Source organism: Bos taurus, chromosome 9 (genome assembly GCF_002263795.3).
Source record: "Bos taurus isolate L1 Dominette 01449 registration number 42190680 breed Hereford chromosome 9, ARS-UCD2.0, whole genome shotgun sequence".
NCBI classification, from domain to species: Eukaryota; Metazoa; Chordata; class Mammalia; order Artiodactyla; family Bovidae; genus Bos; species Bos taurus.
Window position 1 is genome coordinate 68,453,523 of NC_037336.1, and position 144,179 is coordinate 68,597,701.

General features: G+C 40.6%; 1 protein-coding gene and 1 long non-coding RNA gene across 4 annotated transcripts; one reads left to right on the forward strand and one right to left on the reverse strand.

Annotated features, from left to right (window-relative positions):
* The first annotated feature begins 585 nt into the window (after positions 1–585).
* Positions 586–87,104, forward strand: TMEM200A (transmembrane protein 200A). Of its 3 annotated transcripts, XM_059889889.1 has the most exons (3): positions 1,034–1,543; positions 9,988–10,030; positions 84,129–87,104. In XM_059889889.1, exons 2-3 carry the CDS (start codon positions 9,990–9,992, stop codon positions 85,618–85,620), a joined length of 1,533 nt encoding a protein of 510 aa, XP_059745872.1. In that variant the 5' UTR covers positions 1,034–1,543; positions 9,988–9,989; the 3' UTR covers positions 85,621–87,104. The 3 variants fall into 3 exon arrangements, with proteins under 3 accessions (XP_024852756.1, XP_024852755.1, XP_059745872.1); XM_024996988.2 differs by lacking the exons at positions 1,034–1,543; positions 9,988–10,030 and adding an exon at positions 586–671; XM_024996987.2 differs by lacking the exons at positions 1,034–1,543; positions 9,988–10,030 and adding an exon at positions 720–801.
* LOC104969590 (uncharacterized) lies at positions 71,675–121,137 on the reverse strand. The gene is made up of 3 exons (XR_001501018.3): positions 120,975–121,137; positions 96,890–96,993; positions 71,675–71,947 (listed from the first exon to the last, which is right to left on the reverse strand). It is a non-coding gene; the product is annotated as an uncharacterized lncRNA (long non-coding RNA).
* Positions 121,138–144,179: the final 23,042 nt, after the last annotated feature.

The following is a 144,179-nucleotide window of genomic DNA, read 5'->3' on the forward strand; positions in this document are numbered from 1 at the left end:
ACGGAGACCGAGGTTTGATCCCTGGATCAGAAGATCATCTGAAGGAGGAAATGGCAACCCAAGTCAGTATTCTTGCCTGGAAAATTCCACCGAGCCTGGTGGGCTACAGTCCATGGGGGTCACAAAGAGTTGTACGACTGAGCGCGCGCGTGCATACACACACACACACACACACACACACACACACACGCACACGTCAGATAACCTTCTTCTCTGTGAATCGGGGACAGTCCCCACTTACTGGATGTTTGAGGGTAAGGAAGATTAACCCATACTCCTCCTTGGCTGTGACGTTTACAGTTGAACCTAAGTACTGCTCACCGAAGCTCTCAAAGATCCGGTTCGCCCTCGTCCGCCCTGCCCATGACCCTCATATCGGGCCACTCTCGCGGGGCTCTTTTCGGTGCTAGATCGGGTGGGCGCTCCAGGGCCGTGTTGATAGTAGACGCCGGGTCTGGTTCCGCTCGCGCAGCGCTCGCGCAGCCCGCCAGGGGGACCCCGACCAGCTCAGGCAGCGTCTGATAAGAGCGAGTCCGAGGGGCGTGGAGCGAGAGTCCTGCAGCGTCGGCTCCAGGAATACCCAGAATCAGCCGGGGCTTCCCCACTGGTGCAGGGGCTGGTGGGACCCCGGCTCCGAATCCTGGGGTTCCAGTGAGAGGCGCGCCCGGCTGGTGGGTGTCTTCTTTTCCACTCTCTGGGCTTCCAGCAGGGAGAAGAGCCCCAGAAAGCGGGTATTTTGTTCCCAACGATAGGTTTTGTCTGCGGTGATCCCTGCACTTCAAGTACAACTTTGAGGCCAGGGTACGCCTCCTGGGGTCTGGGAGTCCGGGGGAGGGGGATTGGATTTTGTCTGCATCCTCAAGGAGGAGGCTGGCGGCTAGAGTGGGGGCGGCAGGGCCTGGGGAGTTCCTACCGGTCGTGGGCAGCGAGAGACTCGCGCGCACCCGGGTCGCGATCGCGTGGCCACGCTCCTGGAAGCCCGCCCGGCACCCTACGCGCCGCCCCCAGACTCCTCTTTCTGCGACTGGAGCGTGAGGTCGGTGGGGATCCGTTCAGTGGGGATCTGAGCACTGCTGAAAACTTTTCTCCTCTCAGCCCCCGTGAGTCTTTTGTCTTGTGCGGCTGAGAGTCCCTGTCCGCTGCCCGGCGCACGGCGCCGGGTGACCACCGAGGGCAGGAGCGCTCGGACTCCGTGAGCCCTATGGCTGCGGCCGGCGGCCCGGCGACCCGCGGCTGGCACAGCCAGCGGCGCGCCCCCAGCCCCGAGGCCGCCGCCCCCACCCACTTCGGCCCTCCCGCAGCCCTCGCCGTCCGCCCCCTCGCCTGACTCATCCGCCCGCGGTGGCCGCGCCGCGTCCGCTGCCCGAGCCCCGCCGGGATGGGGAGGGAGACCGCGGCTGCCCAAGGCTGCGGAGGTTTCTGCTGACGCCCCCAACCCCGCTGCCTCCTGCGCTCTGCTCGGGAGGCGCCCGACGTCCCACCCGCTCCGGGAGTGAGAGCCGTGAGAGGCGACTGGACCCCCGAGGCCCCGCGCTCGGGACAGGTGAGGAGGGAAGAAAAGAACGCAGCCAGGGATGGGAAGGTGGGTGGGCAATCGGTGCAGTTGAAACCGGGCGCTGCTTCACCACCCTCTCCCTCCCCGCGCCACCTCGGCCCCCAGAGTTAGGATAAACACTGACTCCTGAAGTTTGGGGAATAAACCAAACCCGCCATCAGTTCTGGACTCCCCAGTACCCGGAGCGCAAGAGGAGCGGTGTAGGGCAGCCTCCCAGGACCCCGGAGCCTTGGAGCGGCTGGCTGGGTTTCTCCAAGCTACACCCTCCTTTGTCTCCGTTCCAGAGTCAGCATTCTCTGTAAAGATGTCCACAGTATTAATTTATAGTAGTTCTTGGCAAAAGCAAAGTGTGGTCAGGGTTTCCTAAAGCAAAATCTGTATGTGGTAGGATCTTCATAGACAAAATGGAGAGGCGAAGCAATTATTTGCCCAATTCAGCGCTATTCTTCTCCGTATATAATCTGTCCTTAAGAGAAAGGGCTGAGCGTTTGCAAGATTTGCTCCATTAATCATTCTTTTGCTCTAATTAATTGCCCAAGCCAGCATTTCACATTTTGTAGGTACAGGCTCTCTGTGGGTATTTACTGCCACTAGTTTTCGACTGAGAAGTATGTGTCTGTGTGTGTGAATGGTGTATATAATCAGAATAACTCATTTTTCAGTACCAGGCATAGGCAATGCCAGAAAGTCAGATGCTTCCCATATATGTAATTTACTCACTAAAGTCAGATCAAGTACACCTTAGCCTGGTATTGGACTATGCATGTTGGACCTAAGTGTTTATTACCTTTTTTTTTTTCCTAAAGACCTTCAAAAGTACTTGTGGACAACAGAAAGCATTTCAGGAATTGACAATTGATCTTATTTGTCAGTAAGAATATTGAACTCTTTAGGTTTTGCTGTCAAACCAAGTTCTAAGGTACACTTTTTGTAGTTCTTTATGAAGAACTACAAAATTATGAACAAATATTAACAGCTCTGTGAAAGCTATTAACTTTGCTGGCTTGTCATGTCTTGCATTACAGAAACACGTAAAATGACCTTCAGTTTGTTATTTGGCCACCAATACCGGAACATATCACCATTTCGTGAAAAGTAGGCTGAACTTCAAAACTTCTCAAACCTTACTTTGTTTTTCCACTACTTTTTCCCTATACAGAAGCAGCCACTAAAGCATGAAACACTTTAATTTCATGCTTCTCAGACAGCTTAAGTGAAGGAGTTGTTCTTAACAGAAAATAATGTTTCTCTTAAGTAAATTAATGTTTGAGATTTTTTTTTTTAACTCTTAAAATATGTCTTCTGAAGTGTTAGGAATGATTTTTCTCTAATGAAGTCTTAGTATAGAGCTCATTATTGTGAGATGATTTAACTATAATTTGTAACCTTGGTTATAATTAGCTTTGTATCCTAGGCTGGGGAAGCTTTCAGTGAAAGAGAGTTGTATGGGGAGCATCTGTATGGTTTGCAGGCAGCTGACAGAGAGATTTAACCTGTTGCTTCTGAGTCAGGTTCAGGGAAATATATGTAATATCCAAAGGCTTTCTGGAAGGGATTCTTCAGGAAAGGTCACTGTAAAGTGTCATGGCTGCTCTTTTTATTCCAATTTAGAGGAATTACTAGTGATGCTTTCGAACATTCCAAGAGGTTGCTATACTTGAACTTTTGTAGCTTCAGCATTTTGACAACAGCTCACTGGACAAAGATAACTACTAGCATATAGGGGGAGAGGATTCAAACCGTTTATTTAAATTTTCTTATTCCCATGATAAATCTCAGCATAAAGGAACAGAAATTTAAGAAAATAGATAAGAACAAAGATAAGAACAGATGTCACTTTTTATGTTTCTTCAACAAAATTGGTAGACGATAAAATTAAGTCTTCATGGTAATACCTATTACTTATCATATAGAATGTAGAGTCTAAAAGAGGAGGCAATTCTAAAATAAATTTCATTTCATGTTACTTTCGCTAAATGAGAGACAGCATGAGGAGTTCAGTCAAACAAAGCACGTTTGGGAAAAGAACTTGTGTAGAGATGGAAAAAATGTGTCTGCATTAAGATGGACCCTTCATTTTATTAAGGGATATATGATTTGCAGTTTTGTCAAGGGTATTTGTTTCAGGATTTAAGATATGCTTTGTATGCTAAGATCTGGTATGTGTCCAGCCATTCAGAAAACATCCGTGAACCCTTGTCATGGTGCTAGGTTTGCTGATTGGTGGCAAACTAGCCTCTCCTCCTGGGAGTTTGCAGGCTGACAGGGAGAGGACTGGGAAATGTGTCAGATCACTGAGCATCTGCAATGGTCCTTGAGCATCAGGGGTCTGGTCCACACTGGATTTCCAAGGGCATTGGATGGGGAGCTGGAAAACCCAAGTTGTTATCCTGGCTGAGATATTGGTTATGTGGCCTTGGATACCTTTCTAGGCTTTTCAGTCTCTCTGCTCTCATTTGGCAGACCAAGGACTTTGGACTGTGGTCTTTTCATCCTCTTTGTAGAATGCTGCATGATGAAGAGAAATCAGGATGTGGTGGGGCTGGTGTGGTGAGCAGAGTTTGGGTTGGGAGAAGACAGACTGGAGACTGCATTGGATGTTGGGAAAGAGTAATGACCATGATAGTAGGAGGTCAAGGAGACTGAACATCTGGCCCATCACTGATTCTACAAGTTCAAAATAGATAACAAAATAATGAATTAGCAACATTCACTTAGTCCTTGATGGTTTTCAGTGAATTTTCACAAATAATGGCAGTTGATTTTCTTTACATTTCCAAGAGGTTATTCAAGTAGAAAGGTGATGAAACCAGGACTAATTTCGCAGAGCATGTTTGTGCCAGTATGCTCCATTGCTTTTTTGCAGGATCTGTAGAGACAAGAGAAGCTAGAACACACTTTGGAAACCTTGTGTAAATAGGAGACAGAAATATGGGTGGCATCAGATTTTAGTGGCGTTTCAAATGTATGAGGAAAAGTTTAGGTTATATTCTGGAAGATGTGTGCGTGCTAAGTTGCTTCAGTTGTGTCTGACTCTTTGTGATCCCATGAACTGTAGCCCGCCAGGCTCCTCTGGCCATGGAATTTACCAGGCAAGAATACTGGAGTGGGTTGCTCCAGGGGATTTGCCCTGCCCAGGGATTGAATCCACATCTCCCACATTGCAAGCAAATTCTTTACTGATGAGCCACTGGGGAAGCCTATACTGGAAGCTAAGAATCTCCAATTGTGATATTAAGACCTGAAACATCTGAAATTCTGATTGTTAATCTTTAGTTTGATTACTCCTGTTCAGGGCTTCCTCCTCATCTCATTCCCCTTCCCATCCCCAGCAGGAATTCTGGTGATTTGAGTATTACAGTCATGGATAAGACTCTTCCAGAAACTTTGAGTGCAATTGGAAAAAGAAAATTCTCATATAAAGATGGGCATTCTTGGGCCATTGTACTATTAATCAATGGAATATGTTCCAGTAGCAAGTTATTCTTTGGAAATTTTGTCACCAGAGGTGAAATTACACAAAATTCATGGGAGCGTGAGCAAAGTGGGAAGATGTGGACATGTAAGTTCTTTTCTACAGTGTCCTTGTCACTCTGCTCCAGACATAAAGTACACTAATGGAGGTCAAGTCCCCTCCCCTTTACCCTGTGTTCCTGCAGAAGAGAGTTATCAGGATTCATCTGGTTATGCACGCGAGGAACCTACATTTAACTGTGTTAAGCAAAAAAAAAAAAAAAGTATATTTATTGGCTCATGTGACTGGAAAGTCCAAAGGTGAACTTTGCTTTAGTCATGGCTGGAACACAGAGCCTCATGGCTGGAACACACACCCTCTCTCCCCATTTCTCAGTTTCTCTTCTTTCCGAATCAGCTTCATTCTGAGGCCCCTTTCCATGTGTTTCACATGCTGAGAAAGGTGAGCATTGGTGGTACCAAACCTGCATTCATGGGCTTTTGATCCATAAGAAGAGAAGACTTGTCTCTTCCAGGTCCCATTTATGGAAGTCTTCTAAAAGGTCTCTGATTGGTTGTGCTTGGCGGTCATTGACTCAGTCTCCGTGTCCAACCAAGAGTTCTGCTGAAATAGATTTGGACTGGAAGGCGTGCCCGACCCTGTTTGTATGTGGTGCTGGTGGTGGAGTGGGGCAAAGGACTGGGAGGGGCACCATGACTGACGGTTCTGTCAAGAGCTTATAGATCCTCCAAACTTATGAGGCTGCCAATCAAAAACAGCATGTCTATTACTGGGGAGGATTGCTCCCTCCTTTTGGGGAATAGCCTCCTGGACAATGATGTGAAGTTTGTGTGTAGAGGCAACTCAGATGCCCAAGGCCATGCAAAATCCAGAAATGGGACCTTCCTCCCAGCCAAGGCAAAGTCATGAGATGAAATAATTCCTTCCATGTCTAGAGTTTGGTAATAGGGTCCAGAGGATTACGGAGTGAGGAACCCACCATTTATCCATGTCCATGTGCTTTTAGGAAACACCCTTGTGCCCTATTTTCAGCCTAGGGATTTTATTTTCAAAAGCCTTGGTCATCCTGGGATCATGAGATTGGAGACCCCCTATTTTGGGCATTACAAGATCTAGTGACACAGTGACAGTTTGAACGAGGAAGTAAAGTGATGAACATACAACTATTGTTTTAAACAGATTTGTTGAGATTGTGGGAACTGGGCAGAGAGGAAGCAGTGGGCAGAGATTAGGGTTATCGCTTAGGAGGCCGAAGATGATTGGTCCCAATAAAATATTGGCTTGTGTGAGCAACTTTATGAAGGTCTGATGAGGACTAGGGAGCCTTTGTGTTGACAGAAGTATTGGAAGGATAAAACAAATCGGGAAGGACAAGACCAGAAGGTAGGCTGGGTCAGTAGGTGAAGTGACTATGTGTTGTACATTTGTTCATAGCAAACGGGCTGTATCGAGAGACGTCCTGTAGCCACCACACATCCTGGGGGCAAAGCCTTTATATGTGTAGCACTGACATTTATCAAAGACCTAACTTCTGTGCCAGGTCCCATGTTACATGCTTTACATCCATTACTCATAAAAGCCCTCTAAGATGCGAAAACAGAAAGTAAGGGAAGTAAATGACTTGCTCAGGGTTATACGGTCATTAAGTGGATTCAAACCCTGGCAATCTGAAACAAAAGCCTGTGCTTAAACTATGCAACACTGTCTCTCAAAGTCAAGATAAAAATCCAGTACATCAGGCCAAATTGAAGGATGAGTGCCAAACTGGACCATCCGATGGGCATCCAGACTGCCAGGAATACAGGCCAGACAGAGGGGATGGAATGGAGGCTATTGGAGTGAAGAGGTAGAGCATCGGGGTTCAGTAGCAAACTTAGTGCCTGAGTAAGAAAGGCACAGGCATAGATTCTTGGCTTGGGGTTTGGGTGCGGTGAGGAACGTGGGTAGGAACAGCTCAGGAAGTTGAACAGGTGGGCAGATCAATAGAACAACTAGAGCTTGATTGTTGATCTGAGGCCAGGAACTCTGCCATCTGCCTCGCTTTAAATATCCTTCATGATGGAAGTCAATACAAATACAGCATGGGCAGCTCCTTAGAGGGAGACGGAGTTCTATTAGTTGTCAGGCACTATTGGGGAAAAAAGAGCTAACATTTGTAGAGCACCTGCCATGTGCCTTCTATACATAATCTCACCAAATCTTCATTAGAGTCCTGGGAGGAGATGTATTGTGGCTTTTTTTTTTTTTGGTTGTTGAGCCAGGAAATGAAGGCTTAGAGAGGTTAAATTACTTGCCTGAGCTCCTGGAGCCAGACTGGAAGTTGAAGGAGCTGTCATGGAAACTGAAATCTATCTGTAGCTCAGTCTCATCCTGAGTCTTCAGGGAGTCATCCTGGTTCCGGCAGGGCAAGGTCAATTTCAACTCTGGGCCATAGACTTGGGGAAGTCAGCAGAGGCATATGATTGGAAAGGGAGACTGTGAGTTGAACGTTTAGACATTTGAATGGGAGCTGAGAGCAGGTCATCTGAACAGAGTTGTCCAGCAGGACTGTATCTGGCTTTGGCAGAAAACTCAATAACCTAGTAGATTTTTCCCCTCAGTGCAGGATCTCTATCATTACGCAGGATAGATACGTCAGCAAGTCAGATGTTTGGAGGGCTTAATTTTAGTTACTGATTTCAGTTGAAGAGAAGGGACCTTTGCCAGCTGCTATGGCCTGAATTTACCTTTATACATGCAGGTACTTTTCCCAGAAATATGATAAATAAGAAATAGATACATAGAGGAAGAGCATTAGCACATGCTCAATGTCGCAAGAATGTAGAATACACTCCAGCTATAAATGTCCGTACTTGAAGATGCTCTAAATGATGAAATATTTAGAGTTATTTACTGATGAAATATGAGTGATATATCATTTCCCAACAAATGCAAGGTCAAATTGGTCACTGTGTAAATTTGACTGGATGTAGGCGTTTGCTGTGTGCAGTGAACTGTGTATACATATGGTAAGAAGAAGGGGAATGAGAAGGTACATGAGAAAAAATATTTGAGACATATTTTTGAGACTCCATAGCTCATTTGGAGAAGTGAGACAGTCATGTTTAAAATGTTAAAGCAGCACAATAGAATAGTATGATTTTAGAGTTGACGGGATCTTTCAGACAGTGATCAAGATCACAGTGCTAGCCAGTACTATGAAGTACAAACTTATTAGGAGCAGTTGAACATAAATGTTATGGAAACTAAAAAGAATGGAACTGTCTGAGCCTGGAAGACAGATCAGGGGAGGCTTCCTAGAGGAGGCAAGTTCTGATGAGCATGTGACAGAAGGGGTTTCCAGGTAGCATGCTGCTGCTGCTGTTTTGTCACTAAGTTGTATCTGACTCTTTTGCAACCCCCACGGACTGTAGCCCACCAGGTTCCTCTGTCTATAGGATTCCCCAAACAAGAATACTGGAGCGGGTTGTCATTTCCTTCTCCAGAGGATCTTTCTGATCCAGGGATTGAACGCACGTCTCCTGTTTGGCAGGTGGATTCTTTAGCACTGAGCCACCTGAGAAGCCCAAGGTAGCATGACCAGGAACTTATAAATATCCTGTAGCCAGAGACCACCGGGAAATGACTTGTAGTTGAACAGGTTATGTTTGCTACTTGTTACAGTGAAGGAAAATGTACAGTCCAGGAAAACATGGAGCATTGCAGTAAATGTTAGAAATGAGTGATTATAGGAGTTGGTCTTGTAAGTGATTTGAAAGAGGGTTTAAAGAAATAGGACTTTGCATTGAAGCAGAAATAATCTTATGAGTTTGTATCTTAATAAGTCTTATCTAGAAGTAGCAAGACTAGAGAGGCTAACACTATTATTGGCAAAGATGCAGCAAACACTCATTAGCCAGATTAGGAGACTACTGGTCATTTAGGGGATTGGATATTTGTGCTTTTTTGTTCAGATAAGATTACACAGTGGTCTTCTTTTTGTCCTGATCCATCACGGTCACAGAGTGGCCTTATCTGGTGTTGATACTCTGTGAAATCATTTCCATCCAACAAGAGAGCCCCAGGGCCAGCTCCCAGATGCCTGTTCTACTTTTGTGCTCTTTCATAAACTGGAAATTACGTTCCACGGGGTATCTGATTTTATGCACTGACCAAGATACCCATTTACAATAGGAGCCTGTTAGTGAATACTTCTTTGAGGGTTATTGAGGTGATTTTCTTCCTATTCTGTAAAATTGTACTTAATGTTAACAGCGTTTATTAAGTTCTCACTGTTTACTAGGTACCCTGTAAGATTCCAGGGATGTCAAGATAACAAGGATCTCAAGAATCTTATAATCTATTGAGAAAACCACATGTGAATCAGTGATTATGATGCATTGAAATAAAACTGGTAGAGATATGAGAATGGGTAAAGAATAACAGGGGCTTTGGGGATGAAAGTGATGCTGAGAAAAAGCAGGCTCTTCTGCAAACAGTGAGCTAATCACAGAGGTGCTGAATAGGTTGGCAACTGCTGAGGTATGTTTGCAGTTTGGAGAATCAGCATCTTTGGGCTGAAATGCAGTATGAATTCAGATTCTCCATCCTCTCTCTAAGCTGATCTTAGCATAGAAGAGGCATACATTTTTGGCTCACTTGGCAAACCAAGTATCAGATCAGCTCAGTGAAAGAATGAGAACATACATGTGCAAGCGTTTGTAATACAGTAGGGTTACTTATTAAAAGGAAAACTCCCACAATTATGGAGAGGATCTACATGGTTAACACCAGGCTATGGTCATTTAGGTTTAAAGGCTCCTGGGAACTGTTAAATCATACTAAAAATGATCAACCTGGTAATTATGAGACAAGGCTGGGTGCTTTATGAACTATGCCTATTATTACCCTTAGAGAGAGTTATTGGTATGTAACTCAGTGGATTTGTGGCACTAATCTATGGCCCTCACATCTACAGGGATGGATATGAAGGTGGAGCCTGGGATTCCCATGAATTTAAGGTCAGACATGTTAACAAATTAGAGGTAACCCTAACCAATCTAACATTAGTATGATCCCATTAGGTAAAAGATCTGTATTCTACTGGTGTGACCACTTAACAGCTTGCGTGTGTGTGTGTGTGCCTTCAATGGGGTTGGAGGATGTAATTGACCATATCTAAGCCTTAACATGGAGAAGGCAATGGCACCCCACTCCAGTGCTCTTGCCTGGAAAATCCCATGGATGGAGGAGCCTGGTAGGGTGCAGTCCATGGAGTCGCGAAGAGTCAGACACAACTGAGTGACTTCACTTTCACTTTTCACTTTCATGCACTGGAGAAAGAAATGGCAACCCACTCCAGTGTTCTTGCCTGGAGAATCCCAGGGACAGGGGAGCCTGGTGGGCTGCTGTCTATTCACACAGAGTTGGACACGACTGAAGCGACTTAGCAGCAGCAGCAGGGTTACTTAGCATTTCTGAAGGATGTTATTATTTCTAATCATAAAAGTATACATGCTTCCAATGAAAACTTTGGAAAATACTTTATGTATTTTTAAAAATCAGGGAGAAAGTTTGCCTATAATCCCATGACCCAGAAGTACCCATAACATTTTGGCATTTTTCTTCTTTATTTTTAATGAAGTTTTTCCATAGTTAAATGCGCTCTGTTTGCTTAACCTTATGCCCTAAATATTTTCCAGCTTCTTGGAAAGCTTTATTAATGTTGTATAATATTTGATTGCATGATTTACCAAAATTTATTAGCTATTCCCTTAAAATTGGACCTTTAGGCTGTTTCCAAATATCTGGTATTATAACTGGCATTTTGATGAAATCTTTGTTCATATTTCAGATTACTTCTTTAAGGAAGATCCATGGAAGGGTCATTCCAGGGTCAAAGAGTAAGAATACTTTAAGACCTTTGGTACTTACTGCCAAACCGATTTTCAGAGTAGGTAAACTTGTGATTGCCAGTGCACAGAAATCCCCTCTCACCTGCTTGCATGAGGGGTTACTTATTTTTTTCTTAAGTGAATAGCAGTTTTGCCAATTGCTGATTTTGTTCCTTTGTTACCAAGACCTCTCTTTTAGAATGGTGATTGGTCAGATGTTGTGATGAGTCACTCCATTAAAAAACATTATTCACAGAGTGGCCCTGAATATCCAGATAGGGGCCCATGACAGAGAGAACATTAGTTTGTGAATGATTTCTTAAAGCCAGTGACAGGCAGGCACATCTTGTAAGGGCACTCTTCAGACCTTTGTGTGGAGCACCTCCTAGTGAAGGTGAGGCTGGATAAAGGCCCCACTTTTCAGGCCAAAATCCTCTGCCAACTCTGTCCTGTAGTTTGGCGGTTGGGTGCTTGGACTCCTGGACTCCTGGAACATTTGGGATCATTGTGCTTGTGGTCCCTACACTGTTGGAAGGGGCTGTCATCCAGGGAGCATGGGTCTGTGTCTATTTTGTTCACGCTGTTCTCTGAGCAGGCGACCCAGGTGGGTACAATGTGAGGTCGGCTGTGCCCTAATGTAGCATGTGGACACCTGAGAGATACCCCCTCCCCAAAGCCCTCTGCCCTCTTAGTCACTGATCCACCCCCCCCAAACAAGTCAAGCAAAGATCCTGAATTTTGAACTTTCTGGGTTTACTCCCTTTCCCAAAGACTAGCCAACCATATCAAAGTGTCTTGTTTTCAGAGTGATAAACCTTGCTTTATTCCACAAGAAGGAGGAACTTGGAGCTTACCCAAACCTCCATGGGGAGTTTTGTTGTCCAAAACATTGCTTCAGACTACAAGGGAACTATTGAACTTACCACCGCAGTCAGTTTGAGGTGGTTTTTGAGTTCCAATTTCAGTTTTTCCACAACTGCTATTTTGCTGCAGAAATAATTTACAACTACAATAAAAATACTTCTGGTTTTCTTCTAAGAGTTGGAGGGGAAAATTATTATAGTGTTATGATTCCATTTTCTTTTGTGGATCTCAGTAATTTTGAGCAAAATTGTTTTCATTCATTTGTTCACCAAATCATTATTTAGCGAGATTCATTTAGTAGTTGCTGTTGAATCATATTTATGACCCATTTTGGTCAAATGTGAGGTCATCTTATACATGGTAATGTAGAAAAACGGGGAGGAAATCATGACCTAAACATTTATTGGTTGCTTTCTGATGAGACATATAAAAGTCCTCATAGCTTGCATAAAGTAGTACCCAAAGTACCCACGCTCTGTAGGAAGTTCATTAATTAATAATTGATTCAATAAATGTTACATGCTGGTAACGGGATATGGTAGGCATCAAAACAGAGGTTGTGGTGGAGTGTACATCTAAGTGGGAAAGACAGGTCTGCTTCAGAGAGTAGAAAGTGCTTGTGAGGAAAGTAAGGAAATCTAATGAATAGAGTGCCTGGGTTTTTGTAGATCGAAGGGTAGGAAGGACTTCTCTGTGTTTGAGACATTTGAACTAAGACCAGTCTTGCATACTGAGGAAGGGGTGTGTGCACGCATGCTAAGTCACTTCAGTTATGTCCGGTTGTGTCCAACCTTTTGCAACCTGATGGACTGTAGCCCACCAGGTTCCTCTGTCCGTGAGATTCTCCAGGCAAGAATACTGGAGTGGCCTGCCATGCCCTTCTCCAGGAGATCTTCCCAACTCACAGATTGAACCCACGTCTCCTGCAGCTCCTGCATTTCAGGTGGATTCTTTACCACTGAGCCACCGAGGAAGCACATTGGGAAGGGGAAGTAGGCTTTATTCTCAGGGCACTGGGAAACCATTAGGAAGTTTTTATTTGGGAGCATGATATTTGAGGTCATTTATTAAAAATAGGGTTGAGGGGGTTTCCCGGCTAAGTGGTTAAGACTTTGCCTTTCAATGGAGGGGACGCTTACTTGATCCCTTTTTGGGGGACTAAGGTACCACACACCACAGGATGCAGCCAAAAATTAAAAACCTAACCACAGGGGTTGAGATTAAGAATGTTAAGCAGTTCCTCGCTGTGATGATCGTATTGGAAGTGAGAACAAAAGTGGCATTCGCACTTAGAAACTTCTTGGGTTGTTCTGTTCAAGGTGTGCCCTGTATCACTAAGTGGCTGAAAACATTCCATGAACAGTACGCATATGTGTGTGCACGCTAATTCACTTCACTAGTGTCTGACTGTGACCCTATGGACTATAGCCCGCTAGGCTCCTCGGTCCATGGGATTCTCCAGGCAAGAATACTGGAGTAGATTGCCGTGCCCTCCTCCAGGGGATCTTCTAGACCCAGGGATTGAACCCATGTCTCTTATGTCCCTTCATTGGCAGGTTGGTTCTCTATCACTAGCATCACCTCCATAAACAGTATATCCACCTTTAACAGTATATCACCCTCCATAAACAGCATTCAGTTCAGTCGCTCAGTCGTGTCCGACTCTTTGCAACCCCATGAACTGCAGCACGCCAGGCCTCCCTGTCTATCACCAACTCCCGGAGTCTACCCAAACCCATGTCCATCGAGTCAGTGATGCCATTCAACCATCTCATCCTCTGTCATCCCCTTCTCCACCTGCCCTCAATCTTTCCCAGCATCAGGGTCTTTTCAAATGAGTCCCTTCAAAAAGTTTTTAATATAAATACAAATATTTATTTATCCAAAGAATATAAGCAGCTTAATGAGTCTGCCACGAAGTTCTTATGTAAAGCTTTTTTAAAAAAAAACAACTGTTCCTAGCATAGTGGGTCTTCCATGGTAGCTCAGCTGGTAAAGAAGCCACCTGCAATGCAGGAGACCTTGGTTCTAATCCTGGGTCTGGAAGATCCCTTGGAGAAGGGATAGTTTACCCACTCCAGTATTCTAGGGCTTCCCTTGTGGCTCAGATGGTAAAGAATCCGCCTGCAATGAGGGAGACCTGGGTTCAGTCCCTGGGTTAGGAAGATCCCCTGGAGGATGGCATGGCAACCCACTCCAGTATTCTTGCCTGGAGAATCCACATGGACAAGGGAACCCGGCAAGCTACAGGCCATGGGTCACAGAGTCGGACACGACTGAACAACGAAGCACAGTACAGCATAGTGACTTGTGTATGGTATGCATTCAGTAAATGTTTGCTGAATCAGTTATAATGAATCTTCTATACTGTCAGTAAAATATCATCCTAGGATATAGAATCACATTGAAATAACAGTATTTTTATGAAAAGACCAAATAATATCTTTGGAAAAAAATTAGATAACATGTTAACTGTACTATGAATATTAATGATTTTCAATTAGAGTCAAATTAACAGTTAAAATATTGAATATAAATATCTAATACACAGCTATAATTATCTTCTTTAAATACCTCTCACCACACAGTATAGGTGGAAATCTCTGCAAAGTCCACACATTAGATAAAGGTTTTGCTAGTATCAGTTGTTTTTTTCACACTCTATTTAGCACATGTGAAAATAAGCACATTCCTTATTTATTTTATGAATCTCCCAATTGTTGAACCAACCTCTGTTCAGAACTCTTCTGCCAGCCCCCACAGAATGGAATATAGATGGTTATAGCATATAATTAGTGATGTTTGTTAATGAATGTTTAACTCAGTGTCTTCCAGGAGACTGAGTTCAAAATATCCTCTCTGAGTCATCAGACATTTATGGAGAGTGTGCCAAGTGCCGTCCATTGTGGTCAGTTTTGGGAGTTAACAGGCATAGGAACTCACAGTCCAGTGGGCAATCTGGTCAGTACTTAGAGCAAAGAGGAGAGTTTTGAAAGATGATCTTTGGGTAGCGTCCTTGAGTCTAAGCTTGGGGAAAGGAGATAGTAGTGAGTGAAGCTATGCATTACTTCACAGAAGTAGAATTTGGTTAAGTGTTTTTTTCAAAGACAGATTACGAAAAGAAGACAAAGATGAAAAAGGCAGCATGTGCCTTCCATCTTTAGGTAACAGGGCCACTTGCGTCCTGATTCTCATTTCTGTTGAGATTCCCGTGGGGATTTCCCGGCTGTCAGTGACTCAGTGTTCATTTGGCACTGGCTGCAACATCCTCCTCGCTTCAACACCAAGCCCCATGAAGCCCGCCCCCTTGGCTCACAAGCCTTGGGATCTACCCCATGGCCTCCACTCCTGCTGACCCTCACATACTCCTGCAGCTTCATTTTATTTTTTTGACCGCACTGTGCAGCACATGGCATCTTAGTTCCCTGACCAGGGATTGAACCATATCCCTGCATTGGAAGTACAGAGTCTTAAACACTGGACCACTAGGGCAAGTCCCCACATATTCCTGCAGCTTTAGATTGGCAGATTCTTGACTCTGCTGCCTTCTTGGTTGCTAGCAGAGCATCACTTATTCATTGCTTTATTCGTTCATTCACTCATTCATTCTTTCAATAACTATTTTTTTCAGTATCTACTCATTTAAACACTGGCTATATAATGGAAAACAAAGCCAAGTTCCTCTCCTTATGATCCCTATGTTCCAGTTGGAGGAGACAGCCAATGTGTGTATAGTTGTAATGACAAATATTAAGAAGAATGAAGCCCAGCTCAGGAACAGAGAGCACTGGGATGGGGGTAGAGGGGCGGGTAGTATAGCCTAGACACAGAAAGCCTCAGGGATCAGGTCTGAAATTTGAGCAAAGATGTGATTCAAAGGGAGGGAAGGAGTCATTAGAATGTCTGGGTGGGAGGAGAGCTCCAGGCTGAGAGCAGGAAGTGCAAAGGCCAGAGGAGGCAGCAGGAGAGGTGGGAGTAGGTTTGGAATGTTTGAATAGCAAAGAGGCTGGTGTGATTAAAACAATGCACGGGCTTATAGAGGGCCTTGGGACCTTGAGGGAACTTTGGACTTTACTCTGAGAAGCGAGGAAGCACCTGCCAGGATCCTACTCTACCCGAAGCTTTGTTAGGCCCAATCTAATAGAATTAACTAGTTTCGGGAAGGAATATGCAGTGAGTCGAGGTCTGTTCATCCCCCGTAGATGGGCCTGATGGGCCTGAACTCCAACTCAAGATTCTTGAAAGTGATGTGATCAAATGAGAGTGCCATTGACAAAGACTTTGAATCAAGGATAACCCAGAGAATTTCAAAGGGGATGTTTTACTTTGGGTGTGAGCAGAATTTGGTTGTGGATAGAAAACAGTATGCATTCACAGATTCAGTGCCCTGAGGAGACTTTTTCATATAGTAAGAAATCTGAAGACTGGAGAACTCGTCTACTTTTGCTAAAGTTCACTTGCTAAGTATTTGATGCAGATACAAGATTAAAATCCAGGCCTTTTTCCTCTTGATGTTGACTCTTGAGAAAAGGGGTGATGCACATGGGTTAAGCAAGAGAAACAATGTGAAATTTGGCCTGAGATTAGCTACCTAATAAGAACCGGAACTGTCAGGGTTAGTGACTTGGAGCATGCCCATCAGCATCAGCATAAGCATGCCCATAAACATCAGCATTTGTTTGGTCAACAGATGCCCATGGAACAACTGCTGTGTTCTCGGTATGACTGTGTGTGATGCTGGGGGAACAGGGAGCTGTGTTCACAGGGGCAACAGGAAGCTTGTACTATAGTAATAGAGGCAAATAATAATAATAATAAGTCATAAGTAGTAAGTGTGGTTTGTAACATGAAGACACAGGCTGCTAGGAGAGAGGGTCATGAGTCAGAGGGGAAATGAAGGTTCCCCTGAGAAATGTCTTAAGATAGGACCAGAGACCAGAGGAGCTTGTCTGGACAAGATCCTTGCCAGAGAGAAAAACCCAGGCAGGAAGGTTTAAAAAGGAAGGAGTTGGGTTGTTTTTGAGAAACAGGGAGCAAGTTGTGTTATTGGATCAAAGTGAGCCTAGGAGAGAGAGTGGAAGGAAAAGTTGTAAGCTGGGCCAGCGGCATCATGTAGTGTCCTGAGGGAAGTGGAAATCCGAAGAGCCAGCTTTGAGAAAAAGAGGGTTGACAAATGAATCGCATTTGGATATCATTCTAGGAGTTTTCTGGTGAAGGGGCTGGAGGAAGCAAGAATGCATAAAGGAGATAACAGGGCGTTGGATTGGGTGGTGGCAGAGATGAAAGAAGTGGAGAGAGAAAAGGGAGGTTTTGAAGGCAGAACCAGTGGAGCTTGGTAACTGATAGCACATGGGAAATTGTGGTCCAGGATGCTCCAGGACTTTAGCGGGGATGGTGGTAACATTCACATAGGTGAGGAAGACTTTTCCCAAGTTCCGTTCATGAGTTCAGTTTTGGACACATAACATTTGAGTTATAGGTGAGATATCTCAGAGGAAAGGGCAAGTAGGCGTTTGGACAGATGGGTGTGGAGCTTAGATGATAAATTTAGAACGGGCACCTAAATTTGAGAGTCTTTAGCCTGTAGTTGGTAATAAAGTCATGCAGAGAATAGAGACTGAACAAAGAAGGTGGCTGAGGAGCATGCTTTGGGATTTCCACCTTAAAGGGTAGTCGAAGAAACATACAGAGAAGTATTAATAGCAGCCCTGGAAGAAGGAGAAAAGCCAGGGGTGTGATGTCATTGATGAAAGTCACATGATATTAGTGAAAAAGTTTGTTTGCACATGCTCCTTACTGAGCCCTTTCTGAAGATTTGGGTTCAGTCTCTTTCTCCAGTTTAACCTACCGGTGCAACCATAGAGTAGCCTGTAAGTTTTGGGTGAGATGAGATTAGAAGTTACTGAAAATCTTTTTTTTTTATTCCATGGGCATAGTTGTTGATATTAAATTAGAATAGAATAAATGCTCAAATCATACCTTCACAATAAAATGATGATAGAATAGCGTATCTGAAGGTCAGTTTCATCATTATCATGTTCATTATTTTTCTATTTCTGCTATCAATTCCATGGCTGCCTTCCAATATAGTAGGTGGAGAAGGACATGTAACCCCATTCCAGTATTCTTGCCTGGAGAATCCTATGGACGGAGGAGCCTGGTGGGCTGCTGTCCATGGGGTCACACAGAGTCGGACACGACTGAAGTGACTTAGCATTGAACTTTGTAAAGTATTTGCATATATACTTTTAACAAATTGAAATATAATTGACGTGTAATACATTGGTTTTGGGTAGACAACACAGTGATTTAATATATGTGTGTATTGTGAGATACTTACCCCAATAAGTCTTACTAAATTAGCATCTATCACAACACATAGTTACAACTTTTTTTTCTTGTGATGAGAATTTTTAAGAACTACTTTCATCAGCTTCAAATATGCAATACAATGTTATTAACTGTAAGTCACCATGCTGTACATTACATTCCCTAGGACATTTATTTTATAACTTTATTTTGAACCATTACTACATCATATTTAATATATTATCTACGTGATAGGCATTTTTTTAAAACCACAAATAGAAGTTTAAGCTATTTTCTTTTCCAGGACCATATGAGGAAAATATATCATGTAAAAGCAAGTTGCTTGGATAACTAGCAAAAGACTCAGAGGATTACCCTGGCTCTTGTTATTAAAATGCATTTTAGCTCATTAAAACTGAAGAGAAAAGACACCTGTTAATTGAGATTGCCTTTGGCCTCTCCCCTTGGGAGCTTAGCCCGTCCTGTATGTGACAGTGGACCCTGAGGGAGCATCATATCTTTGTTCCTGTATTTTCCTACAGGAAAAGACACAGTAGAAAGTCACTAGTAGTACATGAAACGAATGTACAAAAATTGAAAACCATCCTGTGTGTGCATTTTCAGATTAGAAGGGATTAACTACATTTACATTTTCTCTAATCTTCTAATGTAGTCTTTTCATTTTTAAAATATGTTTCATCATATTAAAAGACTGTTTAAGATTCAGGAATAACCTTATTTATAAGAGGAGTTTATAAAAGCGCTTAGTAGTGCTTATTATGTCCATTGTTATTTTAGTCGCTAAGTCGCCTACGACTCTTTTGCGACCCCATGGACTGTAGCCCACCAGGCTCTTCTGTCCATGGGATTTCCCAGTGGGTTGCCAGTTCCTTCTCCAGGGGATCCTTTTGACCAAGAGGGATTAAACTCATGTCTCCTGCATTGGCAAGCGGATTCTTTACTACTGAGCCACCAGGGAAGCCTGTATTATGTCCATAGTACTTTCTTAACCTATGATTGAAAAATATATAATAAAAAACTCTCCTGGACTTTGAGTGTTTGGGGAGTTTCCTCAGGATGCCCTGGATCAGTGAGAATCCTCCAGACCTCCTCGGGCACCTTTCTTTTCTTACCTGAATGCTTAGAAGGTGAGCCTACCAATGGTTTTAGGTGTCTTGGCATAAGTGTCTGTAGTTATATGAGACCTTCACAGCAGTGTGTCCTAAGAAGCAGTACTATGTACTTGCTGGCTATATTTGATGATCCATCTTATTGCTTGCTCTTAACCAAAAAAAAAAAAAAAAAAAAAGAATTTCCCCCCAAATCTGTGCCTTTGGGTGAACCATTGCTGATAATCTTTGAAGAGGGAAGTAGGGCTGCTTTCAGCTTCAGAGAGGACTTCTGTAAGAATTTGTGGAGGTTGACTCCCCTTGGATAACTATGTCTGGTGCAGAAGTTGAGTGAAAGATAACTCTCAGCCCATGGGATACTGTGCTGGGGACTCCAGTAGCTTTCCTACAAGTGCAGTGCTTTTGGAATGTCAGCCACTTTTTTCTGTATGACTGCAGTAAATTGAGTGACAGTCCCTAAGCTGTCTTGTTCAATGTTAGACACACATTACAGCATATTATTCCTGAAAAGCGGGAGACAAACTTTTTTTTTTCTGTTGAGGTACCCATTTAAAAAGCAGTTTGTGGAAAGAGAGTGCCATTTAAAATTTTAAGTGTAAGTACCAGAAAGGTTTATTTGGTTCTTATCTTTTATTTCTGGGCTTCTTAGGTGGTGCTAGTGGTAAAGAACCTGCCTCCCAATGCAGGAGACATGAGAGACTCGAGTTTGATCCTTGGGTGGGGAAGATCCCCTGGAGGAGGGCATGGCAACCCACTCTAGTATTCTTGCCTGGAGAATCCCATGGACCAAGTGGTGGGCTATGGTCCATAGGTTCGCAAAGAGTCTGACACGACTGAAGCAACTTAGCACACAGGTATGCATCCTTTGCCAACAAAGGTCTGTCTAGTGAAAACTATGGTTTTTCCAGTAGTCATGCATGGATGTGAGAGTTGGACTATAAAGCAAGCTTAGCACTGAAGAATTGGTGCTTTTGAACTGTGGTGTTAGAGAAGACTCTTGAGAGTCTCTTGGACAACAAGGAGATGTAACCAGTCCATCCTAAAGGAAATCAGTCCTGAATATTCTTTGGAAGGACTGATGCTGAAGCTGAAACTCCAATACTCCAGCTACCTGATGCGCAGAACTGACTCATTTGAAAAGACCCTGATTGTGGAAAAGATTAAAGTCAGGAGAAGGGGATGGCAGAGGATGAGATGGTTGGATGGCATCACCAACTCAATGGCCATGAGTTTGAGTAAGCTCCACAAGTTGGTGATGAACAGGGAAGCCTGGTGTGCTGCAGTCCGTGGGGTCGCAAAGAGTCGGACACGACTGAGGGACTGAACTGAACTGAACTGAAGGCATCCTTTATTTTTATAGCTTAGCCAATGAGATTTGAGAATTGCTAATTAAAGGTTAACCTTTGATACTCTGGTTCCCATATCTGAGTGGGATGCCCTGTCTTATCTGCACTCTCTCTTCCATTCATTCCAGAATCCCTACAACTTGGCTATGTAGCTGAGGTGGCTCCCCTTCAAGTTCAGTTCAGTTCAAAGATATTTTTAAATATACAGTCAACCTTTGATTATCTGGGTTGTTGGTTTAAATCAGATTTTGTTTGAAAAAGAGTCCCATTGCCAGGGATAATCTGATAGTCACTGGAGAATTTGAACTTTGCCCCCAAGAGTCATGTGATTTTGTTGAGGTTACTTAAGCTTGCTGAGTCTTAGTTCACTCTGCTTAGCCTGGGACAGGGTAACCTCCTTAGAAAGGTAGTTGGGTCATAAATGGTGAGATAGGTAAAGGGTCTGGCACAGGGGGAAGCACGAAGTGGAAACGGTATGAGGCAGCCAGTGTGGGCGCCCTAGCGTTCCAGAATGAGGCCAGAGGGGGAGCGCTGTCTCCTCAACTCGTGCTCAGCTGTGTCTGACCCTTTGCGATCCTATGGATTGTATCCTGCCAGGCTCCTGTGTCCATGGGATTCTCCAGGCAAGAATACTAGAGTGGTTTACCACTTCCTCCTCCAGGGGATCTTCCTGACCCGGGATCAAACCCATGTCCCTTGCGTCTCCTGCATTGGCGGGCAGGTTCTTTACCGCTGGGCCACCTGGGAAGCCCATAAGAGGGGGAGTATCCAATGGCAGTAGATAATCCAGTCCTTTACTTGTCCTTTTTCTCCACTGGCTCCCACCACCATGCCCCAGTGTGCACATATGCTCTGTGTGAAACAGCTGTTTTCTCTGCCTGCTACTTAAGCTGAAATTCTTTCTTGGGGTGAGGGAAACACTTTTCATTCTAGACACACTTTGACTGCACCTCTTCTGTAGTCTTCCCCTGCCTTTCCAGGGAGAGTAGTTGTACTTTCCAGCACCTTTGAGATGCTTTGCTCATGCCAGCGGTTAAAACTGATACATAAAGAGTGACTTCTCTGCTGTCTCTGTTGCAGACCTAAGAGCATGAGTAGTAAAAGTGGATCTAATGTCTCCCTCAGGACAACAAAAAGAGTTGAATGGAGAGTGAAAGGGGAATTATTTTCTTCCACTGGTGGTATTATCACCAGCAATATTACCGAAAAAAAAAAAAAAAGGAACTACTTCAGCTCTAAGATTACTGGCTTGAGCACTTGCAGTTTGGAGACCAGTGGACAGGGGTCTCAAGAAGGGCTGCAGCCCTGAATTAAGTCGGAGTATGCCATGAAGAGTTACAAACGAACTACTGTGTATAACATAGAACAGCCACCAGGATATACTCTATAGCACAAGGAATTATAGCCATTATCTTATAATAAATTATAATGGAGCATAATCTATAAAAATACTGTTTTGCTGTGCTGTACACCTGAAATTCTGAAACTAAAACAACATTGTATGAACTATTGTGTTTAGTTGCTAAATTGTGTCTGACTCTTTGTGACCCAGTGGACTACAGCATGCCAAGCTTTCCTATCCTTCACTATCTCCTGGAATTTGCTCAAATTCATGTCCATTGAATTGGTGATGCTATCCAACCATCTCGTGCTCTGCCACCCTCTTCTCTTTTTGCCCTCAACCTTTCCCAGCATCAGGGTCTTTTCCAATGAGTTGGCTCTTCGCATTAGGTGGCCAAAGTATTGGAGCTTCATCTTCAGCATCAGTTCTTCCAATGAATATTCAGGGTTAATTTCCTTTAGGAAAGTCAACTATTCTTCAGAAAAAAAAAAAACAGTAGAAGCACCTCCTTCCCATCCCCAGGAAGCTTCTCTCTCTCTCTTCTGGGGGCAGGGGCAAAGTAGATACACTGGGCAGGGAAGTTTCTCTCCTAAGTTTGCTAAGGTCCTGCTATTAAGTTTCTCCTGTGGCCAGGCTCCTGGCACCTGCTCTGGCCCCGCAGGGACTCCAGACTAGAAGTGCACCCTCTTACCTGATGAATGGTGTGAGCTCCTTAAGGCCAGATGTGGTATTCTATCTATTGTGTTTAAGACTCCTCTCTAGTTTTTGGATGGTATAATTCAGTTGAATTAAGACAGAAGCTCTGAGGGGTTCAGAGGTGCCTGTAGCATCAGGTGGGATAATGTCACCTTGATTGATGGGCAGGTCTTATCAAGTCTAAGGTATTAACTAGTTCAGAGGAAGAGCTACCCTAGACTTAGAGGTTGACTTTTTCCTCATAGCTGAGAAGTCAGCAGTGGCATCCTGAGTCGAATGAAACAGTATGAGGCAGCAAGTCTGGGCGTCCTGGCATTCCAACTCACAGCCAGATGGAGAGTATTAAATGATAATAGATAACCAGGCCTTTTCTTGGCCTTTTTCATTTTGATGTTTTCAAATATCCATGGAGCTATCTTAGTAAAATTCAAAGTTGAACACTTGGTATGCCTGGCGGTGACAGATAATCTGCTTCCCAAACATAGTTCATAACTCAGCTGTGTATCTAGATATTACTTCCTGGATCTCTCTGAAAACACTGATCAATAAATTATGAGCTGTCAGGTTCAAAACCCAATAAATGTCTTCAGTTTTAATTTTTAGTGTTTCAGTAAATCACATTTTGTTGGCATAGAGATAAAAATGAATATCCAAAAGTGTGAATACTGTCTTCATTATAAGTACAAAGGATTATTAATGTATTTAAAAATTTTTTGAATAATTCTGACAAATATTAAAATTTTGAGGGCCAATGGACTCAAAGAATTCAATAGGAATAATTTATTAAAAAATGTGAAAAAAGAAGAAATCATTTCTTAATTACTTTCTCAACATTATAAGTTGTTTTTATGAGTACGTATATAAAATAAGTTTATTATTTATGAAAGATTTTATTTTACTATAAATATCTGTCTTGTTACTTAAGTTTTGATAAACATACCTCTCTAAAGACCACATGATGGTCTGTTACCTGCATTTCTAAATTATAGTTTTTAATTAATTAAAAAGGAAATATTGATTCTTCTGATGTTTAAAACTTTGCAATTTCTTTGCAGTCTTGGGAAAGAAAAGCATGATTTTCAGCTGTATCATTGGACACTTTGGTATTTTTCAAATGAAGCTTAACCTTTAAAGTGATGATCAGATCGTGCTTGTTAACTTGTCAGAGGGCAGATAGCCATTCCCTAAGGCGTTCTGATGGAATTTTTTTCTCTTCTTAGAAGGTTCACCATGTCAGACACTTTGGCATTATTTTTTGCTTTTCTTTTAATATTACAACAGTTAACATTTGAAGTAGATTTATTATCTTTTTTGTAAAAGGATGTATCTTTTTACCATCTCATCCAGTGGTAGACAGAAACACAGGAAGACTATCAATCAGGTTTAATACAATCTCTTGAATATAAATATGGAAGAAAAATGTCTTTATCTAGAAATGGGATTTTCTTTGTTAACATTATGCTCCATGCATGCATTCTGAGGGAATTATCAGTTACAGAGACCACATGATAAAACTTTGGATTTCCATTAGCCTTAAGCCACTGCAAGGTTTGATGGGGACCAGGGCTCCCTACTGGGACCATGTGCCTGGAGGGGAGTGAGCGACAGTGTGGGCTGAAGTCAGGGCCCTGGTGGGCTGTTGTCACCCTGAAGGTGGCTTTTTATGATTATTTTTATATCCTGTTTATTCTTCCAAGGATCTAACAGAGTTCCTTTAAATTCCTAACAGTTTATTGTCAGAGATTTGGCAGGCTGTTTCTTTTGTTAACCTTATTATATAAAACAGTTGTATTATTTTGCCAAATCAAAGTTTCTCCAATAAATACTTTTAACACACAGTAAAGATAGACCACTACTCGGAAAAACACTTACTCTATAAACGAGTTTACAGATTGTTTTGTTGGGGAGGCTTTTTTAGCAGGATTGTTCCTCATTCCTCCCCAAAAGAAAATACCCTTAATTAGAAGCTCATTGTTGAAAGGAAAAATTAATTTCTTTGCACTTCTGTAATTTTAAAATTACATTATGTTCTGCTTGAGATTAAAGGAGGTTTATAAGCTTTCAACCACTGATCTTGCCTGTCCTTTTCCTTTTGAAAACCTTAGCATCAACGAACTCATAACACTATGTAATCTCACATTATTATAAATAAACTGCAAGAAGAATTTTCAGATGAGTTTTTAAAGGTGACCTGTTGCCCTTTGGTTGTGCTTTGAAATGCAAAATAAACAGTTGAGAAAATTATCCTTCAGTTGAGGAAGAAATTCCACTTTTTCTGAAATCCTATTGCTATTCTAAGGAAAACTGTTAATATATTTGTGAGCAGAGGGCTTTTAAATTTACATTATCTAGAATTCTATCATTTTTTATTTCACTTGTGTTTGTATCTGGGTTTATACAGTGACTGTATAGTCATTGGTAAAAAATGTCTATAAAGTATGGGAAAGTATTTCAGTATCTAATGTATTAAAAGAGATTTGGGGGTTTCTGCAGGATTTGGTTCCCATCCTTGAAATGATCTCTAATAAAGTAAAACAGTAGTTCCACCCTGTCCTGTTTCTTCACCAAAGCTCAGAGGAAAGGTGTGCGATATCCATGGCACTTGGGTGTTTTGAAATCTTCTGTGCTGAAAGGGTAGTGGCTAAGTTTTGGTGGAGATGAAAGTTGCACGGGACCCAGATTCTGTGTGTCAGAGCAAGCTATGATGGCCCTAATCGTGTACATTTACAGTCTGCTGTTTACAGCCGCTGAGGAAATCTTGTATTGTCAGCCATAAGCACTGGCACGTGGGAATCGATGATCTTTTCAGAACAGTAGAGAGAATCTGGGAAAGTGATTAGAAAAGCCTTCTAGCCTCATCAAGCTTCCCTGGTAGCTCAGCTGGTAAAGAATTCACCTGCAATGTGGGAGATCTGCGTTCAATCCCTGGGATGGGAAGATCCTCTGGAGAAGGAAATGACTACCCACCCCAGTATTCTGGCTTGGAGAATTCCAATTCTACTGCCCCCACTACAGATATAACAGTGCCCAATCTCTGTCCCTTCTGAACATCAACATTTTAGGGCAGAAAGGAAACTACAGGTCTTTAAAAGCTACTCTAGGTCATTGGCATTGAAATACTTTTTCACTGCCCACCCCCGCCATCCAAAAAAGAAAGAAAAAAGAAACTAGTAAAAATGTAATCTCAGCAGATATGACCTTGGAACATATTATAATAAATTTGCTTTGCAAATTTTGTCTTGTTAATTTAAAACCATGCTCAAAAGTCAACATTTCTATTTCTCCATTAGCAGCAGTTGAAAGCCAAGTCCTTTTATAGATTCCCCTGAAGGATTCCCAGGCACTCCCTTCTGGAGGACCTATTTCTAAACCGGAAACCTTTCCTTTCTGATGAAGGCAGTCACACAACACAGCTCATTCATCGATAATCCTTTAATGCTGTTAAAATGAGTGGGTAGAAGAGGGCCCTTTAATTATCGATTATAAGAAGATTTGACCTTTATGATCCTCTTCTATTATCTTGTGATAGTATATCTTTGGTGAAGTTGGTGGTGCAAGACTTTGAAATGCATGAAAAGAAAGAAGGGGCAGTTACCTATCTGTAACTGTCCCCTAGACCTATTGTATTTATAATAAAAATACATTAGAAGCCCATAATTCCTTTGTATCAGAAGGGATGTTTGTTTGCAAAGGGTTTTAAAAGGGTAGGTGACTCAAGTCTCTAAGTTTACCAAAACCTATAATAATTTTTTCTGTGGGATCCCAAAATGTGAAAAGCAAAGTTTCTCGGTCGTGTCTGACTCTTTTCAACCCCTAAGGGCTTCTCCGTCCACGGGATTTTTCCGGGCAGGAGTACCGGAGTGGGTTGCCGTTTCCTTCTCCAGGGGATCTTCCCGACTCAGGAATCGAACCTGGGTCTCCCATATTGTAGGCAGACGCTTTACCCTCTGAGCCACCAGGGAAGCCAACCCTAGATCAACTTGGGTTGTGGGATCCCAACCCTAGATCAACTCCCTCTCCACTTTTATTGTTCTTTCTTTAATGTCTTAAGAGTTTACTTGCTATTGTTTTATTATTAAAGTTACTTGACAAAAAAAATAAAAAATAAAAAAAAATAAAAGGGTAGGTGACCCTACGTGTTTTGAGTGGATTCAACCACGTGACTTTTCAAGTTTGTTTACAAGTGGTTGAGCCGAGCGGACTCAAATCTGTAGAGGGAATTCTAGAGCAAAATCATAACACAGTTTCCATACCCTTAACTATGTTTTCTTGGAACAATTATGTGAGGCTCTTTGGCAGCCAGACTTGGGAATGTGTTATGCTAAGTCTTGTCAGTCGTGTCCAGCTCTTTGTGACCCAATGGACTGTAACCCGCCAGGCTCCTCTGTCTATGGGGATTCTCCAGGCACAAATACTGAAGTGGGTTTCCACTTTCTGCTCCAGGGGATCTTCCCTATTCAGGGATCAAACCCACATCTCCTGCAATGGCAGGCAGGTTCTTTACTGCTAGTGCCATCTGGGAAGCCCTGGGAATATTCAAGTTTACACTTTCTGACAAGAGTAGCTCAGAGCCCTGTCCAATTGCTGGGGGTTTTCTCTTTGGAAGTTTCAAAAATCCTGTTTGCCTTTGTAAAAGTAGGAAAGGGTACAGAGATGTGAGGAGTAGGTATGCCAGTGTCTTAGAGAACTGAAAATTTAGTTTCTGCTTCTTGAATAGTTTTTCTCACAGGTGGATGTTTTCACAGTGAGTAGTATGGGAGTGGAAGGGAGAAAGGCACACTCCCCTCTGCAAAGAGGAGAGTGAAACTTTAAATGTCAGTAACTACCTTCTGCTGTACCCTCGTGGATGGCCCATGGAGATTATTGTGTCCACTTCAGTGGTGTCCAAATGAAGAGGGATATGAGGGAAATCAAAGTTTAGGTGAGCCATAAGGCCTGATTAAGATGTTGCAAAATGCGAAAGGAACTAGAGCTATTCTGGAGAAGAGAAAGTTTTATATTAAATGCTTTCAAATATAAGGATCAGATATCTCCTCCTTAAGAAAAAAAATTAAAAAGGAAATACATTTAAATAATGGTATTAGGAAATTAGCTACCTGGATATTTCCTAAATTAAATAATCCCCAGAATGCATTCTCAAGAGAGGTATTATATATGTACTCAGGGAAATTGGGACCTAATCATGTCTTCAGAGTGTGACGACTCATTGCCTGGATAAGTGCAGCATCTGTTGCTGCGACGTGTGTTTTCACTCCATAATCTAAGTTCATATAGTTTTTCTATTTTTCCTATTAATGAATTTTTTTGTAAGTGGCATGATTAGGTAATCATGCTTTCTTAATCTTGTTACCAGAAACAAAGGCAATTAATTTTTATGTTTAAAAAATCAAATAATGATATTTATTATATTAATAATAATAATCAATAACAATTAATAATTATAATTAATAAAATAAAATTAAAATGAATAAAATTTATTTATTTATTGAAATAAAAATTATCAAAAAATCAAATATGTAAGCATATATTTGATCTTTAAAATAATTCCAGTACCTAAAAAATACTTGAATCACTCGATTATAAACACTAAAATTACTGAGACTAAAAAAAGGAAGCATTTCAGTATCCTTACAGAAAGCATAAATTGCACATTCAGTTTCTGTAAGTTACATCAACCATTAAAGGTATATATGTTTACAAAACCATATGACTCATGTCATTCAGCATATCACTGAATGGCAATAATTTCAACACTGATCATTGTATTTAAGGAGAAGACAAAAATGCTTATAAAAAACCTGTTCATCATTCATCTAATATTTTATATTGAATATAAAAATAAAATAAAATATGAAAATACTACTATAGTCTATCATAGATTATAGATTATAGAAAATCTTCTAATAAATTCATCTAATTTTTACATATCGGAGAACAAAGAAATCGAATTAGGATCTGGTCATACAGCGAGATATTAGTAGAATATTAGTGAAAGCAGGAAGCAGATTGAGAAGTGGGGAAAGGGTCTTCTGGTTCCCAGCCCAGGGCATGTTCTACTGAAGTGTGCTGTTCAGAATGCTAAGTGTAGATTTTGAAAAGGGCAGTGAAGGCCTGTGCTGAGAATAAAGATGAGGGAAGTAGATATGTCAGTGTCTGTACCGTTAAGGGAAGAGGGAGGTGTAAGCTCGCAGAGCAGGATTAAGGAAAGCTAGGAGCAGGGACTGGGCTTCCCAAGTGGTGCTAGTGGTAAAGAACCTGCCTACCGGTGCAGGAGACAAGAAATGCACATTTGATTCCTGAGGAAGGAAGAGCCCCTTGGAAGAGGGTATGGCGACCTACTCCAGAATTCTTGCCTGGAGAACCCCATGGACAGAGGAGTCTGGTGGGCAGTACAGCCCGTAGGATCACAAAGAGTCGGACACGACTGAAGCAACTTAGGATGCACATTTGAGCAGGAACTGCATCTCACCAAGCCAGCTTCACTGTAATGGCCCCTGTGAAAGGTGGCCTTTCCAAATATAAAGGGCTGTATGAGGTAATCACTTTAGAACTTGAACTTCATCTTTCTGTGAAGGAAAATGTCTAACATTTGTTAGTATGTACTCTGTGGACCTTGCTAGGTACTTTGTTCATACCTTCTCCCTTGATTCTCACTGGACCATGTGAAGTAACAATTCTCTACCTAAGAATATTCTATTAAAGTGAAGGAACTTGTTCTTTGTTGTTCATCAAGTAATGCTATGAATGCTTTATTAGTTTCCAAAAAAAGTGTAAAACATTAAATGCCCAACAGCCTTCAAACTATTTTTGACTATAATTTAATTTTCTTTGATTATAAGATTTCAGGCCTGATAGACATGATTATAAATCATATAATTTTATTTTATTTTATCTCAGTTGTTTGGAGAAACGAGATCTTATTATACCTCTCAGTTATCTAGTGTGTTCTTTTTTAAGATTTTATTTTATTTTCATTAACATATAGTTGATTTAAGGGCTTTCCTGGTGCCTCAGCTGGTAAAGAATCTGCCTGCAGTGCGGGAGACCTGGATTTGATCCCTGAGTTGGGAAGATCCTCTGGAGAAGGGAAAGGCTACCCACACCAGTATTCTGGCCTGGAGAAATTCCATGGGGTCAAAAAGAATCAGACACGACTGAGTGGCTTTCACTTTCACTTTCTTTCATAGTTGATTTACAATGTTATTATAGTTTCAGGTGTACAGTAAAGTGATTCAGTAACACACACACACTCACACACATATATATATTTTTTTCAGATTTTTTCATTATAGCTTATTACAAGGTGTTGAGTATAATTCCCTGTGCCATACAGCAGGTCCTTGTGGTTTATCTATTTTATGTGTGAAAGTGAAAGTCACTCAGTCGTGTCTGACTCTTTGAGACCCCAAGGACTATACAGTCCACGGAATTCTCCAGGCCAGAATACTGGAGTGGGTAGCCTTTCTCTTCTCCAGGGGATCTTCCCAACCCAGGGATTGAATTCAGGTCTCCCACATTGCAGGTGGATTCTTTACCAACTGAGCCACCAGAGAAGCCCAAGAATACTAGAGTGGGAAGCCCTTCTCTTCTCCAGCAGATCTTCCTGACCCAGGAATCAAACTGGTGTTTCCTGCATTGCAGGCAGATTCTTTAGCAGCTGAGCTACCAGGAAAGCCCATTTTATGTATAGCAGTATGTATTTGTTAATTCCAAACTCCTAACTTATCCTTCCCCCTACCCCCGCGGTCATCTAGTTTTAACCAAGAAGCACTCTGAAGTTCTTCACTGTAGCTGTAGAGCAAACTTTCTGTGTCCCATTTTGGTGAAATAATAGGTGTCTTTTGTCATGTCAGGTGAGTGTGACCCACATCCTGCAGGGTGCTGTCATGCAGAGAGCAGAAGGTGCAGGAGGATCAGGATGTGTCAGTGTTTGGAGTAGCACCACCACTTTCTGTGTGGTCTGAAGTATGTCATTTAATCTCAGTGAGCCATTTCTGAATTTACAAAGTGCATCAAGTACTACCTGCTTCACAGGAATTACTCTGAGATTTAAATGATGAACGATGTGAAAAAGCTTGCTAAGAGTTAGTATTCTTTATACCCTTAAGGGTGTGAACCCATCTTTCTTATGAATATTTCTCCTCCATATCATGGGGGGATTGCATTGCATATGCGTTAGTCTCTCAGTCGTTTCCAACTCTTTGCAACCCCATGGACTGTAGCTCACCAGCCTCCTCTGTCCATGCATATAGTAAGTGCTTAATAAATGCTGGTAATGGATTGGGACTGTAGAAAAAAAGAAAAAAGAATACTGCTCATCAAGGGACATGGGTGCACTAAGATCAGATATCCACTCATTTCCTGGCAAGTTTCTTCTCTTGGAATCTGCTCCAGTGTTGAGGTTGCTTGATCCTCCAAGGCAGCCTTGAGTTTTTGTCCGTCTGCCCTGGATTTTGTCTGCTCCCCCTCATTACAACAGGGTTTTTCAGCCCTCTCACTATTGATAGCTTGAATCAGATAATCCTTTGTTGTGGCAGATTGTCCTGTGCTTTGTACGATGTTTAGTTACGTCTGTAGTCTCTACTTCTCTTTCTGTGCTGTGCTCAGTCATGTCTGACTCTTGCAACCACTTGGACTGTAGCCCCCAAGGCTCCTCTTGTCCGTGGGATTTTCCAGTCAAAAATACTGGAGTGGATTACCATTTCCTTCCTCCAGGGATCTTCCCGACCCAAGGATTGAACTCCCGTCTTCTACATCTCCTTCTTGGCAGATGGATTCTTTACCACTGAGTCACCTCTTGCCAGGAACTTCAGCCTTAAGAGCAGACCAAGTTGAACAATAAAAAAATATCTCCAGATGTTGCCTTTGTCCTCTGAGGACAAAATTGCCCACAGTTGAAAAATCACTGTATACAAGAGTCATACAACAGTCTCGAATGTGTGAAAGTGAAAGTTGCTCAGTTGTGTCTAACTCTTTGTGACCCCATGAACTATACAGTCCATGGAATTCTCCAGGCCAAAATACTGGAGTGGGTAGCCATTTCCTTCGCCAGGGGATCTTCCCAACCCAGGGATAGAAGCCAGATCTCCCACATTGCAGGTGAATTCTTTATCAGCTGAGCCACCAGGGTGTAATCATTATTAACAGCTTGCCTGTGCCTACTCCCCACCAGACTGCCAACCCCTAGAGGACAGCACTGTGTCTTTCTCTGAACCCATGTCCCGCACCAGGCAGAAGTACACTGAATATGGAAAGAAAAGGAAAGCACTTAAAGAACTACTCAGTAATTATAGTAATTGTATTGGTTCATTATATGGATTTTTTGTTTTCTTCTGGACCAAAAGGGCAAGGACTCACCAAAACCTCAAGCCTTGTTTCTGAAACCATTAGTGCCACCACCTTTTCCTCAAGCTTCCTTTTCCCATGCCCTGATTGCTGACAGAATTATTCAGTGTGTTCACTCTAAGTGGCATTGGCTACTTGAGACTTTAGGCATCAAGGTCCAGGCAGAGATCAAAGGTTCCTCCTCCTCTCTTTCTCTCCACCTCTTTTAAAAACTTCATAACACCTTCCACCCCCAGGTTCCAAAGACCACCTATACCCTGAAGATTCCTAAATTCTTAGCTTAGAACCTCCCAATGAATTCCAGAATCATGTATCCTAGCCCTACTAAGATATCTTCTCTTACATATTTCACAAACTCCTGAAACAAAAACCCCATGTGGGTACAGTTGAACTCATGATCTTACTTCTTTGTCCATTTTCTGGAGCAGGGCTTTGCAGTCAGAGTCTTCCTTTGTTCCTTGATAACTCAGTGACCTTGTGCAGATGATTTCTCCTTTTGTTGCACCATTGTCCTCATCTGATAAATGGATACTTGTCTTCCAGGGTTCTTGAGAAGATTAAATTAGGTAATGCATGTAAGCCACTTAAAAAATATTGCCTGAACTGCTTAATAAATGCGAAGTGTTGTTATTGTCTAAAAACATGCCTTCCATGTTTACTTATGTTTACATTACTCAACTGTAAGTGGTTATTAAATCATATTATGTGCCAAGAGATGAGCTACTCACTATAGAAACCAAAATGAATGAGAAATCAGAATGATTCTCATCTCTTACTCCTCCCTTTACCATTTCCCTGTTGCCACCCGGCAAATCCCTACGAATCCCTTTTGTTAATCCCACCTGTCATTTTATTCAGTATGGTCCATTCTTATCCATTTCAAGTGCAATGGCTTCCATGAAGGTTTTGATCCTTTCTTGCTTAGATTATTACAGCTGTCCTTAAAACCAGCCGTTTTGCTTCCAGTTTCATCTCCAGCTTGTCCGTTCATTGTCTTGCTTCCTAGTGTCTTTCACGGCCTTTATAATGAAGGTCAGCCTCTCTAGCATGATGTAGATGGCCCTCGGTGACCTGCTTATCTTTTAGGCTCACGATGGGTGGTATCCCAACATGCTTTAGCACTCAAACTCCAACATGCCAGATTCACTCATATTTTCATACCTTTCTGGCAGCTGTTCCTGCCTCCTTGTTTTCCCTCTTTTCTTTGTTAAGCTAACATCTATTCATCTTTCATTCAAAGCCCCATAATTCCCTAAATTGTGATTTTTTGACATTGTACTCATTTTGATTTCTCATTCATTTCGGTTTCTATAGCGAGTAGCTCATCTCTTGGCACACAGTAGGATTTAAAAACCATTTATAGTTTAGTAAAGCTATGATTCCATAAGACTGAATCAGCCAGTGCAGCCTTATAGAACTGCAGGAATAAAACTGAATCAGAATAAATTGACAGAACTAAGCAGCAAAATTAAGAGTGAAGAAAACATGTAGGTATCTCTAATGGGTAGAATACAGTGGCCAGTAGATACAGAATCTTAAAGCTGAGATCGAGTTAGAAGCCTTGACGGAAAAAGCTCATCTGTAATAGATAATAGAGGGTGGAATACCTAGGGGCCTGGGGGTTAAGGCATGCTACCTTCTTTTACTGTCCCTGCTTTCAAGGAGTTTGATCTCATGAGGGAGAAACCTCAGAGGAAAAAGTGAATCATTTCTTACAATAGAGTACTATTTAAAAAGGTACACACCTAGTGTTACGGCAACAGAAATGAAGTAATTTTTCAACAAATGGGGTCACGTCATTGCCTGGGGGCCAGAAATGACCAGCTCAAACATCAAAGGCACATGTGCAGTGGGCAGATGTTTTACATCATAGCCAAGCCTCCCGTGCCAGTAACAGCTTCATATAAAGAGCCTGATCAAAGATCGCGTTCAGCGGACCAGGCTGCCTTGGGATCACATGGCCTGAGCCACAAAAGATGCCAGTGTTTCGTCATTTTCTACCTAGGTGTTTTTTTGACTAGTTTGCTGCTAAAAGCATGTCCTTTTTTTTTTTTTTTTTTCCTCTCTCTCTTTTTCAATCCCTTTATTTTAACTCAAACTGTTCTGCTAAGAGATTACTCTCAACTGATGTTACCTCCTAATACTCTCTGCCCACAACGTGGCCCGAGGCTCTCAAATCCTTGGATTAGCCAGGGGGTTGGGTCAGAGCACAGCACATGCTCGGAAATGGACACTCTGCGGGGTACATGTGGTCCCCAAGTCTGGAGGGCGGCATGGTAGAACCTTGAGAACAACCCCTGGACTGCAAGAGCACCTGTCCCAGGCTTCTGAGTCCACTCCATCTTTTGCTCAGAAGCAGCCCTGGTTCTTCGGGAACCTTCATCTTTCTCTACTTGAAATGCTGGCTGAGGACAGAACCAGGCAGTGTTTGCCCAGGAAGTGGGAATTTGGGCAGAGCAAGGGAACAGTGCCTCTTTTGTGCACTTCCATGGGCAGTCCCACTCCTCCGCAACCCTGCTGGCCCCCTCAAATCATCAGATAGCCGGGGATGAGCTAGAGTTCTGTCTCAGGCTCCAGAGGGAAGAAGGAAGGAAGCCCACGCAGTCTTCGGTGCAGCTGAAATATCCCTGATCTGACAGGGGCCCGGTTGCAGGGAGGAACGGGACTCTTCTGATTTGATTTTAATAATTACAACAGCATCAAAAGTATGAATGTTCAGCACATCCTCTGTGTGCATGCGTAAAAGTACATCCTTTTTTCAGGAAGATTATTTTTCAGACCTGACATGTAAAGTGGGGAAGCATAGGATACTTTCTCAATACTAAGAAGATAACCAAAACATCATTTAGTGTCACTAATCGGGAAGATCCTTGGAGACATGGCAACTCACTCCAGTATTCTTGCCTGGGAAATCCCATGGACAGAGGAAACTGGAGAGCTACCGTCCATGGGGTCACAAAAGTGTCGGACACGACTGAGCGACTAAACAGCAACGATAAACCATTTTAATCCATGATTTCCTTGAAGGAACCATGTTGTTCTGGTTGGGTCAAGGAATGCATTTCTTTGTTGTTCAAATATGTGCCTTTATAAATTATATTGGGAAAATCTCTAATCATGTTTTATCTTTTGAATTGTCAGCTCATCTTCTTGGGGAGGATTTCTCTTCGTTTTTTTTGTTTGACAGATTGAGTATCACATGCTGCCCTTCAATTAGGGTAATGTAAGCAGTTTCCACTCCTGTTATGTGTACACCACTTCATCGTTGAGGTGAAATAGCAGTGAATCACATCCCTGGTTGTGTTTCGGGATTCAATAAACTATTTTCAAGCCAGTTGTTAGCGTTTGAAGTCAATGTCCATTTTTCCGAAACCTTTTACCAACCCCAGAAGACTTGGCTCTTGACTGCTTTGTGTGGAAGGAGCCACCACCCTTGCCCTCTACCCAGTCTAGAGTCTGTAAAGCCTGGGACTGTTTCAAGGGAAGTGCTGAACTGATGTGCAAGAAAGACCCTTTATCAAGACTTGATCTGATTTTGCTGTTGCACAACTGTCACACTGAAATCCCTTCCGCTCCTACAGAAGGGAATACTTACTTCTGCCAGCAGCTTCCTGCCAGAAGTTGGAATGCTTCCCTGTAAATAGTCGGAGTAGCGGGGGTGGAAGAGCTTTCTTCTCTCCCCACGCTGCCTCTGCTTCTGGCAAAGGTTTGGATATTGGCAGGGGCGCCCCGCCTCTGCACAGTCTGTTCCTGGAGGTGGGGGATTCCTCTTACTTCCAATTACCAGTTTCTTTACACGAGGGAGGACATTTTTTGGCACAGATTATCCTTTTCGCTTCATGTCTGGCTGACAGCGCCCTTGCTAATTTATTTTCTTGGCATTTTTTATGCATTTGTTAAGATGTCAAATGGTACGCACAGACCTTTGGAGTGAAGGCTGAGTTTACATCCTGGAGCTTGCAGTAGGTATGGGATGTTGGAAGTTCTCTTTGGAATAGAAGTTATAGTACTGGGTAAATAGAGGGTGTTAAAAGTCATTCAGTTGGGTCTCTTTGGGATCCCATGGACTGTAGCCCACCAGGCTCCTCTGTCCTTGGAATTCTCCAGACAAAATTACTCGAGTAAGTGGGTAGCCATTCCCTTCTCCAGGAGATCTTCCCCACCCAAGAATGGAACCCAGGTCTCCCATATTGAAGGCAGATTCTTTACCATCTGAACCACCAGGGAAGTCCAAATATAGGGCATCATGTGTGATTTACTTGTCTTCTTGCAAAAGTCTCATGACCCTTTAGTAAAGAGTGAATCACAGAATCCTAAACTTATAAGTGGGTCAGGATTTGAAAATTCATGTTCCCCATTGCCTCCATTTCCTTGCTAAGGAAGTTAAAGCCCCAAAACACTTAAGTGACTCACCCAAGGCCACCCAGCTGGCCAGTGCTAGAACCTATGCCAGAATACCAGTCTTCTCTCTTTGTCTTGCATTATTTTCCCTATATTTCAATGCTTTGAAAGTACTGGTCACTTGGTACATTGTATTAGGTACAGCAAATTTATCTTCATAGTTCCTTCTGTGTAGGATGGGGAAAAAAAGAGAAAACCTTACCCCTTTCCCCACCAAAACAATTCTGACTAGCTGTATAGCCATTCTCGATGGATTGGCTATAATTCTTGCAACTAGCTTGAGTTGCCTGGAAAAAGGGTCATGTCAGTGGTTTTCTCCTCTCCCAAGTGGTTGGAACCCTTTGTGGAAACGCCAGCCAGCTGAAACATGTCAAAATCAATCTGTAATTTTGGAGGCTGTGGAAAAGCAGCTCCTGTTGCCTGCCCTGGACAGTCTGTTCTATTATACTATCTGAAACATTAATAGTGCGTTTGTGAAGGCATACTCAGGAAGAACAGAGCTCACAAATTGTTTCTTCAGAGGGAGTGATTATAATAAACAACTAATTTGAGTGAAAGTGGCTCAGAAAATATTTCAGGTTCTGGCTGAGACTCCTATATGCTTAATTAAGTAATTTTTACAAATCTCTTATGAAACCTGATGTTAGGAAGTGCTTTTTTTTTTTTTTTTTAATAAAAAGTTAATGAACACGGTATCTGTTCAGAACAATTGCTTTTAAATTCACTGGTGAGATGGGGAAGGTTTTTCTGGTAATGATGTTAGAAGAGACTCATCACACATTTCTTGACTGGATTGTGTTATACCAGAAGGTTACTAGCTGGATCAGAGTCTGATTGAATTTTTTTTTTTTCTTTTAAGCACTGATCTTCTAACTCGAATTTTAGTGCCCTTTACCTTACAGCCCATTATTTTATTTATTTTGTTTCGGCTGTGCTACACATGTGGGATCTTAGTTTCCTGACCAGAGCTCAAATTTGAACCCCCTGCATTGGAAACCTGGAGTATTAACCACTGGACACACAGGGAAGTCCTGTGATTAGATTTAAAGGAAATTTGAATCCCCTGCATTGGAAGCCTGGAGTATTAATCACTGGACACCTAGGAAAGTCCTGTGATTGAATTTAAAGGAAATGCTGCACATAATGGTAGTTAAAATCCAGAGCCCGTAACAAAGTGGTCTTTTTTTTTTGACAGCAGTTATTAAAAGGGCAAGGATATAAAACTTGTGATGGTGTCATTAGTGGCTAAAACTTAACACTTTAACATTTAAATAAGAAAACGGTGATAAAGGACATTTGGTGTTGGAGTTACATTTTGGGGGGGTTGTTGGAGTTACATTTTGGGGGGGCTTAATAAAACAACTAAAGCTTTAAAAAATGTTCTCTACCCTTAGACTTTATATTTATTAGTATTTCTGACATTTATGGTCATGGGACTGACAGTTTCTTACACACAGTGGGTGCTCTGCAGATATTGGCAGGTCATAGTATATAGAAGATTAAAAATTTTAAGGAAAATTTTTGTATCAACTTTTCATTTATGTATTTTAAAATTTATTTTTGAAGTATAGTTGATTTACAATGTTGTGTTAGTTTCAGTTGTACAGCAAAGGGATTCAGTTTTGCATATACGTATATACATTCTTTTTCATATTTTCCATTATGATTTATAATAGGATATCGAATTTAACTTCCTTGTGCTAAATCGTAGGACCTTGTTGTTTATCCATTCTATATGTAATTATTTTCATCTGCTAATCCCATACTCCCACTCCATCATTCTCCTGTCCCCCGTTGGAAACCACAAATCTGTTTTCTAGGTCTATGAGTTTGTTTCTATTTTGTAAGTAAGCTCATTTGTGTCTAAGTTTAGATACTACATATATGTGATTTCATAGGGTATTTGTTTTTTTCTTTCTGACTTAACTTCATTTAGTATGATAAGCCTCTAGGTCCATAAAGGTTGCTACAGATGTCATTATTTTTTTATATTTTATGGCTGAGTAGTTTTCTATTGTATGTATGCACCACATCTTATTTAAACATTCATCTCTTGATGGACATTTAAGTTGTTTCCATGTATTAGCTGCATTATTTATATATTTTTATTGCTTAGAATTGTATTATAATTTTGAGAAAATCCTCAGACATTTTGGATTTTTACCAGTTCTTTTAAATTAATAATATTCTAAATTGATATGATAAAAGTTATTCTAAAAGATATGATAAAAGTTCAAATTCCCCAAGAGGAAATGAGGGGGCTGTTTTGTTGGTGATGGTTTTGTGAATATAATACTCAACTTTTCTCTTTAAAAAATCATATAATTTAGGAAAGTTCAGTTCAGTTCTGTCACTCAGTCATGTCTGACTCTTTGCAACCCCATGGACTTCAGCATGCCAGGCTTCCGTGTCCTTAACCAACTCTTGAAGCCTACTCAAACTCACGTCCATCCTGTCGGTGATGCCATCCAGCCATCTCATCCTCTGTCGTCCCCTTCTCCTCCCGCCTTCAATCGTTCCCACCATCAGGGTCTTTTCCAATGAGTCAGTTCTCATCAGGTGGCCAAACTATTGGAGTTTCAGCTTCAACATCAGTCCTTCCAATGAATATTAGTATTGACAGGATGGATCTCCTTGCTGACCAAGGGACTCTCAAGAGTCTTCTCTAACACCACAGTTCAAAAGCATCAATTCTTCAGTACTCAGCTTTCTTTATAGTCCAACTCTCACATCCATACATGAATACTGGAAAAACCATAGCTTTCACTAGACAGACCTTTGTTGGTAAAGTAATGTCTCTGCATTTTAATATGCTGACTAGGTTGGTGATAGCTTTTCTTCCAAGGAGCAAGTGTCTTTTAATTTCATGGTTGCAGTCACCATCTGCAGTGATTTTGGAGTCCCCCAAAATAAAGTATCTCACTGTTTCCATTGTTTCCCCATCTATTTGCCATGAAGTGATGGGATGGGATGCCATGATCTTAGCTTTTTGAATGTTGAGTTTTAAGCCAACTTTTTCACTCTCCTGTTTCACTTTCATCAAGAGGCTCTTTAGTTCTTTTTCACTTTCTGCCAAAGGGTGGTGTCATCTTCATACCTGATGTTATTGATATTTCTCCCAGCAATCTTTTCCCTTTAAAAAATCATATAATTTAGGAAAGTATAAAGAAATAAATACCCATCAGTGCACCCTTCATCTTCCAAATCTGCCATAGCTTAATTTCATATTATCTCTGTCACTGGCAGCCTTGCCTTGCATCTCTTTTTCTATCACTAGGTGCAGCTGCACCAGGTAAAAACATTTGCAAAAAATACATGGATGGAACATCTGTCGAATTCCTCACACTGATGATCCCCTCCATGCTGAGAGGTATCTGACATGTGACGGTATTCAGTTCAGTTCAGTTCAGTCACTCAGTCGTGTCCAACTCTTTGCGAACCTATGAATTGCAGCATGCCAGGCCTCCCTGTCCATCACCAACTCCCAGAGTTCACTCAGACTCACGTCCATCGAGTCAGGGATGCCATCCAGCCATCTCATCCTCTGTCGTCCCCTTCTCTTCCTGCCCCCAATCCCTCCCAGCATCAGAGTCTTTTCCAATGAGTCAACTCTTCGCATGAGGTGGCCAAAGTACTGGAGTTTCAGCTTTAGCATCATTCCTTCCAAAGAACACCCAGGGCTGATCTCCTTCCTAATGGACTGGTTGGATCTCCTTGCAGTCCAAGGAACTCTCAAGAGTAGTGATCACTAATAACTTATTTGAATTCTGTTGACAGTATATCACAGATTTCCTTTCTCCTTGTTCAGACAGAATGTATGATCAAGGAAGGTATCACTTTCATACCAAGCAAATTCTAGATCAAGTTGAGTAGTGGAATCTTCTTTATTATTGTTATTATTTTGATAAATGGTGTCCAGACATAGTACTCTCTCTCTTTTTTTAATTTGAAGACTTTTTTTCCCTGCTAATTTACACTGGTGATCACTTACATGATTAGTGTTATTTGAAGAAGCAAATGTATATTTAATATTACTGAATTTTGAAAGAAAAATGTATAATCTTTGATAGCTTATATTTGAACTGCAAACACATGGGTCATTTATGGTTTTTCAGTGAATCATTCTTATAAAAGAAACTTTGAAGAATTGCTCCACTCACTTAAATCCACTATGGCAGAATTTGTTTTGATTTCTTCATACCATTTACTTTCCATTAGCTGATTTTGTCTCATGGTAGGAGAGTCATTTTAAGGGGGAGAAAGGATGTGCACTCACATTCATGTGAACAGTCACCCACCTCTGACAACTGGATTGCTCAGGGCTGCTGGAGATAACGCCGCAACTTTCCAAATCACTGCCCTTACTCAGTTGAGGTTTGCAGCCTGGAGCTTGCTTTCAGCCCTGCCTCGAGGTCCTCTTGGGAGTCTCTTGTGCTCTCCATGTGCTGGTTCACACCATCCTCCTCAGGTGTCCTCATCTCCTGTTTCCTGGTCCCGATGACAAACCTGCAATGCTTACCACCTCTCTGTACTACAGCCTTTCCACATATTGAACAATAATATTGAACGGACATGAAATTTTCAATGTTTGACTGGTTTTGACTTGGAAAATCAGCAGTCACATCTGCTTCAAGCCACTGCATGCTTGTTTTCATGTTTTCATCCTTCTACCGTTCCCTGACTTCTGGGAATAGTCGACCCTTCCCTGAAAGGTTCATTCGTCCATCTCAGTTCAGCTCAGTCACTCAGTTGTGTCCGACTCTTTGCAACCCCATGAACCGCAGCACGCCAGGCCTCCCGGTCCATCACCAACTCCCAGAGTCCACTCAGACTCATGTCCATCGAGTCAGTGATGCCATCCAGCTATGTCATCCTCTGTTGTCCCCTTTTCCTGCCCCCAATCCCTCCCAGCATCAGGGTCTTTTCCAATGAGTTAACTCTTCACATGAAGTGGCCAAAGTACTGGAGTTTCAGCTTTAGCACCATTCTTTCCAAAGAACACCCAGGGCTGATCTCCTTCAGAATGGACTGGTTGGATCTCCTTGCAGTCCAAGGGACTCTCAAGAGTCTTCTCCAACACCACAGTTCAAAAGCATCAATTCTTTGGCGCTCAGCTTTCTTCACAGTCCAACTCTCACATCCAAATGTGACCACAGGAAAAACCAGAGCTTTGACTAGACGAACCTTTGTTGGCAAAGTAATGTCTCTGCTTTTCAATATGCTATCTAGGTTGGTCATAACTTTCCTTCCAAGGAGTAAGCGTCTTTTAATTTCATGGCTGCAGTCACCATCTGCAGTGATTTAAAATAAAGTCTGACACTGTTTCCACTGTTTCCCCATCTATTTCCCTTAAACTATTTCTCTTCTGGGATCCACGTCCACCTCCACTGGTTATCCTTTTCTTTTCATAGCTTCCACTTCTAACATTCACCTTGGCTCCTTTCATTAACATATAACATAACCAAGTAATTTCTGTCTTTATATTGGATTTTAAAAACTATAGACAACATTCCACATGTATACACAAGAAATATAAAATGTGTGTGCAGTATAAAGAATTATTGTATAACAAACGCAATTAGTTTAGCTTAACACTAGATCCTTTCTGATACTTCTGAACAGTTATGTGCTCTGGTCACTCTTCTTTATCTCCTCCAAACAATATCCTAAATTTTATATTATTTTACCCTTTTTCTTTATAGTTTAATCACATATGTATGTCTCTTTAAAGATCTTTTGTAATAATCTCACATGCTATTTAATATAAATGCTACTGGAGAAGGAAATGGCAACCCACTCCAGTATTCATGCCTGGGAAATGCCCATGAACAGAGGGGCTAGTGGGCTACAGTGGATGGGGTTGCAAAAGAGTCAGACACGACTTAGAGACTAAACAACAACAAGTATATTCTACAAGAAGTCCTTAAATAAAATATAAAGTCTTTAAAAAATATAAATGCAATGATAATATCTTCTGAAACCGGGCTTTTCACTCACATTTGTGAGATTAATTTACATTAACACGTAGTTTTCTCTCATCTGATTTCCATTTTCCAGGTGTGCTGTTGGAGACTCTACACCTGATCATTGTTGTTGCTCAGTCACCCAGTTGTGTCTGACTCTTCATGACCCCGTGGACTGCAGCACACCAGGCTTCCCTGTCCCTCACCATCCTCTGGAGAGTGCCCAAGTTCATGTCCGTTGAATTGATGATTCCATCCAACCATCTCATCCTCTGTCACCCTCTCTTTCTGCCTTCCATCTTTCCCAGCATCAGGGTCTTTTTCAATGAGTCAGCTGTTCACATCATGTGGCCAAAATATTGGAGCTTCAGCTTTAGCATCAGTCCTTCCAAAGAGTATTCAGGGTGGATTTCCTTTAGGATTTACTGGTTTGATCTCCCTACTTTCAAAGGGACCCTTGAGAGTCTTCTCCAGCAACACAATTCAAAAACATCAATTCTTCAGCTTTCTGCCTTCATTATTTCCAACTCTCACATCCATACATGATTACCAGTAGAGCTATACCTGATGCATGTCCTGAATTCCAAAGTAACTTCTCACTTTTTATTCCCTGACTTTAGCTTATTTTGTTTCACTTTGTCAGTTTTGTTGCCAGAAAGAAAACTCTTCTGTCTTAAACAGAAAGGCAAAACCCTCTGCTTAATTGTGTCTCTATTTCTCACTGCTGTCCTTTCTCTTTTCCTTCAAGACTAAAAGCTTAGAGTAGTTCACATTGATTGTCTCTATGTCTTGACGTCCCAGCCAGGCTTCATTTGACCTCTTGATGGTTGGCTTCTGCACGTTTTTATTTTTCTTTAATCTTCATGACAAAGCTCATGACAGACTCTTTTTTCCCCCCTTTTCTACTTAATGTTAAATGTAAGCCTCCAAGACTGTATAATCAGATTTTCTTGGTTTGAGTGCACTGTACCTGATTTTAATAAGCATTCCTTTTATTTTCATATTGATGGCGTAAAGACTCCCTTACATAATGTAAAAGGTTCCTGGAATTATAATTATGCTCTTAAAGTCTCATATTAAGACAGTGTGGGTGACGTGGTAAGAGAAGGAGGAGAAACAACTTTGCATCAGAAAGTGCTTAAACATATTTTAAATACCTTCTGAATAATAGTGATAGAAGTAAAATTGGAAAAAATTCTAATGGAATATTTTCTTTTATCCAGGGATTCAGTTCACTTGGGAATGTGACAGTTATCAAGACTCTGAAATATCACAGATGTTTGGCAGCAGGATTAATAGTGTCTTCTCATTTAGACCAGGAGATTACTAGTAGGATTATTGTGCTTAAGACATGTATTTGTCTGCATTTGCAAAGTTTAGCAAAGATTATTAAAACAATGATCTAGGTAATTCAAAACCAAGAACTTTGTTGCCTAAATTACTAATATCTCTATTCAAATAATTATCTCAATAATTTAACATTGATTATACCTTTACACCTATGTTCATGAAAATACCCAATTTGGTCAATATCATGGGGCTGCATGGAGAAGGAAATGGCAACCCACTCCAGTATTCTTGCTTGGGAAATCCCATGGACAGAGGAGCCTGGCAGGCTCCAGTCCATGGGGCTATAGAATTCAGACAAGACTTAGTGACTGAACCACCACCCACCATGGGGCTGCAAGCAAGTGATAAATAGCAGAGATAGCCCTCAAGTTGCTGCCAATCGAGAGGAGAAAAAAAAATCAAAGTAGAGAAATAGTTTATATTGCAGATCGGCCTACAAATGGCATTTACAGAACAGAAAAGGTATATAAAAATTCATGTGAAAGGGGAACTTGATTCTCACAAACTGTATGACAATTTTCCTTTGGAGCAGATTTAAGAGACTACATCTCAAACCTGATTTATGAAATTCCTTTTATTTTTATATAGCCACTGTATTGATGGGTTATTTGCATATCATCTGTGTTCTAATACATGATAAATTTATTTCATTCATCAAACCTGTGTTGTTACTAAACTATCTTCCACTACAAAGAACAGGCACACAGAGCCTGATAAGATGTAGTTGAGAAGTTTAGGGTAGTAAGGAGGTAGATATGGACCATGGGACAAGGGAAGGAAGCATTAGAAATTTGAGATTAACAGATGCAAAATATTATATGTAGGATGAATAAGCAACAAGGTCGTACTGTATAGCACAGGGAACTATATTCAATATCCTGTGATAATTCATAACAATGGGCTTCCCTGGAAGCTCAGCTGGTAAAGAATTCACCTCAATGTGGGAGACCTGGATTTGATCCCTGGTTTGGGAAGATCCCCTGGAGGAGGACATGGCAACCAACTCCAGTATTCTTGCCTAGAGAATCCCCATGGGCAGAGGAGCCTGGTGAGCTACAGTTCATGGGGTGGCAAAGCATCACACATGACTGAAGCAATTTAGCACAGCACAGCATAAAGCATAATAAAAGAGAATATGAAAAAGAATTTATACATATATATATGTATAACTGAGTCACTTTTGTGTACAGCAGAAATGAAACACAACATTGTAAATCAACTGTGCTTCAATAGAATTAAAAAAAAAAAAAAGAAACAGTATTCTCAGTACGATATAAAAAGTGCTCCAATGTGTACGGTACTGTAGATGGAGAGAGGCAGGCAGGAGCTCTGACCGATTAGATAAAGCAGGTGCACAGGCTTCCAGACCCAGTGGAACTCTTGAAGGATAAGTAGAAACTTAGCAGACTACTATTTGCTCAGTCGTGTCCGACTCTTTGCGACCCCATGGACTGTAGCCCACCAGGCTCCTCCATCCATGGGATTCTCCAGGCGAGAATATTGGAGTGGGTTGCCATTTCCTTCTCCAGGGGATCTTCCTGACCCAGAGATAGAACCCAGGTCTCCTGCATTGCAGGCAGACACTTTAACCTCTGAGCCACCAGGGAATCCCTCAGAAACTTAGCAGAGAGACACACAAAAAAGAGTGTTCCAGGTTTTCTGCCAAGGTGGATATTTTTCAAGGATTTTTCTCCAACTATGCATGGGACTGGCAAAAGTCTATGATAGACCTCTTCTGAGACCCCGTGATTCATTCTAGCATTGCTCCAGTCTCCACCCTCCATCCTCTGATCCCAGCCTCTTATTTTTTTTTTTTTTTAATCTACTTTTCCTGAATTCTGACTCTAGGCTCTGAATGGTCCAGTATGCATTTGTCAGGTGTTGCGGTTTGGATAAGGCTGGGGAACCAGACACAGCAGGAAAGAAAGGAGCCTGAGAAGAGTCAGAGAAGCAAAATGGGTGTGTGGCACTTGGGGAGCAGGAGTGAATATGCCTGACTAGAGCACAGGTGGGATGCTTATGGAGAAGAGGTGAGAATGGAGTTGACCAGAGAAAGCAGGGTCCAGAACCCAAAGCAACATATGTGCTTTGCTGAGGAGTTGGGACATTATCATGTTCAAAATGGGAAAACCCTGAAAGGCTTTCCAAGTAGCAGAATGACATGAAAGGCTTGTGTAGTAAGTGTATGTGTACTGTTTAGCTAGTTTTATTGTTTCTGCATTGAAGCCATTGATGAGGTTGCTGTTCTGACCTGCTTTCAGGAAGGAACTTCTGTGGGAGTATTAATAGTTGGTCAGCAGCCTTCAGGTGCCATATCTTCTGCTTTGCCACTGCATGCCCACAGAGCTTCAGGGGTAATGACTGAGCATGGCAAGGAACCGGGGCCAGGCTAGTTCTGCCCAGAGCAGACTCATTCTAGTGAGCAGTACACTTGAGGCGAAGCTGGCAGACTTTCTCAGAGCCGAACACATGAGTCTCCTCTTATTCAATCCTCTTTCTTTTCATGGTTGCCAAGGGTTTATGGTGGTCTGTGGGTTCCTCTCTTTCTTCTCGAACCCTCCCTCTTTATCTGTCACAGGTGTTTTCCCCAATAATCTCTTTTAGTTCTAATTCTGTTTTGACATTGGCCTTTCATAGAGTATGAACTGACATATGATGCCTCAAAGCCTATTTTTAAATTTTAGTATGTACCTTTAACTGGTTGTTTACATTTTTACCCTCTGAACTAGCATGCTTTCTTTATATGAAATACACTGTTTTATGAAGTCAGAGGTAATCTTAAATAAATTATCTCAGGACAGTTTGGACCCCCGGGCATGCCAGGCTTCTCTGCACAAGTTTATCATTACAACTACTTGGGATCTGACAGGCTTCTGGGGGACTAGGGCAGAACTGCCAGCCTTACTTAGTTCTACTTAATAATGTATTTCCCACATCCCATCATGGCAGGATTGGCTCAAGTTCAATGAGTTGATGGACAGGAAATGCTTCAGACAGAAGAGATTTTTTTTTTCTTGACTGTCATTCTTATAAAGTATTTTGATATCTCATGACTAGCAGGTGGTTAGATAAAGGAGGAAGATAATTTAGCATCTTAAAAGCCTATGACCTAGCATTTGGGAAGACAGGATTAATTACAGCAAATCACTGTGTGATTTTTGCTGCATTGTTTCTCTCTGGAATATTATGCCTTATGGATGAAGAGCAATTCCTCTCTGTTTCTTTAATAAAAAGGCACTTTCAGTAAAAACAGTGAATCATGTTCTTGAAGTAGATTGTGATCTTCAAACATGAGAAAAGCATGTACGTTAACCTTTTTGTTTTTAGAAGGTCTGTCATATTGCAGTTTATATAATATGACTAACGGCAAAACTGTGCACTATATTTATTTAAAATAAAATGCTAGGCTGAATATCAAGATTTTTGAAACTAAAGTGAATTTGTTTAAGTTGTAGAATTGAGTGTTATTTAATCTCCTGGGCAGACTTTCAAGTGTCTCTGTGATCAGAGCTCTTCTGTGAATTCTCTGTGAATGGGGATTCCTGGTGTGGTTCAGGATTTAGGGAGGGATGGAAGACCAACCTCATGGTTTTGAGTGTACTGCGTTGCTCTCAATTTATACATTTAGATCTCTTCAGTAAGTAACAACTAAAAGGCTGAGAGAAATTCAAATGTATTCAGAATACGTGAAATGATAAAATGTTAAATATCTTTAACATTAACTTTTACATTAAATATATATATATCTATTAAGTCCTAATGATATAACTGTAATTGTGGGCATTTTCTAGTAAGTTTTCATTTAAAAAGAATACATAGTAGTTGCTTAAAAGTGAAATGAACCATGTGACAAAAGATCTCCTATTTATTTGAATTTGTTCAATAGTACTAGGAAGTCTATCTGGTAGAAGGACTTCATTTGATATAATTTTATAGTATTAAGACCCATGCACAATTGAGATATTGTTCCTGTTCATGTGACACATTCCTTGCTTAAACAAAGCTAAATTATAATCAATGAACATGAGAAGAGTGATTATTTCAAAAGCCCAAGTGAAATGCTAATGAACTCATGTCTTAATTCTGATAAGATTGAATTTGGGGGGGCATGACCTTCTTATTCAACTAAAAATAGGTTATCACTGTTGCTCTAGAGAAACCACAGTGGATTGTAGACTTGGCTACTGTTGGGAGGCTGCATTTGTCAAGTGGAAGTTTTGGAAAAGTCAAAATGCACCTCCCATTGACACTAGAAATTTGTTTTAAACCTGCAATGGACCGTGTTGGGATAAGTGGATAAGGCAATAAAGCAAAACAGTGCCATTTTTGGAAGTGTTTATTTATTTATTTTTTAATCTTATGCTTACAGAATTTTTGCAAGTATAGTACAAAGAACATTTATTCCTAAGTCACTTGAAAATATTCAATAACTTGTTGGCATGATATCCTCACCTTCAAGGACTCTAATGTGCATTTCTTACAAACAAAGACATTTTCTACATAACTTACATTATAACCACTGAATTCAAAACTTTCACATTGGTACATTACCACCATCTAATTTTCAGGCTTTACCCAAGTTTTGCCAGTTATCTCAGTAAAGGATCCAGTCCGGAATCGTGTGTTGGATTCAGTAGTCCTGTCTCTTTATCTCCTTCAATCTGGAATGCTTCTTTAGTTTTTCCCAGACTTTCATGATCTTGAAAGGCTAGTTATTGTAGGATGTCTTTTAGTGTGGGTTTGTCTGATGCTTCTTTGTTAGATTCAGGTTTGGTGGGAATATCAAAGAAGCAGGTTTGGGGGTGGAAAATCACTTCTTTACCCTCTTTAGTTCTGACAAAAGACAGATTAGAAGAGGAAAGAAAAATGAATTTAATGCACGTATGCACAGGAGTTCAGAAAGAAATATGACTCAAAGAGGAAGTTAGGATTTGGAGCTTTTATACCATCTTGATAGGGAATGGGGAGAGCCAGAGGGACACTTCCGGGAGAACAAACAACTTCCTAGAAGGGGAGTAGAAAGAAAGAGCACTTAAGGAAAAAATGACTTTTTGAAAGCTAAGTGGACATTAGGAGAATAGATGGGATATATAATAGTTTTGTGACTGTTTGGTTGTAATACTAACTTCTTCTTCTGAAAGAGAAGATTGGAGTTGTTCCCAGGGATGGGATTTATGACAATTGAATTTTTTAGTTCTTTTGAGAGGCTCTGCTTTTAGGCAGATAAGGGATTTTAGAAACTCAGATGGCTTTAGCTTAAAATCATTTTTATGCCACAGTGGCTTATTCTGTATCCCTTCTTGGCACTGTATTCTCACTGTGTCATTTAAGTGTACAATTTCAGTTCATCTCTTGATAATGATGCTCACTTTGATCCCTTGATAAAGAGGTATCTGTCATTGTAAAGTTTCACATTGTTTTTCATTTGTAGTTAATAAGTAGTTTGTGAGGGGTGCTTTGAATTTACGCAAATATCTTTAAATTTACAAATATGTGAGTTTTTGTTATTATGGTCACCTGGTTTAATAGGTTATAATCTGCTGTGCTGTGCTGTGCTTAGTCGTGTCTGACTCTTGGTGACCCCATGTAGCCCGCTAGGCTCCTCTGTCCATGGGGATTCTCCAGGCAAGAATAGTGGAGTGGGTTGCCATGCCCTTCTCCAAGGGATCTTCCCAACCCAGGGATTGAACCCAGGTTTCCCTCATTGTAGAAAGATTCTTTACCATCTGAGCCACCAGGGAAGCCCAAGAATACTGGGGTGGGTAGCCTATCTCTTCTTCAGGGGATCTTCCCAACCCAGGAATCGAGCCAGGGTCTCCTGTATTGCAGGCTGATTCTTTACCTGCTGGGCTACCAGGGAAGCCCTATAATCTCTACTATCATATATTTTGATGCTCAGTTATCCCATATTTGGCTAGTGGTAGATGGCACCCCACTCCAGTACTCTTGCTTGAAAAATCCCATGGACAGAGGAGCCTGGTGGGCTGCAGTCCATGGGTTCACGAAGAGTCGGACACAACTGAGCGACTTCACTTTCACTTTTCAGTCTCATGCATTGGAGAAGGAAATGGCAACCCACTCCAGTGTTCTTGCCTGGAGAATCCCAGGGACAGAAGAGCCTGGTAGGTTGCCATCTCTGGGGTCGCACAGAGTTGGACACGACTAAAGTGACTTAGCAGCAGCAGCGGCTTATTCAAACTGACTTTTCTGTTGACACACCCCCACTATTCTTTGAACATTTCCTTACTTTTTTGGAAAGCACATGTTGTTTTGAGATCATCTTATACTTTCCTTGCCTTAGTTCTGAAATGAGCCATTTTCCCAGAAGCCCTGATTCTTAGAAACTAAGATCAGGATGATGGGTGTGCTCATTGCTATCAGGGTGTTGGCTGCTGCTCACAGACCCTCTTAGTAGGTATATAATCTCTCATCACTGCTGCTCCCACTCTATCTCTTGGGGACACCCTCTTCATTATCAGGGCTCTGATCCTCTTCACTGGGCTCCTGTGCAATAACACTCCTTCCTCATGTTGCCTGGATCTCAACACCCACATCAGACCATCTTGCCCCCTCCCACAGGGAGTCCTACATCATTTTCCTCAGGCTCTGATGCCATGTGCTGGGTCACAGCCCCAGGTAGAAATACTCTGCTTCACTTGGGCTCTGAAACTCTATAACTGGACACCTGCCCCTCCTACCTCCCGTGGGGATGCCTTCTTTCCTCCACTCAAAGTTTGACACCTTGGTTGGAGCTGCCACCCCTCTGAATGTACATCATCCTCATCCTAACCAGGATCCAGTACTCCATTCTTGGCCATCATCGTTCCTCTACTTCTGTGTGGATTTCTGTCTTGCTCAGCTTCACCAAATGACTTCAGAAATAAATTGTTCATGAAGGGGAATGGAGTTCAATTACATTTTAAAGTGTGGATTTAGAAGTTACCTAATAATTTACCAAACTTGGAAGATCTGCAGTCATATTTTTTAACCAAGACTCTGGAACATATAATTGAAAAGAAATTATTGTATGAGTCTCCATGCGTCAGTTTTTTTAATATTTATTTTTAATGTAAAGGTACATATTTTAATAAGGCAAAGCTCTGATGTTTAATCAAGTCTGCAATCAATGAGAAACGGACACATTTACAGCTTATCTTCTCGAAAATGTACACATGCATTAATTACTTAGAAATAAGTTGTCTTCAGAGAATTTTGTGTTCAAAACCCATGATGAAAATTTCAGAATCCCAAGTAGCAGCGAGTTCCTCATTTACATTCCATCAGATTTTATGGCCTTTTAAATTAGACAAAAAGGTCTAAGTTATTTTGTTTTACACATGGAATGTATACTTAGGACATGGAATTTATATTTCCAACCCAGATCCTGACCCTATAACTACCTTCAAACCCCCTCTGTTTTCGACTACCCTTTAGTTCACTTGTGCACTAAGATGCCTGTGACATAAAGTGCAGATGTCAAGTACGCATCCCCTGTGCTTCATGCTCCTACAGCCAGTGCCTACGTGGCATCTGCCTTTTGACGTGTCACGGGCATCTCATGGGCTTCCTGGTGACTCCCAGATAAAGAATCTGCCTGCAGTACAGCAGACTCAGGTTCAAACCCTGTGTCGGGAAGATCGCTTGGAGAAGGGAATGACTAACTCAACATGTCCGTATCTGAACTTTTGACTCTTGATACTGCCCTCTGAGCACAAATCTTCTTTCCAGTGTCAGTGAATGGCAGAACCACCCCCACCCAACCCTGGCCAGAAATCTGGAAATGTTCTTGGTTCTTCTTTTCTTTTATTGAGAATAGATCCGTGTATGCTGTGGTCTGTTCTGTTTTTTTCAGCAGTTCCTGTCTCAAGCCTAGTCCAACCCACCAACATCTCTCACCTGGTATGCTTCTTACTCCATTCTTGCCACCTTGTGATTCATTATCCTCACAGCTGCCAAAGTGATGTCTGTATATTGGATCATCTTTCTAACCCACTTAAACACACTTAACAAATTCCACAATTCTTATATACACCTGCACGACCAGCCCTCTGCTCATCTCTCTAGCTTCATCTTGTGTTCTTCATTCCCAAGCACTTGGCCTTCTTTCTGTTCCTAGAACATATCAAATATTTTGCTACATTAGAACTTTTGAATATCATCTCCCTAAAATATCATTAACTTCCTTGTTCCAAATGGAACCTTTGTATCTTTATACTACAGCCAAATGCTTACTGATGAGTATGATTTGGGGACCAATTTCTGTTCTCTTACATATTACTTATTTTGTACTCAAAGGAGAATTTCAGTGACAGTATGAGATAATTGTTAAACTTAATTTACTATTAAGAAAAAAACATTAAAGTTGCTTCCAACTGCTTCCAAAATAAAAATCTTAATAAAAGTCAATGTAATTATGACATTTAAAATGTAAAAAAGAAAAAAAGGGACTGTGTCTATAAAATATTCAGTATATGAAACACTTTGAAACCTTAGAAGGAAAGAGAATTCAAAGTATTATTGTTACCAAATTATTACTAGTTTAATTTTCATAAGACTCATTTCAGTAAAGATGGTGAATTTTTATTAATGGTGTTCATAAATACCATAAAATAATTCCTTATATGTACATTGCACAGTCCAGTGTGTGCACACATTATTTTTCTTGAATTCTGACTCATGAGCACAGAGAAGTGACTTGTAGCATCACTTGGCCAAGTCCAGTTCTTTAGACTTCATCTTCATTCAAGAAATATTATCTGCTACTTTGTCTACAAAGGTCCATATAGTCAAAGCTATGGTTTTTGCAGTAGTTATGTATGGATATGAGAGCTGGACAATAAAAAAGACTGAGCACCAAAAAATTTATATCTACAAAGTGTGCTGGAGAAGACTTTTGAAAGTCTCTTGGACAACAAGGAGATCCAACCAGTCAATACTAAAGGAAATCAATCCTGAATGTTCATTGGAAGGACTGATGCTGAAGTTGAAGCTCCAATACTTTGGCCACCTGATGCGAAGAACTGACTCACTGGGAAAAGCTGTGATGCTGGGAACGACTGAAGCAGGAGGAGAAGGGGACGAGAGAGGATGAGATGGTTGGATGGCATCACTGACTTAATGGACATGAGTTTGAGCAAACTCCAGAAGATGATGAAGGACAGAGAAGCCTGGTGTGCTGCAGTCCATGGGGTTGCAAAGAGTTGGACATGACTGAGTGACGGAACAACAAATATTGTGCACCCTGTAGAGAGGACAGGATAAAACTGGAAGCCGAAGGGATGAACCATTTAGTATGTGCTTCTCAATTCTGTGTGCTTGACTTACCAACAGCAAGCTTCATTATTAAGAATTGCACCATTACCTGGTGAAGAAGTCAGCTCTTTATAATTTAAAGAAAACTACACGTCAGTAGTTGGCAAAAAAGAGAGCCAAAGTCGCCATAACATAATAGATCCTTAACTTTTGAAAGGACATTGGTACTCCTTGGAACCCCGTTTTTGTAGTTTACTAAATAATTATAATAAATGTGCCCCCCTTTCCTGCTCATGAGATCTATTTTTCTCTACTTAGGTGTCATTAGATGTCTCCTTTCCACTGCCCACAAGACAGTTCTTGAAGGGTGTCTGAGACTGTGCTTTTAAAAAGGGCAACTGCAATCTGATGTGTCAATGAGCTACTGTGCTGTGTGTGTGTAAAGAAATTAAAATTTATCATCTTTATTGAAACAAATCATTTGAAAATTAACTGGAAATATTTGGTTAACAATAATACACTGAATTCCCTTTTCTTCCAAGGCAAAGTATTTCATATACTGAATATTTTATAGACATTGCAGCCTTTTTTCTTTTTGCATTTTAAATGTCATAATTACAATGATTTTTATTAAGACATTTATTTTGGAATCAAGCTTTTTTGGGTTGTTGTTTTCTTAATAGTAAATTAAGCTCCACAATTATTCCATACTAATTACTACTGAGATTCTCTTTCAAGTTATGAAATAAATAATATTGTAAGAGAACAGAAACTAGTTCCAAAATCACATTTATCATGTAGTATTTGACTAGTGTCAAAACGCCAAGATTCTATTTCACTAAGGAAAACAACATTATTATGATTCATAGTCATTAAGCCTCATGCTTATTTTATGGATTGAATTTTCAGCTTTTGATTATCATGTGTATATGTCTGTGAGTATATGCATTGTGAATTAACAATAAGTCTTTAGGAATGTAAGATCCAATAACATGTTCAAAACTTAAATTTACTCTCCAACAGCTTCGTTTCATTTGTTCCTTATTTCTCTAAATTTGCCATCATTCACATCTAATTGCACAAGCCAGCCACTGGGCATTGTCTTGATAATTTTGTCTCCTTTACCTTCCACATCTACTCTAATGCCAAGATCTGTTTATTCTACCTTCTAAACTGCCTTCTTAGTTTTTCCATTCATTGATCCCATAGCTGCCACCTTGGTTCAAGTTATGATCATCTCTTACCTAGATTGCTGTTGGGCTTCTTAACTGTTCTTCCAAGACTGTTTTTGCCTCCTTTCCATATAGCAGCAGGAATCTTATAATAATGCAGATCTGATCCTAGTCTGGGCTTCCCAGGAGGCTCAATGGTAAAGAATCGGCCTACCAGTGCAGAAGATGTAAGAGACTCAGGTTTGATCCCTAGGTTGGGAAGATCCCCTGGAGGAGGAAATGGCAACCCACTCCAGTATTCCCACTCCAGTATCCTTGCCTGAAAAATCCCATAGACAGAGGAACCTGGTGGGCCACAGTTCATGGGGTCGCAAACAGTTGAACACTGAGCATGCATGATCCTAGTCTGTCTCTGCATGAAGCCCATTCACTCTGTCTCCTAAGGGAAAGTTCAAAGCTTTACAATCTGTGAAACTTCATGTGATCTTGACCCTACTGCCTTTTCACTCATCCCTTTGCCAGAGTGCCACTGCTTCTGTTCATTTCTTTGAGAACCGGGTACTTGACCCTTTCAGCATCTTAGAACGTGCTGTTTTCCCCTCTCTTCTGTACACTGTCTCAATGTGAAGTCAGATCCTTATATTTCTCAGACTAAGATAGGCCACCATGACATTCACTTCCATGCCATCCTACATTTCCCCTTCTTAACACATGTAATACATAATTACTTATTCAAAGTCTAGCTTTTCCATTCAACAGGAGGTGAAGATCAAGTCTGAGTTGTTCATCATTTTATTCCTTACCCCAGCTGAGTGCTTGACACATCGTGAATGCACAGCAAGCATTTGTTGAGTGAATGAAAATGAATGAATGGAAGACGTATATGAATATCACTCAGATATTTACTTTTGATGTCTAATTGTGACAAATGAAGTTCAAAAAAATCAAATAATGAACATTTGAGCCCAGGTGAGTGGTGCTTTTTAAAAGTTTATTTGAAAGTATCATCACCAGTCATGTCTACTAGGGTTCTTGGCAATGTATGGATACATATAGAAAGAATCTTTCAGATGAAGAAACTTAAATATATTGGTAAGCCCTGAACAAGTGAAAAGGATTCCCTTTGAGAATACACATGGAATGTAAAATCTAGAAGAGATTTGTTTTCCCGTAGGCGTTTTCTTATAGCTGTTCAGTCCAGTCATCTAAACAACTCTCAAACATATGAAGGATGATTACATAATAATTTTAGACTCACTGGAAATTTGCAGATGTATCAAGAATAAAGCAAAAGAAGAAATAGGCACATACCCAAAAGTCAAAAAGCAAGTCAAATAGATGTCATAAAGCCCAAAGTGTATGTATTCTCAAAGTCTTTATTCCAACTTTGATTGCTCTCAATACACCTATTGCTTGGCTTTTTCATTTCTAAAACCAAAGCCCCAAACAGGAACTGGAGAGAGAAAGAAGTTGTAGGAATCCACTGTTCCCAATGGCAGGGTTAGCAGACAGCAGAGTCATCTCACCCTCCTCCAGACTTCTGCGGAAATTGACTGCATGGCAGCACTGACCATATTCACCTAGTGGCATGATTATGCTTTTAGAAGGTCATTTTCCATTCTTGATCATAAGCTCATCAGGAAAACCTTGACTTTTTACAAGGCTTTCAGAGAATCACACAAAACCATGTCATAGTTGATATTCATAATCAAAACAAAGCAAAACAACTCTGAGTCATCAAGAGAAAATTAAATTATGTTCAATATTGTTTGAGGAGCCTGGAAAGAAATACTATATTTTAGAAATGTTTTCTTCTCTAATAATGGAAATAAAAAGCTTTTCTTCTAAAAGAGCTGAATATAAAGTTATTGCTTCCATTTTTTTTAGAGCCATGCATAAACCATGGAATGTCTCAGAGCTAAAGTTTTATTATTTACTACTTCTAATTCTATTGATGTTTAGTTCAGAAACCCTTTAAACAACCTAGCTGATAGCAACCTATGAAGAAGAGAGGTAAGTGTTCATACAAGTAAAAACCTGAAGCTGTAACTTAAATTATTATCTCAAGATCACAGCTATTAAAGACCAGAAATGTTTGGTCTTTCTGGATACACTTAGCCATAAAAACAATGTAGCATTGTGGTAAAATCACAAGCTTTAGTCAGATACATCCTTGTTGGTATCTTTCCTTTGGTCAATACCAACTGAGGCACAGTGGGCAATGTGCTTAATCTCTTTAGGTGAGAGAAAACTGAGCAACTACTGTTTGTTGTTGTTGTTATGTAGTTGCTAAGTTATGTCCGACTCTTTGCAACCCCATGGACTGCAGCATGCCAGGCTTCTGTGTCGTTCCCTATCTCCTGGAGTTTGCTGAAACTCATGTCCATTGAGTCATGAGTTGTGGTGATGCCATCTAACCATCTCTTCCTCTATCTTCCCCTTCTCCTCCTGTCCTCAGTCTTGCCCAGCATCAAGGTCTTTTCCAATGAGTCAGCTCTTAGCATCAGGTGGCCAAAGTACTGGAGCTTCAGCTTCAGCATCAGTCCTTTCAATGAATTTTAAGGGTTGATTTCCTTTAGGATTGACTGGTTTGATCTCCTTGCAGTCTAAGGGACTCTGAAGCTATGACAAGCCTAGGCAATGTATTAAAAGGCAGAGACATCACTTTGCCAACAAAGATCCATATCGTCAAAGCTATGGTTTTTCCAGTAGTCATGTACGGATGTGAGAGTTGGACTATAAGGAAGGCTAAGTGCTGAAGAACTGATGCTTTTGAATTGTGGTTCTGGAGAACAGCAACTATTAGTCATGTGATATTATCACTTATCAGTTTGGCAAAGTATGAACTGGAGGCAGGAGGGGGGAAATCTTTGAGAAATCAGCTAATGAATTTCCTTTGGGTTTTGAAGCCAGTGTGTGTGTGTGTGTGTGTGTGTATTAGTTACTGTGTTGTGTCTGACTCTTTGTGACCCCATGGTCTGTGGCCCACCAGGCTCTTCTGTCCATGGTATTCTCTGGGCAAGAATACCAGAGTGGTTTGCCATTTCCTTCTCCAGGGGATCTTCCCTTCCCAGGGATTGAACCTGAGTTTCCTGCATTGTAGGCCGATTCTTTACTGTCTGAAACACCAGGGAAGCCCAAGGATCAGGTATTAAATAAAAAGACATTTCCCAATGACACCAACCCTGTGTGTTTTAGTAAGTTATTTTTTAGTTCATCTGCCCCTCAGTTTCTCTGAGTATAACATTGGAATAACAGTAGTACCTATCTGTATCAGCCAGAATAGGTCATGTACAATAACAAACAGTCCCCAAATCTCAATGATTTAAAATAACAAAATGTATTTCTCATTCATTCATGTCAGTTGTGGGTTGGCCAGTAGCTCTTTCACATCATTCTTATATGAGAACCTGGAGTGATTGACGTTTTTTATCTAGAAGGTTGTCAATCATCATGGCCAAGGGGGGAAGAGATCATAGCAAATCACACACTGATTCTTAAAGGTTTTTGCCAGAAAAAGGCATATATCTCTCCACTTACATTGACAAACCATGGCAATTCATCTCTCTTGCCTGACATTATGGAGTTGGGACAATGAAATCCAACAATGGGCTAATAGGTCTGGAAAGAGAAGTGAACTATTGATGAACAGCCCTAATGATCACCACCTGGATTTATTAGGGTTGTCCGGAGGATTCATTTAGTGATGCAAATAATAAGGCTCATTCCTGATACCTTACAAGAACTAAATAAATGTTAGGGACTGTTATGACGTACATTGATTACAAACTTTATTCATAATAATGACTTGAACTTTATTTTAGTGTCCCTTAAATAAAAAAAATTTTGAGCATTCTTTAGCATTGCTTTTCTTTGGGATTGGAATGAAACCTGACCTTTTCCAGTCCTGTGGCCACTGCTGAGTTTTCCAAATTTGCTGGCATATTGAGTGCAGCACTTTCATAGCATCATCTTCCAGGATTTGAAATAGCTCAACTGGATTTTCATCACCTCCACTACCCTTGTTCACAGTGATGCTTCCTAAGGCCCACTTGACTTCACATTCCAGGATGTCTGGCTCTAGGTGAGTAATCACACCATCGTGATTATCTGGGTCATGAAGACCTTTTTTGTACAATTCTGTGTATTCTTGCCACCTCTTCTTAATATCTTCTGCTTCTGTTATGTCCCTACCATTTCTGTCCTTTATTGAGCCCATCTTTGCATGAAAATATTCCCTTGGTATCTCTAATTTTCTTGAAGAGATCTCTAGTCTTTCCCATTCTATTGTTTTCCTCCGTATGTTTGCATTGATCACTGAGGAAGGCTTTCCTATCTCTCCTTGCTATTCTTTGGAAATCTGCATTCAAATGGGTATATCTTTCCTTTTCTCTTTTGCTTTTTGCTTCCTTCTTTTCACAGCTATTTGTAAAGCCTCCTCAGACAGCCATTTTGCTTTTTTGCATTTCTTTTTCTTGGGGATGGTCTTGAGTCCTATCTCTCGTACAGTGTCACGAACCTCTGTCCATAGTTCTTCAGGCACTCTATCAGATCTAGTCCCTTAAATCTATTTCTCACTTCCACTGTATAGTCATAAGGGATTTGAATTAGATCATATTTGAATGGCCTAGTGGTTTTCCCCACTTTCTTCAATTTAAGTCTGAATTTGGCAATAAGGAGTTCATGATCTGAGCCACAGTTAGCTCCCAGGCTTGTCTTTGCTGACTGTATAAAGCTTCTCCATCTTTGGCTGCAAAGTATATAATCAATCTGATTTCAATGTTGACCATCTGGTGATGTCCATGTGTAGAGTCTTCTCTTGTGTTGTTGGAAAAGGGTGATTACTATGACCAGTGTATTCTCTTGGCAGAACTCTATTAGCCTTTGCCCTTCTTCATTCTGTACTCCAAGGCCAAAGTTGCCTGTTACTCCAGGTGCTTCTTGACTTCCTACTTTTGCATTCCAGTCCCCTATAATGAAAAGGACATCTTTTTTGGGTGTTTTAGAAGGTCTTGTAGATCTTCATAGAACTGTTCAACTTTAGCTTCTTCAGCGTTACTGGTCGGGACATAGACTTCGATAAGGCAGAGGAACCAGAGATCAAATTGCCAACATCCACTGGATCATGGAAAAAGCAAGAGACTTCCAGAAAAACATGTATTTCTGCTTTATTGACTATGCCAAAGCCTTTGACTGTGTGGATCACAATAAACTGTGGAAAATTCTTCAAGAGATGGGAATACCAGACCACCTGACCTGCCTCTTGAGAAACCTGTATGCAGGTCAGGAAGCAACAGTTAGAACTAGACATGGAACCACAGACTGATTCCAAGTAGGAAAAGGAGTACGTCAAGGCTGTATATTGTCACCCTGCTTATTTAACTTCTATGCAGAGTACATCATGAGAAATGCTGGGCTGGAAGAAGCACAAGCTGGAATCAAGATTGCCGGGAGAAATATCAATAACCTCAGCTATGCAGATGACACCACCCTTATGGCAGAAAGTGAAGAACTAAAGAGCCTCTTGATGAAAGCGAAGGAGGAGAGTGAAAAGTTGGCTTAAAGCTCAACATTCAGAAAACTAAGATCATGGCATCTGGTCACATCACTTCATGGGAAATAGATGGGGAAACAGTGGAAACAGTGTCAGACTTTATTTTTTGGGGCTCCAAAATCACTACAGATGGTGATTGCAGCCATGAAATTAAAAGATGCTTACTCCTTTGAAAGAAAGTTATGACCAACCTAGACAGCGTATTAAAAAGCAGAGACATTACTTTGTCAACAAAGGTCCGTCTAGTCAAGGCTATGGTTTTTCCAATGGTCATGTATGGATGTGAAAGTTGGACTATAAAGATAGCTGAGTGCTGAAGAATTGATGCTTTTGAATTGTGGTGTTGGAGAAGACTCTTGAAAGTCCCTTGGACTGCAAGGAGATCCAATCAGTCCATCCTAAAGGAAATCAGTCCTGGGTGTTCATTGGAAGGACCGATGCTGAAGCTGAAACATCCAATACTTTGGCCACCTGATGTGAAGAGCTGACTCATTTGAAAAGACCCTTATGCTGGAAAAGGTTGAAGGCAGGAGGAGAAGGGGATGACAGAGGATGAGATGGTTGGATGGCATCATCAACACAATGGACATGGGTTTGGGTGGACTCCAGGAGTTGGTGATGGACAGGGAGGCCTGGCGTGCTGCAGTTCATGGGATCACAAAGAGTCGGACACGACTGAGTGACTGAACTGAACTGAAATGAAAATTTTTAAATAAACCCTGTGTCTGGGAAAAAATAGAGCTGCATAAGGAAGCATTACACATTCCTTCATAACCTGGCATGAAGGAAATGCCTCAGTGTGCTGGACAAACTCAGCATCAGGCCTTGGATGACTTAGATGTTACAGTAGTCAGTTATTCTTTCTGTCCAGTTGGGATATTTATTATTTATAAACTGCTAAATAACAAATTTTAAATTATACATTTCATGTTATGGAGCCAACTTCATTATTTTCGAGTGTCCAACCCTGTTTCTGCACATTCCTTGTAAAGGTAATGTGTATTAAAATTGTGGATATATAAAGTTGAATGTAAAGCTGCAAAGCCTTGCTTATGGTTCAGGGGTTCTTCCAAGTTGAAGATAGGCAGGTCAGATCATAGTCAAATTCGTTTAGGCAAAAATAGGTCTTCTTAGGTTTTAGAGTCCTCCTTCATTTCCCTTTCTTCTTGGGGGGGACCTTTCTCTCTTTGGGTCATTGTGATGGATGGCTGATTGGCTACATTTTAGCACAAATGACTTTGTGCGTTAGTTGGGTCTTAAGTCTTAAATGCGTTGATCTGGCCTGTGAACTTCTCTACAGTGAAGACTCTGTCATCCTTGGGTGTGGGTCGCCAGTGCCCAGAAGCATCTGGAACTTGGTCTTCATTAACTGTGAGTGAAAAACAGAAGGACTGTACAACAAAGGTATTGTTCCCAATTAAAGCTATTTTGGGCATCAAGAGAGAACAAGGGGGCATTTTCTTAGTGCCGGGCCCCTGAAATCCTTTGCTAATTGTATTTATCCTTTCTCATTTCTTTTGTCCTCATGGCTGGTGGTGACCATTAGGGAAACAAAAGTGGGGTCTCTTGATCCTCCAGCACCGCTGGACACTGTTGCCTCAAGCCATATTTCTCTAATTACAACATTCCCTTCCCCGCTTCCTTCCACCCCTGAAAAAGCATCTGTTTTAGAAGAAATAGTCAGCAGTCCTCTGCCACTGTTTGATCTGTGTAAAGACTGGGTCTGTTAAGAAAATCCCTTCATCTCAGTGGCTCTCAAACTTCAGTAGCATCCGCATCACCTAGAGGGCTTGTGAAAACAGATTGCTGGGCCCATCCCCAGGGTTCCTGATGCAGTAGGTAGCACTAAGCCCATTAATCTGTATTTCTAACAAGCTCATGAGTTATACTAATGCTGCCCTATGTTGAGCACACTTCTCCATCTGAACTCTTCCAGGGCTCCTTCCCCAACCCGCCCCCAAATTTCCCAGTGCTAGTTTTTCTCCAGGTACTGGTTTTGCTTTTTCATATTGCTTTTGAACTACTGGAATGTTCCTGATTATTTCTCTTTCTGATATTTTATGTGTCTACCCAAATGTTGTTTTGATTGTTATGGATTATGAATTCTTACTCTTGTGAACTGTCTTATCCCAGAAGACTTTCTAGAGAGAGAAATCTGAGGGAGTTGCCTGCCCAGCTCATATGAAGGCTGTATTTGGTCAGTAAAGGGATGGTTTCCTTATAGCAAACATTTGGGCCCTTTAACTAATTATTTAAGAAATGTATCATTTTTGTTGTTGTTGTTATACTCCTGGTATCTAGCTTATTAGCTCGTCGGCCTTTTGGAAATTATTAAAAAAAGAATCACTTCAGTATATTGGTGAAAGATAAAATTAATGTGTCTGCAATTTTGCACAAGGAGTTTTGTCATTTAGTTGACTGCTTCAAGCTTTAAATTCATGGTTGTAACTCTGAAGTTGAGCTTGGCATAACAACAGAGCAATTTGACTTTTAAGAATAAAGACACATGTGAGCCTAAAGAAATGAAAGTCCAGGGGCTTCCCTGGTGGCTCAGTGGTAAAGAATCCACCTGCCGATGCAGGAGACATGGGTTTGATCCCTGATCCAGGAAGATTCTACGTGATGCGGAGCAACTAAGCCCGTGTGCCATGACTATTGAGCCTGTTCTCTAGAGCCCAGAAGCCACAACTACTGACCCCACGTGCTGCAGCTACTGAAGCTGGCACTCCCTAGAGCCCTGAACAAGAGAAGCCACTGCAGTGAGAAGCCCTCACACTGCAGCTCGAGAGTAGCCCTGCTCGCCTCAACTAGAGAACAACCTGTGCAGCAGTGAAGACCCACCATAGTCAAAGATAAATACGCAAATAAAATTCTCAGAAAAAAAGAAAGTCTAAATTTTGAGTGATCTTTGGTATGGGGAGGGAGGAGGGAGGAGGGTTTGGGATGGGGAACACATGTATACCTGTGGTGGATTCATTTCGATGTATGGCAAAACCATTAGAATATTGTAAATTTAAAAAATAAAATTAAATTAAAAAAATGTTTGTTAATAAATTAGTAAACTACAAGTTACATTTAATGAGACCATAAAGTCAACTTTTTCCAGATGGCTTATCTGGGTATTTTCTTTATGTGTATCTTTTCTCTGTGTATATCTCTAGTTACAAGCGGGGCATTTGTATACCTCAGTTGGTAAATTAAGAACAGCTGTGTACATTTTGGTGTTCGTTCTCCAGTGGTGTATGTGTGTAGTATACAAAATATATTTTTGAATAAATGAGAGCTTACTACATTTTTGTTTTTATATTAATTAGCATATTTATTGAACATTTCTTCCTGTCATTAAATGACTTTTTACATTTTAAAAACTGACTACATAATTTATGTGAATGTATCCTAATTAGTAGATCAAATCATTGTGCTAATATAGTCAAAAGAAAAAAGAAAACCATGTTGCCAGATTACCCTCTAGAAAGAGAGAAAAAACTTTTGTATAAACATTACGCAAAAAACTTTTTGCTGATATTTCCTTGGTTTATACTTCTTATCTGATACTTTAGGTAAAAAGTGAAGTCTTTATATTGATTGGGTACTAAAATATTATCTATGAGTTTAGGGTAAATAGGAGTCAATTTTTTATATTCTTTTCAGTTTGGGAAATAGATAGTCCAATCTGTAGCAATAAAAAGATGAAATACCAAAAATTATGCCCCAAAGTAATGAAGATACATAAGAAACTAAATAGATTGAGTGTTACCATCTGTTACTTTCTTTGGGGAATATTTGATCTTTATTTCATCTATGCATTGGGTGATATGGTATTTGTTTTTTGTTTTGAGAAACTTGATTACTTTTCACATACCATCTTGATAATTTTTATGTAACTAGTTCTTATAAAGGTTAGAAGCTGAGCTCATTTTGTCATCACAACACTTGGAAGTGATTGAGGGCATGCCACTGTGCCATTCAATTCAGAGATGCATATGATTTCATTCTTTAACATATTTTTTCTTTAAAGGATAAACTTTGTTCTTTCTTTAAAGAATATATTTTTCCTCACTACATTCTAAATTCATGATCATAAACTCTTCTTTCTCCCCTTTATCTCCTTGTTTTCTCTCAGCCTTTCCAATTAGACCTCCTTCCCCTAATTCTGTTGCTGTTAACAAGCAGTACATTTGAAGAAGGAATCACATGATTTCAAGCTAAACAGCTCTGGACTTGAAATCTTGCTTTTCTACTTCTTTACTGTGTGCTGTTGAGCAAATTACCCTCTCTGAGCCTCAGTGAAATGGTACAGTTTTTCCTCCCTCACAGACTTTTTCTGAAGATTAAATATGATGATATGTACAAAGTTCCTAAAAAAACTCAGTAAACACTAATACCTTTCTCATCTTAAATTTTTTATTCTTTGTTCTCAAGTTGCATCCTTTCCCCCAGAGTCTCCAGATGACTCATTTGAACCTCTTGGCAGATCTCTTGGAAAAGATTCAGGATAAACCTTTTCCCCCTCTTTCTGGGATTCATCAGTATTAAAAAGTCACCATTTAACTAACATTTACTTTGATCTCAGTAAGTCCATAGAGTTTAGTTTAGTCAACTTTATTCCATTTAAGTCTGAATGAATCCTAAAATGAGTTTTTAAGCAGGACATAGTCCTCAAGTCTTTTATAAGAAGGAATTACTATCTGAGATCACAGGTCAAGCAAGGAGCTATAATGGTGACTAGTGTCTCCAACAAGCAAGGCTTAAGTATGTTACCACTGAATTCTGTGTTCTGCTTTGGAATTGCTGACAGAAAGTGATACTTTTTGGGTCTAAACTTCCAGCCAGTCTGAATTCGCGCAAGTGCACTTGTGGCTTATCTTCCTTCTGTTTCCTCTGTTGGGAATTCCTCTGCCTGTCTGCTTTTGCTCTTCCCTTCTTTTAAGACAGCTTGAGGGTCATCTTCTTTATGAAATCTCTCCTACTCATTCCTTCTCCTCCCCAACTCCAAGGTCATTATCTCCTTTTGACCCCTTGAATACTCGCATCATCGTGCCAAGAACATTTTTCAGTACTTGCTTGTACTCCTGCTCCAGGCGCTCAGCCCGATAAGAGCACAGAGGATGTCAGATTTACTTTGAAGCTCTGGACAGAATCTGTGTTCAACTGGAAGAATTAGGAATGTTATTTGATTTACTTAATTACTTGATTTCATTATCTTACACAGATTTTAAGAAGAAATGATGAAAAGTCCTCTTCATCATTCAAAAAGTAATAAAACAAAATAATCCAGACACCCTATAAATACATGGTTTAAAGCAAAGGACACTAAATCCTGAATAAGCTGGGTGATCAATTCTCTACACTGTTTTTGTTTTAAAGATACAACCAGTTCTTCAGGAAGTGATGTCATGGCTACAGAAGTTGTATAGTCAGAACTGGAGTTGGAGATCCTACAAAACAGTTGTTGTTGTTTAGTTGCTAAATTGTGTTCAATTATTTGTGACCCCATGGACGCTAGCCCTCCAGGCTCCTCTGTCCATATTTCCCAGGCAGGAATACTGGAATGGGTTGCCATGTACATCTTCCCAACCCAGGGATCAAAACTTACATATAAATTACATGTGTTCTTGGACTCTTTGTTCATTGGTATGATGGGGATATTGATAACAGCTTTTCACAGTTATTGAGAATTTAAGGAGACAATATGAGAATAAGCCAACCTATGTCTGGTTAAACTCGAAGAAGCTATAAATAAAATCTGTGGTATAAGCATGTAACTATAGAAAAAAAAAAATATATATATATATATATATACTCAGTACACAAATGAAAATTTACCACTATAACCCTACTAGTATTTGATTTTGATGAAAAAAATCAAGATTGAAAGCATTTTATTCATTTATCTGGAGGAAAATTCCTTTACAATGTTATGTTGGCTTCTGTGAACAACAAGGCGAATTGGTCATAATTATATATATGGGTCCCCTCCCTCTGGAGCCTCCCTCCCTTGAAGACATTTTAAAACTCAGATTGAAGTCAAGTGAACTGATCAAAAAGCCCAACCTTGGCATAAACTCATCTTAAATAAGCCCCAAGGATGTTAATGCCTTGAAGAAAAGTTAAATGTAAATATTAATAAACTAGTTACTCAGTCATGTCTGAATCTTTGAGACTCTGTGGACTGTAGCCCACCAGTCTGTTCCATTCATGGGATTCTCCAGGCAAGAATACTAGAGTAGGAAGCCATTCCCTTCTCCCAGGGTTCTTCCCGATCCAGGGATAGAACTTGAGTCTCTTGCCTTGCAGGCAGATTCTTTACCATCTGAGACATTAGATTAAGCGTGGAAAAGGCACATATGAGGTAACCTTTGAGTGCATGGATGGTTTCCACATAGCTCCTGCCGTAAGGACCTGCCAAGTCGGACCCATGCACTGGGATAATTCATGGGTCTCTGTAGACATAAGCTGTGCTGCATATGAAGGATGAAATGGTAAATTGAGGGGACAGAAGAGAGAGTTCATTGCAGAGTTTGAAAATTAAATAAAGTTTAGTCTTGCTCCATCATCTTTAGGAGAAGATGAATGTAACTCAGGTTAAGTGGAAGACCCCTTTCCGGACCCCCAGCCCAGTTTCCCTCTCATAATGAAGCTAAAGATCTCCATCCAGCCTTGGTGGCTGCATGCTTTATGAGAATAATAATTTTGAAGTTTCAGAGTGCTTCTCCGTAAGAAGCTCATTTGCATAACTGAGTCAAAACTAGAGGTCAGAGTAACTGAAGGCTGTGAGCAAGGACTGGGCTTTGGGCAAAGGAAGCAAAACACACCACCTCCAAAAGCCAGAAGGGAGTTGTGTGAATAAGTTAGGATAACCCAGGCACAGAGATAGCTGATCAATCCTGATAAAATATTTTCTTTACAGTACACAACATTATCCTTGAGAATATTCTAGATTATAAATTTCTTCAAGACAGACACCAATTCTTAATTCATCCTTTATATTGCCTTGTATCCAGTAAATGCAGGTGTTGCCAGAAAAGGTAGAATTGTTTTCTGTGTTTCAAGATTGTGATGTACTGTAAGTAAACCTTTCGTTCCTGAATTTCTGGTTTAGTCGAGTTAGTGATTTTAGCCATTTTCTACTTTTTCAAGCTCTGCATTTTGGCCTCAAAGGTTATATTACACCTGCTTTTAAATTAGCAAGTCCACTGAATTACCCAAAGATCTAGCAGGTCTACCTTTTACTCTGTTTTCCAAGTTTCAGGATCTTTTTTGTTGTTAGAGTCCCACAGTGGAAATGAAATAAAAGTAATGCATGCTTCATGCAGAGGTGAATAATTAGATATGCAGAAAGTGAGTGTTCTGTTTCATATTCTCCACAATCCCACTCTTCAAGCATAAACCTTGTTAACGGTGATGCTGCTTCCCACATCACTTCAGTGCATATCCAAACACATATCTGTATGTTTGATGTAAACAGGACCTTACTCTTACAGTTGTTATAAAATCTCAAAAATATGGTGTGAATGTTTTTCCTTATTGGTCCATGTTAATCATTTTGAATATCTGAATAATACTCTATTCTACAGATGCAGCACAGTCCTCTGTTGATGAGTCTTAAGTTGTTTCCAAGCATTTTCTATTATCGTGGCACTGAATGCATGATTTTCTATGTACTTCTACAAGTCTTTCTAAAGGATGTCTTCTTAGAAGTGAAATGGGGGCATCACAAAGAAAATGAACATTTAAACTTTGGAAAGTCATTCTCATATTAACCTCAAAAAAAAACCAATTTGTCCTCTCATGCCAGCTTGTTAGAGTTTGTTTTCTTGCACCTCACCAGTAAGGGGCACAATTAATCCCTCTTTTTTTTCCCCCATGTTTATCAATTAGCTACTTTACTTCTGAAGTAGCTTTTGTTTGCATTTCTTTACTTACTATTGAGTTGCCCCCCCTTTTTTATTGGAGTACAATTGCTTTACAGTGTTGTGTTAGTTTCTGCTGTACAATAAAGTGAATCAGTGTAAAATATATCTGCTCCCCTTTGAGCCTCCCACCCATCCCCACCATCCCATCCTCTAGGTCATCACAGAGCACTGAGCTGAGCTCCCTGTGCTCTACAGCCACTTTCTGCTTGCTATCTATTTGACACGTAGCAGTGTAATATACCGGAGAAGGCAATGACATCCCACTCCAGTACTCTTGCCTGGAAAATCCCATGGACGGAGGAGCCTGGAAGGCTGCATTCCATGGAGTTGCTGAGGGTTGGACACGACTGAGCAACTTCCCTTTCACTTTTCACTTTCATGCATTGGAGAAGGAAACAGCAACCCACTCCAGTATTCTTGCCTGGAGAATCCCAGGGACGGGGGAGCCTGGTGGGCTGCCGTCTATGGGGTCACACAGAGTCGGACACGACTGAAGCGACTTAGCAGCAGCAGTGTAATATACATCTCAATCCTACTCTCCCAGTTCCTCCGTCCTACTGCCCTTTTCAGTTGTTAACTGGACTTTTGAATTTTTTCTTCTGTGAATTGACTATGAATGTCTTTTGTCCATTTTTCTCTTGAATTGCTATCTCTCACAGGAAACTACCAATGAAGCAAACCATTCTAAAGTATAACAGATAGTTGAAGCTAAAAATATTTCAGGCGTGATCCCAATATGCCCTGCCCCTGTAGAAAATCATAATGCACATGTATAATGTTTTTAGAAACACGGTGTTATGCTCCGTTGATTTTAGGTTAGGTCTCTCTTGAATCATTTTTACTGCTAAGCATTCTTTCCAGTCTTTTTCGTATTCCTGACATTTCATGTAGCCTATCATTATTCTCAGTTTTCCCTTTTTAGCTAATCTGTTTAGAGCCAGGATTTGTGGAAGATTCAGTCATCCCAGCAACCCTCAGAGGACAAGTCTAGTCCTTATATGAATGTTTTTTTAAAAGAGGTGAAAAAAAGTAAGGACTTTAAGGAAATATACGGGAGTTGTTTATGCCTTCAGATAGTTAATGTTTGCAATAATAATCCATAGTTTTCTCCCCCAGTACGTTTCTCATCCGCCACTTTCCCACCTTTCTCTCTTCCTTCTTTTCTGCCTTTTGCCCATTTTCTCTGTCTCTCTTCTCCAGCACCAGCTCCGAATCCATTAATTTTTGTCTCCTGGAATTCTAGATAGAAACTCAGTAAAATAGGTATCTACTGGTAATTCTTCAATGGTGAAACAGTGGTTGTTCCCATTCAGTAGACCAGAGAGAGGCAAGGATGTCACTTATCCTGTTGTTTACTTGTTTGCCTTTGTGCTCTGGGTGGTAGGGGATATAAATAGGTAATAGCAATTGTAAGTTTAAACTTGGGCTTCCCTAGTGGCTCAGATGGTAAAGAGCCCACCTGCAGTGCAGGAGACCTGGGTTTGATCCCTGGGTTGGGAAGACTCTTGGAGAAGGGAATGGTTACACCCTCCAGTATTCTTGCCTAGAGAATTCTATGGACAGAGGAGCCTGGTGGGCTACAGTCCATGGGGTTGCATAGAGTCAGACATGACTGAGTGGAGATTTAAACTTGGGAAAAGGAAAGCTAAAATATATCTGGATGATATAATTATATTTCTAGAACACCTAAGAGAATGAACTGGAAAGTTTTTTCTTTTTTATTACTAAGTGAGCAAGTTCAGTAGAAGTAGCTTAGTTCAAAACTAATGTATAAAAATCAGTAGGCTTCCTACATCCAAACAGCTACCTGAAGATAGAAATGATACTGACAGAAAACATACCAGTGTGCAACAGAAATCCAGTGACAAAATACCCAAGGAATAATAAGTAACAAAAAATAAGAAAGATCAATGTTTAAAAAAAACTATGACATAAAACTTTTTAGATAAAATGTTGCAGTGGTATAACAAAGCCAAGTTTCCTTTGGCATGATCCCATAAACATACTAACCAGATTTTTAAAAACCAAATTTGTGAGTTCATAGGCAACATAAAATATGTAACAATAGACAAGAAACTTTTGGCTAAACAGAATGAGAATGGGCTAATCTTATCAGATATTCAAATATATACTTTAATACAAATGCTAATTAAATCAGTTTGGTTCTGGCAAATTAATAGACCAATCAATGGAACAAAATGGTAAGTCTTAATTTTGACCCATATGCACATGAGATTTGGTATATAGTACAAATATATGAAATTAATATGTGATGGAAGTAGCATTTTAAACCAAGGAAGGAGAGATTGGTTACCTGTTCAACAAAGTAGATCTTTATCTCAGTTCTTACACAAAAAGAAATTCCAGATACATTAGAAAATTAAAATGGAAGAGAATTGGAACATAGAATTATTGAAAGAAAACATGGGAAAATTTTAAAATATGATCTAATCTTGAAGATCTTTCTAATGATCATATGAGGGGCCTTGACCTGCCACGGCTTGAAGTGGAGCTTAGCTTTCCAGGCAGAGACTGGGTCACGTTGGAGAGAGCACCAGATCCTAGCCACTAGACCAGTGGTCAGTGACAAGGGCCCTGGCCCTTCAGAAAAGAATTTCCACAAGGGAGGAAAGTAGTGAAGCAGGTATTTACTAGGAGGAAAAGAGAGGATAGTACCTGTGGATAGTCACACAGGACACAGGTGAACTTGCACACACAGAGAGGGAGAGACGTGCCCTTGTGGTAGTTTAAATCACTTATATGGGACATTCTTTCTGACTTTTCTTTGGCCAGTCATTTTGGTTTGCCTGGTTCACAGCCTATATCTGGGCTTCCTTGGTGGCTCAGTTGATAAAGAATCCCCCTGCAGTGCGGGAGACCGGGGTTCAATCCCTGGGTTGGGAAGATCTCCTGGAGGAGGGCAGGCAACCCACTCCAGTATTCTTGCCTGGAGAATCCCCATGGGCAGAGGAGCCTGGCGAGCTGCAGTCCATGGGGTCACAGAGTCAGACAGGACTGAGTGACTGAGCACAGCACAGCTCTGTCCATATTTGGTAGATCTCAGGATCCTCCTTTGTGTGTGCGTGCATCTCTTGACATCACACCCGTTTGACCAACAAGGAGCCTTTCTGCATGTGTGGTCAGGGAGGTCTTCTGACTTGAGAATGAGAACTATGTGGTCTGGGCAAAGCCCAGCCACCTCCCTTAATTGTCCTGCTATTCTCTCCTTGGAGTTTCCTCCACAGGGAATGAATCTCCAATTGCTTTACCCTGGGGTGGGGTGGCATCTACCTCCTGCCTCAAGGCCATCAATCAACATAGTGATATTTTCTGTTTGCTTAAAGATACAATCAAAAAAAGTAAAAAATATAAATTAACTATGGTTGCCAGCATATCACTACCAGAGAGCTGATTTCTTTGGCATATAAACAGCTTATATAAATCAATTCTAAAAAACCAAATGAGAAAAAATTCTCCCCCTTCTATGGAAAGTAGTATGAGAAATCCAACACTGGGCTTACCTCTGGGAAGGGGAACTAGAGAAACCATGAGTGGAAGAGATTTCCTCTTTGTACTGTGGGGTTTTTATAATACCTTGAGCACAAGTAGTTCCCAAATAAAGATGAGAGAAAGACAGATTGGGCACCGAGTACTTTTTGAAGCTGGAAGCTTCAAAATCTGTTTTCCCCAATTCCCCTTGCTGCCTGCCACCAACCTGTACAAGTAGGAGAAGAAGGGGAAGAAAACGAAAATAGAAATAGTTACATGCATTTCCACTGCCTTCTGTTTTTTTTTTTTTTTTTTTTTTCTTTAAATACATTTACCATTAGCAGAGGCTTCCCTGATGGCTCAGATGGTAAAGAATCTGCCCACAATGTGGGAGATGTGGGTTTGATCCCTGGATTGGAAAGATCCCCTGGAGAAGGGAACGGCAATCCACTCCAGTATTCTTGCCTGGAGAATCCCACACACAGAAGAGCCTGGCGGGCTACACAGTCCATGGGGCCACAAAGAGTCAGACACAACTGAGCAACGGACACACACACACCATTAGCAGCTTTTCTCTAAAGGACCTATGGAAAATGTCTTGCTCTACTCACCGCAGGGTAGGCCAATAAATCTGAGACAAGGTATTGAGACAAAAGGACTTTATTTGGGAGCCGGATGACAGAGAAGATGGCAGGCTAGAGCCTCAAAATAAGCACTTGTCAAGGCCTGGATGGTTCTTTTAGGGATCAGAGAGGAGACAGGAGGTGAGGAAACAAACAAAAAAACATTTACTTCTTACAGATAACTTCTAGAGCAGCAAACTTCAGGCAGGGGGATGTGTTAGTTTCACTTCCATACAATCCTTCACTGGTGGGCAGGGTCAGGCTATCTCCTTGAGGCAGGCCATGATGTTACCTACAAAAACAAAAGTGGCTAGATTAGGGATCCAGTCACAGAAGCAAATTCAGTATGAATTCAAAATTAACCCTTCCTGATTACATATCCTCTAAATGCTGAAGGACTTTTGTATTTCCAGGCTTAATAGATTGCTTTGTGTGTGTGTGTGTGTGAGTCAAGAGGAGTTTGATCTTGCCATCCCTCACAAGGCCTCTCTTCATACCACTTTTTATCTTGCCTGAAAGGCATTCTTGCTCAGATTTTACTTACGGGAAAAATAAGTAAGTTCTCTAGAGGGAATGATGGACTTTGAACTATTTCCTAGTGTTTTTCTAGGATTTTAAAAATGCTACATAGCTTAGAGCTACTGAAATTTGATGTACTATCTTGTTACTGAGGATTAAAAAGATGACATGTGTGTGTCCGACTCTGTGCCCCCATACACTGTAGCCTTCCAGGCTCCTCTGTCGATGGGATTCTCCAGGCAAGAATACTGGAGTGGGTTGCCGTACCCTCCTCCACGGGATCCTCCCAACCCAGGGATCAAACCCGCGTCTCTTTTGTCTCCTGCATTGGCAGGTGGATTCTTTACCACTAGTGCCACCTGGGAAGCCTGAAAGATGACATGGCTCACCTCTAATTTAAATGGTGTTTTTGCTTCCCTGGTGGCTCAGAGGTTAAAGTGTCTGCCTGGAATGCAGGAGACCTGGGTTCGATCCCTGGGTCGGGAAGATCCCCTGGAGAATGAAATGGCAACCCACTCCAGTACTCTTGCCTGGAGAATCCCATGGCGGGAGGAGCCTGATAGGCTACAGTCCCTGGGGTCACAAAGAGTAGGACACAACTGAGTGACTTCACTTTCACTTTCCTCTAGTGAGAGATGTTCCTTCTTTACAGTAGAGAAGAAGGTAAGACCTTTTGCCTTATTAATGGTACTGGCACAGCTGTGTCACATGCAAAGCTGATAGATGTATCAAGACACTGGCTTCAAAGTGGAGCAGCTGAAATTGAAACTTCCTAGTGCACTCTAGCTTTCCCCCTCATCTTATAGGAATATCAGCCTGTGTTTGGATTTTCCAGGCATTTAAAATAACTGGAAAGGACATTACTACTACTTAGAGTCTCACTTTCCAAAACCGTCTTCGAAAACATGGTCATGCTACCTGTAAGTGAAATTACCAGATATGTTCTCCTGCAGAGGAGGAATCCATATAAAAGGTCCAGTTTGTGATTTAGATACTTCAGCTCTTTTTCCAGGAGTATCTCAGCTAATTTCGTGCACCTTAGTAAGTTTGTGATTTCTTTAGCTTCTTTGTACCAATTCCAAGTCCACATCCTGCCAGGAAATGCAGTGAACATGGGTCATTACAATCCTTACAAAAACTTTTTCAGATTTGAAGAACTGGGGTCCAGGGTGAGAAGTATATTTCTACTTTGGGGAAAATAAATTCTGATATCTTCTGTTCCTGCAGAAAATGTCTCCCACTGTCTCTCCGCAGGGTTTTACCTAACAGCTCATTATGGAGCTGTTATTTGGCCTCCTGAAGACTTTTGTGTTCTGTGGGCTTCCTGGATTGTAGCTCTTGGAGAAAATTGTTCCATGTCATTGTTGCACAGCTCATGATTGGTTTAGGCCCATATTTTATAGTTTGTCAGGCCGGCAGGTTATGGAAGCATCAGTAACAAAGAATATATATAGATTTCCAAGTGCATTCTACATTCTTAGCATTTTCTGTATGTTTAGAAGGTACTTGACCATAAAGTGACATTTTTTCTGGGTATCGTGTTGATAATTATAAAAAATTCTGTATATCCCCTTAGTTCCAGCATTCATGTGGAAGTTGAACTATACTAAGTATAAGAATTGATACTTTTGAACTGTGGTGCTGGAGAAGACTCTTGAGAGTCCCTTGGACTGCAAGGAGATCCAACCAGTCCATTCGGAAGGAGATCAGTCCTGGGTGCTCTTTGGAAGGAATGATGCTCAAGCTGAAACTCCAGTACTTTGGCTACCTCATGCGAAGAATTGACTCATTGGAAAAGATTCTGATGCTGGGAGGGATTGGGGGCAGGAGGAGAAGGGGACAACAGAGGATGAGATGGCTGGATGGCATCACTGACTCGATGGATGTGAGTTTGAGTGAACTCTGGGAGTTGTTGATGGACAGGAGGCCTGCAGTGCTGCAATTCACAGGGTCGCAAAGAGTCGGACACGACTGAGCGACTGAACTGAACTGAACTGAAGTATAAAGAAACCATTCTCTCCAGGGCAGACCAGCAAAGGTCTTCAGAATGTACATAAAATCATAGCTTAAATTTGTCACAAAATTCACATTTCTTGAATTTTCGCTTTCTATCAATATCTTCCCTAGTTCTCATATTCCCAACCCATATTCTTCATCTTCAGTCTGTTTTATGTTCAGGTGTCCCAGTGGGAACAGAATGGTGCTTGCAGAATTGATCAGATTACTCAGGCGTTTGATTTAATTGTGTCATTAAAATAAGTAAAAATATCAGATGAACTGGTTTGGGTTTGTCTACTTTGTTTTTATTATTGCTAATATTATTTTTTGACACAGATGTATCTAAATCTCAACAAATAGAATGAATTGAAAAAGGAAATCATGCTTTATTCTTTTGGTAGTATATTTCCCACCTGTCTCTCTCTTATATACACTCAACTCTTCTTGCAACTACCACATTTTTAATGCTTCTAGCACTAAAATACACAGATTCCACTCAGATAGTTTTTGACTGTAAATCCCAGAACAAACTTGCAGTCATAATTTCCTTCCCCTGTGCAGTGACCCATCACTGATTATTTAACTCAATATATTAAAATAGGTTTTTAGTTTGCCTACCTGAGCAATGAAAGGGTTAATAATATTGAACAACGAATTAATAATAATAGCTACTGTTCATTGAGAAGTTATTTTAACCAACACTATAGTGGACAGTTTATATATATATATATATATATATATATATATATATACACGCACACACACACACACATATGCTATGCTAAGTCACTTCAGTCGTGTCCAACTCTGTGCGACCCCATAGACGGCAGCCCACCAGGCTCCCCCGTCCCCGGGATTCTCCAGGCAAGAACACGGGAGTGGGTTGCCATTTCCTTCTACAATGCATGAAAGTGAAAAGTGAAAGTTAAGTCGCTCAGCCGTGTCCGACTCTTAGCGACCCCATGGACTGCAGCCTGCCAGGCTCCTCCGTCCATGGGAATTCTCCAGGCAAGAATACTAGAGTGGGTTGCCATGCCCTCCTCCAGGGGATCTTCCCAACCCAGGGATCGAACCCAGGTCTCCTGCATTGCAGACAGATTTTTTTACCATCTGAGCCACCAGGGAAGCCTTTTCATGTATAAATGTGTGTGTGTGTGTGTATGTATAAAACTTAGCTTTATCCCTAAGAAGATCTTTAAGTCAGACACAGATGCTGACCGTAGCTCCCAGACACTGAACTGTATTATTTCCTCTGCCTATTAACAACCCTATCGGTATTATCCTCATTTTACAGGCAAGGAAACTGAGGTTGCAAGAAGATGAACCAGTTTTTCAAGGATAGTTGTTAAGCGATATGCAGGGATTCAAGTTCCCTCGGGTCTTCTGCCACCAGTGTACTGTATCCTCTCTATTCAGGACAGGTTTTGTCATTTTATACATGGAGGAACCAATGTAACAAAAATTTAAAACAACATGTCCAAAATTGCATGGCTATCAAGTGATGAAGCAAGGATGTAAAGTCTTGTCTTTCTGATTTCAAGGTCCACGTGCGAAACCATTATGCTACACATTAAAAAATGATTTCTATTCTATCCTTATTTTTTAAACTTTAATATGATTGAGCTATCAGTCACCCATAGGCATTTTCTCTTTCAACTCTGGGAAGTATGTAGATTAGAAATACTCTTCTAAAAAAGTTTCAAATGTCTCTACAGGGAAGAAAGTCCTAAAACTGTTCTAGCTTGAACAGAAAATATTTCCATCTGTCACATTTGTGGATACCACATGGGGTTTTTATATAATGCTTTTGTTTGGTCCTGAAAGCATAGATTAATTTTTACTTCCCTTTGGCAGATAGCCGTACCGTCTGGCAACTTGTTAAACCTTGAGATAAGAATAAAAATTCAAACAAAAAAGTAAGGCGATATCAAGTATATTTAAAATAATAGGCAGACTTCAGCTGAGAAGATGAAGAAAACCCATGGAGCAAGGACCCTTGTGAAACAGTGAGAAATAATGATGACTTTGAATCTGTGTGGCAAACTTCTACTGATGCCCCAGGTGTCCATGACCTGCTGCTGCTTCTTGGAAGCCTCCCTGATTCCTCCAGATAGTATGGAAGAGCATTCTGTTGTAACTTCATCAGAGCTGTTCATTCATTCGATTTTAAATGTATACTCTGTGTTCCCACTGGACTGCATACTCTTTGAAATCAGGGACTGAGTGTTATTATCTTTGTGTCCCTAGTACCTAGCATATTTCAGTTGTATTTAAGCTTTCATCAAGGCAGTTCACAGTCAACAGATAAACTTGCTGAGCACTAATTACATTCTAAGCACTGTGTGAGGCCTTGGCAGATAGCATGAAAAATAATAGAAAAAAGGCGTCTAACCAAGAATGAACATTGGACTTGGAGTCAGAAAACTTGAATTTCAGTCTTGTTTTCTGCTTCTTCATTGTTGGATCTTAGACAACATTCTTGGTTCTTAGTTGGCTAGAAGGAATGTCCGGATTCAGAGTCTTCTAAAGCTTTTAACTCTCCAAATCTAGTTACTTCCTCAGATATAAGGATATGAATACATCTAGAATCACATCTGGTGGATAGTAGGCTCATGTGTGGTCAAAAAGTAGGTCAGTATGGTTAACAGAAGACCTAAGTGTACAGGAATAAACTTCCTTCCATGAGGGTGTAAATATTAAAAACCGGATTTAGGGCTATGAAAAGCAAATCTAGGATGTGCTTAAACTTGTTAAAAAAAAAAAGAGTAAAGGACAACAGAAATAAGGTTTTTAGAATTACAATCAGAGCAAGAATAGGAGAGGATAAACCTGATGTTTAGATGAGATGGTGTAGTGTTGATAATGTAACACACAGGCAGAAATCTTCTTTGTCAAGGAGAAAGAGTTTTTGGCTGAGATGTGTAGAATAAAAATGGTCTGGAGGGGATATGAGCTCAAGGTGATGAGTAGATGGTAATGGAGTCCCTGAAACAATGCAAGAGTCTGCATCTCTAGCAAGAAAGGTAGCCAATAAGATTGAATTCCTACTGATGATTTCTGAGCTCTCCAATGAATGGGTATGATCACAGAGGCCCGGAGATGGCCCAATAGCATCCTGGTTTGCAAAGTGAAGAAGCAAGCATGTTGTGTGAAGTTGAAGCTGCTGATCCTAATAGCTAGCAGTTTTGCTAGCAAAATTGTAACTGATTTATGAACACTGAGGATGAAAAATAGGATAATTGATATATAGCTAAAAGTTCAGTTCAGTTCAGTCACTCAGTCGTGTCCGACTCTTTGAGACCCCATGAATCACAGCACGCCAGGCCTCCCTGTCCATCACCAACTCCTGGAGTCTATCCAAACCCATGTCCATCAAGTCAGTGATCCCATCCAGCCATCTCATCCTCTGTTGTCCCCTTTTCCTCCTGCCCCCAATCCTTCCCAGCATTAGAGTCTTTTCCAATGAGTCAACTCTTCACATGAGGTGGCCAAAGTATTGGAGTTTCAGCTTGAGCACCAGTCCTTCCAATGAACACCTAAGACTGATCTCCTTTAGGATGGACTGGTTGGATCTCCTTGCAGTCCAAGGGACTCTCAAGAGTCTTCTCCAGCACCACAGTTCAAAAGCATCAATTCTTTGGTGCTCAGCTTTCTTCACCATCCGATTCTAACGTCAATACATGACTACTGGAAAAACCATAGCATTGACTAGATGGACCTTTGTTGGCAAAGTAATGTCTCTGCTTTTTAATATGCTATCTAGGTTGGTCATAACTTTCCTTCCAAGGAGTAAGCGTCTTTTAATTTCATGGCTGCAATCACCATCTGCAGTGATTTTGGAGCCCCCCAAAAATAAAGTCTGACACTGTTTCCACTGTTTCCCCATCTATTTCCCATGAAGTGATGGGACCAGATGTCATGATTTTAGTTTTCTGAATGTTGAGCTTTAAGCCAACTTTTTCACTCTCCTCCTTGGCTTTTTTTTTTTTTTTTAATAGACATTTATTTATTTTAATTGTCCTCCTTCACTTTCATCAAGAGGCTTTTTAGTTTCTCTTTACTTTCTGCCATAAGGATGGTATCATCTGCATCTCTGAGGTTATTGATATTTCTCCTGGAAATCTTGATTCCAGCTTGTGCTTCTTCCAGCCCAGCATTTCTCATGATGTACTCTGCATATAAGTTAAATAAGCAGGGTGACAATATACAGCCTTGATGTACTCCTTTTCCTATTTGGAACCAGTCTGTTCCATGTCTAGTTCTAACTGTTGTTTCCTGACCTGCATACAGGTTTCTCAAGAGACAGGTCAGATGGTCTGGTATTCCCATCTCTTTCAGAATTTTCCACAGTTTATTGTGATCCACACAGTCAAAGCCTTTGGCATAGTCAATAAAGCAGAAAATAGATGTTTTTCTGGAACTCTCTTGCTTTTTCCATGATCTAGCGGATACTGACAATTTGATCTCTGGTTCCTCTGCCTTTTCTAAAACCAGCTTGAACATCTGGAAGTTCACAGTTCACGTATTGCTGAAGCCTGGCTTGGAGAATTTTGAGCATTACTTTACTAGAACGTGAGATGAGTGCAATTGTGCGGTAGTTCGAGCATTCTTTGGCATTGCCTTTCTAAAAGCTACAAGTTAACCCAAACTAATTTTGTTGTTGTTGTTTTGGGTAACTTACAGAAGAATATCTGTCAGCTTGTCATTTCACAAAATCATATCTCTTGGGAGAATATGGAAGCACCGAGTGTAACTGACTTTCTTGCTAGACTTATTTATAACTAGTTGAATGACCGCCTAAAAAAATAGCTGCTAATCATCATATTCTTCAGGCCAGGATGCATATTTTGAGGCCCACATCTACTATAGTACCAGATACCAAGTTTTACTAGTTACTTGAATGAATATCTATATAAATTAAAAATGCCCACCTAGGAGGAGGTCTCGAGTGGAAATTCACAGGGTGTAATTCAAGTTTCAGAAGTTTGGGTGAAGCCTTGGATCATGAGAGATAGATTAAAAAACAAACTCTGTGCCCAGGTTAACAAAGTGAAATTCAGTATAGAAAACTTCTTCACTTGAATCTTTAAGAAAAGTCCCAGCCCTACTCTATCCAGGATGGTAGAGAAAGGAGGAGAGTTGGGGTGGTGATTGGTTTGTTCTGAGTCTGCCCCTTCATATCCTGAAAGGGATCTAGACAGATGTGAGAGGTCAATGCTCACCCAAGGACACACCTTCACTCTCATCTATTCCCAATAAAAATGAAAATGGAAGTCAGTTGTTTCATAGTCACCATTCTAAAGGGGGCTTCGTAGGTGGCATAGTCGTAAAGAATCCTGCCAATGCAGGAGATGCAGTTCCATCCCTGGGTTGGGAAGACCCCCTGGAGAAGGCTATTGTAACCCATTCCAGTATTCTTGCCTGGAAAATTCCATGGACAGAGGAACCTGGTGGGCTGTCCATGGGATTGCAAAGAGAAGGACACAACTGAGCAACTGAGCCTGCAATCACTGTTCTAAAGGTACAAAGCATTCTTTAGGGTCTGGTGTTCTGATAGAAACAGGAATCAAAATAAGAAAAATGGGCAGGTAAAGAAGACCTCAAGTGAAAGCAAATGTGGAGGCCCATGTCATCTCAAATTCTGTAACAGCACAGGCTTTGTAGCCACCTCTGAGCTGTGCGACCTTAGGCAACTTACCTAGACTCCCTGAGCCTTAGTTTTCTCATCTGCAAAATAGAGATCATAAAGATTGTGTCCACTTCCAGAACTGCTGTGATAATAAGTATGTTCTTATACCAAAACACTTAGAATGGTGCCTGACTGTGACCAGTGTGTTAGCTATTATTACTATTATTATTATTAAAACCTAGAAGGATGCTATGATTTGTTATGGTAAGAAGGCTGTAGTTTACAGGATCCCAATTCTCCCATCCCTTCACCTCCAGCCAAAAATGTGGTAAAATGTAGAATGGAGGAGATGTGGCTTTGCAGAATAAATAAACAAGTAGACTTAGGCTATTTTGTGTATACTGAATACTTTGGGTCAAGTTGACAGTGCAGTTTGATGCTGCTGAGGCTTGTGTATTCACTGCTTCTAGATTTTATAGTTTCACTAGGTTTCTATGGTTTTTCTGGTAGTCATGTATGGATGTGAGAGTTGGACTATAAGGAAAGCTGAGTGCTGAAGAACTGATGCTTTTCAACTGTGGTGTTGGAGAAGACTCTTGAGAGTCCCTTGGACTGCAAGGAGATCAAACCAGTCCATCCTAAAGGAAATCAGTCCTGGGTGTTCATTGTTAGGACTGATGCTGAAGCTGAAACTCCAATACTTTGGCTACCTGATGCGAAGAGTTGACTCATTTGAAAAGACCCTGATGCTGGGAAAGATGGAAGGCAGGAGGAGTAGGGGATGACAGAGGATGAGAAGGCTGGATGGCATCACCGACTCAATGCACATGAGTTTGAGTAAACTCCAGGAGTTGGTGATGGACAGGGCGGCCTGGCATGTTGCAGTCCATGGGATTGCAGAGTCTGACATGACTGAGCAACTGAACTGAACTGAACTGTGATTTTCCAATATCAACCCCTCATGTACAAGTTGAGATTAATTTTCCTAAGATGACAACAAATGTATTTTGCATCTTCCTCTAACTCCACTGAGCATGAGTCTAGCATTCAAGCATTTGGGAATGACTATTGCTACCTTTCAAGACCTGGCCCTCCGTCTCTCTCTAGGCCAGCCTGGTTCCCTCCCTTGGTGCTGTGTGCTAAGGCCAGCCAGAGCTCTGTTCCCTAGTCTTTCTTTCTTTCTCGACCTTATCTGAAATGCCATTCACTTGCTTTCTTTCACTCTGATGAATGTTAGAATGCTCTCATCTGTGTGAAGCCTGCTGTAAAAGTCCTGCCTGATGGAAATTTTTATTCTAGGGGTTATCACATTCTGTTCTATGTAGATATACCAGCCCCTTCATTAGCTTTCAAGCCCTTTGAAGCAGTGACTGAGTGTGCGCATTTTTGCTTTTCCTTTCGGGTCACTTTGGCGCTCTGAGTCCTGAAAGAAGCTCATTTAGTGTTGAATTGTTTTGAATGGAATCAAGGGAGGACATTGACATCCAACCTGAACTTGCTAATCCTTGGGCGTCTTGGTGCCTCTGGCTGGCTGGTCAGGGTGGTCTGGCTGAAGAAACTGTGTGAGCTTTTATTTTCCCCTCATTCTGGACTTAATTTCTGTACTCCTCCAGGTTTCTTTCCTTCTCTCAGTCACACTGTTATTCAGCCTGTGCTTTTTCTTCCTGTCCTGCTAACCAGCATTGGTTCTTCCTAAAAGAACCCAGTCCCCCACTGCTCTTTTCCAGCTTTCTCTCCTCATCTGTATTTCTCAAAATATTTTTTTTTCTCTTCCATCCCCCTTTCCTCTATCAACTTTAGGAATAGAAAATGGCATCATAAGGAGAAAATGTTTTAACAAGTTGGGGAGGACTCGGAATGTATATGGAGTGGGAATTCACCGTGGTTGCTTTTAAACCAGATGCAAGCCTTTTGCCCTTGTTTTCATTCTATTCAGAAAGATTTCAGACGAAATCCTTATCCTCCTAAATGGAAATAACTGAGTTAGATGGCTGTTATCTAATCTAAGCATTTTTTTTCAAACACTCGAACTGGTATTGGGTTCAATAAAACATAGATGGACACAGCTTTGTTTTACCCAAGGTTTAGTGGGTGCCCTCAACTGTAGTGTGCATACTTTGATAAACTTCATAGGCTAGAGCTGTGGGTTAGATCATGGTTTGTTCTTCCAACATTCAACTATTTTAATCCAAGCTATAATTCCAATGAAGGATGGATTTATTCACCAGCTTGTTCAGCTAACTAAAACTGTAGGTACCATCCACCACCATGTTATTTAAACACAATTCAGAAATCATAAATAGAAATCCAAAAGGAGAGCTTGATTTCACAAGACAGAATTTGATACCACGAAGAAACTCTTGTAGAAATTTGCCAGAGACCTTGCGGGTCTTAAAATATTCTCTGCTTTCTACTAGCCAGATTTGGCAGCTTGAGAACTATTCATTACAAATAATGACAAATATTTTACCAACTCACAAAATGTTGCTTTTTGTTTTGGCATTACATTTGTTCAAATTTTAAACTAGGAAAGTTAGTACAAAAATCCTGTGGTCATACAGAAATCTCAGGAGAAGTATTATTCCCATACTGAGCATTTTAGCAAATATTTCTTGACACTAACTATGTGTAAGGTATTATATCAAATATTTCTGGTAACAAAAATGAGAGTTAAACTTAATGTTTGACCACAAGTAGTGGAAGAACTAAGACACTGTAATATGGTGAGTGCCATAGAAAATTTGCTAAAATGCTCTGAGGCACGAACTCATGTGGGATTTGCTTAACCAGAGAAGGCTTTATAAAGAAATGGAATATTAGCTTTATAGATTAGCCAGAGGATAATATGTGAAATATGTGAAAGAGATAAAAGAGGATCTAGACAGATGAAACACTATTAATGAAGTCTCAGAAACATTGTATGGAGTTCAGGCAGTATGATTCGGTTTTAGTTTTATGTAACTGAAAGAGAGTAGTTGGAGATGAAGCTAAATTCCATGGGTCTGAAAACCCAGATTAAAACGTTGGTGAGTAATGAGAATATTTTACCTATTCTTCCACTCTGTAAACAACTTCAGAACCATATTTTTAGATAATTAATCTAAGCTTGATTGTGGAGGAAGAGAAATGGAGTTTGGAAGACCAGTTGGGAGGTCATTATAATAGTCTAGTAAGTGTTAATAAGAATAGCACTAAGCTGGGAAGAATAGGATTGGAATGAAGGAGTAGAATTCAGAGACATTCTATAGTGAAAATTTTTAGGATTTAGAACCTGATTAGAGGATAAGAGGCAGAAGAAAAGGAGGACTTAAAGGTAGCTATGAAGAGTCAAGCACAAGAACTGAGGCCATTGAAAAAGTCGGACAAGTCAAGTGGTGGGTAGAAGGTGAGTCCAGCCTGTGTGGAGGGGATGGAGGGGAGCTCAACTTTGCTGGAGAAGCATGATTGTGCGTAAATATGTTCCCCAATGGGGAGCTGGAAGTGTGAAACTAAAACTCAGGCTACAGTTCAAAATACAGACTTGGGACGCATTAGCATTAAGGAAATAGTGGAAGGTGTAGGAGGGAATACGAATGCCAAGGGAGAGCATAAACAGAAGATGGCCACGGACAGGACACTTGGGGGAAGCTTGTCTACTTTTAGGTGAGGAAAAATAAGCTCAAATCGAAATAGTCAGTGAGGTCAGGAAAGAGCCATGAAGACACAGTATCATAAAAAAAGCTGGACAAGAGCAAGTTTCAGGAAAGGAGGGCTCGGGTAATATCATGGAAACAGAGAAGTCAGGAAGATGAGAATTGAGCAGGAGAAATTAAATTTGATAGTTGAGAGTTCATGGGTGGCTTTTGCAAGAGTAATGTTAGAACTGTGAGCTGATGGAATGTATTCTATTTGTAAACCTAAGGTTTGTTTGGGGCCTATTAGGTGTTTTGGGTGTTTTCATTTCTTTAAAACAATAATGAAGGATGGTGTGTGTGTGTGTTTAAGAGAGAGAGAAAAAAAGAGAATATGTGTATCTTGTGGCCAGGAAACCGTTTTATAATTTTAAGCAATAAAATATAATTTTAACTGATAAAGTTACTTAAGGAAAATGTACCTTGAGCTCACATTTCCCTAATAATAGAAACACTAATTCAGCCAAAAAAGGAAATCTCTAGAATTTTATATTAGCCGATAAACAAAACTTCTACCCAAATTATGTTGATTAAAAAGACATTCTTCTGCCCCATTGCATTACACGAAACAGCAACAACAAAAATATAGAAACACTTGCTGAAATGATGAGCGTACCTCAGAACACAGATTTATCATCGTTTTCTCTTCTTTCCAGAATAAAAGACCGAGCTATGATAGCAACTGGTGGAGTGATAACTGGCCTGGCTGCCTTGAAAAGGCAAGACTCTGCCCGATCACAGCATCATGACAACCTTAGCCCGTCGCCTGCTGCCCAGGAGAAGAAACCAGTCAGGCGTCGACCTCGGGCTGATGTTGTGGTTGTTCGAGGCAAAATCCGGCTTTATTCCCCATCTGGTTTTTTCCTCATTTTAGGAGTCCTTATCTCCATTGTAGGAATCGCAATGGCAGTCCTTGGATATTGGCCTCAAAAAGAACATTTTATCGATGCTGAGACGACATTGTCAACAAACGAAACTCAGGTCATCCGGAACCAAGGCGGGGTAGTGGTTCACTTCTTTGAGCAACATTTGCATTCTGATAAAATGAAAATGCTTGGCCCTTTCACAATGGGGATTGGCATTTTCATTTTCATTTGTGCTAATGCCATTCTTCACGAGAACCGTGACAAAGAAACCAAAATCATACACATGAGGGACATCTACTCCACAGTCATCGACATCCACACTCTGAGAATCAAGGAGCAAAAACACATGAATGGCATCTACACTGGTTTAATGGGAGAAACGGAAGTAAAGCAGAATGGGAACTCCTGTGCTTCGAGACTGGCAGCAAATACCATTGCTTCTTTTTCAGGTTTCAGGAGCAGTTTTCGGATGGACAGCTCTGTCGAGGAGGATGAGCTTGTGGTGAATGAAAGTAAGAGTTTTGGGCATCTTGTGCCACCTTTGCTCTCTGACAGCTCTGCCTCTGTTTGTGGCCTCTATCCGCCTCCTTCCAAGACAACTGATGATAAAACCAGTGGCCCTAAGAAATGTGAAACCAAGTCAATTGTGTCATCGTCCATCAGCGCTTTTACATTACCTGTGATCAAACTGAATAATTGTGTGATTGATGAGCCCAGTATAGATAACATCACTGAGGATGCTGATAACCTCAAAAGTAGGTCAAGGAATTTGTCAATGGACTCCCTTATGGTCCCTTTGCCCAATCCCAGTCAGCCCTTCCAGCCAGTCAGTCTGATGCTCCCAAGGAATAATTCCGTTGGGGAGTCATTGTCAAGTCAGTACAAGTCCTCTGTGGCCCTTGGACCTGGAGCTGGACAGCTCTTGTCTCCTGGGGCTGCTAGAAGACAGTTTGGTTCCAACACATCCTTGCATTTGCTGTCATCACACTCAAAATCCTTAGACTTAGAGCGGGGTCATTCCACATTAACCGTTCAGGCAGAACAACGAAAACATCCAAGCTGGCCTCGGTTGGATCGAAGCAACAGCAAAGGATATGTGAAACTAGAGAACAAAGAGGACCCAATGGAGAGGCTGCTTGTGCCCCAGGCTGCAATCAAGAAAGACTTTACTAATAAGGAGAAGCTTCTTATGATCTCAAGATCTCACAATAATTTGAGTTTTGAACATGATGAGTTTTTGAGTAACAACTTGAAGCGGGGAACTTCTGAAACAAGGTTTTAATGTGGAAAACATATCTTATTTTACAAGGATATATATATTTTAAACCTATTTTCACTGGTGTTTCCTTTTGGTTACAAGCCTTTTTAATCAAATGGTTTGTAGTATATTAGACCTGGCTGCTTAACTGTGTAATGGAGATGGTTATATGTTTGGATTACTTACGATTGCAATACTCTGTATACTATGTGGGATTTTATTTTTTTTCCAAAAGCATGGTCTCTTTTATTAATATGAATACAAAGTATTTCCATCCAAATTAAAGTTCCTTTTCTTTAAAGTTTTTTCATTGATGAACATATTCTTTCATCGATGATCATATTCTTTCATCTTGATGATCACACATAGAGCAAAGTGTCCAATTTAGAAAAGCCAGGGTACCAAAGTGTGGACTGGAAGTATAAATTCAATGCAAATCTTAGGTGTCATTTTCTGAAAAATTGCTTTAGGATTGGTTAAATTTTTAAAAGGCAAAATATCTGGCTTCTGTTCAAACTAAATAATTGAATTGGTTAAACTTGTTTAGTTCTGTGTAAGTAACTGATATGAATTGGTAAAGTTGGTTGTGACTAGTACCCTGAGCTCTAGGTAGCTTGTATTTTTTCAACATCAGTTCTATTTTAGTGATATTTTATTAAGAAACCATGTATTCAAGAGCTACAGCTGAGAATGCCAGATATTCTTAGGGGTAAGTATCAAAATGCTCTTAGCTTTAACTTTAGATATTCTGGATTGAAATTTCTTTGCAACTGACTTGAAAAATGAATGAACCAATTTAGTGTTTAGAAGTGCTATCTTGAAATAATTATATATATGAAGAAAATGTTGACTAATGAATGAAAATATATGCTAGTAAATGCTAACTAGTCTCAGTACCTTTCCCTAGCCATCTCTCTCCTCATCTAATATCCACTCATTCCTACATCCTTGTTTTCCCCTAATATTTCTTAGTTCCTGTTATTTGGAAGAAAATCAGCTAACCTTGACTTTTCTTTTATCTTTGCATATCACTAAGTTGGTGGTTGAATAAAATTTAGTCCTTGGTACATTGCCTTGAAATTTATCTTGTTCTAGAAAGCCTTATGATAATTCCAAAGACTTTCTTATGGCATAATAAATATTTAGGATTATGGTTCTCAGTTATTGAAGATAATAAATATTAAAATAGATTTTCCACCAGGAAATTTTCATGTTTTCCATTAGGGTAACCTAATTTAAAAAAATTGTTTAATGGAACACTCAGGAAATTTTACAAGTTTTTCTCAATGTGTAAACATTTCTGAACATCAGTATTGCAGTTGTAGAAGAGGAAAAGGAAAATATCTCTGTATTTGTAATTCCCCACAATTCCACCTTGTATTGGCATCATGAACTTCCCTCGATTGAGGCACAGTGTTACTTGTTAGAACATCGAGCCTGTGTATTGTAATAGTGTGGGCTTAATATTTTACGATAAAGCATTTAATAAACCTCCAGTCTTAATATAAGTGTGTGCTCTTCATACATTTGCTATTATTTTTTGAATGAAATACATTTCTGCTTAAAGTACTGCTTTTCAAACTTTCAGATACATTCTACTGAAGGCGCTTGATACCCTAACATCTGCACTGGGTACTGTGGCTTCTTTATTTTCATTTAAAAATTTTTTTATTTTTGGATTAATGAGCTAGGTCCATCCATCTATTGAATTAAGCTATTTTGATATTTTGTTATTTGGATGTGATGCTTAATTTTATGTGTCAAGTTAGCAGACTAAAGGATGTTCAGACTTCTAAGTGTGTCTATTAAGGTGTCTCGCAAACAGACTACCGTTTCAATTAGTAGAGCAAGTAAATTGCCCTTACCAATGCAGATGGATATAATCTAATCCACTGAAGGCCTGAATAGGACAAAAAGGCAGAGGAAGGATGAATTCCCTCTCTCTACTTGAGCTGGGGCATCATTCCCTCCTGCCCTAAGAAATCAGTGCTCCTGGGAACTCAGACTGGGACTTATACCATTGGCTTAAACCAAAGGCTCCTTGGTTTTTAGGCCTTTGGGTTGGGCTAGAACTACCACCTGCTTTCCTAGGCCTCTAGCTTGCAGGCAGCTGGCAGATAGTGGGACTTCTTGGCTCCAGAGGTAATCTTTCATAATAAATATATGTATATATATCTAAAAATATATATCTGTTAATATCTCCTATTGGTTTGGTTTCTCTGGAGAACCCTGACTAAAACACTGAGGATCATTTTCACTTAAAATTTCTCTGACTTTCAGGAAAATAACCAGATACATAGCATCCAGCAAATGTCAGTGATACTCCTAGATTTGAAAACAATGGCTCACAACACCCCTGATGTGACAAATGACTAAAGCAATATAATTTGCTCAGCTCGCCCCTGAAAGAGCTCTAGCAATTTGAAGAGGATTAAACAGCATGGGTCTTGGAAGACTTAAAAAAAGGAATTGGGAGCTCAAGCAGTGATTTCCGTTCAATCTCCTCTCCATCAAAAAGCCTGAGTTTTTACTTCCAAACAAATCAATTTATTAAACAACAAATAATTTTATTTTAAATTAATCAAAAATGCATATTGCCAAGTAAAGCTTTCAATAAATGTGAAGTAGCTGATGTTGCCATATTGACTTGATGTCATTCCACCCCAAAGCCATGAAACTGGAATTTTAGTTAGACTATATTTTGAACATTTCCCTTAGTCTTTTACAAATACTGCAGATTACTCATAAACTCCATGTCTTCTTCTAGTAAACCCATGTCTTCTTCTAGTAAATCTGGACCATGAACTAGCTGCCTCCAGCTTAAAAATGTTCTAAGGCCTGTGGCCTATCTGGGTTATATTAGTTTGCTCAGGCTGCCATACAAAATACCACAGATTGAGTGGCTTAAAAAATAGAACTTTATTTTCTCACAAGTCTGAGGTCTAAGATCAAGGTGTTTGGCTGGACTCCTTGGCTTACAGAAGTCCACCCTTTCACTGTGCGTCTCTAGTGTGTCTCTGTCTTCTTATGACCATACCAGTCATGTTGGATTCAGGCCCTACCCTCAAGACCTTATTTCACCTTAATTACATTTTAAAAGGCCCTGTCTCCAAATACGGTTACATTCTGATGTACAGGGTGTTAAGATTGAACATATGAATTTGGGGGGTGTGCCCATCAACTGAGGTGTGCCCTTAAGAAGCAGGAAAGCTGAGTGTTCTTAGCCTGGAGTAGATGACAAGAACACAGTATGCTCCCGATGGCGTTGTTACCCCCGCTGTGTACCTTGAATAAGTCACTTAATCTCTGCATCTTGATAAATACAATTTTAACTAATTCCTTTATTTCAAGACTTCGTTCCTCAAATGGGCAGTGGAGATGAGTAAGAACATAAACTATAAAGTACTTTCTATCTCTAAACGTCCAGGGTTTTTGGTGCCATGGGATAAAGATCCATTGTTATATATTAAATGGTTCAATGCTCAGAGAGAATCCAGGATGGTGCTTGAATGGGCCCATAGTGAACATTCAACATAAATAAACTATTACTGCCTGAAAGTATCACCTAAGAGCTTTTCAACCTTCATGCTGCCCCCACCCTATGCCCCTGTGGTAGGGTGAATAAAAGGCCTTTAAACATGTCCATGTCCCGTATAGCAAAATGGACTTACAACTCTAAATTAAGGATCTTAAAGCAAGGGAAGTTATCCTGGATTACTCAGGTGCGACCAGTGTTATGAAAAAGTCTTTGTAAGGAGGAGGCAGAGGAGAAGCTGAGATGACCAAAGCAGCCAGAGAACAGAAGATGCTAAGATTGGGCTTTAAAGATGGAGAGAGGAGCCACCAGCCAAAAAATGCAAGGAGAAAAACTCTAGAAGCTGCTAAATGCAAGGAAATGGATTCTGCCCTCAGCGCCTCTCTAGGAATCAGCCCTGCTGGTTGGCCTTGACTTTAGCTCAGTGAAAATTATTTTGGACTTCTGGCCGCATGAATTGTAAGAGAGTACATACATGTTCTTTTAACCCACTGATTTTGTGTGGACTAGTTTCACCTTTCACTTTCATACACTGGAGAAGGAAAAGGTAACCCACTCCAGTGCTCTTGCCTGGAGAATCCCAGGGACGGGGGAGCCTGGTGGGCTGCCGTCTATGGGGTCGCACAGAGTCGGACACGACTGAAGCAACTTAGCAGCAGCAGCAGCAGTGTATATGTTTCCATGCTACTCTCTCAATTTGCCCCACCCTCTCGGAAATGGCAACCCACTCCAGTATTCTTCCCTGGAGAATCCCAGGGACAGAGGAGCCTGGTGGGCTGCTGTCTATGGGGTTGCACAGAGTGGGACACGACTGAAGTGACTTAGCAGCAGTAGCAGCGGCGGCTAATTACCAGATGTATATGTGTATGTGTAAGTTCTATCTGATTCTTTGCAACCTTATAGACTAACCTGCCAGTGTACCCTGTCCATAGGATTTCCCAGGCAAGGATACTGGAGTGCACTGCAATTTCCTTCTTCCAGCAAACTCATAAGCAGGGTCATAAGCAGACTCATACCAGGTGATGGCAGATGGCCCTAAGCGTATGTGGCATATGTGATCAATGTATGATCAATTTTAGGTTTATGTCAACACTGATAAGGTAAGTGTAATCATTTAAACTAAAGTAGTAGAGCTTTTTTGAAGCAGGAATTACTGATTTTGATACATAACAAAAAACACAATAGTTGCTTAGGAGCAACCATCAATTATAAAACCTTTCAGGCTCAAATTAGTGTTTCTATCTACATAATTTTAGAAAAAACAGTGGTCAGATCAGATCAGATCAGTCGCTCAGTCGTGTCCGACTCTTTGAGACCCCATGAATCGCAGCACGCCAGGCCTCCCTGTCCATCACCAACTCCCGGAGTTCACCTAGACTCACGTCCATCGAGTCAGTGATGCCATCCAGCCATCTCATCCTCTGTCGTCCCCTTCTCCTCCTGCCCCGAATCCCTCCCAGCATTAGGGTCTTTTCCAATGAGTCGACTCTTCGCATGAGGTGGCCAAAGTACTGGAGTTTCAGCTTTAGCATCATTCCTTCCGAGGAAATCCCGGGGCTGATCTCCTTTAGAATGGACTGGTTGGTAGTCAGTAGAAATCAGTAAAAAGAAAAACATTTTACTGAAACTTTGTTTCAGAATGGATATTATGCCAGAACTTAACGATTTGCTAGATGAAGATGAGTTTTTAGCTACTTGTTTTAGCAGTACAAATATAATCTTTTTTAATCCTTATGGGAACACACCATGAAAAACTAAAAAAAAGTAGAATAGATTCTTAAAAAGATCCACCAGTTTGCCAAAATTTTTTAGTGTTTTAAATATTAAAACATTGACCTGTCCAGTGGAATATATTCAACTTTTACGGTATTTAGCTTGTTCAAAGGTCTTAATCACTAGTTCTCTAAAAGCCATACATAGATTACTCTATCTCATACTTTCAATGAATTGCCCTGTTCCCCTTCACCCACCTTACATGTAATTCTGTTTAAGACATTGTATCAATTATAAGGCACATAAACTTGATATTAGATCCCCATTTGATGGTTTTAATCCTTTGTGATCTGAATTCAAACTGAAATAATTCAATTGGTTTCTCTGTATATGCTCTTTCTCCCAGGATGATGGCACAGGCGTAAAGGCCCACTTATTTGAAGTGCCTTTTTAAAAATAGTTGATGTCATCTTGATATAATAATTTAAAAATCAAAGAATGAAATATTGCCATTTACGGCAACATGGATGAATCTGGAGAATATCGTACTAAATGAAGGAAGTCAAACAGAGAAAGACAAATGTTATATGTTATCAATTATTTGTGAAATCTATTAAATGAATTTATTTACAAAAGAGAAACAGACTCACAGACATAGAAAGCAAACTTATGGTTACCAAAGATAAAGAGGGGATAGACTAGGAGTTTAGGATTAAAAGATACACACTACTATATATAAAATAAAGAACAAGGACCTACTGTATAACACTGGGAAGTATCTTCAGTATCTTATAATAACCTATAATGGAAAAGAATCTGAAATATATATATATATATGCACACATACATATATTTGAGTCACTTTGCTGTATACCTGAAACTAACACAATATTGTAAATGAACTGTTCAGTTCGGTTCACTCAGTCATGTCCGACTCTTTGAGACCCCATGGATTGCAGCACGCTGGGATTCCCTGTCTATCACCAACTCCCGGAGCTTGTTCAAACTCATGTCCATTGAGTCAGTGATGCCCTCCAACCGTCTCATCCTCTGTCGTCCCCTTCTCCTCCTGCCTTCAGTATTTCCCAGCATCAGGGTCTTTTCCAATGAGTCAGTTCTTCACATCAAATGGCCAAAGTATTGGAGTTTCAGCTTCAATATCAGTCCTTCCAATGAATACCCAGGACTGATTTCCTTTAGATGGACTGGTTGGATCTCCTTGCAGTCCAAGAGACTCTCAAGAGTCTTCAACACCACAGTTCAAAAGCATCAATTCTTTGGCGCTCAGCTTTCTTTATAGTCCAACTCTCAAATACATACATGACTATGCGAAAAACCATAGCTTTGACTAGATGGACCTTTGCTGGTAAAGTAATGTCTCTGCTTTTGAATATGCTGTCTAGGTTGGTCATAGCTTTTCTTCCAGGGAGCAAGTGTCTTTTAATTTCACGGCTGTAGTCACCATCTGAAGTAATTTTGGAGCCCCCAAAAATAAAGTCTCTCACTGTTTCCATTTCCCCCATCTATTTGCCCTGAAGTGATGGGGCTGGATGCCATGATCTTAATTTTCTAAATGTTGAGTCTTAAGCCAGCTTTTTCAATGAACTGTATTTCAATTAAAACTTTTTTTTTTTTTAGTAATAAAAGTCAAACCTGCCCCAAGAATAGGGCTCATTAACATGACAGAATTTGATCACTCAACCGTCATGTGTTAATAGGTCAATTCATATTCTTGAAACACAAATATAGTAAACCTGTATGTAAAATATATGTATGCATATATACATATATATATATATGTGTGTGTGTGTGTGTGTGTGTGTGTGTGTGTGTAAGATAGTATAAGAAAAGAGAAAATAAGCCATAAAGAAGATATAGGAAACCTCTGTACATAGTATCTTGTCATTCTCACCGCAGGTTGGCTTTTTCCATAATCTTAAAATTCATTTATTCTCTTTTTTTGCTTCCCTCTACTACTGGTTGACTCAGCAATTGTTTTGTACCACAAATGCTTGAGAAAATTACTTTTATTTTTGTCTCTTCCCCTATTAATTCACTACTTAGTAGTTTGAGATTTTGTATTAATTTTCTATTTCCTTCTCATTACCAAGTAATATTGATTCTCCAAGGGCTCCCCTGATAGCTCAGTTGGTAAAGAATCTGTTTGCAATGCAGGAGACCCCGGTTCAATTCCTGGGTCAGGAAGATCCACTGAAGAAGGGATAGGCTACCCACTCCAGTATTCTTGGGCTTCCCTTGTGGCTCAGCCGGTAAAGAATCTGCCTGCAAAGCAGGAGACCTTGATTCGATCCCTGGGTTGGGAAGATCCCCTGGAGAAGGGAAAGGCTACCCACTCCAGTATTCTGGCTTAGAGAATTTCATGGACTCTATAGTCCTTGGGGTCTCAAAGAATCAGACACGACTGAGTGAATTTCACTTCACTATATACTCTCCAGGAACATGTATTCTCTAGAAATTAGATGTAGAGATTTTGTTAGCAGTGTAATGGTTTACAATCTAGACAAGGTCACAGTATTTGTGGTACAAAAGATAAAATACTTGCTAATAGAAACATACAAATCTAAAATCAAGAAGCAATAAGAACATACGAGTTAACGCACAGTGGAACACACAAGTTCATGGCAGCATCAAGACTTGAATCCAGGACTACTGATTCCCAGTACCAATGTCAATTAAAATCAAATCCAGCTTTTTAAAAAAATTAGTTGAACTGAGGTAGGCAAACCTAGAGCCTGTTACATGGAATGAAGTCAGAAAGAGAAATCCAAATATCATATATTGATGAGTATATTAATGAACATATATAAGGCTTCCCTGGTGGTTCAGTTGGTAAAGAATCTGCCTGTAATGCAGGAGACCCAGGTTCAATCCCTGGGATTGGAAGGTCCCCTGGAGAATGGAATGGCAACCCATTTTAGTAGTCTTGCCTAGAGAATTCCATGGACAGAGGAGCCTGGGGAGCTACAGTCCATGGGGTTACAAAGAGTCAGACACAATTGAGTAACTAACACAGAGAGAGAGAGAGAGAGAGAGAGAGGCAAACCTAGAGTCTGTCTTACAGAGGAAAGTAAGTCAGAAAGAGAAAAAGCAAATATCATGTATTAATGCACATATATGGAATCTAGAAAAATGGTACTGATAACCTGTGTGCAGGGCACGAATAGAGATGCAGATGTAGAGAAAGGACTTGTAGACACAGCTGGAGAAGGAGAGAGTGGGATGGATTAAGAGGGTAGCTTTGAAATATACACATTACCAGGTGTAAAATAGACAGCTAGCAGAAGTTGCTGTATAACACAGGGAGCTCAGCCTGGTGCTTTGTAATGACCTAAAGGGGTGGGATGGTGGGTGCAAAAGAGGCTCAAGAGGGAGGGAATATATATATATACTTATGGTTGATTCACATTTTTGTATGACAGAAACCAACACAAAACTAAAGTGATTATCCTCCAATTAAAGATTTTTTTTAAAAACATACATTCAAAATCTGATGAATAGATTTTGGGTTTATTAGAACCGGTTAAAATTTCAGCCAGAATCTATAGTTTGAAATTTTCATTACATCTTAGAAGTGTGTGGAGGGGTTGTTGAGGGTGTGGTGATATACTAGAGACTAACATTAGAGAAAGCACAGTGTTTGGAATGAGAATTTTCAATACCTATTTTATAGTTTGACTTCTTGTGTTTGATTTATTAATTTTGTAACTCTGCCATGAAAATTATGCCATTAAGCTCTTCTGAGCCATTATTTTATCTTTGAACAAGATCTATGGAACTAAAATGAGTCATTTGCATCCATATTCAATAAACCACATGTACTAGAGGAAAGACAGGAAGATAAGGAGGAGGGCAGGAAGAAGTATGGGACTTGGGGGAGAGGAGAAAATGCCATATGTTTTTTCTGCTTATTAAAAACCCATGCCCAGCAAAAGGCATTCCATTTATGCTTTATTTTGGAATAAAAGAAAGCTTATAATTTTTAATCACTGAAGTAGTGAGGAAATATTCTTAGTTGATTTTAAATACATTTTAGTACACATTAATAGTGTTTGTTATACAGCTCATTTGAATCAGTCACCCTCAGGGTTTGCGAATTAATCATTAATTTGAGGTTGTCAACTAATGAGTCATCAATAACTAGAAGATGTTCCGAAATTATTATTCTAAAAACAAAATCACTTTTTTCTGCACTTAGGTATTTTCTGTGTTCGTTAAGTATATATTTTTCCTTAAAGCATTTCTGAACTCCCAATGTGTTACCTTCTGTTATCAGTTATAATGTTAATATCTTGACGGCATATTGACTTTCCAGCCAGTTAGCTGAAGAGTTAGGGAAATATCTTTCAAAGGCTCTTACATTTTATGAGTTCACTATTATAGTTTCTTACTGTTTCAGGGCACTAAGAGGGTCAAATAAAATATATATGAGCAAAAAATATGGAGAACATTTAGAAACTGGATCATATTCAATGTAGGCTATAAATAATTGTCCTGTACAGCGTACCATGCTCATTATTATTTGACAGGGAAAAAATTATGAACTAATCTAAGTGAAATATATTCACTTTGGCATGTGAATACTACCTTGTATTTTATATTGGCTAACAAAATATGCAGCAGCTTCCAAAATAAATTTCATATAAACCATTTTTTTCTTACTCTAGAGGTCTGGCAATGATATGCACTAAGAAATTCTGACACAAAATTATTATGTGTTTATAAAATTATACCAAAAGGGCCTAGTCCTACAAGCACAGCCTCAGTCAGTCATTCAGTTGCTCAGTCGTGTCTGACTCTTTGCAACCCCGTGGACTGCAGCATGCCAGCTTCCCTGTCCGTCACCAACTCCCAGAGCTTGCTCAAACTCATGTCCATTGAGTCAGTGATGCCATCAACAAGCATAGCCTACCCTCAAGTATTTATTTAGTGTTTAATCTGTGGATTATTCACATTCTTTCAACTTTTAAAATATATCTGTGTATTTTATTATTTACTTTCGCTAACATAATGTTATGGTTATGTCCTCTTTGGACTACAGGTTAAAGGGGAGGTAACAATGAATACTGACCATTCTGCAACAGAGTAGTAGCACTGCCATGGGTTCATAGTAGAAGCAAAGAGAGAACATCTGAGAAAATGGGGCTATCTCAAAATATGTATTTTATGTTTGTTATTTTTGTTCTTTCACTCTTGTTGCCACAGTCTACCAAGAGTTGACTCTTGGTCAGAATAGAAGTTATTGTCAATTCAGGTATGTCATTGAATTATTTATATATGGGAAAATTTGGGAAATTCTGGAACTGATTTTAACATATTCTTTGTAGACTCTTCTCAATATTTCTAATTTTCTAGACTTCAGACTTTATTCATCAAGATGCCTCAGAGTCTTGCACAGTGTTGGTACTTATTAGAATCCCAGCGGACACTGATAGAATTAATTTAAATTTTTTTTCATGAGTGAAAAATAAAGGTTATATTTCAGTGTCCTACACTTAAGGGTCAGTTCCCCAAAGACCCTATGATAAGAAAGGGAGAACATACATGAGTGATTATAAAATGTTAACTTTTAATTTAACTTTAAATTAAATTTTAAGTTTCAATATTTACTGGAAAATAAAGCATGAACCGGCCTGTAAACCAGTTGCTAGAAGTGAAGAAGGAATTAGTCCAGTGGAATTCTTGGTCCTTTAATCCTAGGATGAATAAGGAAAGTAATTTCAAAAGCTAGGTTATCTTTCCAAAAACAAAGAACATAGAAAAGCTATTTTAGAAATGCAAAAGCAATTCAGTACCTGCAGAGCTGGTCAATGGCCTTTTTGAAAATTAACTTTTTATTATCTGTCTGCCATATACTTGCTTTTTAATTTTAATGCCCAAGCTCTATTTGAAATAAAGCAGCTATTTCCATTTGATCAATGGAGCAGTTCCCTGGTGTACATAATAATTCAATTTCATGAATTTATATGTCAAAATGATCATTTGCAGTTAGTGTTTCTAGAGAACCATAGGTTATAATCCATTTACCAAGGTCTTGTGATTGGTATGGCACATCTTCCTCATTCTCAAGTTTCCCAGGAATTCCAGCGTTACCTCAACATGCAAATTATCTTCATTTCATAGATATAAACCTGAAATAGAAACTTGCTCTTAATGAGATTTTATACCTGTGAGCTAACAGCGAATACCAGAAGCATGGGAAAATCGAAATTTAAGATGCAATTATCCCTCTTCCAAGTTATGTGAGAAAAAATTCAGATGTTACTCATTTTATTAAAAAGGTAAAGAAATTGACTTTAAAAAAAATCTTAAGTATTGCATGGGCTTCCCAGGTGGCGCTAGTGGTAAAGAACCCACCTGCCAATGCAGGTAATGTAAAGAGACATGGGTTTGATCCCTGGGTTGGGAAGATCCTCTGGAGGAGGGCATGGAAAACCACTCCAGTTTTTTTGCCTGGAGAATTCCCTGGAGCCTGGTGGGCTACAGTCCATAGTTTTGCAAACAGTTGGACACTACTAAAGTGACTTAGCATGCATACATGCAAATATTTTATATTGCATTCTTGGGATGCTGTTGATGGCCTTGGGAACCAATTATGAGAACTGCATTATCCTTAACACCCTGAAAGAATATCAAAGAGAAGGTAATGCTCTCTGGAAGAAACAGCTTGAGGTAGACTTTGAAGGATTTGTATAAAACAAAGAACTATCTCAAGAAAAATCATTTAGAGGAAAATAGCAGCCACGGTCAAGATTTAGAACCAGGAAGAATAAAACCTGCAAGACTCATGGCCTGTCTGAAGTACTGAGTTTGAACTGAAGAGAACAGAAGATAAGTTGCAAAGGAACAGAGTTCACATTCACAGTAACTTCAAAAGCCAGGCCAAGGAACTGGTTTCTAGACTCATGACAAGACCTCCTAAGAATAAGAGAAATACACTGAGGAAGGTTTCCTTGGAATATATGCTTTGTGGTGATATGCAGAGAGGTTTGGGAAGTATTGGAAGCAAGGAGAGAAAGACCTTGGGACCTAGTTCAAGGTAATAGCAAGGAAAATGGGGAAGTATCAATTCTCAGTCATCATATTATTAATTTGCTAGCTTTACTTGTCTGTTTTTCTCTCCCTCATCTTTGGTTCCTTGGACACCATATCTTGATTTTTTTTTTCCTGCTTCATTAGCTCCTTCTTCTAAATCTCCATGGCTGGTCTTTCCCTTTCTTCACTAACACTGGAGTGCCCTAGGGCTGTCCCTGGTTCTTCTTTCTTCTGGATCTATCCTCACTTACTTAGTGATCAGATAGCTTTTTAAACCATCTCATGTCTATGACTCCTACAGTCTCCCTTTTCCACTTGGATTCCTACTAGACAAATTAAATTTAACATATCAGAACTGAACTCCGGTTTTTCTCTCTAAACCTGATCTGTCTGTAGTCTTCCCCTTCTCAGTTGTTGGTAACTCCATCATTCCAATTGCTTGGACTCACAACCTTACCACCTTCACTGACTCTGGTTTCCCCACATCCAATGTTTCAGCAAATGCTATTGGCTCTGCTTTCAAAAAATATCTATAATCCTGACATTTCATACCCACCTCCACTGTTTCAATTCATCACAATATCTCACCTGGAAATCTGAAATACTCACATAACTAGTCTTCCTACTTCCATCCTTCAGTGTAGTCTGCTTTCCACGTGGCAGCTGAATGAATCTTGTCACCTGTCTCCTCATGCCCTGCAGTGGCTTTTCAACCGTGGCAGGACCTACATAGCCTGCCCTTTGTTAAATACCTCCAATCTTCATCTATTACTACCTGGCTTGCTCAGCTACACCCATTCATTTTCCTTCCTGATCATTGAACACAACAGGCATTTGCCTGTTTCAAGGTTTTCCACAGTGTGTGCCTTTTTTTCTAGATGTTGTTCCTTCAGATACCTGCCTCTGCCCAACATCAAATGGCATGCCTGGGGAACCACTGAGCCACTTCTTCATTTTGGAGCCTGAGATAAGTATTTATGGTTTACTCTTGTTTCATGTTCTGATCACATACAAGGTCAGAAGGGGCAGCGCTGAGGAGATACCCCTCGTCCAAGGTAAGGAGCAGAGGCTGTGCTTTGCTGGAGCAGCCGTGAAGAGATACCCCATGTCCAAGGTAAGAAAAACCCAAGTAAGATGATAGGTGTTGCAAGAGGGCATCAGAGGGCAGACACACTGAAACCATACTCACAGAAAACTAGTTAATCTAATCACACTAGGACCACAGCCTTGTCTAACTCAATGAAACTAAGCCATGCCCATGGGGCCACACAAGACAGGAGGGCCATGGTGGAGAGGTCTGACAGCATGTGGTCCACTGGAGAAGGGAATGGAAAACCACTTCAGTATTCTTGCCTTGAGAACCCCATGAACAGTATGAAAAGACAAAATGATAGGATACTGAAAGAGGAACTCCCCAGGTCAGGAGGTGCCCAATATGCTACTGGAGATCAATGGAGAAATAACTCCAGAAAGAATGAAGGGATGGAGCCAAAGCAAAAAGAATACCCAGTTGTGGATATGACTGGTAATAGAAGCAAGATCTGATGCTGTAAAGAGCAATATTGCATAGGAACCTGGAATGTCAGGTCCATGAATCAAGGCAAATTGGAAGTGGTCAAACAAGAGACGACAAGAGGGAATGTCAACATTCTAGGAATCAGCGAACTAAAATGGACTGGAATGGGTGACTTTAACTCAGATGACCATTATATCTACTACTGCGGGCAGGAATCCCTCAGAAAAATGGAGTAGCCATCATGGTCAACAAAAGAGTCCGAAAGGCAGTACTTGGATGCAATCTCAAAAATGACAGAATGATCTCTGTTTGTTTCCAAGGCAAACCATTCAATATCACAGTAATCCAAGTCTATGCCCCAACCGGTAACGCAGAAGAAGCTGAAGTTGAATGGTTCTATGAAGACCTACAAGACCTTTTAGGACTAACACCCAAAAAAGATGTCCTTTTCATTATAGGGAACTGGAATGCAAAAGTAGGAAGTCAAGAAACACCTGGAGTAACAGGCAAATTTGGCCTTGGAATATGGAATGAAGAAGGGCAAAGACTAATAGAGTTTTGCCAAGAAAACGCACTGGTCATAGCAAACACCCTCTTCCAACAACACAAAAGAAGACTCTACACATGGACATCACCAGATGGTCAACACCAAAATCAGATTGATTATATTCTTCACAGCCAAAGATGGCGAAGCTCTATACAGTCAGCAAAAACAAGAGCGGGGGCTGACTGTGGCTCAGATCATGAACTCCTTATTCCCAAGTTCAGACTGAAATTGAAGAAAGTAGGGAAAACCACTAGACCATTCAGGTATGACCTAAATCAAATCCCTTATGATTATACAGTGTAAGTGAGAAATAGATTTAAGGGACTAGATCAGATAGATAGAGTGCCTGATGAACTATGGACTGAGGCTTCTGACATTGTACAGGAGATAGGGATCAAGACCATCCCCGTGGAAAAGAAATGCAAAAAAGCAAAATGGCTGTCTGGGGAGGCCTTACAATAGTTGTGAAAAGAAGAGAAGCAAAAAGCAAAGGAGAAAAGGAAAGATATAAGCATCTGAATGCAGTGTTCCAAAGAATAGCAAGGAGAGATAAGAAAGCCTTCCTCAGTGATCAATGCAAAGAAATAGAGGAAAACAACAGAATGGGAAAGACTAGAGATCTCTTCAAGAAAATTAGAGATACCAAGGGAACATTTCATGCCAAGATGGGCTCGATAAAGGACAGAAATGGTATGGACCTAACAGAAGCAGAAGACATTAAAAAGAGGTGGCAAGAATACACAGAAGAACTGTACAAAAAAGATCTTCATGACCCAGATAATCACGATGGTGTGATCACTCACCTAGAGCCAGATATCCTGGAATGTGAAGTCAAGTGGGCCTTAGAAAGCATCACTACGAACAAAGCTAGTGGAGGTGATGGAATTCCAGTTGAGCTATTTCAAATCCTGAAAGATGATGTTGTGAAAGTGCTGCACTCAATATGCCAGCAAATTTGGAAAACTCAGCAGTGGCCACAGGACTGGAAAAGGTCAGTTTTCATTCCAATCCCAAAGAAAGGCAATGCCAAAGAATGCTCAAACTACCGCACAATTGCACTCATCTCACATGCTAGTAAAGTAATGTTTAAAATTCTCCAAGCCAGGCTTCATCAATACGTGAACCATGAACTTCCAGATACTCAAGCTGGTTTTAGAAAAGGCAGAAGAACCAGACAGCAAATTGCCAACATCTGCTGGATCATGGAAAAAGCAAGAGAGTTCCAGAAAAACATCTATTTCTGCTTTATTGACTATGCCAAAGCCTTTGACTTTGTGGATCACAATAAACTGTGGAAAATTCTCAAAGAGATGGGAATACCAGACCATCTCACCTGCCTCTTGAGAAATTTGTATGCAGGTCAGGAAGCAACAGTTAGAACTGGACATGGAACAACAGACTGGTTCCAAATAGGAAAAGGAGTCCGTCAAGGCTGTATATTGTCACCCTGTTTTTTTAACTTCTATGCAGAGTACATCATGAGAAACGCTGGGCTGGCAGAAGCACAAGCTGGAATCAAGATGGCTGGGAGAAATGTCAATAACCTCAGATATGCAAATGACACCACCCTTATGGTAGAAAGTGAAGAGGAACTAAAAGCCTCTTGATGAAAGTGAAAGAGGAGAGTGAAAAAGTTGGCTTAAAGCTCAACATTCAGAAAACGAAGATCATGGCATCCGGTCCCATCACTTCATGGGAAATAGATGGGGAAACAGTGTCAGACTTTATTTTTTTGGCCTCCAAAATCACTGCAGATGGTGATTGAAGCCATGAAATTTAAAGATGCTTACTCCTTGGAAGAAAAATTATGACCAACCTAGATAGCATATTCAAAAGCAGAGACATTACTTTGCCAACAAAGGTCCGTCTAGTCAAGGCTATGGTTTTTCCAGTGGTCATGTATGTATGTGAGAGTTGGACTGTGAAGAAAGCTGAGCACCGAAGAATTGATGGTTTTGAACTGTGGTGTTGGAGAAGACTCTTGAGAGTCCCTTGGACTGCAAGGAGATCCAACCAGTCCATTCTGGAGATCAGCCCTGGGACTTCTTTGGAAGGAATGATGCTGAAGCTGAAACTCCAGTACTTTGGCCACCTCATGCGAAGAGTTGACTCATTGGAAAAGACTCTGATGCTGGGAGGGATTGGGGGCAGGAGGAGAAGGGGATGACAGAGGATGAGATGGCTGGATGGCATCACTGACTCGATGGACGTGAGTCTGAGTGAACTCCAGAAGTTGGTGATGGACAGGGAGGCCTGGCGTGCTGTGATTCGTGGGGTCGCAAAGAGTCGGACACGACTGAGCGACTGAACTGAACTGAACTGAACTTGTCTCATGCGCTCTTCCTTTTCTGCCCCACAAGGCATAACTTGAATTTACCTCTCTGACTCATTTTACAATGGATGCTGATTCCAACCAGAGCTCTGTCTTCCACATCTCCTTCTCTTACTCTTTGTGCCCCTTATTAGTTTCTGTCTATTTAATCTCTCAACATTGTCTAGGGTTTTTCCCTTAGCTTTGAGCACCCCAAGCTACTGCTTCACCTTTGCTTTCAAGACTTTCTTGAACTATTATTCATACATCTAAAATTATTTGCATGACATTACTGGTTTGGAAATAATCTGCAGTCATTATTGTAAAAAACACACATATTCAAAAAAGAAGAAACTGTATAACTTAGAAAGTGCAATATCTCCCATGATCCTATCCTCAGATAGACACAGCAAAAATCACTTTTAGAGAGCCTACTGGGCACCAGGTATTGTGATGAGTACTATGGAAACAAAGCAAAATAAACATGGTTTGACCTTCAAGGAGTTTACAAGCTCAAATAACCAAGTACCTCTTTGCTGCACAGGAATAGCCACTGCGCTGTGACCTTTAGCTCATACCTTGCTCTGGACACTAACCATCCACTCTGGATGCCTGCTCTGGCCCTGCAGATGCACAGCACCATCTGTGGACAGCATGAAGGCTGAGGAGGTGGAAACAATGGACCCAGAGTGAAGAGGCTGGATGAGACCAGGAAGACCAAATGCAAACAGTTTTGAAAAGACTGTTTCTGAGATGATCCAGAAACTGAAAAATTATTGTCATGTCACCTACGCTTAAATGGATTTGAGTATACTCTATTTCTTTCTTTCTCAGTGACAGATCTTCTCAGAACTTAAAAAAAAAATTTTTTAAGTCCCTTAGTATAAAGCAAAATATTCTCAAAACTTGAGAAGCAGAGGAATGCATCATCTTAACTACACTTTGAAAAAGAAGCCAGCCAAGGAGGGCTATTTGACCCAACCCAAGAGGATCCTAGGAAATTTGTAGTATATGTCTGTTTGCAATTCAGCCTTTGTGACTCTCCTCTTCCTATCTCTACACATGGCTCTTTGGAACAACTTCCTCCAGCCTCTGAGCTTCTAAAAGAAGAAGATCTAAAATGAAAATTTATGCTATTTAACTATTAATAATTGATGACACTTTGATGAACTGTAGGATGAATGTCTTGGTTCTACAATTGAATTATCCCAGTCTTTGCAAGAAGTTGGGGCAGAGGAAAATAATACTTCTGCAGGCTCTATTCTTCTTCTGGAAACTTCTTTTTCAAGAAGAAAAAGCCAGGCTGGCTAGCTACCAGAGAACTTGTCCAGGAATTCCTGGGAATGAAAGAGCTGAAGTCCCAGAATACGTGCTATTTCTAGGACCTAGAACAGCCTCCGCATTCCCTCTAGGACCTAGAACTGCCCCTCCCCAAACTCCTCCTCCTCTCTTCTTGAGTTTGGACCCCATTCTTTCTTCTCATCCTTTCGCCTTATTTTTTCCTCCAACTTCCTAAGTCTCTATTCCAAGTCTCCTGAGCATTAGCTTTATGGTTTTCATTATTCCTACATAGAGGATCTAAGCCGCTATGGGCACAAATAACCATGAAGTTCTCACCAACAGCTACAGATCCGAGCAAGTAGTCTCTTTCTTGCTACCAGGTTATAATGAAGGCAAGTCTCTTACTGAGTTGTGTGACAAGATAGACATTAATTAGCAAATAAGAGGAAAAACTGTTCTGTAAGTTGGATAAAGTTCAAATTTTTTCCAAAATATATATGTTCCTATTACACCATAGCAGAAAAAAAGTGTCCCTCCATTTTCTGAGAGTCCTTGGTTGGGTCTGAAATTAAACTGACAAAGGCAGACAAGCAGGAGAAAAGCACAGATGTTTTAATACATTTTTATATATGCATGGGAACCTTCACCAGAAAATGAAGACACCTGAAGATCTGATCAGAGCAGGAAGCCTTCATAGCCTATTAGACAAAGAAACAATGAATGTGTGAAAAATTGACATGACAAAGGGGTTTGGACTGGGGTAGTAAATGATAAAGTAACAAGTTTGTTTATTCAGCTTTCTCAGCTCAGTATTCCCTATCCTTCCCCCTTCCTCCAGAAACAAGGAGGATGTGTTTCACATGGGACATTTATCTCTTGCTTTCAGGGAAAATAATATGAGTGGGGAATATCGCAGTGACCTGTCTGTTTCTGCCATTTTCTCAAATTTCTCCATCTTAAGATATTTAAAACACCAAGGTGCCATATTTTGGGGTAGCATGTCCTGAACCCCCTCAACATCCTCCATGACAATTTCACTCAAGGCAGACATGGTTTTCTAAAGAAGGGGTTCCCAAACTTTTGGGGTTCAAGAATCCTTTACATTCTCTAAATTTATTGAAGACTCCAAAGAGATTTTGTTTATGTGTCTTATATTTGTGGTTATTTGTTGCATTGGAAGATAAAACTGAGAACTTAAATAAATATAAAGACATCTCCCTCTAGTTTTCAGAGCAATGATGCTTTCACATATGGAGTCTCTGGAAAACTCCACTGTGTACTCATCAAAGAATGAGAATGAGAAAAGCAAATTGAACCTTATTATCAGGGAAATAATTTTGACCTCATGGACCTCTTTCCAGTCTCTAGAGCCCCCAGAAGTCCCCAAACTGTACTTTTTTCCCCTAAAAAAAAGTTTATGTATTTATTATTTATATATTTTTGTTTTTTGGCTGTGGTGAGTCTTCACAGTTGCATTGAGAAGGGGCTACTCTTCATTGTCATGGGCACAGACTCCTCATTACAGTGGCTTCTCTTACTGCAGAGCACAGGCTCTACACTGCTCTGGCTTCAGTAGTTGCAATGCAAGGCCTCAGAAGTTGTGGCTCATAGCCTTACTTGCTACATGGCATGTAGGATCTTTCCAGACCAGGGATCGAACACGTGTGTCCCCTGCATTGCAAGGTGAACTCTTAACTATAGGAACACCAGGCAAGCCCATGAACTATACTTTCAGAATCATCTGCGGTTACAATTCAGTAAAAGAACAGATGCAGCTAGAATCTTCTGAATCAATATCTTGGATATTGAAAAATAAAATTCTCAGGCACCATCCCTATGAGTAAAAGATGAAGAATGAGATAAAAGGTATCTCAAGTCTTTAGAACCTGTTCATAAAAGTGTAGGAGAAACTCCAAAATGTTTCAGCCAATCTCCTTGTCTTGAATATCACAGATTTCGTAAATAAGAGCTCATCTTTCACAGCCATTTTGCTTTTAGAAAGCCACTGATTTTAACAATGGAGGCTCCTTTCTAATATCATAATACTAGTTAACAAAGTTGGTTCTAGAGACTGAAAAAACAAAAAAGCAAAGGTCTCACCGCAACTACCCCACCTCTACACTACCTTGGAGCGGATCCCAGAAACACCAGTTCTTCTGTAAATGTTTCAGCATTTATCTCTAAAGGAGTCTTATCTCATCTTAATCTGATAACATCATTATCATAACCAAAAGCGTAACAGGAATGTCTTAATATTATCAAATGCTCACTTGATATTAAAATTTCGCCAGTTGTTCCATAGATTTTTCTGTCAATTTCCTCATATCAGGATCCAAATAAGATCCACACCTTACAAGTGAATAGTGTCTTTTAAGCTTCCTTTAATCTTTAGATTTCTCCTTTTTTCCCCTCTTGCAATTTCTTTGTTGAAGGAAATAAACCATTTGCCCCATATTGTTTTCCACATTCTGGATTTAGCTGACTACATCCCTCTGGCATTATTTGACAAGTTTCTCTGCCCCATATGTCCTGTGTATGGGTTGTTAGGAGTGAGGTTTTTTTTGGATCCCCTTAAGGAGACACATGAAATGCATGGACACTTTTTTGTGAATTGCAATAACAAGAAATATAGGTAATGATCTCTACTCCCAGTTCCTGGCAGCAAGCTCCTGAAACCCTTATCATTTCCTAAGTGATAAGAGTACTAAGAGCATCTCTTAGTCTACTATTTATCTTTGACTTGACCTCATTCCTGACACAGGGCTCCTTAAAGTGTTCCGATTTCCTAAGTGATAAGAACACTAAAAGCATCTTTTGTTCTAATGATGCAACTCTGGGTGGGTTCCTGGGTGACTCCTGGGTGGGGACTGGTCACCAGAAAGACCAAGTCATGATCAGAAGCTTGGAATTTTCAACCCCAATCCTCATATTCTAGAGAGGAAAGAAGGAGGCGAAAATGGAGGTAATAATCGATCAGGGCTGCATGAAGAAACCTCTATAAAATTCCCATAGTGGGGCATTCAGAGCTTCCAGGTTGGTTGAACACATCCGCACCAAGGGGACATACCCTGACTCCAGGAAGACAGAAACTCCTGCACTCAGGACCTTCCCAGATGTCTTCCTATATATCACTTCATCTGGCTGTTCATCTGTGTCTTTTATCATTTCTTTACAAAAACTGGTAAGCTTGAGTGTTTGCCTGAGTTCTGCGAGCTTCTCTAGCAAGTTAGTCGAGCCCCAGGGGGGTCTTTGGAACCTCTGACCTACAGCTGGTTGGTTAGAAACACAGGCATCCAAAGTGTGTATGGGGGAGGTGACGGAGGTCTTGTAAGACTGAGACATTACCTGTGGTATCTGACACCATCTCCAGGTAGATAGGTTCAGAATTATGTTAAACTGTAGTACACTTGGCTGTTGTTGCAGAGAATTATTGGTGTGGAGAAAACCTCCACAGATTTGTTGATCAGGAGTAAAGTGTTTTGTTAACTCACAGGGGAGAGAAACACGTAGGGAAGAACTCAGTTTTTCCTTACATAGACAGGGAAAAAACTGAGTTTTAGCCAAATAGTGACATTAAGATGAAGTGAACAGTTAAAATTGGATTGTGTAGGGATTGAGAAAAAATCTTCATTGAATTAAACCCTGTGATTGATCAGATTATCTGCTACAGAAGCCATGTTACTTACCACTATTAATATACCTATAGTAATATCACTTTGTCCAGGAGAAAGTACTATAAAGTAAATTACAGGCATCTCAATAATCATCTTTGACATTAACAATTTTAATACTATTTTCCTAATGTAGTCTTCTTTACCTGAAAAGCACAACTATTTCTGTTATTATTTCTCTTTCTGATATTTAAATTTCTGAGAGGAATATATGACTGAAACATTATTGATAATAATTTTATTGTCCTCTAAAGTTAGGACATTCTAATATTCAACCAATGATGCCCAGTGACAAAGACTTTTTTTTTTGTCTCAACATCCTGTTAAGAATTTTTTTATTTCAGTTTAGTTCAGTTCAGTCACTCAGTCGTGTTTGACTCTGTGATCCCATGGACTGCAGCATGCCAGGCCTCCGTGTCCATCACCATCTCCCGGAGCTTACTCAAACTCATGTCCATTGAGTCGGTGATGCCATCCAGCCATCTTGTCCTCTGTCATCCCCTTCTCCTCCCACCATCAATCTTTCCCAGCATCAGGGTCTTTTCCAGTGAGTCACTTCTTCCCATCAGGTGGCCAAAGTATTGGAGTTTCAGCTTCAGCATCAGTCCTTCCAATGAACACCCAGGACTGATTTCCTTTAGGATGGACTGATTGGATCTCCTTGCAGTCCAAGAGATTCTCAAGAGTCTTCTCCAACACCATAGTTCAAAAGCATCTGTTCTTAGGCACTCAGCTTTCTTTATAGTCCAACTTTCACATCCATACATGACTACTGGAAAAACCATAGCTTTGACTAGATAGGACTTTGTTGGCAAAGTAATGTCTCTGCTTTTTAATATGCTATCTAGGTTGGTCATAACTTTCCTTCCAAGGAGTAAGCATCTTTTAATTTCATGGCTGCAGTCACCATCTGCAGTGATTTTGGAGCCCAGAAAAATAAAGTCAGCCACTGTTTCCACTGTTTCCCCATCTATCTCCCATGAAGTGATGAGACCGGATGCCATGATCTTCGTTTTCTGTATGTTGAGCTTTAAGCCAACTTTTTCACTTTCCTCTTTCACTTTCATCAAGAGGCTCTTTAGTTCTTTTCTGCTTTCTGCCATAAGGGTGGTGTCATCTGCATATATGAGGTTACTGACATTTCTCCAGGCAATCTTGATTCCAGCTTGTGCTTCCTCCAGCCCAGCATTTCTCATGATGTACTCTGCATAGAAGTTAAATAAGCAGGGTGACAATATACAGCCTTCATGCCCTTCTTTTCCTATTTGGAACCAGTCTGTTGTTCCATGTCCAGTTCGAACTGTTGCTTCCTGACCTGCATACAGATTTCTCAAGAGGCAGGTCAGGTGGTCTGGTATTCCCATCTCTTTCAGAATTTTCCACAGTTGATTGTGATCCACACAGTCAAAGGCTTTGGCATAGTCAATAAACCAGAAATAGATGTTTTTCCGGAACTCTCTTGCTTTTTCCATGATCCAGTGAGTGTTGACAATTTGATCTCTGGTTCCTCTGCCTTTTCTAAAAGCAGCTTGAACGTGTAGAAGTTCACAGTTCACTTATTGCTGAAGCCAGGCTTGGAGAATTTTGAACATTACTATTACACAGTAATAATTTCCATAATAAACTTTCTTGATAACATCATCATGTATTTGATGGTTCTGGTAAAGTTCTCTCAAGCAGGGCAACCTCTGGAAAAGTCAGAAATTTTTTAAAACCTCAAGTATCATAATAATTTAAATTCACCTGATTCTCAAAAGATGAGGTTTCATAGCAAAAGGAAAACAATAATAGGAAAAATAAGCTTGAAAGTTTTCCTTTATGAGGTGGACTTCCTTTTCTGCACCATTTAATAAATACCCCCTACATCTGAACTCGAAAATAGTTGTTCAGTCGATGGAAATATAATTGTTTACCAGGAGACTTCTTTACTTATAGAGAACAAAATTTGATAATGTAATCAAAAGTGGGGTCCAGCTCCTTGCCACTTAAGGTTAGTGGAAAGGGAAATTTGCTTTATTTTGGATGTGGGCAACTGAGGGTGGGGGAGAAAGGACAGACGCCTGTCAAAAGATCAACCCTCTATGCTGCCCTGGAAATCAGGGGTCAAGAGCTTTTCTAGCCAGTTGGTTGCGGGGGTGGGGGGATTATGTCTAGAAACAGAACCGTTAACTCTGACAGTCATCCTGAAGTTGTTCTTCGTTGGTCTGATCAGCATCATTCTGATTGTTTTAAGTATAGTTACTCTTCAGTTCTAGGATCAGTTTGTTCCCATATTCTCGAGGTCAAATCTCGGAATTGTGGCAGCTTGTGTCATAGCTACAGTCTGGTCATCATGTAGTTAACTTCTACCGGATAGAGGTTTCAGTATGTATACCACAGCTCACAGGATTAGCTCAGAATATTATCTAAAGCCCTTGAGAAGGAACTAAAGGTCCTTGACTATGCTTAATGATTAAATGATTATTATTTAGTCTGTTGGACTGTTTTTCTTTGTTTCTGCATTTTCTCACTTCTCTGATTAAACTTATTCTTTGGCTAAAGTTTTTCCACAGACAAAAGGCAAGCAGAGGACACAGGGGACAAGGACCATAGGGTCTTGCTCCGTTTCAATAATACTTAAGTGGTCTGCAAAAGAGGATTTGGGCTTATGTGCCTTTATAAAAGTGTTTGTTGCTCTTTGTTTGATCATGATTAATTTGGCCAGAAATGATGTGAATGCAGCCTCCACTGTTAGCCCTATGGGTATTAATCATCTCCTAGGTGATCTCGGTTTCCATGGAAACTGTAATATTTATGTTTTCACTGTAGCACTGGCTGGTCTCCAATGGTTGGAAAGGCAGGGTAATCCTGAAACATTAAGTCTCAGTCATAAATTTCTCATTGCTGTTATTAGAAAACCAGTTCACCACTTCCAAGTATTATTACTGATCTGTATTCAGAAAGGTGAATTACAAACAAAAGTGTTCTGAGACAACTCTGTCCTTTTTTTCTATGTTACCAGGCTTTTCGGTCCAATGGGTTTTTGCTGACTAAATAAGTTCCTGGTATTTGCATCCTTATTTTCATGATAACTTTAAACATACATAATATATCATTATGGAAATATATAATATTTAGAATATATACATATATAATATATGGAAATAGATTGAATAGGTCTAGTATAACTCCCTAAAGGGAAAAGAAAATAAATATTAAGTATAACTTTATATATTCTTTAAAACAGAGATATCAGTTAAGCCCAACAGACAGTGAATTAAAGTTTCTGAATTATGTCAAAATTAAAAAGAATCAAGAGTGAATTGTCCATGAGAAAAAGTCTCTGATCTTTCCTGCCTTCATCAGAAGTCATAAATATTGTATCAGTTATCAGGATTTTCCTAGAAAGAGTTTCCAGAACAATGAAATCAAGCAGACTGTCTTACACCTAGGGGGATTCAAGGGTGGAAGAAAGTCTTTTCTGAAAGATGGCCTGGAGCAAAATTATAGATTCTTGGTCCCTTGAATTAATGATGTCAGTATCCCTGCATCCTTTCTTCAAGTTCTTTTCATCCTGCATGTCTTCTAAAATATACGATTAACCCATTAGACTGATAAATTTTAAAATGATAGTTCTCTTAGGCTTTAAAAAAAATCGTGCCATGGAAGCATCTTCCATCCTGATCATGCACAAAATTGGCCCCTTCTCTTTCTTTGGCCAAAGGATGTCAATGGTACCACAGAATGATGCACAATCCTCCTAGAAACCTGTTTTTATCATCTCTGGGATAGGAGGCAGGGAAAGCTGCAGCGGGTGGGGGGCAGAGAGGGGAAAGGATGCGGACCAAGAGTGAACCATTAACATTGAGTCACTTTGTGGGGTCTCACTGCTGTGTGCACCAGGACTCCTAGACTGTCCTCTAATGAGCAATACCTCCACTAAATTCAGAAGTGTCCATACCTCATGCCTGGTGGCTGAGGAGACAAAGTTTAGTGAAGTCGAGCACTCAGAAGAGAGTCTTTACACACCAGGTGCTCAGAGGACACTGTGCAATATCGAAGGAAAACTTTAGTCCAGCCGAACGGCACAGTTTTAAACAGAGAGCTCTTAAATTGGAATATTGGGATTGACATATACACACTACTATATATGCAATGGATAACTAATAATAACCGCTGTACAGCACAGGGAACTCTGCTCAATACCCTGTAATGGGCTACAGGGAGAAAGAATCTAAAAAGAGAGGATATATGTGTACATATAACTGGTTATCTTTGCTGTACACCTGAAACTAACAACACTGTAAATCAATACAATAAAAATTTTTAAAAAAGAAAAGTGATCCCAAAGAACTAGCTAAAACTAGCAGCAACAGCAACAATTAAAAAAAAAAACTGGAAACAAAAAAACAAAACAAATAGCGATCACCTAGGTGACATACATTCAAACTTTTGAATTTTTCTACTGTATTCCATAATTCAGATACAGTGGATATCTCCAAATGTGAAAATAGGGCCATACAAAATGAATTCCATACTGAGTCCCTGCTCGTTCCTCCAAAATTGGAAACTCAACAATTAAGAGACTCTATTTTGTCTTTCAGTGCTTCCCCTATAAGGGGGCATGGGGAGGACAATGAAACACTGCCAGTGTTGGGATACGGTAATTAGGTCTGCTTCTCTGTGACGTTTTTGTGCTCACATTATGGAAAATCCCCATAGAATCTCAAACTGATTTCAAAGTCTTCTGTCATCATGATAAAAGATCATTTGAATTAGACATGCATGTAATTAGCTCAGTTCTCTTACAGGGAGCACCTTGTCTTTGAAGTGGCTATTCAGAGTGGACACTCCCTGAGCAAAGCCTTTGCAATAAACAAGATTGATATGATTCTTTAAAAGCATGTTGGTTTATGAATGCAAGCTCCAGTGTCTGGGTTCCAGTGGCTGCTATCTCCTGGATGAATGGAAACTAAGGTTTCCACTTTCATGTGTGTGTGTGTGTGTATGTGTGTGTGTGAGCAGAAAACAAGTCACTTCCTGTGTGGAAGCCAGGTTTTGCCTCCTATATTTCTCTTCGACTTTAAGCATTTTTCTCCTTGTGTAACGGGCATGTCTGCATCCCAAACATGGAAGCACGAATATACTTGACGGAGTGAAGAGCTCATGCAGCACAGGACACAAGAGCCTTGGAATGAAAGCTCATCCTTCCCACCAATTGGCACTTTGCAAAGGAAAACAGGTATTAGTGGTTTAATTTGAGCTAAATCCTCCCCAACAATAAACATAAGTGCACCAGCCTGAAGTGTCAAGAGACCCTGAAGGAAGTGCTAGAAAAGCCTTCAATCGCAGCATTTTGGATTTTGCAGGTGGCTTACAGGATGAAGGAGAAAAGGAGCCTTTGGGTGGCCCTCTTCCTCGGCAGGTCTGTCTGTGACCTCTGGCCAGTGCTGGTCCTCTCTGGGGTGTGTCCTACTTTTGTCTTGTTGTTTAGTCACTAAGTCCCGTCTGACTCCTTAGCGACCCCATGGACTACAGCCCTGTCCATGGGATTTCCTAGGCAAGAATATCAGAGTGGGTTGTCATTTCCTCCGGAGGGGGATCTTCCTGACCCAACAATCAAATCCACATCTCCTGTGTCACCTGCACTGGCAGGCAGGTTCTTTACCACTGAGCCACCCAGAAAGCCCTATGTCCTACTTTAGGGGCACAATAGGTTCTGAAGACAGATGTATCTCAATTTTATGTTCTGACTGACATTCTCTACACGACTTGAGGAGATGGGACTTTGGGGATTGCCGGCAGGATAACCAGGTAACGCTGTGCTGGTAACTGGAAAACTCCCCTTGTCAAGGTCTTAAGTTCCTGCCTCTGGAGGTACCAGTTTTCCAGACCAGTTTCTCAGACCAGGTGAGAAGAGAGAGCGAACACAAAGGACAGAAAAGATAACCGAATCAGGGAGGCACAGAGTATACCGATATAAATAATTCTAATGTTAATCCACTTGATGGAGTTTAAGATTCTGTGGTCTCATAAGAACATCACATGTTCTCTCTCTGACTCCCGTTTTAAATACAGCCAAGCCTGCAGTCACTTCTGTTCAGACACTCGGCTCTGACAGCTGACTCCCTTTCAGCCCTCACCTAATCTCTCCCCAGTGGTGACTGGCGGCTCACAGACTCCTCTGGGGTCTCCATAGAACCAGAGACACAGCTTTCCCTGTGGGAACACAGAGCTAGAAAAATCAGTTGGAATCATCCTCATTTCCTTTCCATTTTTAAGTGAGTAAATTCAAATGAAAGAGGGTGTCTTAGAGGGGAAATGAAGGCACAAAATGAAGGCTCCAGCAGAAAGGCAGAGCACAAGAAAAGCAATTGGAGGACTCTGAATTGTGTGAAGAGCTCCTACTCATGCTTGCAGCCTCTGGAAGAACTGCCTTCTGTTCCACAGGCCCTGGGGTGCCTGACTTGCTGCCCATCCCTGGGGGATGGTCCAGCTGACCCCATTCGCATTCCTCCAGTCCCTGCCTCAGCCCTGGGACTGCTCTGCTCCTTCATCCCACCACCCACGGCAATCTGGGCAGGCAGATATGATGCAGATACAATAGAAACCCCAATTGTGAACCAAATCAAAAGCCATGCTCACATACTAGAGTGACTGCTGGACCCACAGAAGCCTGTGAACCTCTCTTCCCTCCAGGGTGTTTTTCAAGTCTAATTCTTTGGTGTCTAGTGATAGGACTGATTTGATAAGAGAGGTCTGCATCCAGGTCATGGTTCCACCTCTAAACTGGAGTTTTCTCATCTGCCATAGGAAATAAGAAGAGTGCCTGCCTCCTAGGGCTGTTGAGAAGATTAAATGAGATGATACCCATTAAACATGCAGTAAAGGCATCACAAATGTTACCTGTTATTATTGGCAGAGTCAGCCTTAAGCACAAAAGGAAGGCAGGCTCTGTTAACTTTTAGAGCCTTTTTGTTCTACTTTCAGTTCTCCCACACCTTAGTGGGCAGCTTTCAACCTCCGATGTCCAAAAGAATGTCTGTATACTACATTCCCAGTAACCGCCGCATCCAAGCCTCATAACATAAGCTCCTTCCCCGAGTTAATCAGGCACACAGCACCTGGCCTCCATGAATCAAAGAAGGTTCTGACTGAAGTGGTCTCCACAGAAGTATCTCCAGAGATTGTCTAGTCTCCAAAGTTTAAGTTTTGTTCAAAGCTCAGAAAACATCTCATCTAGATTTAAAGATCTGTTTTTATATCCTTCCATGCACTGCTGCTGCTGCTAAGTCACTTCAGTCGTGTCCAACTCTGTGCGACCCCATAGACGGCAGCCCACCAGGCTCCCCCATCCCTGGGATTCTCCAGGCAAGAACACTGGAGCGGGTTGCCATTTCCTTCTCCAATGCATGAGAGTGGAAAGTGAAAGTGAAGTCGCTCAGTCGTGTCTGACTCTTAGCAACCCCATGGACTGCAGCCTTAAAACTAAATGGGACTAAGTTTTACAGAGTTTCTTTCATAATAACAGGGAATTTCCCTGCCCAAATTTACATACATGCGTCCAGTGGTAGGGGGTTTGCAGGATATGATGGGCAACTAGAGTAGGAGAGATGTTGACTAGTGCGGTAAGGAATGTTAGAGCCAAATAGACAACAGCATTTTATTTTAGAAAATATGTTAAGGGACCGTGCAAGGATTAGTTAGGATATCAACAAGCCCTGACCTTGAGACATGGAAATGTCTTCTTAACCAAAATCCTGTATTTAAAGGAAATTCATTAAGCCAGTTTTAGTTACAGGCCAAATATTATTGAATTATCAAAACAAATCCCCATTTCAAATATTAGTGAAAACCATACAGTACAAATTTTATGTGTATAAGAATTTCTTAGAACACTCATCAAACATACAAATGCTACCGTCCCAGTGATTCTGGAATGGTCTGTGGGACTCTGTATTCTAATAAGCATACCAGGTGTTTCAGAGACAAATAGGTTAGAAAAATGTTTTGAGAAAAACTGCTGTAGACACATTCTATACTCAGGCATTCTCAATTGGAGGTGAATTTTTCCCTCAGGGAACATTTGACAATGTCCAGAGCTATTTTGGGAGAAGGCGATGGCACCCCACTCCAGTACTCTTGCCTGAAAAATCCCATGGATGGAGGAGCCTGGTGGGCTGCAGTCCATGGGGTCGAGAAGAGTCGGACACGACTGAGTGACTTCACTTTCACTTTTCACTTTCCTGCATTGGAGAAGAAAATGGCAATCCACTCCAGTGTTCTTGCCTAGAGAATCCCAGGGACGGGGGAGCCTGGTGGGCTGCTGTCCATGGGGTTGCGAAGAGTCGGACACGACTGAGTGACTTCACTTTCACTTTTCACTTTCCTGCATTGGAGAAGAAAATGGCAATCCACTCCAGTGTTCTTGCCTAGAGAATCCCAGGGACGGGGGAGCCTGGTGGGCTGCTGTCCATGGGGTCGCACAGAGTCAGACATGACTGAAGCGGCTTAGCAGCAGCAGCAGAACTATTTTGGGCTTCCCAGGTGGGGCTAGTGGTAAAGAACCTGCCCACCAATGCAGAAGACATAAGAGACCTGGGTTCTATCCCTGGGTCGGGAAGATCCCCTGGAAGAGGGCATGGGAACCCAGTCCAGTATTCTTGCCTGGAGAATCCCATGGACAGAGGAGCCTGGCAGGCTACATACAGTCCATAGGGATGCAAAGAGTCGGACATGACTGAAGCAACTTAGCATACACACATGCAGAGGTATTTTTGATTGTCACAACTTGGTGAGGTGGGAATGGGGAGCAGCACTACTGGCATTTACTGGATGCAAGTCAAAGATGCTGCTATACATGCTACAATGCACAGCCCTGTTCCCCACAACAAAGAGTTATGATTCAAAATGATACTGGCTCTGCTCTATAACCACACTGACCTCAGCAGACTTGGGGCCCAAACTCAGAATATTCTGCTTTCAGTTTGCGGTTTCCCTACAAGTCAAGCTGGTGTTGGTGGTTGCTCATCACTCACTCCACTTTCCTCCGTGTCCACTTAGTCTTAGGAGTTTACTACAGAGCATTCTGACAACCTGGGTACAAAGATGTAGGGTGGAAAATGCTGGCTCAACTCTGACCCTTTGGAGGCAATTATCTTCAGAGGCTTGAAGGACGATGGGCCCTCTCTGCAGCCACTCCTGAGTCATCACTGCCGTTGGCAGACACAGTGATGCTGGGAAGATTTCTCTGTGGATTTCAACTCCACTTGCAGTTCGGAAATAGTGTTGAATCAAAGTAGATGATCGAAAAGCATGGTTAAACAAGAAAGCTGTGGAGGCTTTGCTGACCAATTAAGTCTGTTTCATTTCAGCTCAACAATTCAACAAAGGGTTCTGTGCCAGACAAAGTGTAAGACACAGGGAAGGATTGAAAATTGCATAATATTGTTCCTTCCTCAAGGAGTCACAGCCTCAGCTCCCTCTGCCTTTCTTCTCTCTGCGGTTTACCTTCCCCCTCAAACACCTGAAAAGCCCTTCCTTATGACTGACTTCTATTTATTGGCTGCTTAAGACCTAAGAAGCTAAAAAAGAGCCAAAGAGACTAATCTAGAAGTCCCAGAAAGGGCAACAGAACAATATCCCTCTTTATAGGGAGGTTCTGGTAATTTATCATTAACAAAGAAACAGCCTTCAATGGGGCTACTAAATACTGAGTTTCTATATACCAGAACTATCTCAGCAAATGTCTCTAATTTCTAGACAGTTTCTATTTTCAAATAAGGTTACTCTGCTTGCTTAGGTGGAATAACCCTAGGACTTGAGTTTTGCTGAGGGAAAAATGCAAAAGGCATTGAAGTGTAACATACTTTAATCAGGTGAGAAGAATAACCCCTGCCAGCCCACCCAGTGGACTATGGTGAGACTATACAAAAACTCCATGACAATTTTTGAGAAAGAAGCGTTCAATGGAACCCCACCCATTCCCTTTTCAGTCACATCATTTACTCTTCTTTGTAGTTTTTGAAAGGTTCATATTTCTGGGCTCTAGGTTCAGGATAGAAGCTTCTTTTCCAGGTCAAGAAAGGCGGCCTGAGGAGGGTACCCATGGAGCTTCAACTGTGGGCAGTATTCTTTTTTTTAAGCTGGGTGGTGGACATTTAGTGTAGTATAGTGCATCATTTTAAAAAAATATTTGTGACTCATATTCCTTGGGATATATAAACTATTTCATTGTAATGGAAAACAGAAGTTCCCAAGGTAAATCTTACAATCAGCCAGATGTACATTCAGTGTCGTTTCTCCAACATTCATCATTCTTCTCTGCTTCTTCCTGTTCCTCTACCTCCTATTCCCTGCTCCTGAACTCCCTCTCTGTCGTTCTCAATCCTGTATCCCCACCTGCCACTTCCTCCCACTGCCTCTTCTCCCCGTCTGGCTCTGTGTCCCATTTCTGCAGAACCTCCTACTCTTTCCTCCCACAGCCTGGGCATCTGTGAGGAGGGAGGGGCTGGTGTGAGCAGGCAGTCAGGTTAATTCTAGACCAAAAGCTTCACTTTGAGATTGTCCACATGGTCCCCAAAGCCTCAGATGTTTTCATAGCCATACTTCTTTAAAGTGTTCATTACCTAACTTTCTGCACCAAGGATTTGAGAGTAATTATAAAAACATGTAGACTATAGCAAGATTGCATAAATAGTTGAGAGAGTCAGAACAAAGATCCCATCCCTTTATTGGGCAGGGTTTGTATTAAATCATTCTGCTATCAGCTTAATTAAACTGCAGCTGTATTTCCTAGAACTCCCATTGTTTGATGGTTCCAGGTTAGAATTGGCTGTAAGAGAACTGGGTATAAAATATGAGGGGTAGGCTTTAGCAGCAGCCTCCCTCTCTGGATCTTTTGTGATCAGAGGTGGCAGCCAGTTCCAGTTTCAACTCACTCTTTTCTGCTGCTTCTTCAACTGTCCTTCCTGACTTTTCACCCTGTTGACCAACTTTTCACCCTGCGGCCCAAGTCTATCTCCAGGCACTTGCTGTGGCCCCATCGACTTCTCCCATAGACTCCTCCAACAGCTCCCCCTCAGCTGGCTTCTTCTGTGCCTGCCTGTGTTTGGCTTCTCAAGTAAACAGGTCAGGCACTCTGTCGTCTTTTGCCTCCCTTTGAGACCATCACTTACCCAGTGCCCTCTCCCTCTCCACAATTGTGAAAGGTCTGTGTGCTCAGTCAGTCGGTCATGTCTGATTCTTTGCAACCCCATGGACTGTATGCTGCCAGACTCCTCTGTCCGTGGGATTTTATAGGCAAGAATACTGGAATGGGTTGTCATTCCCTTCTCCAGGGGAATCTTCTTGACACAGGGATCCATCTCTCACGTCACCTGCATTAGCAGGCAGATTCTTTACCACTAGTGCCACCTGGGGATCCCCATGAAAGGTCTAATTCCAGTAATAAGTCTACTGTCCCTTAATTCTTAAGAGGTTCAGCTTCTGGGATTGACACCATGAGAACAGTGTTCAAGATCATAAGATGACAGAAATCATAGTCAATCTATCCGCTAATATCATTTACTGATGAAATACTGAAACCCAATGATATAAAGTTACAACCATCATCCATCGAGGTCACAGCTACACTGGCAGACATGGGAATAGAACCCAGATTACCGATTTATACAGTTTCGATTCTTTTTCTCAACAGTGACTATAGCCATATTTTAAATCAATGACTATTGAATCCGTTTGCTTAAAAAAAAAGAAAAAAGGATGTGTCAAAGCAGAAATTAGTACTTTGACACTGCTTGGATCATTCTTTTAGAAAACAGAGAACTGTAATGATTATTCTGTTTAATAACTGACAGGAAGCTAGATGGCATATCATACAGGTGCTGAATTAATTTAAAAAAACAATAATAAAAGTTATTAGAGTGAAAAAAAAATTGAGCATATGAGAACATCAAAGTTGATCCTGAATCTAAAGTAACTATGGAAACATTGCTTAGAAAAATTATATGTATTAACTTTGTGGTTCACGGAAGACATTAGCATCTTCAATATTTAAAAATAAACAGTCTCAAGATGTTCCTATTTACATTTTTAGCAAGTAGATATGTAGTCTATGGAGCATATTTTAGCTGTCATTAAGAGAGTCACTAACAGTGGAATTTCCTCACTTCTAGCTTTGAAATTTCCCCCTTAAGACAAAATTTGCATTGATGAAAATATAAATAGGATATGTCTTGATTGAAATGGCAGTAGTTGCATGAAATTATTTCCTAGGTATGAAAGAAAAGAAAGACAGAGTTCATACAACACATTGTTTGTATAACTCCCAGATAAGATGTAAAGCCCAGCATCCTCCACATTGGTATGTGGGGCTTATTCTCAGGCGACTCATGACTAGGAGAAGGGGCTCCGGCTTCCCACCCTGAGGTGATCCTGGGAAAATCATGTCCCCCCTTCAAATTCTAATCTGTTTCCTCATCTGCAAAAGAAGAGAGTACATATGGATAACCTCTGAAACACCTTTCTCTCCTTAAATCTCATTTTTGTGTTGTGCCAAGACATAGCATAATGGTATAAATGAATTTTTAAAACTCATAGTTTACAATGTTGTGTTAGTTTCAGGTGTACAGCACTGTGATTCAGTCCTCTCTCTCATATATATATATGTCATATATATATGTATATGCTGCTGCTGCTGCTAAGTCATTTCAGTCGTGTCGGACTCTATGTGACCCCATGGACAGCAGCCCACCAGGCTCCCCCATCCCTGGGATTCTCCAGGCAAGAACACTGGAGTGGGTTGCCATTTCCTTTTCCAATGCATGAAAGTGAAAAGTGAAAGTGAAGTCGCTCAGTCGTGTCTGACCCTCAGCGACCCCATGGACTGCAGACTTCCAGGCTCCTCCATCCATGGGATTTTCCAGGCAAGAGTACTGGAGTGGGATGCCATTGCCTTCTCCAATATATGTATATGTATGTATGTATATATACATATACATCAGATTCTTTTTCCTTATCTTGTTGTTGTTCAGTCACTAAGTTGTGCCCAATTCTTTTGCAACCCCATGGACTGTAGCCTGCCAGGCTGCTCTGTCCATGGGATTTTCCAGGCAAGACTACTGGAGTGGGTTGCCATTTCTTTCTCCAGGGGATCTTGCTGACCCAGGAATCAAACCTGGGTCTCCTGGATTCTCATGATAGAGGGTAAAAAGGAAAGGGCAGTGGGCTGTGAATGGCTGTGGGTAGCCAAATCATAGCATCTGCATCAGCATGCTCTACAACTTTTTCTGAAATGGAGCTAAATTTATCTTAGACCAAAGGCTGCTCTGATGGTCATCCTGCCTCCATCATAGATGCCTAGAAAAAAATCAGTTTTTGATAATGATTGCCAAAGTATCTAGAAATATGTCAGAATTATAATTACATAAATTAGAGGAGTATATCTATACCAGTAAAATAGCCCTAATAATAATATAAAATAAAATTATAATAATAAAAATAATAATAATAAAATTTCAGAATGAAATAATGCCATTTGCAGTAATATGCATGGACCTAAAGATTATCATACTAAGTGAAATAAGACAGAGAGAAAGACAAATATCATATGATATCACTTGTATGTTGAATCTTTAAAAATGATAGAAATAAACTTATTTAAAAAATAGAAAAAGATTCACAGACATAGAAAACAAACTTATGGTTACCAAGGGACATGACTTAGTGACTAACCACCACATGAAAATCCAGAAAGCCAAACACCCACCTACCCAGGCTTTCTTCTATCCGAACTGACAATATGATCCAGTTCTGGCCAGTGAAAATCAGGAAGAAATCACCAAGAAGAGCTTTGGGAACACATTACAGAGGAGACAGGCAAGCTGGTTCTCTCTTTTGTCCTTTGGCTCATGTCCCTCCCACCTGAGACGTGGACTCAGAAGCTGAGAAGTGCAGTAGTCCTCCAGCCACCATAAGGCTAAGGCCACATGTTGAGGAAGGAGGAGCAGCCAATAGGAATCTGGGCCAGATGGTATCTCTGAGCTATTATCCAAATTAATCTACCCCAGATTCCTTGTTGGGGGGTAATAAAATCCTGATTGCTTGAAGCTTTCAGTGTCCTATTGCTTGTAGCCAAACACAGTCTAACTAGTACACATGGACTCTGTGGACAGTGTTAAAACAGGGCTCTAACTTGTATGGCTTAAAGTGGAGAAAAGGGACAAATAAATTTGGACCACTACACACAGCGCCATTATCCAAAACCACAGATTTTTAGGTATACATGGTGAGAGCAAGAACGGTCACAAACAGAACTGCAGAGAATGCCACTGCTTTTTAGAGAAGATGAGGAGCAAAGCCACAAAGCCACAAGAGAAGTGAAGGAAAACAATGATGAGGTGCCTCCTGAGAGAAGTGAGGAAAATGGTCTTGCTCTTCCTTCCCTTCCATGCACCTAAAATGGCAGAACAGTCAGAGGAATGTGTTTTTAAATTGGTTGAAAGGGAATACAAGTTTTTAAGACTTTAATTATATTTCCTCTCTATCCATCATTACTTAGGGGTTGTGTAGGATAATTCTCATATCTCCACATTCTCAACAACACAGATGATTTCTAATCATTGTGTTTTTTTTTTTTTTCCAACCAGCACATTAGATTTTTATTCACTATGATAAGCCTCAAAGATGTTCACATTCTAACCCTTGCTGCTGCTACTGCTGCTAAGTCGCTTCAGTCGTGTCTGACTCTGTGCGACCCCATAGACGGCAGCCCACCAGGCTCCCTTGTCCATGGGATTCTCCAGGCAAGAACACTGGAGTGGGTTGCCATTTCCTTCTCCAATGCACGAAAGTGAAAGGTGAAAGTGAAGTCGCTCAGTCGTGTTCGACTCTTAGCGACCCCATGGACTTACTGTAGCCTACCAGGCTCCTCCGCCCATGGGATTTTCCAGGCAAGAGTACTGGAGTGGGGTGCCATTGCCTTCTCCAGATTCTAACCCTTAGAACCTAGTAAATGTTCCCCAGTAAAATGAACTTTACAGATATGACCAAGTTCAGGATCTTGGAAGAAGGAACTTAAGATGGGTTACGTCCTACCTAGGTTATCTGCATGCTGCTGCTCCTGCTGCTAAGTCGCTTCAGTCGTGTCTGACTCTGTGCGACCCCATAGATGGCAGCCCACTAGGCTCCTCTGTCCCTGGGATTCTCCAGGCAAGAATACTGGAGTGGGTTGCCATTTCCTTCTCCAATACATGAAAGCGAAAAGTGAAAATGAAGTCACTCAGTCATGCCCAACTCTTAGCGACCCCATGGACTGCAGCCTACCAGGTTCCTCCGCCCATGGGATTTTCCAGGCAAGAGTACTGGAGTGGGGTGCTGTTGCCTTCTCCAGGTTATCTGCATAAGCTCAATGTAATCACAAGGGTCCTTATAAGAGAGAGACAAAAGGTTCAGAGTCATAAAAAGTCCGTGTTATGAGAGTGGGTGATGCTATGTTGCTGGTTTTGAAGATGAAAGATGGAGCCATAAGCCAAGGAATGCAGGCATCCTTACCAAGCTAGAACAGGCAAACTAATGGAAGAAGAAACAAGAAGAATCAAGCCCTGCCAACACCTTGATTTTAGTACTTGCGACCTCCAGAACTATAAGATAGCAAATCTGTATTGTTTCAAGCCATTAAATTTGTAGGCATTTGTTACGGTAGTAGTAGGAAATGAATACACAGGACTTTTGTACCTCAGAAGAGTCTATTTGACCATAGCAAGCTGGCCATAAGTGATCTCCATGGTGAAGCTCAGACAGGTTTTTTTGTGGGGGTGGGGGGGTGGGTGGGTTGAGAAATACTTGAGATAAAATTTGCATTTTTGTTTTGTTTTCCCACTTTTGAGATATTATTGACATATGACATACATAAGTTTAAGATGTATATTGTGATTATTGGATATATGCATATATTACAAAATGATTATCACAATAAAGTTGGTTAACACCATGGTCTCCTCACATAATTACAATTTGGGTGATAACACTGAAGATCTATTCTCTTAACAACTCTCAAGAATATAATACAGTATTGTTGATTAGAATCACACTATGCATTGGATCCTCAGATTCTATTTATATTATAGCTGGGAGTTTGAACTGTTTGACCAACATCACCTCATTTCTTCCACCACACCAGCCCCTGCAACCATCTTCTCTATCTATTCAACTTTTATTAGATTCTAGAGAGATGTGAGAAAATATGATATTCATCTTTCTCTGTCTGACATATTTCAATTAGCATAATGCCTCAAGGCTCATCCATGTTGTCACAGAAGACAGGGTTTCCTTCTTTTTGGTTGAATAATATGCCACTGTATGAAAATGGATGGATAAAGACAATGATGGGTATGTAGGTTGTTTCCACATTGGGGCTGTTGTGAATAATCAGGCAGTTTTAAAGTGCAAGGCAGGTGGGCTTGTTTCAGAAGTCTTCCTTTACCTGCATCCTACCCTTTCTCTCCGCAGGTACCCCAGGTGTCCCTGGCCTTTCTCACCTACTCTCTGTGTCTCGGGTTTCTCCTTCTTCTCTCTTAACATGTGTTCTCTGCCCCATTTCCTCAGAAAATGTAGCCTCCTCTTGTATCCCGAGGTCATAAATGAATTCTCTAATATAAGGTAAGGTGAGGAATCCCAGCTTGGAAATTTGACTGCTAAGATTTACTAGCATGTGGGCTTGTGCAATGTAGTAGTTTTCTTCATTCATGGAACAGTTGTAAGAACAAATAGCTTACAGGGATAGGGTGGAGGTTTGAATATTTGTGAAGTGTTTAGGGCACATAGTAACTCTCAGTAAACATTAGCAATGAATGTTGATGACGTGGGGTTATTTCATTCAAAGTCATTTGGAGTTTAAAAAGGGCTTTTTCAAGAATAACAGCTTAACACAAATCATTTCATTTTTTATTACAAAATTTCCCTTGTTACAACACATTAGTTTGGGTGATGTTGGGGCCCAGGAAGGTGTTCTGTGGCCCATCTCATCAACTGGACAATCTGTAACTATGATTTCATTTCAGTTCAGTTTAGTTCAGTCACTCAGTTGTGTCTGACTCTTTGAGACCCCATGAACTGCAGCACATCAGGCCTCCCGGTCCATCACCAACTCCTGGAGTTTACCCAAACTCATGTCCATTGAGTCGGTGATGCCATCCAGCCATCTTATCCTTTGTCGTCCCCTTCTCCTCTTGCCCCCAATCCTTCCCAGCATCAGGGGCTTTTCCAATGAGTCTACTCTTCGCATGAGGTGGCCAAAGTATTGGAGTTTCAGCATCAGCATCAGTCCTTCCAATGAACACCCAGGATTGATCTTTAGGATGGACTGGTTGGATCTCCTTGCAGTCCAAGGGACTCTCAAGAGTCTTCTCCAACACCACAGTTCAAAAGCATCAATTCTTTGGCACTCAGCTTTCTTCACAGTCCAACTCTCACATCCATACATGACCACTGGAAAAACCATAGCCTTGACTAGACAGACCTTTGTTGGCAAAGTAATGTCTCTGCTTTTGAAAATGCTATCTAGGTTGTGCATTAGGCATCTTCAATGTGCTTACTGATGTAGTAAGCCCTGTAAGTGTTTGTGTTTGTGTCTGTGTGTGTGTGTGTGGCGAGGAAGCACAGATGAATAAGAACATCTCTCTGGGAGTTTACTGTGTCACAGGCCATCTGGGCTTCTTCCACTAGGGTTGTCCTGTCCGCTAGATCATCTAGTGGCCTGGGTAGAGGGGTGAGGGAAGATGATCATTCAGGCTGCAGTGAGGCAGCTGGGAAGCAACCTACTACATCTGGGAACTCGATGGCAGGAACAGAACTGGGTCTGCTTTGTGGAAATCAGTTTTATCACCTACCTACCATGGGACCGGGGCTCCCCTGGTGGCTCAGATGGTAAAGTGTCTGCCTGCAATGTGGGAGACCTGGGTTCGATCCCTGGGTTGGGAAGATCCCCTGGAGAAGGAAATGGCAACCCACTCCAGTACTCTTGCCTAGAAAATCCCATGGATGGAGGAGCTTGGAGGGCTGCAGTTCATGGGATTTCAAAGAGTCAGACACGACTGAGTGACTTCACTTCACTTCACCATGGGACCAGAAAGGACACCACAGATGCGCCCACAAAAGGAGATGGTGTTCAGAAGTCCACAGCATAATTACCTTTGCTCTTAGCCTCCGATGGCCTTTCTCCACTGTTAGGGTGATTTTTCACGTTTTCTAGGTTTTAGTCAAACCAAGTTAACTGGTCATAGAGGGTAGGTTGGAGGTGGAATGAGAGACTATGAATCAAAAGTAAGACCATTCCCACTGACATCAGATAAGGGTGACGAACAGGTAATTAAGTCTAGCATGTTTCTAATTAAAACTCTAATTGCGTCAAGCTCTTCTAACCCAAATAGCTAAGGGATGATTCCTACTGCTTAATGAAAGCAAATTCTTACCAATCGATGCTTTAGCCTAATGCTCATTCATTTATATAAAGGTCAATTGCCACATAATATCCACTGCTGATTGCCACCCACAGAAAAAGTAGTGGGAGGGAAAAAAATCCATGTGATGTTTGTTATCCTGCCTAGTTTTCCAGCTTTTAAAAATACCTGTGTCTGTGTGATGACTACACCAGGGGGCCTTGATTATAGCTCGTTTTTATATAACAGAAGGAACTGTGCTTTTTAGCTGTTATAATATAATATTGGTTTGTATCTACAGGACAGCGAGTCCTTTTGTTTGTTGTCATTATCATGGTTAGTCATAGATAGAGAGTACGTAAGAGCATCCAGCTCAATTTTCTTAAAATGCCTCCAGTGCTCATTGGAAAGACATTGTCAGACACGATTCATCTTCCCACCTGTCAAATTTCAATCCTGTTTTCAAACACTTATGGAGCAAGATAACATAGCATAACCAAAATCAGAAAAAAGATCCCAAGGGAGCTGGCAGCCAAATCATGAAGCAAAACGCTTCCCTCCAGAGGCTTACCTAAGTTTCATGCTAGAAATTGTACCTGCTCTGCCAATTAGCTGATGCTTAGTGGCAAAGCAATATCCCACACCTCAACAGAGACTGGAAAAATCTTACAGAGTATAAGATAAGGAACCACTGGTTTTTTTTTAATCAGAAAAAAAGTTATTGGTGAGTTAAGTCTAGTAGTGAGAAGGCGTACTTATGTTTTGGAGGCAAATTGCAAACATCAAAGAAAATTTACTGGCAAGTGTTCTTCTGAAAAGCAGAAGGGAAGCCATATAAGTGGGTTTATTTGTCCTGCAAACAAAGATAAAGTAATGTGCTAGAAGGGAGTGAGATAATTCCAAGGCTTCTCTAAGACACTGAAATCAATCTCATGGGGGCATGCCGTCCTGTGATTCAGTTAACAGATGCATGCCCCACTTTTTACCTGGTTCTTGCAGACTCTTGTTTCCTCTCCTCTCTGGAGTCCATTGTCAGGAGACCCAACTCTCACTTCACATACCTGCAGGCTTTCATTTCCTATCTATTTATGGTTTCACACTGTGGAACATCTTGTACCTTTCTTTACCCAAAACTTATCTCTTTTGTTCATTTTTTTTTTTCTTGACAAATGTTTTTATTCCTCTAACCTCAATGAACCTATTCCGCCTAAAGTGTTCGCGGTCCTCCGTGGTTTTACTATGTGGTCACACTGTGTTTTCCCTACCCTCTGCAACCACCAGGTACTAGACTTGCAGTTAGAAAGGAGCTTTCTCAAACTAATATGTTCATGTTATCATATCTTAAAACAGAACCTGGGAATATCAATTGTCCTGTGAGTAAGAACTGTCCTGCCTCCTCTCCTCGGAGAGCTCCACACCAATCTCAGGTGGGGCTGCTGGAGTGACTGCAAATATCCCTACAATGCAAGGGAGAATTCTGTAACTGGTCATGCCAATCATGGCTAACATCTTTTAGCTCCAGGAGACAGTCTAAAGGTATTCTTCACTGCTTCCCCTCCCCCAGCACCTCCACATCACTGAGGCATCAGCTCAGGGGTCCGCTCCCCTTGGAAGCACTCCTTGATCTTGCAGATCTCAGGCTAGGTCTTTCTAACTAAAGATCAGGTGGATACCTTTAGACTGTCTCTTCCATTAGCAGATAGGATGGGGACTCTTTACTTCAACTTCAGCCTGTTGTCATAAAGACATCACCTACCATCCGTAGTTACGTGGGCTAAGCATAAATATAGATGACACTGGTAAATACCTGGGAAACAGCTTGGGAATTAGCTTAAAAGTCTTAAGTTAATGAAAAATATGTTACAATTTAAAGATAAGGGAGTGAAAAATTATGTCAAGACCTCATTCTTTTTTTTTTTAAGATTCAAAACCAAGTTAATGGGTTACAATGAACTCCTTAGTTCTTTATCCAGCGCTATAGCCATATATATACCTGCATTAATTTAAAAAATATTCATGGATGAGCTGCCTCATTTTTTTGTAGAATGCAGTTTGTTTTTGTTAATAACAGACAATAAGATTAATTTTAAGGAACAGTGCAATGTTTTCTGCACTATTTGATGATACTTTCATCAGTCTTTAATGACATTATATGATGTGACAATGCTTTCTTGGTTGTATCTATCCTTCTAAGGCATCTGACAAGGAAGTGTTTGTAATGTTTTCTAAACATAGGTGATTGAATTTAGTCTTCAACTTTATCTTTGGATGTTGACTCAATTTCTGAGCCTCATTTCCTAATAATTATAACTGAAAACCTGACCTGCCTCTTGAGAAACCTATATGCAGGTCAGGAAGCAACAGTTAGAACTGGACATGGAACAACAGACTGGTTACAAATAGGAAAAGGAGTACATCAAGGCTGTATATTGTTACGCTGCTTATTTAACTTCTATGCAGAGTACATCATGAGAAACACTGGGCTGGAGGAAGCACAAGCTGGAATCAAGATTGCCAGGAGAAATATCAATAACCTCAGATATGCAGATGACACCACCATTATGGCAGAAAGTGAAGAGGAACTAAAAAGCCTCTTGATGAAAGTGAAAGAGGAAAGTGAAAAAGTTGGCTTAAAGCTCAACATTCAGAAAATGAAGATCATGGCATCTGATCCCATCACTTCATGGGAAATAGATGGGGAAACAGTGTCAGACTTTATTTTTTGGGGCTCCAAAATCACTGCAGATGGTGACTGCAGCCATGAAATTAAAAGACACTTACTCCTTGGAAGGAAAGGTATGACCAACCTAGATAGCATATTCAAAAGCAGCGGCATTACTTTGCCAACAAAGGTCCATCTAGTCAAGGCTATGGTTTTTCCTGTGATCATGTATGGATGTGAGAGTTGGACTGTGAAGAAAGCTGAGTGCTGAAGAATTGATGCTTTTGAACTGTGGTGTTGGAGAAGACTCTTGAGAGTCCCTTGGATTGCAAGGAGATCTAATCAGTCCATTCTAAAGGAGATCAGTCCTGGCTGTTCATTGGAAGGACTGATGTTGAAGCTGAAACTCCAGTACTTTGGCCACCTCATGCGAAGAGTTGACTCATTGGAAAAGACTCTGATGCTGTGAGAGATTGGGGGCAAGAGGAGAAGGGGACGACAGAGGATGAGATGGCTGGATAGCATCACCGACTCGATGGACGTGAGTTTGAATGAATTTCAGGAGTTGGTGATGAACAGGGAGGCCTGGCATGCTGCAATTCATGGGGTCACAAAGAGTTGGACACTACTGAGCAACTGAACTGAACTGAACTGATAACTGAAAAACTTCAGAAAAGTCTCATTTTTGGTGATTCAAGGTTCATAAATATTTTGCCATAGATGATTTTTTACTAATTTTAAGTGGGTGTTTGACATCATTAATTAGTCATTTTGTTACATAACCCCCATTTAATGTCACTGAGTTAGAAACATTGAAGTTTTTTCTCTCGTGTGAACTCAACAAGTCATTTGAATCATACGACATGTTTCCTACAAGATGACACATCGGGGATTACAGTTGATCAATTTAAAGTTCTGAAATGGTTATTCACCTGATTTGCTGAACTACTGATCAAAGTATCTTGTGTATGTCTTTTAATGTGAAAACAATCCAATCCTGTACCCACAGTGATGCCCTGAAAGGTGCAGTCAACTTACCACTTACTCACTCAGCACTAAATACATTGTCTTCTCTGTGCCACCATTTCATTTATTCTTCAAGTACATAAGTTGTATCATATAAAATGTGAAGTGATTGTTACCATTATCATTACTGAGAAGACATAATTTTAAATTTGCTGTGAAGTAAAAATTATATTATTTAAAGGACCAACTTGTTATGAATATCACAAGAGTTGACAGTCCTACTCACAAGGAGCTAATCATAATTATAAGATAGATGGGTTTGGGTGAACTCCGGGAGTTGGTGATGGACAGGGAGGCCTGGCGTGCTGCAATTCATGGGGTCGCAAAGAGTCGGACACGACTGAGCGACTGAACTGAACTGAACCTTTATTGTACTCCTATCATGTGACAGGTACTATGCTTAGCTTTTACAAATATTTCCAGCATAATCCACTAGAGCTATGATTATCAACTAGTGGAGAGATTCTGTCAGGGCTATTAGAATTTTATTAAGCATAATCAGTACTATAATTACTTTTATTTCTTTATTAATCATGATAATTTATTTTCTTCTTGTTTAAAAATAAGGTTTATTGGTATCATTTTATTCTCAGCTTTAGGAAAAAGGCATCTTTGTAAATTTCTGCTGTTTGTAAGTTCACACAATATCTCAAGCTTGGATTACAGGACACTCCCTCACTTATTTGTTTTGTAAATGTGTACTTCAGTCATGATAACTCATATCTTGTGAAATCCCCAAAACATTAATTTGGGGGGATTTTTTTCCCTAGGGGAGCATGGAATAAAGAATCTGGGACAGATTGTTCTGAAGTAACAAAGGACTATAATACAAAACAGAATAAAATAAATGACATGAAGAATGCATGAACAGAAGATCTCTTCCAGCTCAACAATGGGAAGGTAGTGGTCAGAAAAAAAATCTTAATTAAAGAGGTTTCTGTGGAGAGAGATTTTGCAAGGCCGGTGGCATTTTTTTTCCCCCCCAAAAATGGCATAAAATTGGCACAAATCAAGAAGGGAAAATGATTCATATGGAAGATTAGAGTTACAGAGGCAAGAAAGGGATGGGGGTTGTTCAGTGAATGGGAAGAAGATTGAATCTGGTGGATATTTGGAGGAGAGTTAAGTGAGGAGTGAGAGAGGATTTTAGAAGAGGAAGGTACTTAGATGGGGGCTGGGATTTAATCTAATAAGTAGTGGGGCTACTGAGCAGAGAGGCGACATGGTTAGCACAGTGGTGACATGGTCAGCTAAGGGCTTAAGGAAAATAAATCTTTGAAGGCACAGGTCCAGAAGGAGAAAACTGGAGGAAACCAGTTAAAGGGCTCTTCCTGCAGTCTAGATGAGAGGTAATGAGGACCTGGGCCAGAGTGGTGGCAGTGATAATGAGGACCTGGGGGAGAATGAGTTGCCTGTGGCTGAAGACCCTGCTCCCTGCCCATCATCAGTCCTTCCATTAATGGGTAAATAACATGGAATGTTCTCACAAGCTGTGAAAACACCTCATGATTTTATGTTTAATTCAGCAGATCACTTCCTGTTTTTAGTCCTGGGTGAAGCTCTTCCTGGTTTCTTACTATTAATAGAAGTCATTGAAATTTTTCTGGGTCATAAAACAATAAGATTTATTAGCAAAAAATACAAAGACATTTTCAGTTGATTTCTCTGACGATTAAGAGAATGGGTCATGCGACAAGTCCACGTGTAAGTGATGCTGGGGGCACAAAAGCCTTTTATATGGTCCATGTGTGTGATCTGTGTGGGCTGTAGATCAGAGAGAATTGTGCTACATTTAGCTTCCAAAATATATAGTTAAGAGGAGACAATTGTTACTAGTGGCCCTTTGCTGAAGCAGCACAATTAATTTTGAGTTATTGAAATGCACAAAGCAAGAAAATTGAAGCTTCTGTGCATGTCTGCCATGGTGGAAAAATCTAGTACCTGCAATATGATTAATTCATATTGCAATTATGTTTTTAATTAACTTACTCTATTTTAATTCCTAAAAACATATTAAACACGTCTCGCTTTATAGACTCAATTATCAGCATTGATAGCCTCTGGTTTGGAAAAGATAGAATTTGACCATTGCTATTAAATTCTGAGTTTGGAGGAGGCCTCTGATGGGTAATGGCAGCAGGATTTTACAGCTGCTTTTAAATTTTTTAATTCTCCCACCAGTGGCTCATGCTGTGTAGTTTGTCTTTAAATCTCCCTGCAAAGTTTCTGTTTTTCTTTATATGTAATAGGCTGGATGTTAGTAAAGAAAAAAAAAAAGTCTGGAAATTGAGGTGTATGTAAGTGGCCCCCTTTCTTTATTGCTTGGTCATGTCTGACTCTTTGTGACCCCATGGACTATAGCTCACCAGGCTCCTCAGTCCTTGGGATTCTCCAGGCAAGAATACTGTAGTGGGTTGCCATTTCCTACTCCAGAGGATCTTCCCAACCCAGGGATTGAACCTAGGTCTCCCACATTGCAGGCAGATTCTTTACCAGCTGAGTCACAAGGGAAGCCCAAGAATACTAGAGTGGATAGCCTATCCCTTCTTCAGTGGATCTTCCTGACCCAGAAATTGAACCAGGGTCTCCTGCATTGCAGGAGGATTCTTTACCAAATAAACTATCAAGGAAGCCCCAATGAATTCAAATCAAATCAAATCAGAGAATCAATCCCAGATAATGTAAAACCAATTAAGAGAAACTACCTGTAAGGTTCTGTTCCTATGGAAGCACTTCTAGTACCAACATCTATATCAGTCAAGGTTCAATCAAAGAAACAGCATTGGAATTTATTAAAACCATTCAACACTACATATTTCTGGGACCTTGTTAAATAAGGTTATGTAAGGTCAAATTCCAGTTGAGCTATTTCAAATCCTGAAAGATGATGCTGTGAAAGTGCTGCACTTAATATGCCAGCAAACTTGGAAAACTCAGCAGTGGCCACAGGACTGGAAAAGGTCAGTTTTCATTCCAATCCCAAAGAAAGGTAATGCCAAAGAATGCTCAAACTGCCACACAATTGCCCTCATCTCACATGCTAGTAAAGTAATGCTGAAAATTCTCCAAGCCAGGCTTTAGCAATATGTGAACTGTGAACTTCCTGATGTTCAAGCTGGTTTTAGAAAAGGCAGAGGAACCAGAGAATAAGTTGCCAACATCCGCTGGATCATGGAAAAAGCAAGAGAGTTCCAGAAAAACATCTATTTCTGCTTTATTGACTATGCCAAAGCCTTTGACTGTGTGGATCACAATCAACTGTGGAAAATTCTGAAAGAGATGGGAATACCAGACCACCTGACCTGCCTCTTGAGAAACCTGTATGCAGGTCAGGAAGCAACAGTTCGAACTGGACATGGAACAACAGACTGGTTCCAAGTAGGAAAAGGAGTACGTCAAGGCTGTATATTGTCACCCTGCTTATTTAACTTCTATGCAGAGTACATCATGAGAAACACTGGGCTGGAGGAAGCACAAGCTGGAATCAAGATTGCCAGGAGAAATATCAATAACCTCAGATATGCAGATGACACCACCTTTATGGCAGAAAGGGAAGAAGAACTAGAAAGCCTCTTGATGAAAGTGAAAGAGGAGAGTGAAAAAGTTGGCTTAAAGTTCAACATTCAGAAAACTAAGATCATGGCATCTGGTCCCATCACTTCATGGGAAATAGAAGGGGAAACAGTGGAAACAGTGTCAGACTTTATTTTTCTGGGCTCCAAAATCACTGCAGATGGTGACTGCAGCCATGAAATTAAAAGACGCTTACTCCTTGGAAGGAAAGTTATGACCAACCTAGATAGCATATTCAAAAGCAGAGACATTACTTTGCAACAAAGGTCCGTCTAGTCAAGGCTATGGTTTTTCCAGTGGTCATGTATGGATGTGAGAGTTGCACTATAAAGAAAGTTGAGCACTGAAGAATTGATGCTTTTGCACTGTGGTGTTGGAGAAGACTCTTGAGAGTCCGTTGGACTGCAAGGAAATCCAACAAGTCCATCCTAAAGAAAATCAGTCCTGGCTGTTCATTGGAAGGACTGATGTTGAAGCTGAAACTCCAATACTTTGGCCACCTGATGCGAATAGCTGACTCCTTTGAAAAGACCCTGAGGATGGGAAAGATTGAGGGCAGGAGAAGGGGATGACAGAGGATGAGATAGTTGGATGGCACCACTGACTCAATGGACATGGGTTTGGGTAAACTCCGGGAGTTGGTGATGGACAGGGAGGCCTGGAGTGCTGCGGTTCATGGGGTTGCAAAGAGTCGGACATGACTGAGCGACTGAACTGAACTGAACTAGAGTTTGAGGCCAGTGAGAAGGGAAAATGACCATGAAGAGGAAGAGAGAAGAAAACACAGACCCTACAAGGTTAGATTAGAAACTGTGGTGGTCTTTAACTGACTGTAAGCCTTCAACTTAAGTGACATGGGTGTACCATGGGAGCTATACATACACTTGCCTCAGAAGTCAGAGATGCTAAAGGAGGATCTTGCAGGAGTTGGAGTAGCTACAGGCCCCAAACCTACAAGGGGAGCCAGTAGGTAAGTTATTATATGCAAGAGCTTGGTCCCACAAATCTCCCCGCATAAAAGAATATGGCTGCTGCTCCATAACTACCTCCCAAATATCAAAGTATTTCTTATGGCCTATGCTAACATGGAACTATTCAAGGCAGGAGATTTGGGAGATACAGCTCCATTTTTAGAATAATACAAATTCATCAGAATATGTAATCATTGTAGGTAACACTGTGAACAGAAACTGACCCCAGGAAACAATTACAGCAGTCTTTCTGAACTTTGAGATAGGAGGGGTATGCTGGTTTCACTCTTTTCTGTCCTATTTAGCACTTCTTCTATCCTACAAATAGTCATTGAAGTACACTGAATTCCTGATTATTTTAAAAACTGCTATTTTTGAGCAGTCAAAATATATTAAATAACCAGTGTCTATGGCTTGTGGTATATTTTGTGGAACAGAGTATGCTGAGTTTTGTACAGAACATGGAAATGCAGTCGGACTGTGGCCAGCTGGCTTTCCATCTAAATATAGTCCTATGCTGATAGGATCTGTTTCTTGGTAAAGGTTTTTATATCTAGCTCTCTAAGCAGATATTTTTTCTCTCTTGTTTCATTTTCAAAGGGAAAGTGATTGTAAACTTACCTTCCTCAATTTACTCTTCCTTTGTGAAGATTTAGCATCAGTAAAAAGATAAGAGTGGTGAATATTTGAAGACAAGGTTGATCCCATGTTAAAGATATTGCTAGAAGTTGAATGAATAGTGGAGCCATGAAGAAACACCCCTCTTCCTTTCCAAATTGCAATCAGAGGATAAGTTCACAAACTGTGAGCTCCATTAGTGGTTGGGTGCTGTGCTTAGTCATTCAGTCATATCTGACTCTTTGCTACCCCCATGGACTGTAGCCCTAGAATTTATGGCTTCTGTAGACTGTGGTGGTATATGTAGGTTAGACTAATAAGACCTTACTCCCCATGAACTTGTAGGGAAGATATCAAGTACACTTGTGTATTCTTACCTGCTGCAAAAAAATTTAGCAGGGTGGCTCCATCGTACCTGGTCACCTGTAGAACAGGGAGAGAATAACAAATAATAAGCCTATACATGTGGAGGGATAGATAAGCTTATGGTAACAGGGTAACAGGAAATTAAGAGGAGGACTAGAATAAATGAGCATGAACCTCCTCTAATTCCCTGGAAATGCCTAGAAATCAGGAACTGTATCTTCTACTCACTGAAAACCTGGGCCATTCTGCTTCCTACAGGGAGGAAGAATAGGGGCTCAAAGAGGTCCCCCCAATACTCACCCCTTGTAGGTTGGGACAGAAGTCTTGGTTAGGCAAATGTAAGGCAGATGGATAAGAACTGACCCCAACAGTAGATTTATATCGCATCACATTTTTGAACTGTTTTCAAATAAACATTCCAGTCAACCCTTGCAATCATTTGGTGAAGGAAGCTGTTTTTCACAGAACCAAGTACATTTTATCTCCATTTATTAAAAAGAAAACCATCATTTGAGGAGGTTAAATGGTTAACCCAAGGTCATACAGATATCATGGTTAAAACCAGGACAGAAAACTAGGTCCTCTGATTGCGAGTCCACTCTTCGCCTCACTGCATGTGATCTTCATATTGTTAAGGAATTTTAGAGGTCACCCTGCACAGCATCCAGAAAGCAAGCCTCAGGCAATGGTGCACGTGTAAGGTTTCATCACAGGGAAGCAAGAGGGAGGGAAAGGAAAGTTAGAAAGAAGAGTGACGAGAACTACTGAATATGTTACTGAGTCAGCCACTGCCGTGTAGCAACCCGACATTTATTGAGAGCATCTTCTTTGCCAGGCACTAAGGATTCTAGGAGTAATAACTCCCTTCACCCTTGCAAAAATCCCATGAGATATGTATTGTTGTTATTCTCATGCAGTACACTAATGCACAATACATACTAACACACAATACACAATGCCCCCCCACTCGTATGTTGAAACCTAATCCCCAGTGGGATCATATTTGGAGGTGAGGACTGGAAGGTGATTAGGTCATGAGAGTGATAAGCACCCTAAATCAGATGGCAAGAGAGCTCCTCCAAGAGAGCTTCCTCCAAATAAGGACAAAAGAAGACGGCTCTCTATGAGCCAGGAAACAGGCTCTCGCCAAGTATAGAATCTGTTGGCACCTTGATCTTAGACTTTATAGCTTCCAGAACTGTGAGAAATAAAAGGCTTTGTTATGGAAGTTATCCAATCTGTAGTTTCCTTTCACAGCAGCCTGAATGGATGACGACCCCTTAGTTTATATAAACAAGGCAACTGAGGCATAGAGGGGTTAAATAACTTACTGGTGATCATCCAGCTAGTAACTGCCATGTTAGTCACTCAGTCATGTTTGACTTTTTGTGACCCCCATGGACTAGCCTGCCAGGCTCCTCTATCCATGGAATGCTCCAGGCAAGTATATGCGAGTGGTAGCCATTCCCTTCTCCAGGGGAGCTTCCTGACCCTGGGATCAAACACAGGTCTTCTGTATTGCAGATGGATTCTTTACTGTCTGAGCCACTTGAGAAGCCCCATAACTGCCATGCTAGGGTGTAAAACCTGCAGGCTGCCTGAGGATGCCACACACTCAACCCCTGTGCTCCTCTGTCATAACAGAGCTTTCGCATAGGCAGTTAATGAGAGAGGCAGGATGTAAACCATTCCCTAGGACAAGACTGAGGCATTGCTGCACACCATTCAGCCTTGAGTGAAAGCTGCTTCAAGCTGAAAGCTTTTCAATTTAAACCTATGTACGAAATCTACCTAATCACTAGTAGAAGCAAAAACTTTCTATTATATTACAGACTGGTTTTGTAGATTTTACTTTGGCAGGGGTTAGGGAGCAGAGAAAAAAGGCTGTTTTCATACTTAGAATAAATTCTTTTACAAGTAGCATTTGAATCAAAATTCTTGTATAATCATAAGAGTTTCCATTTTTAGACACCAGCCCACTTATTTCTCCTGGTATTTTATGTAACTCAGTCCTAGAATAAAAAGTAAATAAGACAGAATCAAGGGCATGGAGTCCTCTTAGTGATGAGGATAATAATGCCATATGAAATTCCCAGATGACCTGGTGTGAATTTATAGAAGCATTTTTGTTGATATTAATCACTGTAGAGACAGAGTCTCTGAAAGGTCCAAGCATTAAAGGTAGTTGAGAACCAAGCTAGCGATCTCCCAGGAATAGATAGCACACACAATGGATGACATTTGCTATATGAGTACAATAAATGCGACTGTGCCTCTGGCTTACAAGCCTTCTTCAGAGATTTAGTAACTCTTCAACAATTCAGTGGCCAATGAGTAAAGAAGAGCTATAGAAACACTCGTGAATGTTACAAGATAAAAGCTGCCTGAGAACTACTTTAATACTCCTTCCATCAAAGGCAAGGATTTTAACTCTTTTTTTTTCTATACTATTAAATTTGGAGTGCCTAACACAGTCCAACCATTAGAGATGCACAATGTATATTGAATGAATGAATGTAAAAGATTTTGAAACAAACATCTTCATGTGGTGTGTAGAGTATGTAATATGGCAGTGGTAGTCTGTTCTCAGCGCTGCCCATTGGATAGTGAGTAATGATCAAGGGACATCACTAATAGCAATCCCAGTTCTAAACTAGGGAGGAGGACTGTCTCCATCTCTCTTAAAAGAGGCATTTCATACTAAAGATGAACATTCCAGTCCTTTATTTCTTACTTATACTGTCCCAGCTATATTTTGAATTTAATTTTGCTTTCCAGCAAATATAAATTTGCTTCCAATTCTGTGAAAGAATACACTGATTTTTTGATTCAAGCACTCTAGTCTTTCTCATCAGTTTTATATCTCATTGTATATTTATCAATTAGAAATCTTTAAATAAATCAGTCCCCCATGAATTTTATTAGTATGAATCTGTCCTTAAAGCTTTAATCAATTTTTTATGTACTCAGAAAAACTGCCCCATTGCCTTGCAGAATTGTAGAAAGAATACCATTGTTGGAAAAAGACCCAAGTTTAATTCTTAAGTCTGATGACTAAGTCTGTGAGCTGTAAGTGCCAATTTTTCTGAGCTTCCGTTTCACGATTTCTTGTTATGAAAACATGAACAATAAGTAGGGATAAGATGAAATAGAAACAAAGTGCCTATAGATGGCCTTTGTGCTGTGCTGTGTTGTGCTCAGTCGCTTCAGTCGTGTCTGACCCAATGTGTCATGAGTTGAACATGACCTAGGGATCAAACCCATGTCTCCTGTGCTGCAGGTGGATTCTTTATCACTGGGCCACTAGGGAAGCCCAGATGGTCTACAGTAAGTCCAATATATGTTCTTTTTCTTTCTTTCAGCTGAGAAAAACTAGACAGACTAGTACTTGCTGACTTCAGAATGATGCTACCTGCACGTATGTCACCAGAAAACCCTGCAAGTAATTCCAGATGCTGTTGCCCCTTGGGTTTTTCAAATTGTCCTCAGTGACACAGCAGAGTTTGCATGACTTCAGGTGTCAGCCCGTTTGATGTCATTCAGGTAGAATGAAACCCACCTGAATGGAAGAGCCCCTCTTCACCTACCATCAGCCTTTTCTGGCTTCTTTCCTCCACTTCCATTCCTAACAGTAGATGGATCTAGAAATAATCTCTTTGCCTTAAGCCTGTGGTGGACCTTAAGGTCCTGCATGTCTGTGTTAGTTGGGATTCTCCATTGCCTTCTAGATTGTTAATTAGAACCCACATTTTGGAAAAATCTTAAATATGTTATAGTGTTAAAGAGAAATTCAGAAAAGAAAGGAAAATTTGAAAAGATTCAAGGTGAGATCAATTATTTAAAATAACTAGACATAAATTCTTCAAAACTAGACTAGTTTTAGTTCAAACATGATGCACTAAAAGCTGTTTGGTGCTGAGTACATATTTTTTATCTTGTCTGTATATTCTTCAGAAACCTAAATGAGTTTCTAGATTTATAAGCTTGAGCATTGTGACAATTTTTTCTGAGGGCATCACTTTCATTTCTTTAAGAAGTTCAATTGTCCAAGAAGGGGTGATTGTTCTGCACAGATGTTTTATTCTTAGTCATGCCAACTTCTGAAAATTTGTAGCTTGGCCTACTATTTTTATTTAGCTACATAGATTTTTCATTTCAGAAGCTCTAAATACATGATATCTTCTTTAGTTTCCCTTGTGTTACAATTCTTCTCTATCCCCCTATAGGATAGGCATCTTGAAGTACTTATTTTTCAGGCTGGAAGGCAGTAAACATGACAACTAAAATTAAAACATCTATGTCACCATTTCTGAACAATTCATCTGATACCTAAACTATCTGGAACGTCTCTGCCAACTCTATCTCAGTTATTAGTTTGGTCCAAATTAAAGTGTTTGGTTTATATAATTGAAAGAAGAGCATGGCGTTTTATTTCTCTTCTGTTCTATCCTTTATGCTTTAATTTTACTTAAAATCCCCATGCTAAAAATAATATCCAAACCTCCTAGGGATTAGCGCTAAAAATGTTAAGCTACTTCCCTTTATTCAAGACATTTGTTGCTATTCAAACTCTCTTATCCATACAGGCATGGATGATAGATTAACATAATAGATATTTTATTCCATAGTTTCTATTATCAGTACAGGCCAAGCAAAGGACACAGGTCCATTCATCAACTGATTCATCCACTTACTCACTCAGCAAGATTGTACCAAATCTGTTATCATAGTATGCAAAGATGAATTAAACAAATATAGTCTCTGCCCTCATAGATCTTATAGTACTAAGTCAGAGCTAAATAGATAACATATCAACATGAAATGAGTAGTTACAAAATGTGACAAGTTACGAAAGAAACAAAAGCCTTTGTGATAGAGATGAACAGGAGCCAGGAGATAGAGTTGTCAGCAAGGACTCAAGAGGTGACATGGAAATTAAGACATAAAGAATTAAAAGTCAGCCATGCAGAGATGGATGAACTTCCCAGGCAAAGGAAACTACATATATTAAGACTAGAAAAACTTGCAATTTCAAGTTGCTGAAAGCAGGCACATGAACTGACTACAGTGGGCAAGTGAGAAGGTAATTGGAAAAGTATGCACGTACCAGATTATTTAGGACTTTTGATGATGGTAAAATGACTGGACTTTATTATCCATGCAATAGAAAGCCTCAGAAAGAGTTCAGCCAAGAAGTGATATGAGATAATGTATGTATTTAAAAGATACAACCTACAGTATGGAAACTGGATTGGGAGGAAAGGAAAGCCAAAGAGTAAAGCAGAGAGGCAGTTATTATAACAGTCCACAGGAGAGGTGACAGTGCAGATAAAGAAGTAACTATAGCTGTTTGTGTAAATATGTACACTGCCATTTGTGGGGGTGAGAGATGGGGAATGAGGGCATAGGGGAAGGAGGGGAAGAAAAGCAAAGAAACAGGTATCACTTCCAGGTTTTTAGATTGAACAAGTAGGTGGAAAGTGGGCCATCTACTGAAATGGGGGAAAAATAGAAAGATAGTGATGAATTGTTCATATTTCAAATTTTCAGATTTATTCAAAACAGAATTAATATCATCAACTGAAATGCAAAATCATCTTTGTTTCCCTACTTTATTTATAGCTACCAGTATGCCTTGGATATTCCCTGGTGGCTCAGAAGATAAAGAGTCTGCCTGCAATGTGGGAGACCTGGGTTCAACCCCTGGGTCAGGAAGATCCCCTGGAGAAGGAATGGCAACCCACTGCAGTATTCTTGCCTGGAGAATCCCATGGATGGAGGAGACTTGCAGGTTACAGTTCATAGGGCTGCAAAGAGTTGGACATGACTTAGAGACTTCACTTTCAATATGACTGCACATTTGTATTTATTAGAGAGTCATTGCAAAGAGAAAACCAACAAATGCAACAAATGTTCCTAATTCTACCTGAAATTCTAATCTTCATATGACCAAACTAATAATTATAATTAAATAACTATAGTTATTTTTCACATTACATGACCTATACCCAAGTAGTTCATAATTCTCCAAAGTTTATCTGAATAGGTTAAAACTAACTCTCAAAATATCGTAAAGGTCTTAGACATTTTGTTGCTGTTGCCAAAGTCCTTCATATTTTCCTTTGTTTATAAGCTTTGGTATGAGAAAAGGCATCCTGAGTAGCAAAGGTTTAAGCCATTTGAGAAAGTTTGGGAAGAACCTCCTTAAAGAGGTTTCCATCTGTGTTATGACTGGGTGCCTTCTACCTTCAATAGAGAAGAGACAGCAGGCATTTCTCCTCCCAGATATATGGAATACACTACCATTTTTATATGATAATGATCTATACTAACTGTGCCTGACTTGTGTAGAAGTTTTAATACATTATTATTATTTTTAAAAATTTATTTACTTTTTAATTGAAGGATAATTGCTTTACAAAATTTTTTTGGTTTCTGCCAAACATCAGCATGAATCAGCCATAGATATACACATGTCTCCTCCCTCTTGAAACTCCTTCCCATCTCCTTCCCCATCCCACCCCTCTGGGTTGTGGCAGAGTCCCTGTTTGAGTTCCCTGAGTCATACAACAAATTTCCATTGGCTATCTATTTTACATATAGTAATGTAAGTTTCCATGTTACTCTCTGCATACATCTCACTCTCTCCTTCTTCCCCCTACCACCTTAATACCTTATTGACTGGGGTTTTTTTTGCAGATACTAACATCTATGGCTGGCGAGTGAGTGAATGTTGTAAGTGAATGTTGTATGTAAGTGAATGTTGAAACATCTCCAGTCAGTAACTTTCACGTAACAAAATATGTTTTAATACGCCTCTGGCCAATGAGCTGTTAGCATAAGTGACATACACATTTAACTTATTAATTGAATGCATCTATTTATCTCTTGCCACCATTGACTCACCTCTCTACTTCCTGGACACTTGTATCAGAGACAATTCCACATGTTTCAGGTCTTACCTCAGGCACCACTTTCTTTAGGAGTTTTCTTTGATATTCTCCCTTCTCAACACCTGGCTGGACTAGATGTCTTTTTTCTATGCTTCAGTAACATTTTTTTATACTCCTCTCTGAGTACAGGCTATACTGTAATTACTGGTTAATAAGATTACACATTTCTTTGTGGTCAAGGAGTATTTTTATAAGTTGGGGGTCAGTTCAGTTCAGTAGCTTAGTTGTGTCTGACTCTGTGACCCCATGGACTGCAGCATGCCAGGCTTCCCTGTCCATCACCAACTTCCGGATCTTGCACAAACTCATGTCCATTGAGTCAGGGATGACATCCAACCATCTCATCCTCTGTCGTCCCCTTGTCCTCCTGCCTTCAATCTTTCCCAGCATCAGGATCTTTTCCAATGAGTCAGTTCTTCACATCAGGTGGCCAAAGTATTAGAGCTTCAGCTTCAACATCAGTCCTTCCAATGAATATTCAGGACTGATTTCCTGTAGAATTGACTGGTTGGATCGCATTGCAGTCTACGGGACTCTCAAGAATCTTCCAACACTACAGTTCAAAAGCATCAATTATTTAGCGCTCAGCTTCCTTTACAGTCCAACTCTCACATCCATACATGACTACTGGAAAAACCATGCTTTGACTAGACAGACCTTTATTGGCAAAGTAATGTCTCTGTTTTTTAATATGCTGTCTAGGTTTTTCATAGCTTTTCTTCCAAGGAGCAAGGGTCTTCTAATTTCATGGCTGCAGTCATTATCTGCAGTCATTTTGGAGCCCAAGAAAATAAAGTCTGACACTGTTTCCACTGTTTCCCCATCTATCTGCCATGAACTGATGGGACAAGATGCCATGATCTTCGTTTTTTGAATGTTGAGTTTTAAGCTAACATTTTCACTCTTCTCTTTCACTTTCATCAGGAGACTCTTTAGTTACTCTTTGCTTTCTGCCATAAGGGTGGTGTCATTTGCATATCTGAGGTTATTGATATTTCTCCTTGCAATCTTGATTCCAGCTTGTGCTTCCTTCAGCCTGGAATTTCACGTGATGTTCTCAGCATATAAGTTAAATAAGCAGGGTGACAATATACAGCCTTGACATACTCCTTTCCCAATTTGGAACCAGTCTCTTTTTCAATGTCCAGTCTAACTGTTGTTTCTTGACCTGCACATAGATTTCTCAGGAGGCAGGTAAGATGGTCTGGTATTCCCATCTCTTTAAGTATTTTTCATAGTTTGTTGTGATCCACACAGTCAAAGTCTTTAGCATAGTCAGTGGAGCAGAAGTAGATGTTTTTCTGAAATTCTCTTGCCTTTTCTATGATCCAAATTGAGGATACTGGCACAAAATAAATGTATGTGATATGAATAAATGAGTGGATAATTTAATAGTAGAGGGTTTTGTCCTTGCACTATAATTTTATTTATTGTTTATAAAGATGACATATAGAAGAACATAGATAAAGGCAACAGCAGCATCATTATATTCTTATTGAATCAAAACTTCCCTTCCTAGGCTAGAGTAGAGCAATATGGTGGGAGTGGGTGATGATGGGTGAAGCTAGATAGAACTGGGTCAGAATATTCTTATAACAAGTTTTAGCAGGTGGATTAAGCCCTTACTTAATACACTATCATCTCTGAAAATATATGCAAGCTGATTCTTTACCAAAGCATTTATCTGATATCTTGTTGACATGAATTCAGATAGAATTTTATTGTCCCAAGTTTCATTTAGCTATTTAGGTTTGCAAAATCAGTTCTGACAGATTTACAAATCCCTAGGGGTTATATTAATCTGATAAGGAAATGTGCTCTAAGAATTTGTTATATGTGGGGTTTTCTTCATTCTGAAAGGAATAATTGCAACCAAGTTTATCTCCTTCCTTTCTTTTCCCATGTTAAAGTAAAAATAAGCCAAATAAGTTAGTATCTGAGTCAGATTAATATTATAACTAATTTTCTCCAAATTCTGTTTTTAATAATAGTTTTAGATTAAATTTTGTCAAGCTGACAAATGTAAAATCTTTTTTGGTTTGGAAGTATTTTCTCTAATCACTAGTAGGTTGGAGTATCTCTACAATTGCTTTGTAGCTGTTTGGTTTGCTTCTTTGTAATTCACCTACTGTGTGACTTGTCAGATGCCTGTTTTTCTAGTTAGGCCCTAGACTTAGTTTTGTTGATTTGTTGAAGTTCCTTTATGGTCTAGATCAGGAGTCATCCCACTTTTCCTTAAAAGGGCCAAATAGTATGTATTTTAGGCATTGTGAGCCTTATAGGATCTCTATACTTATAGGATCTCAGGTTGCAATTACTCAACCTGAGCCATGAGGTGACAAAGCAGACACAGACACTGTATAACCTTTTG

Bases quoted from the DNA above. Each gene is read 5' to 3' on its own strand.
- TMEM200A (XM_059889889.1), top strand. From the start codon at position 9,990: ATGGATATGAAGGTGGAGCCTGGGATTCCCATGAATTTAAG. The intron at 10,031-84,128 runs GTCAGACATGTT...TCTTCTTTCCAG, and splicing joins GGGATTCCCATGAATTTAAG to AATAAAAGACCGAGCTATGA.